The sequence below is a fragment of the Arachis hypogaea genome, chromosome 1, assembly GCF_003086295.3.
Source record: "Arachis hypogaea cultivar Tifrunner chromosome 1, arahy.Tifrunner.gnm2.J5K5, whole genome shotgun sequence".
NCBI classification, from domain to species: domain Eukaryota; kingdom Viridiplantae; phylum Streptophyta; class Magnoliopsida; order Fabales; family Fabaceae; genus Arachis; species Arachis hypogaea.
This window is the reverse complement of record NC_092036.1, coordinates 5,905,577-6,049,755: the sequence shown is the minus strand read 5'-3', so window position 1 is coordinate 6,049,755 and position 144,179 is coordinate 5,905,577. Positions and strand designations below refer to the sequence as shown.

General features: G+C 31.4%; 8 protein-coding genes across 19 annotated transcripts in view; 6 read left to right on the top strand and 2 right to left on the bottom strand.

The window, feature by feature from the left end:
• The first annotated feature begins 16,508 nt into the window (after positions 1-16,508).
• LOC140178327 (uncharacterized) lies at positions 16,509-17,279 on the top strand. Its single transcript, XM_072214669.1, has one exon. The coding sequence runs from the start codon at positions 16,509-16,511 to the stop codon at positions 17,277-17,279; it is 771 nt and encodes a 256-aa protein (XP_072070770.1).
• Positions 17,280-37,114: 19,835 nt separating this feature from the next.
• Positions 37,115-40,725, top strand: LOC112792318 (omega-3 fatty acid desaturase, endoplasmic reticulum). Its single transcript, XM_025835512.3, has 8 exons — positions 37,115-37,622; positions 38,201-38,290; positions 38,416-38,482; positions 38,650-38,742; positions 38,849-39,034; positions 39,125-39,205; positions 39,465-39,602; positions 40,395-40,725. Exons 1-8 carry the CDS (start codon positions 37,297-37,299, stop codon positions 40,590-40,592), a joined length of 1,179 nt encoding a protein of 392 aa, XP_025691297.1. The 5' UTR covers positions 37,115-37,296; the 3' UTR covers positions 40,593-40,725.
• Positions 40,726-47,955: 7,230 nt separating this feature from the next.
• LOC112792310 (uncharacterized) lies at positions 47,956-49,749 on the top strand. Its single transcript, XM_025835500.3, has 2 exons — positions 47,956-49,227; positions 49,315-49,749. Exons 1-2 carry the CDS (start codon positions 48,327-48,329, stop codon positions 49,641-49,643), a joined length of 1,230 nt encoding a protein of 409 aa, XP_025691285.1. The 5' UTR covers positions 47,956-48,326; the 3' UTR covers positions 49,644-49,749.
• Positions 49,750-72,789: 23,040 nt separating this feature from the next.
• LOC112794165 (zinc finger CCCH domain-containing protein 66-like) lies at positions 72,790-76,154 on the top strand. The gene has a single exon (XM_025836309.3). It carries the CDS (start codon positions 73,128-73,130, stop codon positions 74,856-74,858), a length of 1,731 nt encoding a protein of 576 aa, XP_025692094.1. The 5' UTR covers positions 72,790-73,127; the 3' UTR covers positions 74,859-76,154.
• Positions 76,155-93,628: 17,474 nt separating this feature from the next.
• On the bottom strand, positions 93,629-102,177 carry LOC112792303 (protein SMAX1-LIKE 6). The gene is made up of 4 exons (XM_029297103.2): positions 101,397-102,177; positions 100,446-101,208; positions 96,455-96,755; positions 93,629-95,620 (listed from the first exon to the last, which is right to left on the bottom strand). Exons 2-4 carry the CDS (start codon positions 100,871-100,873, stop codon positions 93,860-93,862), a joined length of 2,490 nt encoding a protein of 829 aa, XP_029152936.1. The 5' UTR covers positions 100,874-101,208; positions 101,397-102,177; the 3' UTR covers positions 93,629-93,859.
• LOC140178320 (protein SMAX1-LIKE 7-like) lies at positions 100,882-101,861 on the bottom strand. Its single transcript, XM_072214524.1, has 2 exons — positions 101,397-101,861; positions 100,882-101,208 (listed from the first exon to the last, which is right to left on the bottom strand). Exons 1-2 carry the CDS (start codon positions 101,859-101,861, stop codon positions 100,882-100,884), a joined length of 792 nt encoding a protein of 263 aa, XP_072070625.1.
• Positions 102,178-122,064: 19,887 nt separating the features above from the next.
• Positions 122,065-127,639, top strand: LOC112792265 (uncharacterized). Of its 12 annotated transcripts, none has more exons than XM_072236304.1 (9): positions 122,127-122,437; positions 122,600-122,742; positions 123,149-123,398; positions 123,645-124,580; positions 125,198-125,293; positions 125,438-125,659; positions 126,347-126,397; positions 126,545-126,671; positions 127,273-127,450. In XM_072236304.1, the coding sequence occupies exons 4-5, from the start codon at positions 123,994-123,996 to the stop codon at positions 125,226-125,228; spliced, it is 618 nt and encodes a 205-aa protein (XP_072092405.1). In that variant the 5' UTR covers positions 122,127-122,437; positions 122,600-122,742; positions 123,149-123,398; positions 123,645-123,993; the 3' UTR covers positions 125,229-125,293; positions 125,438-125,659; positions 126,347-126,397; positions 126,545-126,671; positions 127,273-127,450. The 12 variants fall into 12 exon arrangements, with proteins under 12 accessions (XP_072092407.1, XP_072092401.1, XP_072092406.1 ...); XM_072236308.1 differs by having other exon boundaries at positions 122,137-122,437; positions 122,569-122,742; positions 126,582-126,671; positions 127,273-127,639; XM_072236298.1 differs by having other exon boundaries at positions 122,137-122,437; positions 122,569-122,742.
• A 13,932-nt stretch (positions 127,640-141,571) lies between these two features.
• The window catches only part of LOC112792254 (putative serine/threonine-protein kinase-like protein CCR3), a 3,998-nt gene continuing 1,390 nt past the window's right edge, over positions 141,572-144,179 (top strand). The window contains exons 1-2 of the mRNA XM_025835429.3: positions 141,572-142,000; positions 143,518-144,179. The exon at positions 143,518-144,179 is cut by the window's right edge and continues 1,390 nt beyond it. Coding sequence (XP_025691214.1) covers positions 141,572-142,000; positions 143,518-144,179 — 1,091 coding nt within the window. The remainder of the gene's footprint in view (positions 142,001-143,517) is intronic.

The following is a 144,179-nucleotide window of genomic DNA, read 5'->3' as shown; positions in this document are numbered from 1 at the left end:
TATATTCTATTGCTTAATAATTTCATTTATACAATTAAATGACAATAATGATAAGTTTAAATTTTAAAATTGGATTCTATCAAAAAATTAATTATATATCAATTGTATATAACTGTTACACTATTCACTTTATGCTATTAAATTTTATGTTACTATTTGTTTAATGTAGAAAATTAAACAGGCAATTTATTATTATTGCACAAAGAATATCCCTCGTCATACTGTAACTACTAGAAACATTCTACTAAATGTATAATTCAATAACTATTATCTTATTGCTTTATTATCAAATTAAAGCATGTCCTACAAAACAAAATTCAGATATTCACATTTGGCATGTATGACATTCATATATGTCGTCTTCTTCTCTACAATTATCAACTTTCAAGGTATTTTTTTTTTACTTTGAACTATTTTACTTTTACAATATATATTATTCAATATATGTTGCGACTTTATACCTATTCATTTTCTCAATTTATCTTATTCATGTCAAACCTTCACTATAAATTGTAAATATTCAATAACTAATTGCTTTGAGTGAGAAATTTATCAATAAGTTGTTGTGGGTTGGAAAAATTCCCAAGACAATTAACCATTATATCCTCGGATCATACAATCGATTCCGTCAACGGATATCTATCTCTGAACTTTTCAGTTCATATACAATCAAATGCTAAAATTGTTCTTAAGCGGAAAAGTATCCCCCACACAACTATCTTGATTGAACGACTTTTATCACTCAATTATTTTTTGAATAAGTGCCGACATAATAACCCGACTAAGCTTGGGGGCTCACCATATCATTATTCACTCATCTTTTAACTGAGTTATAACTCATTTTATTTTCTAAACTTAGCCTGGATCATATGATCGGCGGACAAAGCTTGGGGGCTGTGATCCGTCACCTTATAACTCAGTCTTTATTATGCATTATGAGTTATAACTCGGCGTTAACTATCATTCATTCTTTTGCTTGTAACTGACACCTTCATTACCGACTTAATGACCATCATTTCTATCTTAATGACCAAACGGTCATAACATCAATTCTATTCATCAATTTTATGCCTATAAAAAGAACATTCTATATCTAATTTCAATAATACATTCTATATTCATAGAATTATTATAAACACAACTAACACATGATAACTTTCATTTCATGTCTTACATTCTATATTCATAGAATTATTATATACCTCTTAAACACTTACTGACTTGAGCGTCGGAATGTCTTTTGCAGGTACCCACCCCCTTGTTCTCTCATTGCCGATGTATAACTCATCCCGACGAGAAGCTTAAAGACATTCATCGACGGACGAACTATACACCGGCCAAACTCAACAAGAACAAATTCATAAATTCAGTCTAATAAAATATGTAAATTTCGTCACAATTTTAACTTTTATTATTTTTATTTGTTCTTAACTTTTATTATTTTTATTTAATTTGTTCTTATCTTTTTTAGGTAATGTTATATTATATATATGTGTGGTTTTATTTTTATAATTTTTAATTAAAAAATATAAAGTATAATATTTTATCTTTATTTTTCTTATTTTTTTAGAGTTTTATTATAGTATCAGAAAAAAACTAAAAAATTATTATTGGGTCATCTTCACACCACAACAAATTTAAATTGTTTTCAAATTTCACATTTCGAGTCTTTGTCTTGTCTTGAGTGTAAGAAGGGTGTATCAAGTCTCACATCGTCTAAAACTAAAAACCTAAAATTTTTTATAAGTGTGAAGTAACTCTTATCTCTTGAACTATCTTTTTAGATAAGTTAGACCCACTTAATTTTTTATAAATTATCAATTTTAATCGTTAACAACTTCATCACTCATTAGGAGTCTCTTCTCTAGATTGCAAAAACAGAAATAACCACTCCTTCAAACTAACTTGAACTTTTGCCAAGTTCAAGTACTAATTATTTTTGTTCTTTGAATATTTTTTTTATTGTTAATAATTTTTTTAAATCGAAATTTATTTTTTGAACACTTGGATCATTGATTCTGGTACCACAAATTATATTGTATCAAATTTGTTTTGGTTCATTTTTTACGCACAAATTTTTTCTATTATTATTCATTTACCAAATGATTTTCAAATTAATTTTTTTTTATAGAGACATTGTTCAATTTTCACTATTCTTTTTGCACTTTATAGGTCAACATTTGAGGACGATTGGTTTGGATAGAATAGAGAGAGATTACATGTTTTTGAATGCAATTTCACTAATAATCCATCCACCACACATTTCATAAATTCCATTAATCCTCACCCATTATGCCTTTAAATACATATCATTTTTTGGTAGGACAATTTTTTAGACAAAGACTCAATCATTTATTTAAACAATTTTTTTTCATTTCTATGCATCATGATGAGATTTATAATATTTGTCATCTTTCTAAACAAAAAAAAAATATTTTTCAAAACTTTAATAAAACTAATCAAATTTTCATTTATTAAATTTTAATATTTGGGATTAGTTTCGATAAAATTCTATTCATAATCATAAATATTTTTTAACTATTATTGATGATTTTAGTCGCTTTACATGAGTTATTTTATTAAAATCAGAAGGAGAAATGTAAAATCATGTAAAGAATTTTATTAATTTAGTTGAAACACAATTCAACTCTAAAGTTAAAATTGTCGGTTTCGATAATGAACCAGAATTCATTTTACATGATTTTTATGTTTCAAAGGACATTATTCATCAACGTAGTTGTATTGAAACCCCTCAACAATCTGGAAAGGTAGAACAGAAGTATCAACATATTTTAAATATAGCTCTTGCTCTTATATTTCAATCTAATTTACTATCATTTTTTGGTTTTATACCGTTAATCATGCTATTTATTTATTTAATAGAATTCTATCATGTGCAATTAATTTTAAAACATCATTTGAAGTTTTATTTAATCATCTACTAAATTATCATGACCTTAAAATTTTTGAATGCTTATATTTTGTTTCTACCATAATGACAAATAGATCAAAATTTGATCCAAGAGCCAAAAGGACTGTATTTAATGATTTTCAACATGATTTTAAATGATATATTGTTTATGTTCTAAAAGATAAAATAATTAAAATTTTTAAAAATGTAATTTTTTTTTTATGAAACGATCTTATCCTTAATCACAAAAAATGTCCAATTCTATACATCATATCCAATATTACCAAACACACATTCTCAAAAATAATATTCAGTTAGTCATTCTATTGGGTCAGAACCTATTCATATTGTCCCACAGCTCATTTTTATTAATCCACCTATTCTTTCATCACCTATACCATAACATCTCACATTCTTTCTTTAGTCTTCACTGAAATCTCATCAAGCCAAAACACATCTCAATCTTCAACATCCAACACAACACCATCATCTTATTCCAGATCTTTTTCTCCATCAGACTCATCATCACTGTCCCCTTCACTAGAAGAATCTCTTCTTTTCCGTCATAGCTAACGAGTTTTCTTTACCTTTTCGATTATATTTGTAATTTCTCTCTCACTTGCATAAATTTTTATTCTTCAAGGTGCCTTTATCCAATCTCTTCTATATGTATTTTTCTTCTATTTTTCATACTTGTAAAATCTATCTTCTATCTCTACAATTTGAGGTTGAGGCAAAGTCTTTTAAGGATGTAAAAAATTATTTTAGTTAGCGTAGTGTCATAAAAGATGAATTGGATGTTCTTAAGTTGAACAAAATTCGGTGTCTTGTTGATTGTCTTGCAGGTGTCAAGCCGATTAGTTGTAAGTGGGTTTACCAAATCAAAACATAAGTCAAATGGTTCTATTGATAGATATAAAGTGCGTTTTGCGGCTAAGAGATTCACTTAGACTGAAGATGTTGATTTTTGGAGACATTTTCTCCTGTTGTCAAGCTTATCACTATCAGATTATTCCTAACTTTGGCATCCATAAAACACTTACCCATACACCAATTAGATGTCAATAATCTTTCTTGCACAGTGACCTCCTGAAAGATGTTTATATGTCCTTGTCCCTTGAAATTGTTCTAACTTGCCCAAATCAATGTTGCAAAGTGTTGAAATCTCTATACGGTTTACGGCATTCTAGTCCCATGTGGCATGAGAAACTCTCCAATTTTTTACTATCTTATGGATACCAATAGACTATTTCTAATTATAGTTTATTTGTTAAATTTATTGGTACTGAACTCTCTACTCTTCTAGTTTACATTGATGATATTGTTATAAATGAAAATTCTATTTCTGAACTTGCTACTGATAAAATAATTTTGAACCAATATTTCAAAATTAAAGATTTGGGTCATTTGAAATAGTTTCTACATATTGAGTTACTCAATCAAAAAAGAAAATTTTTCTCTCTCAAAAAAAATATTATCTTGATCTTTTAGAAGACTCTGGTTTGTTAGGCGCTAAACCAGTTTCTGTTACCATGGATAGTGTTACAAAACTTCATCAGGACGACAATCCCCTTCTCTCGGATCCTTTTATCAACATTTAGTTGGTCGTCTCATATATCTTACCACTACAAGACCAGACATCATGTATGCAACACAACAATTAAGTCAATTTATGACATCTCCTACTCAGTCTCATCTTCAAGTTGCAAAGCGAGTGTTGAGGTACTTAAAGAATAGCCCCAGGAAAGGAATTTTCTTCCCCATGGTCAACTCTTTAGTCTCGTGCAAGACCAAAAAATAAACCACCATTGTCCAATCATTCACTGAAACAGAATATCATGCACTTGTCAATACAACTTGTGAACTTCAATAGATACTAATGTGTTATAATTTTTACGCATCTCTCCTACCACCAGTTTTATATTTGTGATAATCAGAGTGTCTTTCATATTGTTACTAATCTGGTTTTTCATGAACTGACCAAATATTTGGAAGTTGATTATCACTTGGTCCGACGAAAGCTCAAGCTGGAGTGATGAAATTTCTCTCCATTCATTCTTCTCGACAACTAGCTGACATCTTCACTAAACTTTTGTTTCCTCGACTCTTCTATCTTAATCTCAATAAACTTAGCGTTCTTGACATTTTTCATCCTCCAACTTGTGAGAGCATATTAAACCATTCTTCTACATTAGCACATGACAACAATAAAAAAATCTCACGTCAATTCATAAATTCATCTCAAGAGAATACATAAATTTTATCATAATTTTAGTTTTTATTATTTTTATTTGTTCTTATTTTTCATAAGTAATGTTGTATATATATTTGACTTTACTTTTATAATTTTTCAATAAAAATTTACAAAGCACAACCTTCTTTATTTTTGCTTTTTTTTATTCTTTTAGAATTTTATTAAAAATATCTAAGATTCATACCTTACATAGGTATTTACTGAGTGGATTGGTTCGGATCTATGAGAAAATAAGATTTTAAATTGATAAAAAAATATAAATTAGTTTGGATTGAATTGAATAAAAGATTTTTTATAAATGGACTTGAACTAATCTAAAAGATTAAATTTAGATTGAATCCATTCGAATAAAAATACACACAATTAAAATCAAATTTTAAAAAACAAAAATTCTATAAATATGTAATAGTATAAAAATAAAAATAAAAAATAGATAAATCATAAACTGTAATATATCATCAGATTCATACTAAAATAAACATCATCTAATATGCATAATTTGTCAAAATCTTATAATGTTATATAAAACTAATCGAATAATGGGATTTGTTCAAATTTCGTAATCATAAAACCAACACTCAAACTAATTAAACTTGAGTATAATAAAGTCTTTCTCGATTAGACTCGATTATCTGAGAGCTACAATACTAATTAAATTGAGTCGAGTTAATTTTGATTGGATAATTATAATATTCGTATCTATAAATATTCCTATTTTTATATCTCAAATAAAAACGAAAATATATCGTTTTATGTCATTATTTTCGATAGTAAATTTATAAAGAAACTACTTAGATTAAAACATTGTTTTTAAAGATATTATTTAATAATTAAAATTTAACACATATAATTAATTAAATTGTGTTATTTTTTTATTAAAATTAGATTATTAGACTGAAAAAATTAAGTTAGCCAAAAAATTAATAAATTAAATTTTGAATCAGTTTAAATTAATATTTTTATTTATAGAAAATGACTACAATATTCCTATTATAAAAAAGAACTAAAATACCTATATATATATATATATTTTAAAAACTTATGGAAAAAATGGTTAGAATTTAGGATTCACAAAATTAATATGTATAATAAAAATATTTTTGTTATTTTCTATAATAGGGATATTATAGTTATTTTCTATAAAAAATAATATTAATTTAGATCAATTTAAAATTTATTATTCTATTATATATATATCTAATTTTAGAGCCAAAATGTGTTACATGTGACTTTTTCATTGTAATTAGAATCAAATCTTTTTTTCCATAATATCTATTATTTATTATATATTTTTAATTTTAGAGTCAAAATGTGTCACATGTTACTTTCTCATTGCAATTGGAATCAAATCTTTTCCTCCAAAATTAAAGAATTCTCCTTTTCTCCTTACTAATTTTATAACCAAAATGTGCCACATGTCACTCTCTCGTTGTAATTAAAATTAAATTCTTCTCTCCAAAATTAAAGAATTCTTCCCTCCTCCTTACTAATTTTACAACTAAAATGTGCCACATATCATTCCCTCATTACAATTGAAATCAAATCTTTTCCTCCAAAATTAAAAAGTTCTTCTCTCCTCCCTCTTCCCTCTTCCTTTCTCTTTTTCTCTCATTCCTTCTACCACTCTATCTATTTTATATATCTTTATCAATATCAATAATTAATTACTAATTTAACAATCAAAATGTACAACATGACATTCTATAGTTGTATTAAAATTGAAATTGAAATATTAAAATTGAAATTGAAATATACATATTATGTATCATATACTACTATCTAATTTAATAATCAAATGTGTTACATGATACTCTCCGATTAAAATTGAGAGAAAATATATTTTTTTCAAAATTAATAAACTTCCTTCCTAAATTCTCTCATCTACCTCTCTCCTATTTCTCTCTATTATTTTTACTCTATATATAATTTATATTTTATATTAGTAATGTAAAATTATGTCATCCGATATTTTTTTATAATTAAAATAAAATTTTTTCTTCAAAAATTAACAAACTCTCATTCTCACTCTCATTCTTCATCTTTATCTTTCTCTCTCTTTTCTCTCATTCTCTATTTTTCTATGTTTTTCTTCTACAGAAAATAAAATAAATAAAATAATATAATTTAAATAAAAATATTATTATTATTGTTATTATATACATAGTTTTTTAATTTTTTATTTAGTTAAAATTTTTTTCGCTTATCTTTTTAATATATATTTTCATTTCTCTTCTTTCAAATATCTATTACATATAATTTTGAGAGAATACTAATGTTATATTTAAAAGTTAGAATCAAGATTCAATTATTTTAAAAAAATAAATTTGAGTTAATTTTATAACTATCAGTATAATTTTTTTATACTAATATCTAATTATATTTTTATATACATAGAAAAAAAATATTATTTTTAAATAACAAGTATAAAAATTAATTATTTCTATTTTGTAACAGACTTAACAGTTAACATCTCATTAAATATAAAAGTATACATGTTAAATTGTTTTAAATTTTAGATAACGAATATTAAAATTAATTATTAATAAAAAATTATACTTTTTCATATAAAAATAATAACTAAAAATTTTATTATTTAATTTTTTATTTACAGATACTTTGGTCTTTTCAGCCAAAGACTTTTATCAGCCTACGACTTTTTTTTATAAAAGTAGTTTGATTTTATAAATCTTCTATGTTATGCATAATCTATACTATTAGAACAAAGTAGACCATAGTTTTAAAAATTTTATATTCCTATAATATTATTACCGGTAAAAATATTAATTTGATTCACTATTTTTCAGTTAAATTAATTTAATTTGTCTAATCTAATTTTGATAAAAATATACAATTTAATCAATTATATGTATTAAATTTTAATTATTAAAATATATATTTAAAAAAGTATTTTAGATGTCTTTATAGAAGTGACTCTAACTTATAAAATTTGAAATAAAATAAACCTTTCTAAACATGAAAAACGAGACACGGACAAAATAAAAAATTAGAAGACTTACGTAACCTTTTTTTTCGGACACCCAATTGAATGCAATTACAATTGTAATATTATTAAAAAAATCGACATATAAAGCAAACGAAATAAATGTGATAGGTTTATGAGGGTTTGCAGAACAATGAATCAATCTAAGTGCATGTTTGGACGCTATTATTTTGTTAAAAAAAGATCTTTTTTTAATGAAAATAGATTTTTTTATTTTTTAACGTGTTTAACAAATTTTTAGTAGTAAAAATAAAAGCACTAGTAAAATAAAAAAAATCTTTTTTGAGAAGCTATAATTTACATTTTTTTAAAAGATCTTTTTTCCTAAAAAAAAAGATGTTTTCATGTAATAAATAAATAAAAAAGTACTTTTATATTGTTATACCAAAATATAATTAATAGATAAAAAGACCTTTTTACATAAAATATCCAAACATAAAATTACTTTTACTTCTTTATAAGATCTTTTAAAAAAAGATAACTCAAAAAAAATCTTTTCTTAAAAACTCACCCAAACAAACAATAGCTTATGCTTAATCTTATCTTTAATAAGGTGGAATCACATTTTGGTTCTATCTTTTCTTTTCTTTTTTTATGATAAACAACCAACATTTTGTCTTTTATTTTGTTGAGTGTATGAAACAACAAGAGCTCAAAATAAAAAGAGCAATATTATGGAAATCTGAACAATCATTTAATCAAACAATTAGAAGTTCAACAGTTTAAATTTTAGAAGAGTTGAATTGATGGATATATTAAAATGATATTTTTATATAAACTAGGGAATTCGGATCAATCATGTAATCTAATTTATTTTGAGTTCTTTTTTCTCGTTTGTTGAACATATATAGTTTTAGACTTTTAGTATAAATTTATTTATTTTTATTTTGTTAAGAAAAAGTTTTATAGTTACTCATAAGCTAATTATAATAAAAAGTTAAAAGTTAAAAATATTATACATTTTGAAAGAAAAAAATTAAGATAAATTATAAGAATTTAATCTCCTAGTATTAAAAATTTGGTTTCGCTGTTGTGGAGACGTATTTCTTTTAGAATGAATATATATTCAATAGAAAATTTTATTTTGACAGAAAAAATAATTATATAAAAAAATGATAACGGTTTTTATTCGACGTTTTTAGTCGTCTTACGACGTGTACAAATTGTGCACTTTCATAATTCATTAAAAAAAATAACATTTTTCTCATGCATACTTGCTCTTAGACCATCTCCAGTAGAGAACTCATCTCAGTTCCTATTTATGGCCCACTTGTCATAAAAAGTAACTTCACATCAGATTTTGCGTCATAACTAATAAATAGGAACTCAATGAATCTCTCTCTTCTCCATTAGAAGGAACTAACTTTAATCCCTATTGTGGTCCCACCTAATTAATTAATTAAGTAATTAAAATTAATATAATAATTATTATTTTTTAATAATATTATTTAAATTTATAAATTCAAAATAATTCAATATTATAAAATATTAAAATAAATAACTTAAATTTGATTAGTATTTTAAATTTTATAAATAAAAATAAATAATTCAACTAAAAATTATTTTATAATATATAAAAATTAAATTTATTTTTTATGTAAAATAAATTTAATTAATTATGATTTAATATAACAATATAAATAATATTTGATATTGATTTAACATAATTATTTATATTAATTATAATTTAATATAACTAATTATTAAATAATTAATATAAATAATTAATTAAATAGATATATAAGTATTTAATATATATTTAATATATTTTTTATTTTTTTTATTAACTTACCACATGGCATGGTTTTATTGGTTGTTGCAAGTCCCTGCTTAGAGGGACTCTCAACCTTGATCCCCGTGAAGAGCCCTCTTTCCCTTTTCACTCCAATGGTAATTGAGTCCCCATATGTCAGAAGAGGAACTCTATTTCTTAGCATTGGAGTTGCTCTTAGGCGTGACAAGCATGAAAGTCGGTCCGCGAGAAGCTCGTCTTTCGGTGAGTTGTTCTTCTTAGTCCCGTCTAATAAGACGGTTCTAGAATTTTATCTCGTTTCGTTTAATTGCAGGTTAATGGGTTGGTAGATTAAATTTGTCAAATTTTTTTTATTATTATTTATTAAATAATATATATAATTTCACAATTATATTAATAATTTATAATTTCTAAAGGTATAAAAAAATTATATTTTTAATATTCACAAATATTAAAGTCTTTATAATTATAAATATTGTTTCAAAAACAAAATAAACATAATCCAAAACATTCAATTTTTATCTTTATACTCTTGTAAGTTGGGTTTGAAAAAATTGTATTTTGACAAAAAAATTGTAAAAATATTCTCTTAAAAAAAAATCCGACAAAAAAGTCCGTCCCACCCCACTAAAGCAGATTAGACAGATTTTTGTTCATTGACAATCTCAATTTTTCAACCCAATCTATTTTTTTGACTAATTATACAGATCAACCCAATAAAATTAAGTCCGTTTGACACTCTTACTTACTTTCTATGATGTAACTAACATGGATAATATTTCATGAAATCTGTTAACCATCACCACATAAGATTTCTAACTTTTGCACTGTCATAAAAAAATCTAACTTTTAATTTTCATTTAGCTAAAGGATAATGTCAGAGAGATAATAACTTTAAATTCAGTTATCTTATTTAATTTAATATATATAATTTAAATTCAATTTTCATATCTCTCAGACATTTTTGTTATTACTTAAATAATTTTTTAGCTCCTATAAAAAAATTTAGATTTATATTATTTTTATTTTGATCCAATAAAATCTAAAAGGTCTCAATTTTTATTGTTAGTTTGTTTTGCTAATTACTAACGCAGCAATGCAAAACGTGTCGCATTAATATTTAACCAACCACACAAGTATTTAATAAAATCAAATTAATGGCTGTGACTAAAATAAAAACCTTTTAAATTGTAGTTACAAAAGTCAAAGAAAATTTTTATATAGACTAATTATGTATAGTTCCCACCAAATTTCAAATTAATGTTTCTAACTTCATTTTGTTCTACCTTATGTCTCTCAACTACCCACTTTTAATGCATTATTATTAGTACTTTTAAAGTTAGCTAACTTGTGAAACCAATTATATTTTCGTTATTATTTCTTCAAAGAAACAATTTGTATAAATTTCTATCAATGCAAGAAAACTGAGAGCATATTTGCTCTGAAATAGGTAAGCTTATGGGGAAATAATGCATTATATTTTTGGCAATAGCAATAAGTCAAAGTAAGTAAGCTTAATTAGCAACTCATACATCAATAGTAATAATAAATAACCCTTTTTCGGCTACAAGTTATATTCTTTAATCATATATCATCATTTTTTTGGGTTTAAAATTTTGGTACACTCCACATTTATTTTTTATTTTTATCAAAGTCAAGAATACTTTTAGATTTTTCTAATGTTTAAAATAAATACTTATAAAATATAAAACCGTTTAGGAAGTAAGTTTTATTAATATAGAACATAATCACATAAGTCTATTTCTTGTTAATTATGTAGCATAATTGACTTTGATGATTAATTGAATATTTGAAAACACAAAATAACCTATATTTTATTTTTATTTTTTGGAGCTAAACTCTATAGAAGTAGCAATATTATATTACAAATACAAAATTCTTGGTGTCTCCTAATTATTCCAAAAGCATTTAATGTTTCGAACTAAACTTCACCAAATAAATCATCTGATTAATTGCTAAATTGTTTTTTGATTGCGTAGGATTGTAGATCATGTTGTTGTTTTAGGATTGTAGATTACAGTTGGGATCCTTTGATGTTTTACTAAATTGAATTAAATTTCAATTATGAAGATCACTATCACATAATATCCACTACTACTACGCAACCATAAATAGATGGATAATTTTTTTTTTTTTGGTGACTTATAGATGGATAATATAACGTACTCTTTTCGATCCCTAATAATTATTGTATCTATCTATATATTATTGGTACGCTAATGTAATCTCTTCATTTTTAAATAATTCCATAATTAAAAACTTATATAACATTAACAATTATTCTTTAATAAATTATCTCTCTTTTAAGCAAGAAGATTATTAAAAATGAGGTGGTGCGAGACTCGTGCAAAGATGTTTAAACTTTAAAATGTCTTTTAATGAAAAATATTTAATCTCATCTATTAAATTTTGACATGTAGTATAGTTTGAAAATGTTATTTTTATTAAAAAGTGTGTTATATTTTTAAAATCGTTATTTTGACTCTAATACTAATTTTTAAATTTAATTAGGATTTAAATTTTTAACAAAAATTTTATTAGAAGATAGTTTTATTTTTTATTTTTTTATAAATTTTATAATATTATTTTTCTGCTTTTATTTTATTATCATTTTGATATTTTTTCATTTTGCGAATTTAATATTTTTTTACGAGTTAAGTTTTTATTTGTAATTTATATAATTCTTTAATATTTTTTCTTTTCTTTGATTCTTAAGATCTATATTTTAATCTACTAATTTTTTATTGTTAATTATTCTATTTTTAGTCTAGTAATTATTATTTATTTTTGAATTCTTTGAATAAAACTTGAGATTTTGAAAAAAATTATTTTATATAAATTTAAAAAATTCAGTGTCATTTGAATTAATATTAGTTAAAATATTTAATTAATTATTTTTCTTAAATATTTAATTTTATTCATAATTTATATTTTTATATTAATCTACGTTTCATAGAGTATGTTTTTTTACTATAGCCAAATAAATAATTTTTGAAAAAATTATTTTATCATCTTTATATAAGTGGTGCTCTAAAAATAAAAGGGAGATATGAGATCTAATTTGATAAAAAATTTACTTTTCATCAAGTAATTTATGGTGCATATGTTACAACACATGCATGAAATAGCAGCAGTTTTAAACTACCATAAAATAAATTATCCGTATTTAGAATTATTATCATTTAAGATGTGAGAATTAGAATTTGCAGTAGTTTTCAACAACTGTTGGTATAACTATCGCTATATTAATATATCGCGTTAATTTAAAACCATCGCAATATACTAATCTTGGATTGTGTTACCAATTTTACAAGAGTTATGTTACGTGTACACTAAAATCAGTCATTAAAATAAGCCACTAGTATAAAATACATGTTGGAATACAAATACATATTTAAAATAAATTAAACTACACATGTATTCATACACAAATACATTGGTGACTGATTTTAGTGGTTGATTTTGGTGTACAAATAGTATTTTTGATTTTGCAATAATCGTAAACTGCCATTAAGCGATGTGTTTTTTGTAATGCATCTTTAAACACTTCTTACTAAGTAAGTAACCTTGTTAATTTGACAAATCTTAACACTCTATTTATTGTATTTTATAACAATTGTTTAAAATTAAAGTTTAGAAGTTAAAAATGAAAGTTCAAAATTTAAAATTTTGGGATTTAGAATTTTTTAGGTTGTTAGAGTTTAGGATTTAGATTTTAAAATTTGTGATTTAAAATTTAGACTTTAGAATTAAAAAAAAAAACTACATTTTTTACTTTTTCAAGAGTCTATTAACATTTATCATAATTTATTGAAGATAGATTTTAGAAAATAATTTTTAAAACTTGTAACACATATATTTAGTTAATTAAATTAAAATAATTTTAAATAAATACAATCAGCCCAATTCAGATTTAATAAAAAAATAAAAATTTAAATGAACACGTATCTTTTATAACCAAATCCACAACCAAGTCTTATTATACTTTAATAAACCTCTTAATATACTTTAATTCTCATCTTACTTTTAAGTGTCAATTCACATGTACACACATTTATCTAGATGTATTTTGTTATGCCAATAGAGTATTGAGTTAAATTGGTTAAACTTAATTATCAAAACGCTTGGTTATATAGTATTATTCTTTAATAAAATATACTTTAAATTTTAAAATGACCATAATAATAGTTATAAATTGAGGAGAATTTTTTACCACGAATGAAATTTGACATCAATAATATAATTAAGAATAAAACTGAATATTTATTAATATATAAAATTATATTATACTATTTAATTTTGATAAGTACAAGTTAATTTTAAAAAATAATTCCTTAAGTACTTTTAAAACATTTCCAACTTTTTAAAAACTCATAGTTCTTTTTATTTTTATTATTAAAAAAGAGTAATATAAACTAATTTGACACTCATTTAATACGTATTTTTTGTTTTGTTAATCACATAAAAATATAAATACATAATTGATTAATATAAATTATATTTTTAATTTAGTTAATTTCTTTAGAATAAAAATTTAATTCAAGACTTATCTATTTTTATGAAAGATAAGACGATTTCTTACCAAAAAAAGAACACTTCGATCCTAACATTATTAATTTAGAATAATACGAATAGAAAATTCGTCAAATAATAACAGAAATTAGTTTTTAGAGGTTTATTTGTAATTCTTTATTCTCACCATTATAATTCTTTATTCTTTATTCCGTCTTCCAACCTTCCCAGATCCTTGTTGAGTAGCAGTTCTAGCAGGATAGTAAATTACAACCCTACGACGAAGGTGATCGTCGGGAATACCGGAAACCAATCCGATCTCGCCTGGTTTGGGCTTTTCCACCAACGCGTCGGAGGAGAATGGACGCAACGCGCCTCCCAAAACGGTGCGTAGGCCACGGCCATGGCTTGCTGCACGTTGCACAAAGTATACCATAATAAAACGGAAAAAGTACATAAAGGGTGCGCAAAGATAATAAAATTATGAAAGAATAATGAACGAAAAGATGAAAAAATTTTATTAATTGTTGATTGATTGAAAATTGTAAACTATGAAGATAAAACTAAGTATATATAGAGTATTGACCTATTATTAAGATAAAAGCAAATAAAGATAAAGATAAAGATAAAGATAAAGATAAAGATAAAATAAAGACTAAAATTATAATTAGATTTGTGTATTTTGTTGGGCTAAATTTGTGAGCCGTAAGACGTCTTTATTATTATCATGGGTTAAGGTGGAAGAGTGATTTAATATAAACACTAACACGAACAACATTAATATCATCATTTTCTGGGCAATTTACTTATTTAAATTATTTCACTCTCAATATTACGCAAATACATTGTTTCAAAAACGAATACGTAAATACGTTGATTCACATATCTATATAAACCGCTACTGGCAGTAGCGGTTTACAAGAGAACAGAAACTGCTAGTACCAGCCGCGGTTTACATGTATGCTGGGTTGGTCATAAATCGCTGCTGCCAGTAGCGGTTTATGTGCGTTGGTGTGCGTGCATAAACCACTGGTGCCTATAGCGGTTTACGTTTAGTATGTGTCAATGGGCTCCCTATATAAATCATGGAGAGGCCAAATGTGGAGAGGTAGAGTGTTATTCACAAATGGATGGGGAGGATAGTTTTGTGGCTCTGGTCCACTGCTCTGGAAAAATTAAAAAGAGCAAAAGGCATGGTGTGAAATTCACAGATAGAGAACCGATTAGTATTTTTATCCGATCTTCGAGTACATTGGCAGAGATTAAGCTCAGCATATTACGAAAGCTCGGTAACTGTGGGACGAAGTTGGTAAAAAAGTTGTTTTACAAGATTTTCATTACCGTTGTGTCAACTGGTGTGAGATATAAGACCTTTGTGATAGGATCGGATGAAAACCTACAGGTCTTGTTTCACTGCAGGCGTAGTTTTCCGGAGGTGAGGATACCTGAGCTGCTTGCGAAGTTGGAAGATCGTGTGGATAGCTCTGGGGCATCGGCACCGGATCCTCAGTCGACCACAGTCGGTGGTGCCTCGACATCAATGCCTATGGTAGCAGCGGCAGTTCTAATTCCTGAGCCCGAACGTGCTAGGGCTGTTCATGCTAGTGTGCCTCATTGTGTGCCTGGGGTTGAATTTGAGGCTGGATCGGATCGAGTTGAGAATGCGCTGTGTGATGATGATTCCGATGAGGAGCCGGTCGATATTGGTGGGGACAGTGATGATGATATACCAAGAGGTACACGTACAACCCATGGAGGTTCCGGTTCTGGAACACAAGAGTACCCTCCCCACCTGTCGTCTTTGAACTTGGAAGCCATCGATCAACACCAGAATGTAGAGGCAACATTCGATGGGCAGGGTATGCATGATGGGACAGGTTTGACTGAATTTTAGATTGGTCAATCGTTCCAGATTAAGGAGGAAGCCGTGCTGAGCGTAAAAGATTACAGCATTTGGCGTGGAGTTGAGTACATGGTTATGGAGTCAAATAATCTAAAATACCAAGGGAGATGCAAGGAGTTTGGTAACGGGTGCACATGGTTGATTCAGATAGTCATGCGGAAAAGGAAGAGCACATGGGAAGCTAGGAGGTACAACGGACCACACACGTGTATGGCCACATCGATATCGAGCGACCACAAGCAGCTTGATTATCATGTCATCTGTGCGAGGATCTTTCCATTGGTTAGAGCTGATGCGTCGGTGTCGATTAAGGTGTTGCAAGAGGCAACAGAAGCAACATATGATTTCAAGCCTAGTTATCGGAAGGTGTGGTTGGCGAAGCAGAAGGCAGTAGCACAGATCTACGGCGATTGGGAGGAGTCATATGCGGATTTGCCCCGTTGGATCCTTGGGGTCACATTCACCATGGACGGTTCCGTTGCTCTGCTAAAGACCTCCCCGGTTAGAGTGGGTGACCAGGTTGATGAAGATAGAGTCTACTTTCATCGCATGTTTTGGATATTTCCTCCATGTATTGAGGCATTATGCCACTGTAAGCCACTCGTCAGTATCGACAGGACACACCTGTATGGCAAGTATGGAGGGACCTTGTTGTTGGCGATTGCTCAGGATGGGAATTCGAATATTTTGCCTGTTGCGTTTGCACTAGTGGAGGGAAAAAATGCAGAGTCTTGGTCATACTTTCTATCCAATCTTAGAAGACATGTTACTCCACAGCAAGGTATTCTCGTGATCTCTGATAGACACAATGGCATCAAGGCTACGCTGGAGTCCCCAGATAGTGGTTGGCAACCTCCCTATGCTTATAGGGCATTTTGTATTCGGCATGTTGCTGCAAATTTCGCCCTCACCTTCAAGGGGTAGGATGCGAGGAGGTGGCTAGTAAATGCCGCTTATGCGAAGACGGAAGCAGAATTTGACTATTGGTTTGATATAATGAGGACAGAGAACCCGACCATGTGTGATTGGGCAAACAGGATGGAGTATGAGATGTGGACACAGCACAAGGATGGGGGGAGACGATATGGTCGACGACCAACATTTCTGAGTGTGTGAACTCTGTTTTGAAGGGCACAAGAAATCTACCAGTGACGTTCTTGGTTAAGTCCACCTATCTTCGGCTTGTTGAGTTGTTTGTTGTCTGGGGGCAGACGGCAGAGGCACAGTTAGGGTCCGGTCACCGGTATTCGCAGGCACTTGTTAAGGCCATTGAGCGGAACTTGAAGGATTTGAGGTGCTTCACTGTGACTGTGTTCGATAGGCATCAACTTGACTATACAGTGGCTGAGACTACCCCCACAGGCAAATTCTCGTTGGGTAGCTACCGGGTTTCCCTAAGGGATCGTACTTGCAACTGTGGATACTTCCAGGCGCTGCACTACTCGTGTTGCCATGCCATCGCATGCTGTCCGCAGTCACGACTAGATTGGGCAACTTATGTCGATGAAGTGTACATCATGTCTGAGGTATTTAAGGTGTATTAGATGTCCTTTGCACCTTGTATTCTAGAGGGGCTTTGGCCCCCCTATGACGGTCCGACTGTGATCTCCGACCCGAACATGAGATGGGCAAGAGAAGGACGACCACGGTCCACCCGCATCCGCAACAACATGGACGAAGCTGACACCAGTCGACCGAAGCGGTGTGGCCTGTGCAGGCAGCCCGGTCACACCCGAAGGGTTTGCCCTCAGCGAGGTTCTACCAGCGGCATCTAGAGTTATCATGGTTTATATCCTTTGGAATTGTTTACGTGTCATGTTGTCAGTTATCTGTTTAGTGTTTGTTCCTACGAATATATCCCCTTGTAATCAGCAATGACTTTTAGTTATGATCAGTTTATTAGTTAATCTTAATTCAATTAGTTGCTTATCACTTTTGTAGATTTATCATGGTTTAGTTCCATTATATAAGCGATCAATAATAGTATAGTAGTAAATGATATGCCAAAATAACAATCAACCATAATAATTAAACATAAAGTCCTTAACGAGTTCATAAATCACATAACAAAAAAAAAATACAACACAAAAGGCTAATCATCGTGATCATCCCGGGCTGCATCATGAAAAGGATCAAGCAGATGAGATCCCGTCCCACGGCGCGTGGGACGCCTGACTCTAGTCAGTCGGCCAGCCTCCTGAACAGCATCATCAACTGGAAGGTCAATCCCAAACGCAGATTGGGGGTGCCTCCCATGGTGAACCAAGTATCCAAAGGGCTACCTGCAGGATCGTTAAGATCCACCGCATACTGTCCCCGATAGTCAGGTGTCTGGGACTGCATCTTTGTCATATGTGGCTGGTAAGCTGCGGTATCGAATTGCACATCCGGTATTTGTGGCTGGTAAGGTGGGGCATCAACCTGCACATGGGACGGGCCGGCATCATCCCTAAACACCCAGCGAATTCTGCATGAAACTGTGCACTACCCATCTGATCATCTACATCCATTGTCATCGTAGGCGTAACAGACTGAGTGAATGTATCGCCTCCAGTCTCAGTCCCTGTAGTCCCACTAACTCCACCACCGAACTGGGTAGCACCCTCAGTGCCCCAACGTCTGGCACTAGACCGACGAACACGGTGACCGCCCCCATCAGCAGCCTCCCCACCTGCATCATCCTCGTGCAGCATATCATATATCCATCGCCACTCTTGACCGGTGTCCCGGGTACTAACACGACGACGTCTCTCAACATGCCGATTGTCTGGCATATCAGGTAGGTGTGATCTGCGTGGGACCTGTGACGAACCTCTCTGAAATGCCTCTTGAGGTATCTCGGTGCCCCTGGGATCCGCGAATGCTGCCCCTGGGCTAAAGAACCTATGAGCCTCGTGGTACCATGGTGCACGAAATTGTGATCATCAATGGCGCCATCAACATGGTACGCTCAATTGCAATCTCAACTCTTTATCACAACTTCGCACAACTAACCAGCAAGTGTACTGGGTCGTCCAAGTAATAAACCTTACGCGAGTAAGGGTCGATCCCACAGAGATTGTTGGTATGAAGCAAGCTATGGTCACCTTGTAAATCTTAGTCAGGCAAACTCAAATGGTTATGGGTGATGTATGAATAAAACATAAAGATAAAGATAGAGATACTTATGTAATTCATTGGTGAGAATTTCAGATAAGCGAGTGGAGATGCTTTGTCCCTTTCGTCTCTCTGCTTTCCTACTGTCTTCATCCAATCCTTCTTACTCCTTTCCATGGCAAGCTGTATGTAGGGTTTCACCGTTGTCAGTGGCTACCTCCCATCCTCTCAGTGAAAATGTTCAACGCACTCTGTCACGGCACGGCTATTCAGCTGTCGGTTCTCGATCATGTCGGAATAGAATCCAGTGATTCTTTTTCGTCTGTCACTAACGCCCCACAATCGCGAGTTTGAAGCTCGTCACAGTCATTCAATCATTGAATCCTACTCAGAATACCACATACAAGGTTTAGACCTTCCGGATTCTCTTGAATGCCGCCATCAATTCTAGCTTATACCACGAAGATTCCGATTAAGGGATCCAAGAGATAAACATTCAAGCCTTGTTTGCTTGTAGAACAGAAGTGGTTATCAGGCACTCGTTCATAAGTGAGAATGATGATGAGTGTCACATAATCATCACATTCATCATGTTCTTGGGGTGCAAATGAATATCTTAGAACAAGAATAAGCTGAATTGAATAGAAGAACAATAGTAATTGCATTAATACTCGAGGTACAGCAGAGCTCCACACCTTAATCTATGGTGTGTAGAAACTCCACCGTTGAAAATACATAAGAACAAGGTCTAGGCATGGCCGTGAGGCCAACCCCCAAAACGTGATCAAAAGATTCAAAGATCTAAAGATTCAAATACAATAGCAAAAGGTCTTATTTATAAAGAACTAGTAGCCTAGGGTTTACAGATATGAGTAAATGACATAAAAATCCACTTCCGGGCCCACTTGGTGTGTGCTTGGGCTGAGCATTGAAGAATTTTCGTGTAGAGACTTCTCTTAGAGTTAAACACCAGCTTTTGTGTCAGTTTGGGCGTTTAACTCCCATTCTTGTGCCAGTTCCGGCGTTTAACGCCGGGAAGTTTTGAGCTGATTTGGAACGCAGGTTTGGGCCATCAAATCTTGGAAAAAGTATGGACTATTATACATTGCTGGAAAGCCCAGGATGTCTACTTTCCAACGCCGTTGAGAGCGCGCCAATTGGGCTTCTGTAGCTCCAGAAAATCCACTTCGAGTGCAGGGAGGTCAGAATCCAACAGCATCTGCAGTCCTTTTTAGTCTCTGAATAAGATTTTTGCTCAGGTCCCTCAATTTCAGCCAGAAAATACCTGAAATCACAGAAAAACACACAAACTCATAGTAAAGTCCAGAAAAGTGAATTTTAACTAAAAACTAATAAAAATATACTAAAAACTAACTAAAACATACTAAAAACATACTAAAAACAATGCCAAAAAGCGTATAAATTATCCGCTCATCACAACACCAAACTTAAATTGTTGCTTGTCCTCAAGCAACTGAAAATCAAATAAGATAAAAAGAAGAGAATATACAATGAATTCCAAAAACATATATGAAGATCAGTATTAATTAGATGAGCGGGGCTTTTAGCTTTTTGCCTCTGAACAGTTTTGGCATCTCACTCTATCCTTTGAAATTCAGAATGATTGGCTTCTTTAGAAACTCAGAATCCAGATAGTGTTATTGATTCTCTTAGTTAAGTATGATGATTCTTGAACACAGCTACTTTATGAGTCTTGGCCGTGGCCCAAAGCACTCTGTCTTCTAGTATTACCACCGGATACATACATGCGACAGACACATAATTGGGTGAACCTTTTCAGATTGTGACTCAGCTTTGCTAGAGTCCCCAATTAGAGGTGTCCAGGGTTCTTAAGCACACTCTTTTTGCCTTGGATCACAACTTTATTTCTTTCTTTTTCTTTCTTTTTCTCTTTCTCTCCTTTTTTTTCGTTTTTTCTCTTTTTTTTCGCTTCTTCTCTTTTTTTTTGTATTCACTGCTTTTTCTTGCTTCAAGAATCATTTTTATGATTTTTCAGATCCTCAGTAACATGTCTCCTTTTTCATCATTCTTTCAAGAGCCAACATTCATGAACTACAAATTCAAAAGACATATGCACTGTTTAAGCATACATTCAGAAAACAAAAGTATTGCCACCACATCAAAATAATTAATCTGTTATAAAATTTAAAATTCATGCAATTCTTCTCTTTTTCAAGTAAGAACATTTTTCATTTAAGAGAGGTGATGGATTCATAGGACATTCATAACTTTAAGGCATAGACACTAAGACACTAATGATCATAAGACACAAACATAGACAAACATAAGCATTAAAATTCGAAAAACAGGAAAATAAAGAACAAGGAAATTAAAGAACGGGTCCACCTTAGTGATGGCGGCTTGTTCTTCTTCTTGAAGATCTCATGGAGTGCTTGAGCTCCTCAATATCTCTTCCTTGCCTTTGTTGCTCCTCTCTCATGATTCTTTGATCTTCTCTAATTTCAAGGAGGAGGATGGAATGTTCTTGGTGCTCCACCCTTAGTTGTCCCATGTTGGAACTCAATTCTCCTAGGGAGGTGTTCAGTTGCTCCCAATAGTTTTGTGGAGAAAAGTGCATCCCTTGAGGCATCTCAGGGATTTGATGATGAGAGGGTTCTCTTGTTTGCTCCATCCTCTTCTTAGTGATGGGCTTATCCTCATCAATGGGGATGTCTCCCTCTATGTCAATTCCAACTGAATAACAGAGGTGACAAATGAGATGAGGAAAGGCTAACCTTGCCAAGGTAGAGGACTTGTCCGCCACCTTATAAAGTTCTTGGGCTATAACCTCATGAACTTCTACTTCTTCTCCAATCATGATGCTATGAATCATGATGGCCCGGTCTATAGTAACTTCGGACCGGTTGCTAGTGGGAATGATTGAGCGTTGGATAAACTCCAACCATCCCCTAGCCACAGGCTTGAGGTCATGCCTTCTCAATTGAATCGGCTTTCCTCTTGAATCTCTCTTCCATTGGGCGCCCTCTTCACAAATGACTGTGAGGACTTGGTCCAACCTTTGATCAAAGTTGACCCTTCTAGTGTAAGGGTGTTCATCTCCGTGCATCATGGGTAAGTTGAATGCCAACCTTACATTTTTCGGACTAAAATCCAAGTATTTCCCCCGAACCATAGTAAGCCAATTCTTTGGGTCCGGGTTCACACTTTGATCATGGTTCTTGGTGATCCATGCATTGGCATAGAACTCTTGAACCATTAAGATTCCGACTTGTTGAATGGGGTTGGTAAGAACTTCCCAACCTCTTCTTCGGATCTCATGTCGGATCTCCGGATATTCACTCTTTTTGAGTTTGAAAGGGACCTCGGGGATCACCTTCTTCAAGGCCACAACTTCATAGAAGTGGTCTTGATGCACCCTTGAGATGAATCTCTCCATCTCCCATGACTCGGAGGTGGAAGCTTTTGCCTTCCCTTTCCTCTTTCTAGAGGTTTTTCCGGCCTTGGATGCCATAAATGGTTATGGAAAAACAAAAAGCAGTGCTTTTACCACACCAAACTTAAAAGGTTTGCTCGTCCTCGAGCAAAAGAAGAAAGAAGAGAGTAGAAGAAGAAGAAATAAAGGAGATGGAAATGGCTTTGTGGTTCGGCCAAAGGGGGAGAAGTAGTGTTTAGGTTGTGTGAAAATGAAGGAGTGAAGATGGGTTTATATAGGGGTGGGGGGAGGGGTAGGGTTCGGTAATGGGAGGGTGGGTTTGGGTAGGAAAGTGGTTTGAATTTGAATGGTGAGGTAGGTGGGGTTTTATGAAGGATGGATGTGAGTGGTGAAGAAAAAGATGGGATTTGATAGGTGAAGGGTTTCTGGGGAAGAGGTGTTGAGGTGATTGGTGAATGGGTGAAGAAGAGGGAGAGTGGTGGGGGTAGGTGGGGGTCCTGTGGGGTCCACAGATCCTGAGGTGTCAAGGAAAAGTCATCCCTGCACCAAGTGGCGAGCAAAATTGCTCCCTGTGCCAATTCTGGCGTTAAACGCCGGGCTGGTGCCCATTTCTGGCGTTTAACGCCAACTTCGTGCCCTTTCCTGGCATTTAACGCCAGTCTGGTGCCCCTTTCTGGCATTAAACGCCCAGAATGGTGCCAGACTGGGCGTTAAACGCCCATCTGCTAGCTTCACTGGCGTTTAAACGCCAGCAAGTTCTCCTCCAGGGTGTCCTGTTTTTCTTTCTATTTTTCATTCTGTTTTTGCTTTTTCAACTGATTTTGTGACTTCTCATGATCATCAACCTACAGAAAACATAAAATAACAAAGGAAAATAGATAAAATATAACATTGGGTTGCCTCCTAACAAGCACTTCTTTAATGTCAGTAGCTTGACAGTGGGCTCTCATGGAGCCTCACAGATGCTCAGAGCAATGTTGGAACCTCCCAACACCAAACTTAGAGTTTGAATGTGGGGGTTCAACACCAAACTTAGAATTTGGTTGTGGCCTCCCAACACCAAACTTAGAGTTTGACTGTGGGGGCTCTGTTTGACTCTGTTTTGAGAGAAGCTCTTCATGCTTCCTCTCCATGGATATAGAGGGATATCCCTGAGCCTTAAACACAAAGGATTCTTCATTCACTTGAATGATCAATTCTCCTCTATCCACATCGATCACAGCCTTTGCTGTGGCTAAGAAGGGTCTGCCAAGGATGATGGATTCATCCATGCACTTCCCAGTCTCTAGGACTATGAAATCAGTAGGGATGTAATGGTCTTCAACTTTTACCATAACATCTTCTACAAGTCCATAAGCTTGTTTTCTTGAATTGTTTGCCATCTCTAGTGAGATTTTTGCAGCTTGTACCTCAAAGATCCCTAGCTTCTCCATTACAGAGAGAGACATGAGATTTATGCTTGACCCTAGGTCACACAGAGCCTTCTTGAAGGTCATGGTGCCTATGGTACAAGGTATTGAAAACTTTCCAGGATCTTGTCTTTTTCGAGGTAATCTCTGCCTAGACAAGTCATCCAGTTCTTTGGTGAGCAAAGGGGGTTCATCCTCCCAAGTCTCATTACCAAATAACTTGTCATTTAGCTTCATGATTGCTCCAAGGTATTTAGCAACTTGCTCTTCAGTGACATACTCATCCTCTTTAGAGGAAGAATACTCATCAGAGCTCATGAATGGCAGAAGTAAATCCAATGGGATCTCTATGGTCTCAGTGTGAGCCTCAGATTCCCATGGTTCCTCATTGGGGAACTCATTGGAGGCCAGTGGACGTCCATTGAGGTCTTCCTCAGTGGCGTTCACTGCCTCTTCCTCCTCTCCAAATTCAGCCATGTTGATGGCCTTGCACTCTCCTTTTGGATTTTCTTCTGTATTGCTTGGAAGAGTACTAGGAGGGAGTTCAGTAATTTTCTTGCTCATCTGACCCACTTGTGCCTCTAAATTTCTAATGGAGGACCTTGTTTCAGTCATAAAACTTTGAGTGGTTTTGATTAGATCAGAGACCATGGTTGCTAAGTCAGAGTGGTTCTGCTTAGAACTCTCTGTCTGTTGCTGAGAAGATGATGGAAAAGGCTTGCCATTGCTAAACCTGTTTCTTCCACCATTATTGTTGTTGAAACCTTGTTGAGGTCTCTATTGATCCTTCCATGAGAGATTTGGATGATTTCTCCATGAAGGATTATAGGTGTTTCCATAGGGTTCTCCCATGTAATTCACCTCTTCCATTGAAGGGTTCTCAGGATCATAAGCTTCTTCTTCAGATGAAACTTCCTTAGTACTGCTTGGTGCATTTTGCATTCCAGACAGACTTTGAGAAATTATATTGACTTGCTGGGTCAATATTTTGTTCTGAGCTAATATGGCATTCAGAGTATCCATCTCAAGAACTCCTTTCTTCTGATTAGCCCCATTGTTCACAGGATTCCTTTCAGAAGTGTACATGAATTGGTTATTTGCAACCATTTCAATTAGTTCTTGAGCTTCTGTAGGCGTCTTCTTCAGATGAAGAGAGCCTCCAGCAGAACTATCCAATGACATCTTGGACAGTTCAGACAGACCATCATAGAAGATACCTATGATGCTCCATTCAGAAAGCATGTCAGAGGGACACTTTCTGATCAATTGTTTGTATCTTTCTCAAGCTTCATAGAGGGATTCTCCTTCCTTCTGTCTGAAGGTTTGGACTTCCACTCTAAACTTACTCAATTTTTGAGGTGGAAAGAACCTTGCCAAGAAGGCATTGACTAGCTTTTCCCAAGAGTTCAGGCTTTTTTTAGGTTGTGAGTCCAACCATGTCCTAGCTCTGTCTCTTACAGCAAAAGGGAATAGCATAAGTCTGTAGACCTCAGGGTCAACCCCATTAGTCTTGACAGTGTCACAGATTTGCAAGAATTCAGCTAAAAACTGATGAGGATCTTCCAATGGAAGTCCATAGAACTTGCAATTCTGTTGCATTAGAGAAACCAATTGAGGCTTAAGCTCAAAGTTGTTTGCTCCAATGGCAGGGATAGAGATGCTTCTCCCATAGAAGTCGGGAGTAGGTGCAGTAAAGTCACCCAGCACCTTCCTTGCATTGTTGGCATTGTTGTTGTTTTCGGCTGCCATGGGTTCTTCTTCTTTGAAGATTTCTGTTAGGTCCTCTACAGAGAGTTGTGCTTTAGCTTCTCTTAGCTTTCGCTTCAAGGTCCTTTCAGGTTCAGGGTCAGCCTTAACAAGAATGCTTTTGTCTTTGCTCCTGCTCATATGAAAGAGAAGAAAACAAGAAAATATGGAATCCTCTATGTCACAGTATAGAGATTCCTTGAGGTGTCAGAGGAAAAGAAAAATAGAAGGCAAAAGTAGAAGAATTCGAACATATCAAGAGAGATGGAGTTTGAATTGTGCATTGAGGAATAGTGTTATTCCATAAATAGAAGGATGTGAGAAGAGGGGAAGTAATTTTCGAAAATTAAGTAAAAGATTTTAAAAACATTTTGAAAAATACTAATTGATTTTCGAAAATTAAGAGTGGAAAAGAAATCAAGTGATTTTTGAAAAAGATTTTGAAATTAGAAATTAAAAAGATATGATTGAAAACTATTTTGAAAAAGATGTGATCAAGAAGATATGATTGAAAAGTTATAGTTTTAAAAAGATGTGATTGAGAAGATATGATTTGAAAAACAAATTAAAAATTTTTGATTTTGAAAATTAATGACTTGGCTATCAAGAAAAGATATGATTCAAACATTAAACCTTTCTCAACAGAAAAGGCAACATACTTGAAATGTTGAGTCAAATCATTAATTGATAGTAAGTATTTTTGAAAATGGAAAAAAAATTGATTTTGAAAAAGATTTGATTGAAAAGATTTGATTTGAAAAAGATTTGATTTTGAAAAATTTTGAAAACTTGAAAAAAATTTGCATTAAAAACAAAATCTTCCCTCTTGTGCCATCCTGGCGTTAAACGCCCAGAATGGTACACATTCTGGCGTTTAACGCCCAAAATACTACCCTTTTGGGCGTTAAACGCCCAGCCAGACACCCTGGCTGGCGTTTAAACGCCAGTTTGCCTTTCTCACTGGGCGTTTTGAACGCCCAGCTTTTTCTGTGTAATTCCTCTGCAGTATGTTCTGAATCTTCAATTCTCTGTATTATTGACTTGAAAAGACACAAATTAAAAATTTTTGGATTTTTAATAATCAACATGTAACTAAAATCAAATAACAATGCATGCAAGACACCAAACTTAGCAGTTTGTATACCATTGACACAACAAAATGAGAATGCATATGAGAAACACAAAACACTCAAGTCAAGAGAATCTAAAGATCAGAGTAATGAAATCATCAAGAACATCTTGAAGATCACTTAAGACACATGAATGAATGCAAGAAGAACAGAAACATGCAATTGACACCAATCTAAGTAATCAGCGGATGGACCGGAATCTGGCACTCGCTCAATGGCAATAACTGCATCAAGTCTGTTCCCCCAGTGTAAATGCCAGGCCTGATAGTAATGGGGGAACCACCTATCTCCTCCCCTCCCATCCTTAGCATGCAGCCAGTCTACGTTCAAAGCATCCTCAGGGATATGCTGCACTCCACCCAGCTGTGGGACAATCCTATCAACCTGATGCCACTCGATGACCGCAAAGTATATCAAAGTAGTGACCGCTCGTCATATGTGACAATGCTCCTCTGTAAGTATCTCCGGATGGACCACAGCAAGTACATCAAGCATGGAGTAGGGCTCCCATACAATCTGAAAATTCAAAATACATCAGACATTACCACAACAAGTATATATGTAGTCACGACTCGAGAGCAAACCGCAAACAAAATCATAACAAGTGTAATACTTACATCACGAGCGGTCAAATGATCCAATGCAAGCCGATAACTTAGGACCCTCTGTTCCTTGCCATCGTTCGGAGGTAAGTAAGCAGACCACCTAATTGTAAATCAGATGAGACACAAACTTAAAAAACACAATAGAAAATTTTGAAGCTTTGAAAAAACATAACCCATACTTGGATGCCAGCAGAAAAGAGAAAACCTCAAACCCGGATGGCCTCAACGAGGGGAAATGCCAGAATATCCAACTCTGTAGAAACTGGAGGGAACTTGCAAGGTTAGTCACATTTCTATTTGCTACCCGACACATACATCGGTACAACCAAGCCAAAGCAGCCGAACCCCAGCTATACCTCCCCATGTCATCAAGGTTCGCCACAAATGGCAACCACCGTATATGTACCTGGTTCAGACTCTTGTCCCTAAATAATTGAGTAGATAAAAGCATCATGATGTAGGCACGTGCGTAGATGCGGATAGTCTCCTTGTTCGCATCTGGTGGTAGCACACTAAACCTCTCGTGGAACCATGTAAAGTGGACCGTCATCTGCTTGACCTTATTCGGTAGTGGCAGCTCACCGAATAGGTCCTGAAACCACTCCCAAGCTGGTCGGCCACCCTCCATGTATTTCTCAAACTCACCAGGGCAACCACTCACAGCCTCCCCATCGACAGACAACCCTAGCTGAAAAGCCACGTCTTGCAATGTCACTGTGCACTCTCCGAAAGGCATGTGGAACGTGTGCGTCTCAGGAAGCCACCTCTCAACGAATGCACTAACCAATGGCTCATCCAACCAGAACCCTTGGCTATTTAGCCTGGCCAAATGGTACAATCCAGCCCTTTCTAAATACGGGATGATCCTTTCATGCATGGGCATATTCTGTTGCCATCTCACACTGTATATACATTTAGTGGGCTGCACAGAACATGAAAGAAATGCAGGATACAATTAAATTCTCCTATCCATAAGAAAATTCCCCTATCTAATAATAACAAATATCTTAAACCATCAACAAATTTTGAACTGGTAAACAAATTTATCTATGAACCCTATAACTAACTCGTCAATAAACCAGCGAGGTTCAAATTATAGATACTTTGATTGTGTACTAAAAATATAAACCTTTTTTTGTACATAATTAATTTTTATAATGACCTACAAACATGGTCAAAAAAGAGTTAAGTTCCTCCTAAAGGTATTGGGCTAAAAGGATGGAACTCAAAAGAACACCTTGAGGAGTTGAATTTCTCTTCAATGGGAACTATATTGGTGGAAGTGGATTGGTTGGATTTGGAGTGTAAAGGTGTCATCTATTTAAGAGAAAACGAAACTAGATGTCCCTTCACTAATGTCACATGTCAGGAGCTTTAGTTTAACGTGCGAAAATCAATTTCTTACCTTTCCAGTTGACAAGACTTGAGGTGATAGGAACACCTAAAGATATTTTGGAAAAAGCAGTAAACCAAACATCAGATTAAAAATCATTGGACAATAGATTTCCTCTTCATCATAGTTGTACACTATAAAAAGGATCTCAAGCCACCTCTGTAAAGCACCCTTTACCCTTTACCCTTTACTTTCACCATTACCATTACGATCATCTTCTTCTTCACTTTCACTACTTTTCACTTTCACCTTCACCTTCACCTTCTTCTAGATCTTTCTGACTTCTGAAGCTAATAAGCTAAAAAATCCATCTTTTTCTCTACCTAAATTTCCTTTCATTGTTCTTCATTTCATTCACCACATTCACGAGTAAAAACTGGCGTTCTGGTGTTCCCCCAAAATACTTGACAACCATTAACCAACCCCTGTCCACTTTAAAAAAAAGCTCATTCATCCTCTTGTGACATTAGTGGAGGTGTCAACACTTGTTTTTCACCTCTATTTCTCATAATTAGTTCTTGTATTACTTATCTGCCATTAATAGAAGTGTTTTTTCTCACAAGTTTACTTACCCCGAATCTCTCATCTTAACTATTATTTTTCACTTAATCTATTTTTCACGAAACCCACCCGAATCATACTTATTACAATAGTAAAAATGACAACACACTAAATTGATTAAATAACAGCCACAATTATAAACGTATTATAAAACTCTAACAACAAAATTCAAAACACCAACCCAAACCGATTAAACTAACATCCTAACATGCGAAGCCTAATTTCAAACTAGAGGTACTAATCTATAAACTCTGTATATTCTACCTTACATAACATTTTTCTAACTAACAAATGCTAAGCCTAAAAAATATATAAATTATTAACTAACCTCGTCACCAATGGAACCGACAACATGCGCAACACAGTTCAGCGGTACAAGCTCCTTCTGTCTGCCATGATATCCCGCCGGAGATCGCAGCTCAAATACCGAGGACCCACTCTCAACTTGCTCTGACCTCTCTCTAGAATTTTCTCTCTCTAACCAACCTTACAAACCCTCAAAATGAATAATCCGCGGCTAGCTCCGCGGTTTATATAGGCAGTCATCCTCCACGTAAACCGCTATAGGCTCTAGCGGTTTATGCACGCACACCAATGCACACAAACCGTTGCTGACAACAGCGGTTTATGACCAATCCGTATCAAACGTAAACCCGGCAGGTGACAGCGGTTTCTATTCTGCAACCTTTGCTTGTAAACCGCGGCTGGTACTAGCGGTTTCTGTTCTCTTGTAAACCGCTACTGCCAGTAACGACTTATATAGATATGTGAATCAATATATTTACGTATTCGTTTTTAAAACAATGTATTTATGTAATATTGAGAGTGAAACAATTTAAATAAGTAAATTGCCCTCATTTTCTTCTCTCATTTTTTGTGTGGTGTTTTTTTTCCCAAATTTTTGTATTCTAATTATTTTTTTCTTCTAACATTATTTTCAACAATAATCATTCTTTACTTAATTATTATTATTATTAAAAGTATTTTTTAAAAATAAATTTATTAATAATTTATATGAAATTTAATTTTAAACTCTCATATATTATAAATTAATTTTTTTAAATTAATTTTTGTTATTATGTAAAAAAAATTAATAAAAAATTTGTATTATTCGAAAATAATAATATTAAAAATCAAAGTGTATCTATTTCTTTGAAAAAATTCGTCTTATTTTCCGTAAAATTAAATAGAAATCGAATTGAGTGTTTATTTATTTATTTTGTGGTGTGTGGCGCCTGTGATGATGTTTTTGTTTACTTGTATGAGTGTCTGTGTAGGTACTAAATTAGATGGATGCAGGAGCAGGGTAAGGACAATGGATCGTAAAGACGTAATCATTTGGCTTTGCGGTTTTCGATATGAAGACGACGTTATTAATGACCATTTAATTGCCAAAAACTTCAAAAAGTCTTATTTGTAATCCAAAAGTTATAACTTCATCAAGAAACAAAAGTCCCTGCTAAGCTGCCCCCATGGCCGATCATTATGCCCCCTACCTTTATCACCGTTTTCAAAGCCTATAAACGTGTGTTAGACTGTTACTTCATAGACAAATTAACATTTGAATTCTTGATATTGTTTTAAATAGATGAATGAGATTGATCAATTTAAATTAATTAATTTAATTTTAAATTTGACAATAATTTAATCATATTTATTTTTTTAATAATTATTTATTATTAATATAAAATAAATTAATTTTACTGGCATAATATCATAAAAATATAAATATATATAATTATTTTATATTAATAATATATTAAAATTTATATTTAAAAATATTAAAAATATTTAAATGTTATTGAGATTTTGTAGGATTGTAAAAGAAAATAATTTATACAAAGTTTTGAACGAATAAATTTTTTATATTTTTAATATATTAAATATATAGAAGATTTTTAAGAATTTATCTTATTTAAAGTTATCATTTGTTATATATTTATTATAAGGTAATAGCATTTCTATAATGTAAAAATTTAGGGTTAAGTACTGTTATTGTGTGAACAACTTGGACGTAATTTCGGTTACAGGAGTTGACGCCGAACTTTAGTCTTTAACGTTGAGTTTTGGCCTTTAGCGCTGAGCTATAAGTTGGGATGGTCTGAGCTTCTCGTCCAAAGAGGTGTCACGTCACGGAGAGTATGAGCAAAAAGGGGGAGTGTACATGCAAAAGGCACTCCGATGTTTAAATTAGTACTATGAATTTAGTGTATCTGTTAAGGACAAGATATCATACCTTTATAGGCTGAGTATAAAAAGTCAGTTACATTATCATTGATTGTCTGAATTGAAGAGTAGTTATTAGGTTTTGATAAGCGATAATGCTTGATCGAACGTTTTGATTTCAGGACGTAGTCCGTTAAGTCTGATTGTAACGTGCGATGCCGAGTTATAACATAAATTGCCGAATTATGGTGTGTAATTCTGACTTATAACGTTGGTTTTGTAGCGGTCCGGATAAAGTACGATTTTAGTTCTTAAGATAGGTCGAAAATTTTTTTTGCCTCAAACGTTTTTTTTTTTTGCGTACAAAATCGTCTTTAACATTTAACTTGGTTTTAAAATCGTCCTTACCTTAGATACCAAAATCGTACGAAAGTAATAGCGAAAAGCTGAGACAGAGGTGGATCGTGGACAACTTCTTCTTTTTCCCTTTCTTCTTCGCAGGAGCAAAAACATTATCTTTCTCTTATTTTTTCTTTTTTTTATAATTTTTTGTTATGGGTAATTTAGTCCAAAATTTTAATATTTAAGTAAAAAGACAATTTTAAAAACGATTTTAAGCCTTAAAAAAAATTTATATGTAAAAAAGATTGAGAACAAAAAATATTTTCGGTCAATATCTTAGAGACAAAAATCACACTTAACCCTGAAAGGTTATAATTTAATTCTTGTTATTTTAAAAGAAAAAAATTAATATAAAACAAATACACACAAAAAAAATTATACAAAATTCATACAAATAAAAAAAATTTACATAAAAGAATATATTAAAAATATAATTATTTATATTTTTTAAAGTTTTTTTTGTTTTTCACATTATCTTCCAGTACCGCAAATTAAAGACTATTTCATCGTAGATTGAAATTCTATTTAAAAATTTGTCATCAGTTAATAAGTTACTGACTTACTGCATGCATAAGATGAGATTCGAATTTTTGATACTTGGATATGTTCATAAGTAATTTTTTTTAACTTTTAACTTAGAAAAAAGTATAATATTAATATTGGACACAATTTTCAAAACTAAATTGTAACTTTAAAAAAAATTATTTAAGTATTTATGAAAAGGTTAAAAAAATAACTTCTCTTATAATAAAAGTTTTTTATAATTCTTCTTTTAAAATAAATACTTTTAAGACTAAAAAATTAAATACAAAATAATTTATTTATAAGTTATTTTTAATATATATAATTATTAAAATTCTTTTTTTTTAAAAATTAATTAAATTATTTATTTAAAATGGCCTTAAACTTAATTAGTTGAAACTTTTAAAACAAAGAGTATCGTGACAAAGCTTGACTAACATTACTAATTGTTTTTAGTTTCAAATTATAAATATATTTACACAAGCAGAAAATAAGAATTACAGACAATAAATATGTGTTATATATTAGGGAACGAGATAGTAAACAGAGACCGTTCAGTTAATATTTAAAAAAAAAAACGCTTTTGTTTGTTTATACAAAAATGTTTGACAGCCAAATATTTTTTAAAATAAATCCAACTAAGATATATAAATAAATCCAATCTTTTTACATTTTTTTTGTATGTGACTTTCATCTGCGTAGTTTTTAATTTTTTGTTTTCATCGCATTATACATTTACTTATACACGCTTTCTCTTTCAAAAAAGAACAATAACATGAATAGAAAGGGAAAAAAAACAATAATACAACAATTTACCAACCTTTTATTATAGACAAAATATTTATTATCAATTTAGATATTCAACACAATAAAAGATAGATATGTAAACTAAAAAAAAGAATATATATGTATTTTGCCATAAATATTATATTACGGTCAAAAAGTTTTAATATTATTTTATTTTTGATAACTTTTAATTGATTAAAAAATTGTGTCACAATTAATTTTTTTTGTTAGATTAAAAAATTTTAGTGCTATTTTTGTTTTTAATAATTTATAATTAGTTAAAAATAATTTATATGTTACAAATTAAAAATTTTCTGTGCCACAATTAAAAAATTTTGATATTATTTTTGTTTCTGATAATTTTTAATTGATTGATAAATTTCTTATACTACGGTTAAAATATTTTTCTGTCACATAAAAAATTTCGGTACCATTTTTCTGTTTTATATTTTTTTCAAGCTCCCGCTCCTATTTTTTTCTTCTTCTGTTTTATCATTTCATAATTCTTTTTTTCATATCTTAAAAAGAATAAAAATAAAAAAATAAAAAAATAAAAAAATGTTGCAATAACACCAGAAGAAATAGAAAAAGACAAAATAAAAAATAGCATCACCAACAACAATAAAAGAAAAAAAGAGAAGAAACACGTGAAAAAGAAAAAGAAAAACACGAATAAAAAATACTTGATTCATGCTCACATTGTATAAGTATTTTTTATTTAGTTTAAACTAATTTAATTAAATTTGATTACTAAAAATACTTATACAGTTATACATGTAACGTTAACGTTATTTATATATGCTAATTAAAGTGTTAATTAAATTTTTTATCTAATTATCAATATATAGAATAGTAAATATTTTTGTAGTATTATTTCTTTTAATCAATAACGGTTAAACAGAAACATAATGAGAACAACGGAAACAATTTTCTTTTTGAAAAGTTAGTAGAAAATATTAAGATTTGAAATGAAAACACAAAAGCTGAAAACCAAATTCCATGAATATTTTTTATAAATAGTAGATAAGTTAGATTCAGATATTATAGTCTTGTTCTGATTTAGTTATATTGTTTTTTTTAATCAGTTTAAATTTTTAGAAAAAGTAAAACTTTTTTTATTACAATAATATTAAAATTTTATGTCCAAAAAATCTAAAATTAAATCCTTAGTGAACTTTTAAAAGAGAAAAAAAATAATATATGACAAATAAAATAAAAAAATATCTATACAAAATCAAACTATAAAAATATAACTATTTCATATTATCTCATCTTTTCGACTTAAATTTTTATTAGAAGATATATAAGTCAAGTTTACTGATGAGACATTATCGTACTTGCTAGGCTATGATCTACTAACAAAAAAAAAAAAATGTAAGATCTCTGTTATCTTCTTTTCAATAAAAATAGTATTCATAAAATAATTAAAAAGTACTTTTTTAATGCTCATTTTTAACACTAACCTTTAAATTTATTCGAAAGAATTAGAGTAACAAAATAAAAATAGTATTCATAAAATAATTAAAAAGTACTTTTTTTAATGCTCATCTTTAACAGTGACCTTTAAATTTATTAAAAAGAATTAGAGTAACAAAGGGCTATTAAAATAACTACCTAAACCTCAAACACAATTCATAGTTGTATTCAAATTTCATCAATACTACTATGATTGAACTAACTTTATATTTATAATCCAGATATGAGTAAAGTACAAAAATATAGTAGTGCTGATTTTTGTGTTTATAACTTTTTTTAGTATATATATTATTGTTGTGAAATAATTATATTTGATATATATTAAAATCAGTCATTAGAAACTATAAAAAGTAGACTGGTCTTGATTTTTAGTTGTTAATGACAATATCAAAAATGATTTTAGATTAATTTGTATTTATTTGACTAGTGACTTTATATACTTTATATATATACTCTAATTGCTCCATTTTAATGTGTTAAAATTTTTAGTTCAAACAAAATAAAATCAATCATTAGTATAAAATACATGTTAAAATATAAAATATAAATTAAAAATAAATTAAACTATATATTTATACATAAATATATAATAATTAATTTAATATGTCCTTTAATATTTATGTAGATAAATATAATATAATATAATATAATATAATATAAGAATTTTGCTAATTTCTATCTTAAGAACACAAAAAATATCAAGAAATTCACTAAAAGATATGATTATTAAAAATATAACTCATTAGCAGGAGTGCGTTGATTATTGTCACTAGGGATGGAAATAGCCGAACTTAGTTGAGCTAGACCAAGCTCAAGTTCGGCTCACGAAAATTAGCTTGACTCACGATTCGACTCATTAACAATCGAACCTATTTTGTAAGCTCAAACTCGACTCAACAAAAGCTCACGAGTTGGCTCAAATAATAGGTACATAATCTATAATTCTATATCAATAAATGATAACTTATATATATTAAAAAATATTAAAAAATAAATTTATATATTGTCTATTTATCAATTGGAAATTTTTTATTTATGTTATACATCAAAATTATATATAAAAAATGACTATAAAAACATTAATATATATGCAAAATTATATATATTACTATATTATATATATATATATATATTAAATTATTAACACGCATATCTTATATGCATTTAATCTATACTTTTAATATTATATATATAGTATATTATATATATATATATATAATCGAGCCAGCTCACGAGCTAATGAGCTAAGTTTATCCAAACTCAAGCTCGGCTCATTTAATTTATGAGCTCAATTTCAAGTTTAAACTCGATTTACCAGTTCACGCAATTTATCAAACTATTAACGAGTCGAGTTTAAGCTGGCTCATGAATTGACTTGACTCACTTCCAACTCTAATTGTCATTAACTTTTAAATTTATTTTTAAAATATTAATTATGTTCATTTATTATTGCTGGATTTAGGATTGAAAAAATTCGACAATAATAATTGATGTAAAAAATAAAAGTGGCTATAATATTACTGTCGAATTTTTTTCTAACGATAAATATATTTATCCATATTCGTCTCCCTAAAAAAAGGTTACTATTGAATTTTTCTAACGGTAATTAGAAAATTTAGTGTATGTTTTCATCCAATAAAAAATTTGAAAAATTATCATCAAATTTTTATAGCGATTTTGACGATAATTCTAAAAGTCATCACAAATATTTTTTATTATTATGATGACTTTTTTTACATTGTCACTACAATAAATACATTTAAAATTTTAAAAAATTTTATTATTATTATACTCGTAAAATGTGTTTTTAAGATACAAATTAGTTAGATTCACTTAAATTCTATTGAACTATCCATAGCACAAGTCACCAAAAGTTAGTTAGATCCATAATATAATATAATATAATATAATATAATATAATGATGAAAAGAATTAAAAAAATACATATAATCAAGGATAATTTAAAAATTTCAAAATAAAAAGCATTAATAATTAAAATTCCAATTGTCTTTAGAAGTGTAGAAATAGTAGCCCTATGCACTTTTATAGTGTTATATATGTGTGTGTGAATCCCATGTGGAATTTGGAAAATTCATTCAACAACCATCTTAGCTTTATACGCATCTCATATGCTAAAAACCCTCCCCATTCACCACCACATAACCCTTATTCTCTAACATTTTCTCCCACACACTAACTTGAAGGAGAGAAAGAGAGAATTGGAAGAACCAAACATGGTTGCTTTGGAACAAGTAGAACATCATCATCATCATGAAAAAACACATGTTCATGTTGTTAATAATGACAACGGTTCTTGTGATGATGATTTTGATCCAAGTGCACCTCCACCCTTCAAGATTGCAGAGATAAGAAGAGCAATTCCAAAGCATTGTTGGAAGAAGGACACGTGGCGGTCATTAAGATATGTCCTTAGAGATGTTCTTATAGTCACTGCATTTATGGCTCTTGCAATTGGGTTCAGTAGCTGGTTCTTCTGGCCATTCTATTGGCTTGCTCAGGGTACAATGTTCTGGGCTCTTTTTGTTCTTGGACATGATTGGTGAGTCACAATTATTCTCTTTTTTCTTCAAAATATTTCTAATTTTAAATAAATTAATAATTAATTTTTTTTCATAAAATCACTTATTTAAAAAATATTTTAAGTTATGAGAGAAAGAATATTGGTGCAATATTTTTGAATTATATTTGTTTTTACACATGATTGCTGAAAGAATTTTTTTTTTTTTGGCGAGGAGAAGAATTTCACTAAATTAATAGAGGATATGTGCATTGTACATTTTTTTTATTTTTTTTCTTATAATTTATAATTTTAAATAATATAATGTATTAAAAATTTAATATTTTTAATTACTTGTATTAAAAGTTTAATATGATAAGAGGAAGAATATTGATATAATATTTTGAGTAGTATTTGTTTTTGGACATGATTGATAAAATGCTAAGAAATCTTAGTTACTATTTCTGTGTCAAAATAGTATATTAAATATTAAATAATAATAATATGTTTAGACAATATTATTTTAATCGAATTTATTGTTATTTTTAAATAGAAATTATTTTCAGTAACTAACTATATGCACATTTTGCCTAATACCTTTTTTTTTCTGCATTGGACAGTGGCCATGGAAGCTTTTCAGAGAGTCCTAAGCTGAATAGCATTGTGGGCCATATCTTACACTCATTCATCCTTGTACCATACCATGGATGGTTGGTTCTTATTATTGCAGCTTTTATTCTTCATTATTGTCCTTAAAAGCACTTTCTTTTTTCTTCTTTTAAATTTACCAAATGTTTATCTCAATTATGTTTTTTTCTTTCCTTTTTTTTTTCAGGAGAATTAGCCATAGAACTCACCATCAAAACCATGGACATGTTGAGCATGATGAATCATGGGTTCCTGTATGTGGTTGTTCTAACATTATTGTCCTTAATTTAATTAGTACATAAATGTAAATTAAAATATTTTTCAAGTGTTTTAAAAATACTGATACTTTAATATCTAAGTACTTAATTTTTTAAAGATTGTGCTTTTTTTTAACCTTATAATTTTTGTGTTTTTTTCTCAGCTGACAGAGAAGATTTACAAGAATCTAGATAACACAACAAGAATCCTAAGATTCACATTGCCTTTTCCAATCTTTGCATACCCCTTTTATTTGGTGAGATATTCTTTTTTCTTTTCAAAAAGATATCACTCAATTGAGCCTATAGAATCTAATTCTGTCACACTTTATTTATTAATATTTGATTTTTAATTTTTTTTAGTGGAAAAGAAGCCCTGGAAAAGAAGGGTCTCACTTTAATCCCTACAGCAAATTGTTCTCCCCTGATGAGAGAAAAGATGTATTAACATCAACTCTTTGTTGGATTGCCATGTTCTCTTTGCTTATTTATTTGTCCTTCACAATGGGTCCAATTTTGATTCTCAAGCTCTATGGAGTCCCTTATTCGGTAATTAATCTTTTATTATTGGTTAACACTTAAGACATGTGTTTAATACTTAATAGTTATTTACAATCTCTTTTTTTTTTTTTAATTTAGATCTTCGTAATGTGGTTGGACTTCGTCACATATTTGCATCACCATGGTTACAAGCAGAAATTACCATGGTACCGCGGCAAGGTATAGTAAAATTTTAAATATATATTATTTTTTAAAAACATCAAAAATTAAAAAAATTAATCTTTTTATTTAAAAATTAGGTGAATAATTAAGACTTATCTGGATGAATTTCTAAATATTAATTTTTCTGCTGGTGCACAAACACTGTTGTTCCAAGGCTATCTTTCTTAATATATATAAAATATCTTTTTAATTATGAATAACATATTATTATTATTATTATTAATTAATTAATAGTTTTGGTTATGAAATTTGACAGGAATGGGATTACCTAAGGGGTGGTCTTACAACTGTGGATCGAGACTATGGTTGGGTTAATAAAATTCACCATGACATTGGCACCCATGTCATCCATCATCTTTTCCCTCAAATTCCCCATTACCATTTAGTTGAAGCGGTACTACTTTTCTCATTAATTTCATTTCTGAGTAAAGGTTCTTTTTGTTCACTATTTGTCCCAAATACAAAGCGTAATTTTATAATTTAAAAAATTCTAATTAATTTCCAACCATCTAATAATTAATCTAAATGATTATTATAAACAGTGATCTGCTGATATGTTAGAGGCCACTCAAATCAATAATAAATGTTGTTTAAACTCCGTACTTATTAAATAGTTGATGACTGGCTAAAGATTTTAGAATTGTGAGATAGTGGTTTATCTTTTGGATAAGAGTAAAGTATTTTTTGTCTTTAAAATTTATCAAAAGTTTAAAAGATATTCTTAAAATTTATTTTGTTTTAATTTTATTTCAAAAAATTTTTATTTGTATTAAATATATTCTTAACAATTAAATTTTTTAAAAAATTAGGATTAATTTAATAATAATGTTTAATATATGATAATTATCTCTAGTTTACTTATATTGATAGTTGTTTTTGTAAAATTGTTATTGAATTAGTTTTAGATTTTTTGAAAAATTAACCGTCAAAAATATATTTAATATAAATAAAAAACTTTTGAAACAATATTAAAACAAAAAAATTTAAAAATATTTTTAAATTTTTTAACAAATTTTAAAAAAAAAATATACTTTATCCTTCAAACATATATGACGAGAGAAACTGAAAAGGACATGTTCTCTTAATTTCATTGAAACATGTTATTACAAATAAAGAAGAAGCTGAAAGGTCATAATTAATTGATTAATAAAACGTATGAATGAGTTTGTGTTTTTGTGAGTTTCAGACAGAATCAGCAAAGGGAGTTCTTGGAGAATATTATAGGGAGCCAGAGAAATCAGGTCCAATCCCATGGCATCTAATAAAGTATTTGCTACACAGTGTAAAGCATGACCACTTCGTCAGTGACTTTGGGGACATTGTGTTCTACCAAACAGACCCTCAACTCTACCATAACCAACATTCTTCGGACAAGTCTAAATGATCATGTTTCATTGTTTCTTCTCTCTTTTTCTTTTTCTTTTTCTAATTGACGCATTCCACTATAAACAAATCTATTTGTAACTTTAAGACTATTATTATCTCATAAATGCTCCTTATTAGCTTGTTTTAAATCATTTTTATTTGTGTCACACATGTTAAGAACTAGTTTATTTTAAAGTAATATTTACCGATATATTTATCTTAGTCTTTAAAATTGTGTGCGAAACTGCGAATTACATTTTGTTGTCTAGAATTAACATATTTCTGAGTTTATTTTAAAATCTCAGAAAGGGGCTCCAAAAAGTCCTAAAGTGATAGGGACTACACCAAAATAAATAATTAGGATTATCTTTTGCAAACTTTTAAATCATTCATGTATTAGTATTTAGAGAATTAAAGTAAAATATGTAAAATGCTTATTTCGAAATAGACATTTAATTTGCTCATATCACTATGAAACTCGAATAGTTAAGTTGTTTGAATTGCTTAAACATTATATCAAAGTTTCGATTCTTACAGGTAAAGTATATATATGTAAAAGATTTCATATCCAACTTTCTATAATCAAAAGGTAAACTCTAATGAAATTAGGTGTTGAATATGAAGTTAATATTCAATTTGACCCTGAAATTTAAAGTCAAATTTAAATTGATCCTTAAAATTATAATTGACTCAATTCAGTTCTCAAAATTTATAATGATAACTTACATTAGCTCCTGAGCTGATTTTTGTAAATGATGTATGGATTTTACACGTTAACTTGTTAAGATTTGGACTTCTCACTTAGATTCCATATAACTAAGACCTACTAGATTTCTTAAAAATTTGATTGGCTTCACAACATCCTTGTGAAGACTATAATAACAAGTTTAATTTAAAAATTTTGCGACTTTGGAGCAACAATCAAGATTTTGTAACTCTGATAAATCTTGATCACATAGAATTTGAGTGAGAAATTCAAATTACGATAAGTTAATGTACCAAATCAATACGTCGTTACAGAAATTAGCTCAACAGGTTTAATGTGAATTACGATTATAAATTTCGAAATCCAATTTGAATTCATTAAAATTTTAAGGATCAAATTGAATCCAACTTCAAATTTCAAGAATCAAATTAAGTATTAACTCGTTAAATTAGTTATTCGCTTTTAACTGACAAATAACTAAAAGTTAATGTCTGATCAATAAAAGTTAAAATAATAATAACAAAAAATTATTCATCTAAAAGTATATTATAGTTAAAGATGACAATAGATATATATGGAATGAAAATTTTGTCTGTGTCTTTATCATCGTTTATAAAAATATCTTCCGTTCTCGTTTTATTTTTGTCTTTGAGTGGTTAGTTCATCTGTCTGCTTAAGTAAGTGTCGGGAGTTCGAATTTCGCTTTGTACATGCAGTAATTCATTAACCAGCGATAAACCCTTAAATGAAGCTCTGATCTGTGACGGATTAGTCTTTGGTCTGTCGGATTTAGAAATACTGTGAATAACCAAATTAAATTATGATCTAATAATTATTAACTATTAATTTTACATGAATATAATTGTGTACAAATTTCTTTATAAATCAATTGCTATCAAATTCATCTGAACTTTCCTTTACAAAATAACTTTGACAAATGGGTTTTACTCAAATTTTCAAAGGGACAATGGATATGGTTGATGTTATTATTACATATCATATGAAAGTATTACTAGAATTGGTTATATTAAGAGATAACACTGAATTGAACAGTTGATATATCTGTATTGCCTTCTTCAATAATTGTGTACATCCTTCTTTATTACAAAAAAATGTCTAAAGGAATAAATGCATTAATAAGTTGTTCAGTAATAATAACAATAATAAATACAAATAATTAAGGCAATACCTCATCGAGCACCGTCACTGTCAACCATATATAATGTTTGCAAATTGGGCGTAGAATAAGTAATATCTCTTAAAAGGTTAAATCTTGATAGAGAAAAAAAAAACAAATACTTAAAAAAAAGCCTTTAGTAATAATAATGTCAAAAAGTTATCATATTAAGAATATTTCTTATATTTCTTGTTACAAACTTTGTTAACACTTAGAAAAGAAACAAGTGAAGTTATTCAACGTTAAAGTAAGTTTTGTTATGTTTTTAGAAAAAAAATTCGAACCACCTTCAACAAAAAAGTATTTGTATTCAAAATCAACATTAATGGATACGAAGGCAAACCAATTTTGTCTTCAATTAGGGGTTTTAATTTTTTTTTTCAATTTTTAACTTCTTTTAGTTAATTATAGTTTTCAACTTTGATTTTTTTAAAAAAAAATACAAAATAAGTACTTATAATTTTTAACTTTAATTTTTAAAATATTACAAAATAATTAAGTACCTAAACATAGTGTCTAAAGCTAATGAGAAAATAAAAACTTCCCTTTCTTATCAAGAATGTGGTGATGATTCTTCTTCTTCTTTTCTATTATTATTATTAACTTCAAATACTTAGGCTTCATCATCTAATTTCTTTTTATAAGAGTAGAATAAAAGCTATATTTGAGACACCAATGCAATTTGACCATTATACTAATTTCCTTATTGGTAAAAGAAAAAATTAGGATACCAAATGAATTAAAAACTTTCAACTTTAAAAGAAAATGGTATAAAAAAAAGATTAAAATTGATAAACAATAATTGTGGAATATAAAAAATTAATAATAATAAAAAATAAAGGAACAATTTCAATGAAACAAGGATTACAGTTTAGAGCCGCTCTGTCTTGTAATAAAAACCTTGGAGTAGCGCAATATTCTGTCAAACTTCCTCCCTAACGAGAATTTTTTTTAATATATATATTAATATTGAAATGGCACCTTAATTCTAAAAAGAAGAAACAACAAAAAATTAAGGACGTGTTTGGATGCATTTTTATAAAATATTTTTTTAATAATTTTTTTAAAAAAAATTTATTTATCAATTTTATTTAAATAAAACAAAATAAAAATATATTTTTATGTGAAATATATATTTGTTTTAAAAAATTTTTTAAATAAAATATAAATTATAATTATTTAAAAGGATATATTTTTAATATTTTTATTTTTATTATAAAAAATTTACTATAATAAAAAATAAAAAAATTTATTAAAATTTTTTTTTATCGACAACGCCAGGGATACAAATTAAGTGGGGGTAAGATAACTCTTCTGGAAGATTTTTTTCCTAAATTTGAAATAGGTGATCTCAGAACAGAAGAGTGTACTCGGGCCTTGATGGGCCCATTTAAGCCCATAAAGCGATTAGTTACATTAAAATCTATCTGGTTATGTTACGCTCGTCCAAAAGAAGAATAGCATAGATGGTTAGGATGATCCAAAAATGTAACAACAGCTGGTTAGGCCACAGATAAAATATTGCATTTACCCACTGGAGAAAGAACATTTTGGTCTTAGACAACCCAAAAATAAAACACACCCATTGGGTGTATGAAAAAAAAAAAAAAGAACGGAAAGCAATTGTATTCTCCCAAGTCCCAAGTCCCAAGTCCAACCAACACATTCAACATTAACTGAAAAGAAAAACATATGAAATACGTAAACAGATAGTTAATGCACTAACAACAACAATAATAATAACGAAATGGATCCCGCTAGGAAGATAATAGATTATTTGTACAATGTGTACAATAGGCTATTGAATTACAAAATGAATATCTCTCATATTATCTAGAATAACCATCCGAATACTAGGGATAATAAACATCTTCCAAAAAGTTTAAACTGATTTTAAGGTTTACTAAAGATCGAACTTTTGACATTTTAAAGATCGAACTTTTGACATTTCAGATCTAGCGCTCTAATACCATGTCATGATACCACTCATCTCAAAAGCTTCAGCTAATAGAAAAAAGCAACACTAATAATTATATCTCTAATACTCTATAAACCTCTATTGTACACATTATATAAATATTCAATTGGCTCCTCATACTTTCCCTAACGAAATACATATATTTTAAGAATGAATCCTCAATTTATTTTTTCAATTGAGGTATAAAATATGATTTTAAACTATTTAATATTTGTTTCATATTTTGTTTTAGTTCTACTATAAAATTGTTGGTCAGAAATAAATAATTTTGAATAAGAAAGTTACTCGAAGAGATTGATATGGAAGAGATCTTTGTTTATGGTCATCAACTAAGAGTGTGATTAGCTTAATAAGTCAAGGAGCTATATGAAGAAGTGAATCAAAGATCTTGAGATTCAAAAGTTGTTTTTCAACCGTTACAAGATCAAGCAAAATAGTGGGAACAGTTACTCACGTTTTTTACACACGTAGAAGTTACACCTCAAATCAATTAGGAGGGATCGAAGATACAAGATTTGGAACTTTACTTCAAAAATTACTCACGCACACTCACATTCTATAAATTTGCTGAGTCTGCTTTGAGTTAATTTTCTGTAGGATTTCTTCCACATGTCTTTATCTTCCATTTATCTTTCTATAAACTTTATTTTTCATACAAATTTATCTTTCAAGCAATATTTACTTTACTTACTCAGTTTTATGTTTCGAAACCCTTTAATTTCCATATCAAAAGTCATTTGATTCGATGGCATTTTACTGTTTTGTTTAAATTCAATGCAAACCATTTTAATTCCAGTCAATTTTATTTTCAAAGCCTTTATTTATGTCTTTTAGATATTTTCTTTAAATCTCGTCTAATTCGAGGATCTTTGATACACTGTTAAAAAATTAGTACCCGCAAAAAAGAGTTGGTTTCGCTCCCAAACCATTAAAATCGAACCACCATTAATTTGCTAAAAATTGACTAAACAAAAATATATAATGAAAAAATACATTTTACTTCCTTGTATATTTTTTGTCCAATATTGTTGAGTTGCATCTTTAATTTAACCTATTTATATGTGAGATACTGCGTTATGCACTATAGAAAATTCATATGTAAACTTTTTTACTATATTGAAAAATGATGTGATAGCTTTGCACTTATAAAAAAATTTCTAAAAATTATTTTGATTTGCCATTAGATTTATTTCTTTTGTTTTTAAACACTATTAGATAAGATATATTGTTATAATACCGATATAATATAAATTTAACATTCTATTTAATAAGCAATAAAATAAATGATGAGTAAACAGAAACATATTAATACGGATGACATAATTCAATTACCACATCATTTTTTTAGAAAAAAAAAAAACACAAGAAAGGAATTTGTGATGCCATTGGCACTGACATAAGCAGTTATAAGGATCTGACTCCAACAAACATATTCTGCAATGTCTCACATTCAACACAAACCGACAAATGACACTCAAATCAGTTCCTGCATTGGCCTTAGACTATTCAGCTCCGAATCTTCATCTTCCATGCATATCCCTCAATTCCTGACACATTTTCAATAATTCAACATATAAGTATATCTTTAGACTCATTTTAATTGAAAAACAAATCTATAAAACTAATCGGATTAATTAAAAATATCTCATGTATACAACATTTGTGTAACTAAAATTTAGGCTTCTTAAGACTTCTATATATAAATAGTAATATATATTGCATGATTAGACTCTTCAATTTTGGGCCAACGTGAGAATTGGCCCCGTCCCCGATTTGTACCATAATTAACTCAGATATTTCGATTCTCCCAGACCTAAAAAAATATACTTATAATTAATGTTGTATTATTTTGTTTTGAAAAATAATATTTTATTTAATTTAATTTAAAAAATATTCCATTAAGTCACTCTCATGTTTTGCACCATATCCAATGAAAACTTGGACAGTCAATTTTATTTTCATTTTTTTCCTCTTAACACATGATCTTTTAATTTAGTGATAGAAATAAATATATACTAAAATTATCTACCAAAATCAGTTATTAATATAAAATATATATTAAAAATAAATTAAACTACATATATATTTATAAAAAATACATTAATAATTGATTTAGTAATTATTTTTAGTGTATAAATAATATTTTTAAAATACAATAATAAGAGACATTACTATCACAATTTTAACTTGAAATTGGCTATTTACATAAAAAATAATTTTAAAGATTGACTATTTTATCATAGTTAAATGATGTTGTTTTACAATTTTATCAAATTTTTAACGTTAAAACTAAAACAACATTATTTCTTCTAGTTCAATATAAATGAGATGTATGAAATTTTTCACAATGTTAAGAGTACGTAATTCTACGAAAAGAGAGTTAAAAGACTAATATATAATTTTTTTTAAGCCTTAAAAATATATATTTAATGTATATATGATTTAATTTATTTTTAATATATATTTATATTTTAATATATATTTTATTCTAATAATTAATTTTAATAACTAATTTTAATATACACATAATATAATTTATAAATTATTATATATACAAAATAAAATTTAAATTTTTAATATTTATTTAAACGAAACAGTAACTCAACCAACCTATAGTGATTGGGAGCCACTTAAATAAAGATGTTAAAAACGTCTTCTTCTAAAGATGTTTTTTAAAAATTAAAATTTAACACATATAATCAGTTAAATTATATTATTTTTATTAAAATTAGAGTGGACAAATCAGTTTAGCACAAAAATTAATAAATTAAATTTTGAATTGGTGTAAATTAATATTTTTTATAAAAAATTACTATAATATCCCTATTATAAAACACAACTAAAATATCTCTATTATATATATATATATATATATATATATATATATATATTAATTTTAAAAACTTTAAATTCTAACCTTATAACAATAGAGAAAAAGGGCTAGAATTTAGGATTTTCAAAATTAATATATATAATAAGAGTATTTTAATTATTTTATATAATAGGAGTATTGTAGTAATTTTTTATAAAAAATAATATTAATTTAGACATATTCAAAATTTGATTCACTATTCATTTATCAAATTAATTTTTCTGACCTAATTTTGATAAAAATAACATAATTTAAATTATTATATGTGTTAAATTTTAATTATTAAAAAATATCTTTAAAAAAAGACGTTTTCTGCGTCTTTATGGAAACATCCCCCTATGGGGCTTTAAAAAAAATTCAAATAAGGAACTGATCTGAATGAGCATTTGGGGCTTAACTTGCGTGGTTGTAGACTTGTTTTCCTTTTCTAACCTATGATGAAGTTAAGAGTAGCACACTAGCACTACAAATACTTGCAAAGGAAGATCCTTAACGCGCCCCGAGAGCGTGCTCCTGTTTGCACAAAACAAGGAAGCAAAAGGACAAAACTTACCACAAAAAATGACTTTACAAGGCGCGTGGAGACAAACCACTGAACTTCAACTCTGAAAACTGATACTACTACTACTACTACTACTATTACATGTCCATGTTCAAAAAGAAAAAGACCCCATCAAATCAAACTTCAAACCCCATTTTCTTTCCTCTATCCTTTAGACTCAGTCTACATTGCATTCAAATGCAAAGCCCGCCACCCTTTTCTTTATGATATCATGCATTATTAGCAAAATTCAAATCTCACTTTTGACTATTCCCATTTGCATGTCTCATTGTCTCTTCTTTATTTATTATTTATTTATTAAACTATAATATGCCTTTATTATCATTGAACTGAGAATAGAAGTTTGAGTTTCCTTAAAACAAAAGACACACCCCAAATTCACCTTTAACACAATCTTCTTTTTCTTTTTCTTCTCTTTATCTGCTTCTTTTTCATCATTCTTATATCATTCAAAAAACATGAAGATCTCATCAAACTCTTCTTATTCATCATCATCATCTTCCTCAAAATTTGACCCACCTGCAGCTATGTGCAACAACTCCAAAAATGGCACTTCAGGGTGCTTCAATGCAATCCTCCGCAGGATTCTCTGTTCTGGTGGCCTCCCAACACACCCATCAGATCAAATTAGAGACTTTGATTCAAATTCAATTCTGGGTAGTACCAAAGATCAAAACTTTAATGCCAAAAAGCACCATGCTAAAGCCACCACTAGTAGTGTTAGTTCCTCTGGTACTACTACAACAACAACAGCTACTACTACTACTACCACAACTCCAGGAATAGTTGCAAGGTTGATGGGTTTGGATTCAATGGTGGACATTCCTTCGAATTCATCGCTTTTGCGAAGCAAATCGATGAATTCGGTGGATTGCTTAGGGGAGTGTAATAGAATGGATGGTTTGCATAAGAGGGTAAAATCGACATTGTCATTCAGGGAGGTGCCAACTTTCCTCTTACTTGAAAATGAAAACTTCTTTGTTCTTAGCTTTGAGAAGAAGAAGAATGATAAGTCCATTGGGAAGAAAAGGGAAATGGGTTATGGTGGTGAAGAGTTGAAGGAAAAGAAGAGAGAAAATGTGAAGAGTAGCAAAAGTGTTGCTAATGGAAAGCTTCAAGAGATTACCAACACTTGTTACTATGAGAAGAGTAGGAAGAAGAACAAGAACAAGAAGTGTTTTGATTCTGAAGCAAGGAAACTATCACAGCCTAGGATCCTTATAGATGATGGTGTGAGGATGAAGAGGAGAAGGGGGAGGAAGAGGAGTAATTCAAAGTGCGAATTTGAATCCAAGCCTTCAGAAGATACAAGCCCAGTTTCTGTTCTTGATTTTCAGAAGAGGGAAGCTTGTGGAACAGGTTTGTTTCATTTTAATCTCTTTAGTTCAACTTTTGTGTTCTAGTATTTGATTTGTTTCTCAAATAATTGATTGTGACCTTTTGCAGCCAATTCCAATTCAAGAAGAAAATTGTCACCAGAGCTTGATGAGAATGATCAGAAAATTCTTTGGCGTTCTGATGGAAATTTGATGGCTGAAGAGGGAAAATCTACGGCAATTGAGAGCAACAAATGTGAAGAAGGATCAAAGAAAAAAGAGAAGCATGTGAAAAATTGGGATGGAATTTGCATGCTAGCTAAGGAGGATGAACTAGCATGGATGAATAATAATAAACAAGATGGTGATTTAGGAAGCATTAGTGCTGATTTTGCGTCTCATATTTTTGATCAGTTGTTAAATGAAGTGATTCATCAACTTCTAGTTGAGGATCCATGATCCACTCACAACTTTGCAGATTCAAAAAATTGTAAAAATAAGTAATATAATTCAGCATATTATTGTATTATTATTGTTAGTAAAGTGTAAAAAGATTTAAATTCCATATCCTCTATTCTTGTTTTTATTATGTCATTATTGTTGTGTCCCTATCACATAGGCACATAGCGCACCCAAGTTTCCTTCCCTTTTTACCTTTACTTTAGCTGAATTTGGTGCTGAGATTCTTGCAAAATTATAGGAAAAGAAAGAAAAATAATGGTAACACAAATTGATAAGACATATTTCTGCTGTATATTTTTTTTATAGTATAAAACATAAATTTTTATATTTTTTATTAATTATTTTTAATACAAAAGTTCAAATATATATATAAAAAATATAAACAAAAATTTTGTACATAATATTATTGAATCCATAGAGAGACACGGTGGGAAAAAGCTTTTAAACCAAACACTGATAAAAACGTGTTCGAGATGCGGAATTTTTTATTTTATTATTGGTAAAAAAATGGAATTTTACTTAAAAATGTCTATAAATAATATTTAACAAAAAGTTGGAGACGTATTTTTTTTGTGATCATCTGCCTCTCATAAAATGCTTATATGGTCAACACGTAGCAATACACTTTTTTTGTATTGTGTTTTTGTATTTAAAAAAAATTTACCTAAAGCAATTCACCTCCTAAAAATTATTAGCCTTCAAAACCTTACAAAACACCGCAACATTTAATAATGAGGCATTACACCAACAATTACCCAAGATCCAAAAAAATGAGCCTTCGTTATGCTTCCATTAAGACATCATCATTATCATTATTATTATATGTAATTATGGAAATTTAACGGTAATAATATATGAGTCTTAAATGAATATCATCATTTAAGAGTCTTAGCATTTGATATAAGATTGGGGACAATTTACATAATATCGCAGAATAGATAGTATTACAACTTACAAGTTTTACATCTTTTAAGGATAAAATTTTTAAAAAAATTATAAATGTGAGACATCTTTTATTTAATGAGCTAACTTTTAAAGTTAAATAGCCTCAAATACAATTTTAATATACATATTTCAAAATAACTTTTTTCATATCTCAAACACATTTCGGATGCAATTGTCCTATAATTATGTATATTGCAAGAAATCCTAAAATAAAAATTATAAATCCAACATTAATTAATTAATCTTTAATAGTTTAATCTTTTCACTCTACCAATCACTGCACTTAATTTTCTTTTTCGAGTATTCTCACCCTAGCTAATATAATGTTCTTGATTCGAATCAAATCCCATATGTAACCAAAAGGATGAAAGAAAGAAAAAAATGACAATTGGTACTAGAAGTTGGTGTTATTCCAATTCCAATGGCAAAAAATCAAAGGCTTGTTACTTATTAGGATAACATCAAGTTGAAAACAAGACGATGGAACAAAGAGCATTTTCCCAGTGAAAGCGTTCTTTGGTCCCCACATTGTCTCTTCTCTTTGGCTTTTGCAATATCAAGTTATAACCTCGGGATCTTAATAATAAACTCACTAACTCTAGTCAACTTCAATTTCATCACACACCATCACTTAGTGGAGTTCTTTTGTTTTATTCATTTTTAAAATATTTTTTTTAAATCTCTACTAAACAGGCCAAATGCGGCATCCACTATAAAAAAATGCTGTTAATGGGAATAATGGCCATGTCTCCGGCCATTTCTTTAGGCTTTGTTTCACAACGGGAAAGAAAAACAATAGAGGAAGAAAACCGCATGGAATCTTAATTTTCATAAGTATTTTGGATGAAAAAAAAGGGAGGAAAATTAAAAGAAAAAGAAGAACCAATTTTCTTTGTTTGTTTTGGTAGACATGGGAAGGAAAGAAATGAATATATATATATATATATATATATATATATATATATATATATATATATATATATATATATATATATCAAATAACACTTTTACAAATCTTGTGTTATAAAATATTTGTGTTTGTACGTCTAATATTTTTATTAGCAGGTAGGTTTGCTAAAGTATTTGTTAGTACGGTTAAAAGTAAGATTTTGAAAAGCGGTTCGAATTTATTGGTTAAATTGATTGACTCGTATATTGTTATTAAATACGGTTCGAATAGAAGCTAAAATCACTAAATTGAGAACTAACGTTGGACTGTTGAATCAGTCGGTTGAATCTAACTGTGATCCTGCCAATTTTTGAATTGTGTCAAAAATGATTGCGTTTTGGTTGCTGAACCCTATTATACTAACTTTCTAAATTTCCTAACTATTATCCTTCTCCTCTCCGGTCTCCACAACAGGCAGAGGCAGAACGCTATGCAGCACTCACCTAAATGACTGGACCTTGAGCTTCTAACGCAAGTTCCGTTCAGTCATCATTGCCATCGCAATTTCTGTCCAGCCAACGTCAGCTAGCTCTGTTTACGTAGTCACTTTTTATTGTGCAACCAGCTCTGTTTGATCTTTGAAAATCGATACCAGCGCCAACGCCACTTTTCATCGCACAACCACTCGGCGCCAGCTCTGTTCCACACTTCCATCCCGTCAGTTACTATCTTGCCTCTTGCTAGTCATTATCTCCGCCAAATCTGCTTTTTTAAAGGCTTCCAGCTTTCTTAGGTATTAATTTTTTCTTTTGTAATAATAATTGTTGAATAATTGATTAATTGTTGTTAGTTAATTTTGCTGTTGAAGATTGATTATTAATTAATTGTTGAAATATTGATTAATTGTTGGGTTCTAAACTTTGCTTTTGAAGCATTGATTAATTGTTGAAGTATTGATTAGTTGTTGGGTGCTAAACCTTACTGTTGAAGCATTCATTAATTGTTGAATAATTTTGACTATTGTCTGTTGAGTTTATTGGGTTGGGACAGGTTACTGTGATATTGTAATTGGATTGTATTGTTATTGGATTGCTGGTAATTTTTAGGTATGGATGAGAGTATCAATAAAAAATACCTAAGAATAATAATGCAGAGAATAATTCAGCTTTAAATTTGGCTTTGAATCCTGTTGCTTCAAATCTGCAGCAAGTTAGGGCGGCTTTTGATGATTTATGATAAACTTGGATGTTGATATTTTATGTTTGGTCGGTTTTAGTTGTTATTTGACTTTTGAATTTGTATTTGAACGAGATTATAATATTATGGTTTATACGATACTTTTAATTTGGATGATATTTTAAAAATTATATTAGATTATAATTATATTTTAGTGTGTTTATTTATATTTTATTACAAAATAGTTTTTTATATTGAACTACAATTGAACCAATTAAACAAATAAGAGTAAAGTATCGTTTTTATCCCGAACGTTTGGGGTAAGTCCTAAAGTTGTCCCTAACGTTTCAATCGTCCTATTTAAGTCCCTAACTTTTCAAAACTGACTCAATGTTGTCCTGCCGTTAGGGATCCGTTAACAGAATTGACGACGGAACAAAATTGAGACAATTTTGAAATATTAGGGACTTAAATAAGACGAAAACGTTGGGAACAAAAATGATACATAAAAATAAATATTAATTTTATCCCTTAATAATATCAATTTTTTACTATACATAGTATTCAATTATTTTTTAATTACATCTAAGTAAATTACACTTAATCATATTACTTTCATTTTAAATAAATTAAATTTTTTTAATTTTACTCTTAAAGATTTTTAGTTATCATGAAAATTTGTATAATGACTAGTATATAAACTTGTAAAAAAGAAAAAAATAATATATATATACAATAAAATATAAATTATACCTTTTGTCTCTAATATATCAAAATTTTTTAAAATTATAAAAAAATAAATTTATTTAAAATGAAAGTAATGTGATTAAGTATAATTTATTTAGATGTAATTAAAAAATAATTGAATACTATGTATAGTAAAAAATTAACATGATTGAAAGATAAAATTAAATTAAAATTTTTTTATGTATCATTTTTGTCCCTAATATTTTCGTCCTATTTAAATCCCTAACGTTTTAAAATTATTTTAATTTTGTCTCGCTGTTAATTCTATTAACGGATCCCTAACGGCAAAAAAACATTGACTCAATTTTAAAATGTTAGTGATTTAAATAGGACGATTGAAATGTTAAAGACAATTTTAGGACTTAACACAAATATTAGGGATAAAAATAATATTTTATTCAACAAATAAACTAATAAACTAGTAAGTTCGACCACCGATTCAGTTTTCAAAAGCTTGGTTAAAAGTATCGATGTTTAGTCACCCAAAAAAATATCAATGTTTTCATCTTTACAATATAAATTGTTTATATTTAAAATTTTAACAAATGTCTTTAGCAAAATTAATTAAGGTATGTGAATATATACGACACAATATTGAAAAGCTTCAGTTGAGAAAGAGATGGAAATAAATAGTATGATTATTACAATATTGAGAGAGATAATTAAATTTATTATAATTGTATGTGACTATCATATTAATTAACACATTATTTATTGGTTTAAATATCTAGTGTCTTTATTAGTATGTTAATTGAATGGTTATTGAATATGATTTTAAATACTTATAAAATTAATTATTAATTAATAAAAATAATATATTACAACTGAATAATGAGTTTGAATGCTATAAGTATGTTGAGTTAAGAAATTAATTAATAGAATTGATGATGACAAACATTTGATTAGTGGGTAAATCACATAATTAGTTTTTTGATTATCTTTGATTAGTGATGCAGGCTAAAAACAAGTGTTGCAGCAGCCCAACATCAAACAAATGAAATATGCTAATGGGATGAATGGTAAGCAAAAATAAAGATAAGCTCAAATCATTCATCTCAAGCAAAAACTCTTCAAAGAAGCAAGGCATGGCACCAACGGACTGAACTTGAGAAGAACCTGATCCAAGCCTGAATTGATTTTCAATTCCCACCATATTGCTCCGACCAAAGCAACGTTCCTCTCATCTCAAATCAAGTCAAATCAAATCTTCAGAAAAGTAAGAAAGAGAAAGAGCTTCTTCACCAAGCAAAATACCAAAGAAGCAAGAGAGAGAAAGGCTAAGCTTGACACACAGAAATCTAATAAGAAAATCCAAACCAAATCAAGCTTAGGTTAAAGGTAATCCATCTCATCTTGCTTGCATCAAATCTTCTTCTCTTCTCCCCAACTCTCTGCTCTATCCAAAAATGACATTCAAGGGAAAGTTGTTCTCTACCCTATTCTGCTTCACATCTACGGTCACAAGTGATACTTGGGGACCAAGTAGTCTTTCAATGGCTAAGATCAAGTTGGCCCGTGAGAAGATTTCTATGGTTACTGCTTTGTGGCTTTCGGTCAAGATGAGGAAGTCAGAGGGAAAGTTTCTACTCTGGGGATTAAGGTGAAAAAGTGAATCTGTGGGTTGGTGAAGCTCAAGGCTCAAGGTGTTGACCTTGGAAGAAGAACCAAGCAACATGCAACGAGATAAAAAGAAGCTTGCTGTTCATTCAGATGCAAGGAGAGAAAATCAGAGAGTGAGAGCAGTGTTCTGTTAAGAAGTTCATCTACTTGGATAATGCTTTCTTTCAAAGAAGCATTCGGCCAATACTGAAGAACTGCATCTGAGGTTTGCGAATCTGATTTTGCACATAGCAAATAGGCTGCCGATGAAGTCAATCTCCTTCATGTTTTACTGATTATAATGTACTTTTCTATGTTTATCTTTCTGTAATTTCTGTGAGAAAAGGCATTGTGAGAAAACTCAAGTAAAAATCATGAGTTGAAAAAGGCTGAGTGAAACACTTGAGGTAAAAGCCTAGAGTTATTTTCTGATTTCTTTAGGTTGGTTAAGTGTCTTGTATCTTGTACCTTTTGGTACCCCTTCTTAGTTGGGTTAGCACTAAAAATGAATAGTTAGGTGTTAGCATAGCCAATGTCAAGTTAGGTTAGAACTTGAGAGTGAAATTGATGTATGTAATACTGCTAACTATAGTGAAATTCTTTCATAGTTGTGGAGGAGACTGGATGTAGGTTGCATAGCACAAGGCAACCGAACCAGGATACATGCTGGTGTTCAATCTTTTTCTCTTCTCTGCTGTGTTCTGTTTTCTGAATTTCATGAGACAAAAATAAATTGTCTCATAAATTTCCGCTGCTGAGTTCAAACAGAATTAGAATTGTAACTTCGTTTAAAAGGGTCGTAACAGCAACCAGTTAAGAAAGGCATAGATTCAACCCCCTTTCTCTAAGCCTACCACAACCTTCAATTGGTATCAGGAGCTAAGGTCTCAAGAATCAAGCTTAACCGCTTGGAGCAAAGATCCAATGGTGAATAACTTGGGCACAACCACAGTTGCTTACACCCTCACTGAAGGCCAGTCAAACAACCGGCCACCTTTCTTCAACGGGAAGAACTATTCCTACTGGAAAGAAAGGATAAGGATCTTCATCCAATCTATTGACTACAACATATGGAAGATCGTTGTGAGTGGTCCAAAGATCCCAACAAAAACAAGTGCTGATGGAGTGGTGACTCCAAAAGAAGAAGTTGAATGGAATGAAGATGATAAGAAGAAGATAGAGCTGAATGTTAAAGCAATCAACCTTCTTCACTGTGCTATCAGCTTTTAAGAGTACCAGAAGGTGTCTAGATGCAAGACAACCAAAGAAATCTGAAAAAAACTCTAGGTTACACACGAAGGCACTAAACAAGTTAAAGAAACGAGGATTGATATGCTGCGAAAAGAGTATGAGATGTTTAGCATGAAGGATGGAGAAAGCATTGATGAAGTGTTTGAGAGATTCTCAATCATAATCAACAACCTTGATGCTATGGGTACAAACTATGCAGAACAAACCTTGGTGAGAAAACTCCTTAGAAGCCTCACAAAAGAGTGGGAAAACACTGCCACTGTCCTAACCGAGAGTAACAACATAAGTCCCATAACCTATGATGAGCTGAGAGGAAAACTCCTTGCCTATGAAGCCACACACACAAACACAGACTCAAAGAAAAAGGGAATAGCCCTCAAGTCACAAATAGAACCGAAAGAGAGTGAGTCTAGTGATGGTATTTCAGATGACGAGCTTTTGTTTTTTGCTAGGAGATTTAGAAGGATGATGAAGAGCAAGGGCAAATACAAGGGTTCAAGTTCAAAGGAGCACAAGATAGACTTGAGCAAGGTGACGTGTCATCATTGCAAGGAGGCTGGACACTTCAAGTCAAACTGTCCAAAGCTCAAAAAGGAGGACAAATGAAAGAAAGAAAAGAAGAGAGTACTCATGGCAGCTTGGGAGGATCTTGAGAATGACTCAAATGAAGAAGAAGAATCTGAAGGAGATGACAAAGATTATTTTATGGCTGGAAACAACAATCTTGATGAGGTAAACTATTATGATTTGACCATTGAGGACTTGCATGCTATAATTGATGATCTCACTTTAAATACATCAAAACTGCTTGACAAATACAATAAATGGAGATCTGAAAGAGATGTGTTAAGAGCTGAAAATGAATTTTTAAAAGAAAAAGTGAAGAAAACTGAATGTGCTTTGGACATCATTGAAGAAAATAGATTTCTAAAATCTGAACTTGAAAAATTAAAAGGAAAGCACATGCTTTGTCCCCTATACCCTTTCAATTCAATAAAAGAAATGTTTGAAAACATGAAGTAAGATAGTTCTTTGTTAGCTAGAAATACAATAATAGTAAGTGGTGGTATGTATGTGATTGTATAATAGCTCACTGCTAGTGAATAAAGAGCTAGGATATCTCCTTCCAAGTATAGAGTGACCTACTGTCTATGGATCTCAGTTAAATAAAGATCCTTGGTAAGAAAGAAAAACAAAAAGAAAGAAAGAAAAGAGATAGCCAAAAAGTGGTAGAGAAAAGAAAAGAAAACAAAAAGAAACAAAGCTGGACACCAATAGCTTGAACCTTAAAAATATATGCCTGTGGTGTCTGTGTATTAGGATCTGCTTGGACTACTAAGCTCTTTGGAGTGCTTTAACACTCGGTGACTTGGATTAACTAATCCGGGATCATCAGCTGAAAATCCACTATCAAGAGCAACCTAACTACAAGGCATTTAGTAACCAAAAAGGTGCTGGGCATCAATGTTTAAAAGGAAAGGTAAGCCAAGTGTCCATGGTGAATAATGTGTCAAGTATACAGAAAAGAAAATGAACTTGCTACACATGACACTCAAATAAAGCTTTGAACAAAAAAAAAAAAGAAAATTAGCCAAGGATAAAGAAATAATGAGAAGTCATAGCAATAAGTTACTTGAAGCTTGAAGGAGACTTTCTAGGCCTAAGAATTAATAAGAAGTGAGTATGTGCATATCCACACAAAATCCCATGAACTATCAATAACATTCTGCTAGCATGAACATCTTTTTCCATTTCATTCTTTCTTCTTAATAATTCATTTCTTGCTTGGGGACAAGCAAGCTTTAAGTTTGGTGTTGTGATGACAAGTCATCTTAGCCTAGTTTTACTAGTCTCTTTCTTTTGTTTTTAATTGAATTATGCACTTTCTTGAGGCTTAAGCAAGCTAATTTAGGTAGATTTTCATGCTTCCTTTGATTAAACCAACCATATATGATTTCATGCAATTTCATGAGGTTTGATGCCATAATTGGTGCATATTAGTGTAGAATGAATATCTCATGATTTTGAGCATAGCTTTGATATGTTTGGTTGATTTATGATAGGTGAAGAAAGCTTGGAAAAGGGTGAAGTAAGAAGGAAATGCTAGAAGCTAAGAGAGAACAATGAAACAAGTGAAATTGAACCAGGAATAAATGAAGTTGGACTTGAAGTTAGCCCCCAAACTTTGGCACAAACTTTTGGTGAAAAAGTTAGCCTCAAAGTTAGCCCCCTAACTTGAAGGCTAACTTGAGAAGTTGAAATTTCTTCCCTGGGCACTCAAAGTTTGCGCCAACGTTAGCCCCCTAACTTGGAGGCTAACGTTGGCATGAGAAATTCTCCCCAGGGTGTGCCAACGTTTGCGCCAACGTTAGCCCCCTAACTTGGAGGCTAACGTTGGCATGAAGATTCCTCCAGGGGCTGCCAACGTTTGCGCCAACGTTAGCCCCCTAACTTGGAGGCTAACGTTGGCGCCACACCAACACAAAGCAAGGCCAACGTTAGGGTCAAAGTTAGCCCCCTAACGTTGGCTCCAACGTGAAGTGCAGCAGAATATGTTTGCTGCTAGAAAAAGTTGGCCTCAAAGTTAGCCCCCTAACTTTGAGGCTAACTTTAAATCCAACTTTGCAAAACTCAAATCCGGTTCAATTGATTCACTTGGGTTTCTCTCCAAACTTCAAGAGCAATCAACCAAGGCCTCTTTCAACCCAATTCCACCAAGAGCAAAGGCCCAATTCAAGGCTTGAAGATCAATTGAAGAAAGTGTATAAATAGGCTAGAATTCAAGTTATTCAGGGAGCTTCCCTTTTGAGTTTTTAGAGAGTTTTCTTCTTGGTTCTGGGGAGCTTGAGTGATCTTTATTTTCTTAGTTTAATTGCTTTCAATTTCAATTACACTTGTCTTGGATCTTGGGTTGGAGAATTGAAGAAATTCTGTTTCAATCTCAATCTTGGATCTCTCTCTTTCTTTAATGCTTAATTGAATTTACTTTTCTGTCACTTGCTCTTCATCTAATTTCTTTGCAATTTACATTTCTCTTGCAATTGTTCTTGTTGGATCTAGGAAGGCATTGAGATCTAGACTTGGTTTTCTAGTCTCTGGGTCCTGAGATCTCATTTTACCATTTCAATTCTCTGATTCTTGCTTTAATTGTTCATTTTATTTTTCTGTTTGAATCCGATTCAATCCCAATTCCCATTTACTCGTCTGTTTGATGCAATTTAATTTCTCTTTGTTAAATTTCTGCAAATCCAAGTCCCAATCCCCTTTACATTTCAAGCCATTTACATTTCTTGTCATTTAAGATTCTTGCAATTTACATTTCTTGCTCTTTAAGTTTCTGCCATTTAATTTCTTGTTCTTTAAGATTCAGCAATTTATTTCTTGTTCTCTTTACTTTCAATGCACTTTAAATTCTGTCAATCACCAATCAATCAACCAAATCTTGGTTCGCTTGACTAAATCAACCACTAAACTAAAATTGCTCAATCCTTCAATCCCTGTGGGATCGACCTCACTCCCGTGAGTTTTTATTACTTGATGCGACCCGGTGCACTTGCCGGTTAGATTTGTGTATTTTGGGAGAAATTCATTTTTCCGCAAAAATACTCATCAATAACTCACCTCAGTTTCAGCAATACACATCAGAAAATCATTGTGTTAATTGCAAGAAATTTGGTTACTCATATGCACAATGCTTCATTGAAAAGAGAGTTGTAGAAAACAAAGTCTACAATGTTGTTTGTAATTTCAATGCACTTGAGCAACCAAGATGGATTAACTTCAAAGGATCCAAATTAATTTGGATACCTAAGGCTACTTGAAACTCATCATGCAGATTTGCCTAGCATCCAAGAACAAAAAGGACATGTGGTACATGGATAGTGGATGTTCAAGGCACATGACTAGAAGGTCAACCTACTTCATCAAACTAAATAAATATGATGGAGGTTTCGTGACCTTTGGAGATGATGGTAAAGGTAAAATCATTGCTGTTGGAAAAGTAGGTAATGAGCAATCTACTTTCATTGATGATGTGCTTTTGGTATGTGGTTTAAAGCACAATCTTTTGAGTATAAGTCAGCTGTGTGATCTAGGATATTTAGTTGTTTTCAAAAGGCTTGAATGCTGTGTTGTTAATGAAAAGACAAATGAAGTAATGTTTGTTGCCAAGCGTTTCAATAATATGTATGGACTTACTCTTGATGAACTAAAGGATCAAAATGTAGCTTGTCTTCACTCTAAAGAATCTGAAAAGTGGTTATGGCACAAGAGATTGGGCCATGCAAGTATGTTTCAAATAAACAAACTTGTAAAGAAAGAATTAGTAAGAGGTCTCCCTTTGATAAAGTTTGACAAAGACATCACTTGTGATGCTTGCCAAATGGGAAAACAAACAAAAAGCTCTTTTAAACCAAAGGAAGACATATCTACTAAAAGACCACTTGAGTTGCTACACATTGATTTATTTGGTCCAACAAGAACTCAAAGCCTAGGTGGCAAACATTATGGTTTAGTAATTGTGGATGACTATACTAGGTTTGGTTGGGTTTTATTTCTTGCACACAAAAATGAAGCCTTTTTGGCCTTTGAACCTTTTTGCAAGAAAATTCAAAATGAAAAGGATTTGAAAATCTCTTCTATAAGAAGCGATCATGGAACTGAATTTGAAAATAATTTGTTTGAATCCTTTTGTGAGGAATTTGGAATATCTCATAACTTCTCTTGTCCAAGAACACCACAACAAAATGGTGTTGTGGAAAGAAGAAATAGAAGCATACAAGAGATGACAAGAGCTATGCTTTGTGAGAGTAATGTTCCAAAATTTCTTTGGGCTGAAGCGGTTAACACAGCTTGCCACATTTTGAATAGAACAATAATAATGAAATTTTTGAAGAAAACCCCTTATGAACTTTGGAAAGGCTACCCACCAAACTTAGATTACTTGCACATCTTTGGATGCAAATGTTTTGTTTTAAATAACAAGGATAATTTGGGTAAATTTGATCCAAAGGCGTATGAGTGTTTGTTTATAGGATATCCCACAACTAGTAAAGCGTATAGGGTTTATCATCAAGATGCTAGGATTATTGAGGAGTCCATACATGTTACATTCTGTGATACTAACTTGGTGCAAAGCATTTTGGAAGATTGTGATATAGGAAATCCAGCTCAAAAGGAGGATGAATCTGCTCAAAATCATGGAAAAGAAAATTCTGGACAAGATGAACCAGAAACTGCAAATGCTGAAAATTCAAGAGGCAATTCCATTTTGTCTCATGAATCTGAAGGAAATCCTACAGCCAGCAGCACCCAGAATCCCTTGGTGACTGAATCTGCCTCCAAATCCACCAGACCTCGTGAGTGGAGATTCTTGAAGAATTATCCTGAGGAATTCGTCATTGGGGATGTCTCTCATGGAGTGCAAACAAGGTCTTCCACTAGAAAAGCAAATGAAGGTTCCAACATTGCCCTTATATCACAAATAGAGCCTCAAAACGTTAAGGAAGCACTTAGTGACCCATCTTGGGTTAAAGCTATGGAGGATGAGCTTCTTGAGTTTGAAAAGAACCAAGTATGGACTTTGGTTCCAAGGCCAAGTGGAAAGAAAGTGACCGGCACCAAGTGGATATTTAGGAACAAGTTGGGAGAAGATGGTAGCATTGCAAGAAACAAGGCAAGGCTAGTTGCTCAAGGATATGACCAAGAAGAAGGAATAGACTTTGATGAATCCTTCGCTCCTATTGCCCGAATGGAAGCCATAAGACTTCTCTTAGCTTATGCTGCATTTTGTGATTTTAAATTATATCAAATGGATGTGAAATGTACATTTTTGAATGGTGTGATAGATAGAGAAGTATATGTGGAGCAGCCTCCTGGTTTTGAAAATAAAGAATATTCTAATCATGTTTTCAAATTATCTAAAGCTCTCTATGGTTTAAGACAAGCTCCTAGAGCTTGGTATGAGAGACTTAGCTCTTTTCTTTTGAAAAATGGTTTTCAAAGAGGCACCACTGACACAACTCTATTTATCAAGAACTCTAATGATTCTTTTATTCTAGTCCAAATATATGTTAATGACATTATTTTTGGATCGGCTAATGAATCCCTTTGTTCTGAATTTGGAAAACTCATGACAAGCGAATTTGACATGAGTATGATGGGTGAACTTAATTTTTCCTTGGGCTGCAAATTAAACAAACTAAAAATGGTATTTTCATTCATCAAGAAAAGTATGCCAAGGAATTAGTTAAGAAATTTGGTATGAAAAATGCCAAACCCATGGGAACTCCCATGCATCCTAGTTCTAAATTAGATAAGGGAGAAACCGAGAAAGATGTTGATGAGACTAGGTATAGATGGATGATTGGCTCTCTTATGTACTTAACTTCCTCTAGACCCGATATTGTGCAAAGTGTTGGATTGTGTTCTAGGTTCCAATCCAAACCTAAAGAGTCACATCTTTCTGCAGTTAAAAGGATCATTAGATATGTTCATGGCACATCCAATTTTGGTCTATGGTATCCTAAGATTGATGATTTTTCTGCAGTTGGTTATTGTGATGCAGATTTTGCCGGTGATAGAGTTGATAGAAGGAGCATTTCTGGTTTATGTTGCTTCCTTGGAAAGTCCTTAAATGTTTGGTCAAGTAAGAAGCAACCAACTGTGGCCTTATCCACTATAGAGGCTGAGTATATAGCTGCTTCTTCTTGCTGTTCTCAGCTTTTATGGTTAAAAACACAGCTTGCTGATTACAAATTAGAGGCTGAAAATATTCCCTTGATGTGTGATAATATGAGTGCCATTAATATTTCTAAAAATCCAGTCTTGCACTCTAGGACTAAACATATTGAAGTGAAATTTCACTCAATAAGAGAACATATCCAAAAGGGGGATATTTGCATTCAATTTGTTAAATCAGAGGAGCAATTGGCAGATATTTTTACAAAACCATTAGTTGAGGATAGATTCTGTATGCTTAGGACTTGTCTAGGAATTCTGAGTTATGATTCTTTATTTGAAAAATGCTGATGTACTTGCTTGAGCTTTTTGTCTCATGAACAGGTATGAGACAATTCTAGGTAGGTGATGAACGCTTCCTTCAAGTTAGTGCGTTCTGGGCTTACTTCAAGTGGACCAACCTCAAATCAGATCTGAGTAGTCCTGTATATTACACAGAAATCCAAACCACATCTGGGCCCAATATGAATGTTACATTCTTGCTTACTTGATTTTTGATGGCTTGTGTGCTTAAGTCTTCCTTAAAAGTTTTTTTTTGTGTGGCCCGAAAAGGTTTTCAAGCTAACTCAATTTTTGTTTTGATCCAAAAAGGGTTTCAGTCTAATTTTGTTGTCTTTCAAAATTTAAAATTTAATTCCCTGTTTTTTATTAAATCAAATAAAATCTTTCTTGAATGAGGTCATGTCATTTCAACTCTTTTCAAAAGATGATGCAGTTGCATGGCTTGGAAATCCACTTTTGGGAACGGTTACCAACACTCTCTCTCTTCCCTTCATAACTTCTCCTCAAACCTTTCAGTTTCTTCCCACTCTCTTTACTGCTTGTCTTCCATCAAAAGCCTAAATATTACCAAATGAGGACGAAAACCCTGGCTACAAGACCTCCTCGTAAGAAAATATTCAAGCGCTCCACCAAACCTGCAACTCGCTCCCAAGACCGAACCTTTACGCCTTCACCCTCTCCTCCTACCTCTCCTCCTCACTCTAGTCCCATGGCCCGAACCAGAACCACACCAAGGATCCCTGTCTCAGCCAAGCCGACGCCACCGCCAAAGGCCACACCTTCCAAGCCTGGCTCCTCAAAACCTGGTTCTGCAAAGCCATCCTCATCCAAAGGGAAGCGTCCGGCGACGGAGGAACCTGTTCCCGAGCCACCACAACCCAGGGCAAGGTCAGTTCCTGTGCGATCACAGAGTGGTAAAACTGGAGTTCCTCTCAAATCAGTTAGTGAACCTGACATTGGGCCATTTGATCACAAAGCTCACTTTTTGACCTCTCATTCGAACTATAACCCTTATAGATTCAAATCTGCCATGAACAATGATTTTTATGAAGGGGTTATTCAGTATCGTACCCTGTGTCCTTCTTTTCTAGCTGATCTGCAATCTTTGAAAAGAAAAGGTTTTCTTTTTGTTGATAACTTAACTTTTCTGGACTGGAATCATCTTTTTGATATCAAAAAGCCTGTTTATCCTTTGTTGGTCAAAGAATTTTATGCCAATATGGCTTATCATGAAGGCACTGCTCACTCATATGTAAAGGACCGAGATATAGTTTTAAACAATGAGACTATCAGTGATGCTTTGAAGTATACTGATGTTGGGCCTTGTGCTTACACTTCAGTTAAGTGGGATGAAGGAGTTGGTGTTTCATACAATGATGCCCTGGCTAGTATCTGTGAACATGTCTCCTTAATTGATGGCATTACACCCACTCACAAAGCCCTAGGATATGAACGTGCTCAGTTGCACCGAATGGTCAACCACATTATACTTCCTCAAAGTGGTTCATATCAAAGGGTTTCATACACTGACACTCTTGTTTTATATGCCCTTCTCACCAAAACTGAAATTTTATTTGCATATTTGATGGTTAGATACATGTTTGATTCTGTTAGAAGTGAAAAGGACAAAGCTCTTCCTTATGGCATGTTTCTAACATGTATTTTTGAGTATTTTGGTGTTGATTTGACCAATGAGAAATATGAAAATAGACATTCATATCTAAAGAGAGGTGGTGCAGTGAAACAGCAAAAAGGACCTACTCGATCTGAAATAGTGATTTTGGATGATGAAGATGAAGAGTACAATCCAGAGGACTCTCCTCCTCCTTCCACCGAGGGCACCTCAGTCTCTACCGGAAAGAAATCCATTCTGCTGAATGTTGTCTAGGACGTTGTTCAGGAGTTTGTCTCCCAATTCAACCACCTGATTGCTATGAGCAAGGAGCAAAGGAAGCTAGCAAGCAAACATGAAAATTTCCTAAGAAAATCAAGGGATAGAGTGGCGGTTTTCATGACATACATTGATAACCTTCAACAGGATGAAGATCCAGCCACTGATGTTGAAGAAGAAGCTAACTCAGAGGGAAATGAGTCTGATGCCTAGTATTTGTCTCATGAAAACTATTGATGCAGCTTTATTTTTTTGCCTGATACACTCTGTTTTATTTTGCTACTGCTTGATTTTTTTTGGATGACTGTAATAACTTTGAATACTGATGCACTTATGGTTGTTTAGTAAGTTATTTTAACTGTGCACTAACCTTTCTTGCAGGTTTTAGAGTACTATTTTTTGTTGCTTGGTACCTATTGTCCACCCTTGGTGACAAAAGGGGGAGTAAAAGCAATAGCGTTTGCAATAATTTTTTATTTTAGCAAAGTTTTTTTTAAGTAGTTTTTAGCTGTTTTTGGGTATGATTTCACTTGTTGATGATTTTAGCTTGGTTTTAGCTTAATGTATGTTGGGCTGACTATATAGTGTTGTTTGCTTGATATCCCTTAGCCAAGAAAATTGTGTACAACTCTATATTGTGTTATCTTTAAGTACAATGTAAAACAGGAATAAAGAAGAAAGTATAAATCCAGGGGGAGCTAATCTTGAAAAGGAAAGGGGGAGCAACACTAAAGCAAGAAACATCAAAGGGAAGTTCTCTAATTTTTTCAAAATTTAATTCCTCCGATCATTGCTTGAATCATGTTTGTCATCAAGGGGGAGATTGTTGAGTTAAGAAATTAATTAATAGAATTAATGATGACAAACATTTGATTAGTGGGCAAAACACACAATTAGTTTTTTGATTATCTTTGATTAGTGATGCAGGCTAAAAACAAGTGTTGCAGCAGTCCAATATCAAACAAATGAAATATGCTAATGGGCTGAATGGTAAGCAAAAATAAAGACAAGCCCAAATCATTCATCTCAAGCAAAAACTCTTCAAAGAAGCAAAGCATGGCACCAACGGGCTGAACTTGAGAAGAACCTGATCCAAGCCCGAATTGATTTTCAATTCCTACCATATTGCTCCAACCAAAGTAACGTTCCTCTCATCTCAAATCAAGTCAAATCAAATCTTCAGAAAAGTAAGAAAGAGAAAGAGCTTCTTCACCAAGCAAAACACCAAAGAAGCAAGAGAGAGAAAGGCTAAGCTTGACACACAGAAATCTAATCAGAAAATCCAAACCAAATCAAGCTTAGGTTAAAGGTAATCCATCTCATCTTGCTTGCATCAAATCTTTTTCTCTTCTCCCCAACTCTCTGCTCTATCCGAAAATGACATTTAAGCGAAAGTTGTTCTCTACCCTATTCTGCTTCACATCTACGGTCACAAGTGATACTTGGGGACCAAGTAGTCTTTCAATGGCTAAGATCAAGTTGGCCATGAGAAGATTTCTATGGTTACTGCTTTGTGGCTTTCGGTCAAGATGAGGAAGTCAGAGGGAAAGTTTCTACTCTGGGGATTAAGGTGAAAAAGTGAATCTGTGGGTTGGTGAAGCTCAAGGCTCAAGGTGTTGACCTTGGAAGAAGAACCAAGCAACATGCAAGGAGATAAAAAGAAGCTTGCTGTTCATTCAGAGGCAAGGAGAGAAACCAGAGAGTGAGAGCAGTGTTCAGTTAAGAAGTTCATCTACTTGGATAATGCTTTCTTTCAAAGAAGCATTCGTCCAATACTGAATAACTGCATCTGAGGTTTGCGAATCTGATTTTGCACATAGCAAAGAGGCTGCTGATGAAGTCAATCTCCTTCATGTTTTACTGATTATAATGTACTTTTCTATGTTTATCTTTCTGTAATTTCTGTGAGAAAAGGCATTGTGAGAAAACTCAAGTAAAAGCCATGAGTTGAAAAAGGCTGAGTGAAACACTTGAGGTAAGTAAAAGCCTAGAGTTATTTTCTGATTTCTTTAGGTTGGTTAAGTGTCTTATATCTTGTACCTTTTGGTACCCCTTCTTAGTTGGGTTAGCACTAAAAATGAATAGTTAGGTGTTAGCATAGCCAATGTCAAGTTAGGTTAGAACTTGAGAGTGAAATTGGTGTATGTAATACTGTTAACTATAGTAAAATTCTTTCATAGTTGTGGAGGAGACTGGATGTAGGTTGCATAGCACAAGGCAACCGAACCAGGATACACGCTGGTGTTCAATCTTTTTCTCTTCTCTGCTGTGTTCTGTTTTCTGAATTTCATGAGACAAAAATAAATTGTCTCATAAATTTCCGCTGCTGAGTTCAAATAGAATCAGAATTGTAACTTCGTTTAAAAGGGTCGTAACAGCAACCAGTTAAAAAAGGCATAGATTCAAGCCCCCTTCTCTAAGCCTACCATAACCTTCAAAGTATAATGATTAAATTAAATAAAACTCTACAAAAATAAAGAAATGAGTTAGTTTATTGAGTCATTAGTTTATTATAATAATAGTAAGAAAATAGAGTTTGATAGATATACCATATTTTAAAGGATAATTAACCAAGCTAAAAAATTAAAAAATATATGTACTTTGTTCTTTTCTAGTTTTGATTAGTAATAAAAATAATATATTTTGTATTATCAAATTGTCAAAAAATATTACTAGATATAATTGATAAATTTATTATGACTAATTTGTCACCTGCTTCACGTTGGATTTATAGAATCACAAATTAATGAATATTTTAATCTTTACAAAATAATTATTTAATTATTATTCTAATTTGATCACATAAATAATAATTATATTTTTAATTGAAATGAGACTTTGTTAGCACCAAAAAAGATCTGGATAATACTAAATTACTGATGTAGAGGCTTAAAAAAAGAACTTAGATACGAGATAGATTTAGATCTTTTAAATTTTAAATTTTATTTTAAAAAATAAAATAAAATTTTTTATTATTAAATATTTTTTTAATATTTTTTTTAAATTTCACCTATAAAATAAATAATGATAGATCATACTTTATCCTCTAAAATAAAATTTAAAATTTCAAATCTTACTCGATAATGTCTCCTTATATAAAAAGGGACCTTAACCTGCTATAAGAGGGGCAAGCTCCCCTCAAGGTATTAGCTACTATGTCTTAAAGAAATTTTTAGTAGATTAATTATTTTGTTGTTCTTGATCATTTTATTAAATTTATAAATTTTTATATATTTTTTAATTATTTTTTATATTATTTTTTAATTTATAATTAATTTTTTTATAAAAAATATTGAAATTAACATAATATTACTTCTAAAAAATTTAATTAAATTCTTAATTGTGATTATTTTTAATTCACGAAAATATATTTTGTTAATTCTAATATTTGTTATACTCACAAGAATTTAATTACAAAATTAAAAACAGTAATATAAAAATTTAATTAAAAAATTATAAAATTTAATTATAAATTTAATAAAATTATAAAAACTAATAAAATAATTAAATTTATTTTAATCTAATTTTACAGTATTTTTTATTTATTTGTCTATATCTTTCAAAAAAAAAAGGTCAATCTCAATCAATAATTAATGATTGGACCACGGCTAAGCAAATTCATTTACTCTTTTTTTTTTGAATTTTTTTTATCTATTTTGACTTTTTTTTTCCTTCCAACATCATAATTTCATTCATCATCATCACTAGTCATCTGCTGCTACTCTCGACTGTCCACCTTTAATCTAAAATTTTATTCTTTAAATTCTGAATTATAAATCCTAAATTTTAAATTTTAAATTCTAAATTTTAAATTTATTTTATTTTATTTTATTTTTAAATTATTGTTTTCATTTGAAATTTGGATTTTTTAATTTAAATATTTTTTTATGATCATTTCTTTTTAATTATTAACTCATTTTAAAATTATTTAGTTGAATTAATATCGACATACTAGACGTTTTCTTTTAACATATTATGTTGTATGAGTAGAATTTTAATCTATATTTTAATTGAGATTTTTTTAAAAGATAATAGTGATATTTTATTCAATAGAAAAATAAATACAATATTTAAAAGTTAGGATAAGAGAAGTAAAAAAAATTCTCAAATATTCACGACAGGTGAAATTATAAAAAAAAAACGCAAAAACAAATAGAAAAAGAAATCTTAGAGCATTATACATAAGGCAAAATAGATAACTCTAGATAACTCCAGATAATTTCAGGTTTAACTTAAGCGATGTTATTAATACTTTTTTCGGTGGCTTCTGGACATACTCGAATACTCACCGACACCTCTCCTTCTAAATATTCTAAGTTATAATCAAAATTAGTTGAGATCTATGAGAGCTTTTTTCATGAAATCCAGTTTGTAACACCAAATTCCTCCGCCACTTGAAAAACAAGGAATATTTAGGGTCTGGAATGAGATTAGCCAAAGGACTCTTCTTCTACGTTAGATTTATATCTCCATAAAAAAAAAGACAGTGCATGAGTAATTCTGGTGTAAAATTGCAGATTAGACAAGTTGTCAGAGTGGATGAAAACTGCTGATGGATGAGAAGGAGAACGAGAAGTTTACTATGGAGAATTTTTCACGAAAAAAAACAAAATCTTGTGAAGAATTTTCAACTCTAATAAATGGCTCCAAACTGGCTCTATTGCATGAAGTTCAGACAGAATTCAATGAAAGTATGATAAAATTGATAAACAATCTTGTACCTTAGTGCAACATCATATATTTTTGCCCTGTTCCTCACCCATTGAATTGTGTCTTTACCTTTTTCTGGGATTAGGGAGAGAATTCGCTGAGTAATTTTCTGAAAAAAATATTAGATTTGAGATTAGTGCTTGGTTTCACTATTTATTTGACAAAAACAGGTCTTTCACCTATAACAGATGGTAACTATCTAATAGCAGTGCCGCAGATAGTGGAACAATGAAGGAGTAAGGAGGAGGGAGCTATGGTTCACTGAAGATTCGGATATCACCAGAACTTACTTTCTAACTAATGTCTTTTTCTACAACTCGCCTCCCTTCAAGAATATTTTGCCAATCCCAATAAGGTAAGTTTCTTACTTAGCTTCTATTGTAAGGATATAATTAAATCTAAAGTATTTACCTTTAAGTATTCTAAAAAAAAGAGCTAGATTGAGTCACGATTTTTCAGCACTATTTATCCAAAATAGTAAGGTTTTGAGCCCTAAGATATTTGAAACAAAGCCCATTTTTTTTAGGCTTAGTCACCTTATCCCAACTAATCCACACCATTCACATTTCAAAACCTTACTACCCTCACCAGAACTGGGTTAGAATATTATAAATTTTATTTAGTAAGATATCCGAAAGATTAAAACATGACAAGGTGTATATTGGTATGACTTCACCAACTGTTTGCAGTAATACCTGTCTTCCTCCATTAGATAACAACCACTTTTTTCATCTTTGTGCCCTTTTGAGGACCTTATCTTTGATTGAATTGAAGGTGGCTTAGCTTTCTTAAAGCTATTGGTAAGAAAAGATAGACATAAATATTTATCCTGGGTGCCTATGTGAGAAATATTCAACTAGACTATTAGGGAGGTTCTAATCGGCAATGGAGTGTCATTACTAAAAAATAAGGCCGATTTATTAAGATTAACCTTTTACCCACTGAAATTCTCATAAAATTTCAAAAATTTTAGAATAGAGACACAACTATTTTTCGAGATTTTACCTAATAGAATGGAATCATTAGTGAATAGCAAGTGATTTATAGTTAGACATCTTCTATTTATCTGAATTTTTCAAATGATACTGTTTTGCTCTACTTTGTATAACAAGAAAGAAAGTCCTTCTACACATAATAAAAAAAGAAAAGGAATAGAGGACCTTGACAAATGTCTCTATTTAGTTTAGAAAAACCATAGAATTGACGTTCTAGAATAACAGAGTAAAAAACGGTTATCATCAATTCACGAATTCAGTTGATAAATCTCGATTCAAATCCCAACTTCTTTATAATAAACCATAAAAAATGCCACTCCACCTTGTCAGGCTGTACTCATATCAAATTTGAGCGTCATTTCTTATTCCAAGCCTCATTTTTTTTTTGTTTAAGATAGTGCATATATTCGTGTGCTATAAAAATGTTATCAGAAATAAGTCTACCTTTTAAGAATACACTTTGAGTAGGACTAATTACCTTATTCATATGTTTTTGGAATCTGTGGATCAACATCTTCGAAATAATTTTGTAGACAATAGAAGATAAACTAATGAGCCTAATCTAAATCATATCACTCACATTTGGGATTTTTAGCACTAGACAAATATTAGTGTGGTTAAAATTTTTTAAAATTCTACTTCCAACAACAAAATTTTTTAAAATTTGAAACATATTTTCTTTCATTATATTCCAATAAAATTAAAAAAATTTAATTGTTATACCATTTTTTCTTAATATATGTTGACAGTGAATATTAAAAGTAACTTTTGTTTACCTTTTCTATAGAAATACATGATTGAAATAAATGATTTTTAGTATTACTCCGTTACTACTTATATAATCCCTGTAAATCCCAAAGAATTATATAGAAATAAAAGAAGACCAAAATATAAGTTTTTTTTTATAAAAATTGCAATTGAATAATATTAGAATCCATTTATTTCAATCATATAAATTATTCGTTTATTTCAATCATGTAAAATATAATTTTTTAATGTTTATCTTATAATTGAAGCAACACTAACTAACTTTTTATATTTCTTTCGTTAAAAATATTTACTTCTTAGTTTTTCCCAAAAAAATATAACGATGACGACGATGACATTGATAACGACCATGACGATGACAAGAATATAATGATGATATAGAATACTATAATAATTTAAACATCATTTAAATGAGATATGATTTTGTGAATTTTATTATAATTTTATTTAAAAATATTATTTATACATTAAAATTAATTATTATGTATTTATATATATATGTTTAATTTATTTTTAATATATATTTTATATTTTAATATATATTTAATATGATAGAATTTTATTTGAAGTCACATTTATTTAATAGATAAATGACATAAGTGATTCATAAAATTATATAATATTACATAAAAGTATTATTTATATAATAAAATCAATTATTAAAATTAATAATTATATATTTACATATAAATATAAATATATATAAAATTTAATTTTTTATATATATTTTATATTTTAATATATATTTTATATTAATAACTATTTTAGTGTATATTTAATATAATTGAATATTATATGTTATACATTATACAAACTAAAAGTACTCAAAAGTCAATATAGGGGTAGCTCTCTTTGGTTATTATATATACGCGTTAATACGACTTTAGGTTAAAAATTGTTTCGTTTATCTCCTAAGTCCTAAGCCCTATGTGAAAACATGAAAAATAAAAACAAGGGTATATCTGACCAGTGCCAAATGTTATTTATTTATTTTTAAAAAATTCCAGCTTTTTTATGTTGGGACCATGCATGGAGAGCACATTGTTACTATGCAGGAAATAACCAAAATCGTACTGTGAAACAACAGTATGCTCTATCTTTTTCACTGTCAAACATAACAACATAACTAGGAACAGGTTGGTTTTGCAACAGTTCTTCGGTGTATGTTTATTTTTAGAATTTTCTCGTTAGAACGTTGAAACATTTATCATGAAAATTACAAAACAAATACTCGTTGGCTTGTTGCAAATCATCGTCGTGAGTTGCCAAATTACATTTTACAATTCACAAAACGGCTACAAACATCTCTCTTTCCTCTAGAGCATCATCTTAATTGGTTTTTTTTGTTGTACTGAATCAGAATCTAATAACAGTCTCATACGCTTTAAAATTCAGAAAATCCTGTCCCTTTCTTTCATGTCACATTGAAGCAAGCCTGTTCTATCAGCTCTGATTTTCTTACAGATTCTGTCAAGAAAATCAGACACACAATGGAATCCAAGATTAATAATAAGACTTGTCAAGAAGGGTTGCACCACAGAATCTCTGCATTGCTTGAATTTTCAGCCTCAGATGATGTAACAGCGTTCAAGGAAGCTATTGAGAAAGAGGGCCATAACGTTGGTGAGATTGGATTATGGTATGGTAGGAGAATTGGAACAAAGGAAGTTGGATATGAAGAGAGAACCCCTCTTATGATTGCTGCAACGTTTGGCAGCAAGAATGTCTTGTCTTACATTCTCAAAACAGGCAAAGCTGATGTCAACAAATCTTGCGGCTCGGATTCAGCCACGGCGCTCCACTGCGCCGTGGACGGAGCCTCCCCAGCCTCCGCCCAAATTATTAAGTTGTTGCTTGATTCTTCAGCGAATCCTAACGCCGTGGATGCCAGAGGCAACCGGTGCTATGACTTGGCTGTCTCCATGCCCTCCATCTACAATACAAGAAAGAAGGCCGTACAATCGGTTCTAGAAGGGGCGAACAATGTATACAAGAAGGAGGCAACATCGATTGGAATATCATCAAGCTTGAACGAGAGAGGCAAGGTAGCTGCTGGTACGGCAGAGTTTCCGGTGTCTCCTCGGTATAAAGAGTTTCCGGTGGACCACTCGCTACCGGACATAAAGAACGGTATATATAGCACGGACGAGTTTAGAATGTATACCTTCAAAGTGAAACCATGTTCGAGGGCGTATTCACACGATTGGACAGAGTGTCCTTTCGCGCATCCTGGCGAGAATGCCAAGAGGCGCGACCCGAGGAAATACCAGTACAGCTGCGTTCCCTGTCCGGAGTTCCGGAAAGGGAGCTGCAGCAAAGGAGATTCCTGCGAATACGCGCATGGAATCTTCGAGTGCTGGCTTCACCCGGCTCAATACAGAACAAGGCTGTGCAAGGACGAGATGGCATGTACTAGAAGAGTGTGTTTCTTCGCGCACAAGCCAGAAGAATTACGTCCTCTGTATGCTTGTTCTGGCTCTGCATTGCCTTCTCCCACGTCTTATTCGCCAGGTGGCGCTAATTCATTGGACCTTTGTTCATCCTTATCGTCACCAGATGGTGGTGGATCTGGATCTTCACCGGTGTGGCAAACTCCTCAAGCTAAGCTTCCCAAAGGCAGGCTAAACCTAGCCCTCAGCGCTAGAGATGTTAATCTTGACATCCAGTCGATCGGCCTTGAAAGCCGGCGACTGATGCAAAAGCTTATGATGGAAGAGATGGTTTCATCAGCATTATCTCCCAATTCTTCCACCTGGAGAAACTCGTTGCCTACGAGTCCGTCTTTCGGTTCTCCGGTTCCCTCTCCGACTAATATTTGGGGAAGTGCTTCCAGCTATTCTCCTTCACCTTCAAAAGTCATTGGATCGCCGGCGGCATACGGCCTGGATCTTTCCGGTGGTGGCGTCTCTTTGCGGAGTCCGAGCGAGATTCCTTCTCCTTCGAAAAACTCCATAGGCATGGAATCGTCGCCGTCTACCTTGTTTGGTTGGGGTTCCCCGGATGGAAAATTAGATTGGTCCATTCGCAGAGATGAGTTGAACAAAATGCACAAGTCAAATTCTTTCGCCTTTCGAAGCACTGCTAATCTTGTTACGACTCCGGAGCTGGCGGAGGATGCTATTGATGAACTAGATGTGTCTTGGGTTAGTTCTCTTGTGAAGGATTCTTCGAGCAACAACTACTCCACCATGTTAACACATGAACAGTTTAATGTCATGTAATTCTTGCTCGGAGCATACATATATGCTACCATATAAATATGTAACACTCAAATAAAACAAAATTTATTCACTCAACGTATTTCATATGTTTTTATTAGGACATTACTATGTTTAGGTGATCCTTTGGACAATAATATTTTGAATTTGTATGCATTTTGAAAGGCTTATTTAGAAGGGGGGAAAACGTTTTTTTTTTTTTTTAAGTATTGTTATATCGAAATTGTATATGTTGATCACTCTAGAACATTTAATAGTTAAGTTTAATAAATAAAATTTTTTTTTGGTGTCTAAACAAGGAAAGAAACAAAGCAAAAACTATCCTAAATCCGAGCGGATGATTCGTTGAAGATCAACACAAGGCTCAGACCAAATAACATGATTAGAGTTATTCTTGGCACTATATTTAGCCATCCAATCCGCAGCTCTATTTGCTTCTCGGGACACCCATTCAACGTGAACAAGCCAAGGACGAGATAAAAGCTCCTGAATCTTGTGAACCAAATCTGTTACTTCAGATGAATACCCACTTGTAAGCTCATGCATGATGGGCAGAATGTCAAGGCAATCCGTTTCACATATAATATCCCTCAAACCGCAATCCCAAGCTAAAACCAGCCCCCTCCAAGCAGCAAATAATTCACATCTGATTATAGACCAAGGGGGAATGCTTCCAGAGCAGCCCGAGATCCAATCTCCCTTAGAATCTCTAATAATACACCCAAATCCCGCTAAATTTGAATCCATATACAAGCTTGCATCACAATTAACTTTAAAACTATTACCTACCGGTGGTTCCCAACACAGGCAATTTCGGAGAGACCTAAAGGCATTGCTTCGATTCCTGTAAACCTGTAAGTCCTTGGCGGTAATTCTGGCCAAGGCAACAACCTTGTGGTCTGTCCAAGGGTTGTCAGTATTGAATATGTCATTGCACCTATGTCTCCATACCCACCAAAGTCCTGCACCAAAGGACGCCTCATTGTTAGCCAAGGCCTTCCGAAACCACTCTTCAAGAGCAGTACCAGTCGTCGAGTCCAGGATACTAGGATCCAACATATACCAAATTGCCTTTGATCGTTCACAGTCTCTAAGGCAATGCTCCATAGTCTCCTGCGCCTTGTTACATCTCTTACACATATCTGAAGAAGCTAAATGCCGCTTGAATCGAAAGGTCTCAGTTGGTAGAGCATCATGTAAGCCAAGCCACATAGTAAATTTGAACTTCTCTGGAATGTTTGTGTTCCACAACCAGTTCCAATTACTATTGGCATTCCAATTTAATGCTTTCTTTAATAACCATCTGTAACCCTCCCTTGCACTATACTTTTTTGATGCTGCAGGCCACCACTCCCACTGTGGCTCCAACTCAGTCGAACTAGGATATCTCAGACCACAAATAAACTGCTTAATCTCATGCGGAATAGGCGTGGTAAGACTATCAACCTCCCAAGACACCCCTTTCCACAAGTCAGCCACCATGAAATCTGATTCAGAAATATGTACATAAGGAACAAGGTTGCAAAGTTTACCAAAAGGAGTCCACTCATCATACCAAACTGATTTGTGGACATCTCCAATATTCCAATGAAGCCCTTCCTTGAGATGCTCATAGGCACTAACAATGTTCTTCCAGGTAGCCGATGAAGAATTTCTACTGTTTCCGTTCATACCAGATTGATTCCTGAGATATTTATGCTTCAAAACCTGCACCCATAACTTCTCACTATTGTTTAGACAATCCCATACCAACTTTCCCAAAAGCGCCATGTTAGCACAGGAAGTATCCCTAATACCCAATCCTCCTGCCTTTTTAGGAGTTATGGCGACCTCCCACCTGACCAGAGGCAGCCCTTTTCCAGTCGCTTGGCCTTTCCACAAGAACTGTCTCATTAAGGAATCAATTTTATTACATGCATACTTCGGGAGAAGAGAAATTTGCATTTCATAAACTGGGATAGAGGTCATAACCGATTTAACAAGACAAAGCCTCCCTGCCTTATTTAGTAGGCGTCCTTTCCAACTGGAGAGCTTTCTCGAAATTTTTTCAATAACCTCCTGAGCCGTCTTCCTGGAAGCTCTGGCATGACCGATGTTAATTCCCAGATATTTACCCAAATCATTGCAGAAACGGATGTTAGAGACCCCTGAGAGAACCTCTTTTCTCCTCTCCGACACCCTCTTGGAACACTGGGTCTTTGACTTATGAAGATTTACCTTTAAACCTGACGCTCTAGAAAACAAGTCCAAACAATGCATGACCTCTATTACTTGAGCTTTTGATGCCTGACAGAAAAGCAAAAGATCATCTGCAAACATCAAATGAGAGAGTCGTGGTCCGTTCCTAGAAACCGCAACTGGGTTCCACAAACCTTGGGAAACTCTATGAGAGATAAAGCAAGCAAGCATTTCCATACAGAGTACAAATAGATAAGGAGACATAGGATCTCCTTGCCTCAACCCTCTCTTTGGATTGAAATTTTGGAGCCTGTTCCCATTCCACAAAACTGCCAATGAAGAGGAAGTCACACAATTCAATATAAGATTAATGGTAGCCTTTGGAAACCCAAACCGGACCAAAGTAGCTTCCAAAAAACGCCAGTCTACCCTGTCATAAGCTTTTTCCAAATCAATCTTGAATGCCATGGTCCCTTTTCGAGACTTGGTGTTCCTCATGAAGTGCATAATCTCCTGAGCAATGATAATATTCTCTGTGGTTCCTCTTCCTGGAATGAACCCTCCTTGCAAAGGACCAATGATCTCCGACAGGAAAGGTCTGAACCTGTTAACTAGAACCTTTGTGACAATTTTATAAATTACATTACATAAGCTAATAGGCCGAAACTCCCGTAAGGAAGAGGGAACTTCCACTTTAGGAATTAGAACAATTAGAGTATCGAAAATAGCCGCATTCATTGGCTCACCCTCAAAAGCTCGCTTGACCAGTCCACACACATCGTTGCTAAGAGAGTCCCAGAACTCTTTGTAGAAAATTGCTTGAAATCCATCTGGCCCTGGGGCTTTAAACGAACTCATGGTCATCACAGCTCTTTTAACCTCTTCAGACGTCACCGGTTCCACTAACTTTTGACAAGCCTCAGTACTAAGAGACGGACAAGGAAAAGGCCCCATGGCGTCCAGGTCAATATCCTCCCTTGTAGAAAAGAGCTTTTGAAAGAAAGAATTTGCCGCCATTTCTAGAGTCGTAGTCTCCGTGGCCCAAGACCCATCCTCCAAAAATAACCCATGGATTTTGTTCCTCTTTCTCCTGATAACTGTCTGCAGATGAAAAAATTTTGTATTTCTGTCTCCACATCTCACCCATTGTTCTCTAGATTTTTGATACCACAACAGCTCTTCTTGAAGAAGGACAGCATTCAGTTCCTGATGCAAAACTTGCTCTTTTATCCTAAGCTGTTGATCCTCCCGACTCTCTAGAGTAATCTGGACGTCATTCAAAAGCCTCTCCAACTCCCTTTTCTTAACAAAAATATTACCAAAAACCTTTTTATTGAAGCTAGTTGCCTCTTTTTGAACCTCCAACAAACATTTGACTACATCCGGAGCTCCTCTATTCCAAGCTGTATCAACAACATTCCTAAAAAGAGGATGAGTCATCCACGCAGCCTGGAATCTGAACGGACGATGGCCCTTGGTAGCCCTCTTTGCCATCTTGCACCTAGTGAATAATGGGCAATGATCAGAGTGAAGGCGCGCCAGCACCTCAGTATAAGCCTCCGGAAACATTAGTCGCCAGTCCTGGTTGATGACTGCTCTATCAAGCTTCTTAGCCACCTGCACCCCACCTTTCACCTTCCTGTACCAAGTGAATCTTCTCCCAATAGCCCCCATATCAAACAGCCCACAATCCTCTAATATTTCCGCAAATTGTTCTGCTCTGGCAAGTCTAAACTGCCCCCCTCTAACTTCACTCTGCCACAGAACATCATTAAAGTCCCCTAACACAATCCAAGGTCCGTGGATCATATTAGCAATCCTTGTCAAGTCACCCCACAGTTCTTTACGCCGATGTATATGCGGATTAGCATACACCGCACTGCAGTAACTAGATGTATTGCCCATAGTGATTTCAAAACTGATACATTGATCAACTACATCCAATACTCTCACAGAAATATTTGAATTTGAACATAAAACCCAGATACCCCCACTATGACCATTAGCCTCAACAATACCAACACCCTGGTAACCTAGATTATTCCAAAAAGATTTCATCCTCTCGAAAGCAATATGGGTTTCAAACAGAATGAAAAAAGTAGGGTGAAATTTATTCACTAACTCCTTACTATGAACCCGGGCCAATTTATTAGAGGCACCTCTAATATTCCAAAATAGAAAGCTTAAATCTAAATAATCCATAAAACAATTTGTATTGTAAAATGACCAACCTCAGCTGAAGTCCCTAACGAGATGATGAAGATCCACCATTATATCCCCCTGAGACTTGCTTGTCCTTGTCCAGTTGTTGCCCAGTTTGTCTGTGTCCCTCCACTAACAACCCTTCCAATTCACCGATTTGCTGCTTGCTGGTGTCGCCAAGGCAGTCCGGAGTCGACGGCGAATTCTGCAAAGAAGAAGGGCGCAACCTCTTGTGTCCGTTTTTGATAATGGCAGTGAAAGTCGGCACCGCAACGGAGATAGCTTTGCCCTTCACCCCTTGCTGTTTGGAAGATGCCATGCGTGCCTTAGATCCGCTAACCGACCCGGTCTTCACCCCTGATTCGACTCCTCTCATACGTAGCCCAAAGTCACGGTTCTGGTCAAATTTCTGATTTGAGCGCACCGGCACTTTGTCCTTAGAGGTTTGTTGGACTTTATTTGATTGGCTCAATTTTCCTCTCCTTTTACCGCTGACTTTGGTCCAGCCAGCCTCATTTTCCAAATGCTGGGACCCCACTTCCTTCCTATGCAACGTATCATCTAATTCCTCCCCAATTTCTGCAACTATCACTGACTCTTTGGGATTGCATCCAAATTCAAAAATTTTCTCTTTTGAGGCTTCCTGTGGCTGCACCACTCGGGCCGCCGTCTCGGTCACTGATGTTTCCTTTCGATCCATCCTTTCTGACTCTATTGAGGTCATTCTGCAGTCAGTTGCTGGATGTCCGAAACAATTGCACTTGTCACAAATAAGGTGTAAGCATTCATACTCTACCTTATATTCAAACTCATCGACAATCACACTCCGGACCACCGGCAAACCAAGATTAATTTGCACGCAAGCCCGAGCAAATTTTCCCCTCTCTGCCAACTTAGTAGCCAGATCCACCTTGACTGGTCTCCCCACAGCAGAAGCAATTCTCATCATGGCTTTATCATGATAGTACCATATGCTCAAACCAGAGATTCGAATCCAAACCATAGTCTCCCCGAAGGTATCCTCACAAGGTTTAAAATCCGGTGTCCATGGCTTGACCGCAATATAGTGACCGAAGATCATCCATGGCCCCCCTAGTAAAACCTTCTCTCGATCGTCCATGCGATCAAATTTAACGAGGAAGTACCCAAAACCCACATCCAAGATTTCATATCCACCGGTGATCCTCCATACCCCTTTCAGTTTGTGAAACATTGCCGTGTAACTAAGGTTTTTTCCAAGAACCTTAATCACAATTGCTTCCTTGTATGGTTCAGAAAGGATGTTCCTAGCCTCTTCGGAGAAGCAAACTCTTGGAGGCATAGGATCTCCTTGTTTTCCAGTGACCACTGCCATGGAATCCTCATCTAGAGCTTCAGCCCGGTTTATCCCTGTGGCTACCGTAGAACCAATAACCTTGTCACGGAACGAAATCTTGGAAGTTACCCTAGGACTAAGGTCGCCCTTACTTGATCCCTCCTTTACACCTGATGCAAACCCTCCCACACTCTCCCCCTTATATCTTTCGATGGCATGGCCATCTTCTTCACCGTGTTTCACCCTCAAACGCTCTCTCCCGCTCTCTCCTTCGCTCATTCTCTCTGAGTACAGAGTACGTACTCTTGCTCTGCTAGGGTTTTTTGATAAAATATGATTAAATAAGAGGATTTACAGTTTAATAAATAAAATGATCACTCAAATATTTTCACTATTGTTTTTAATAATAAAATCGATCAAATAATTATATTTGTGTTAAATTAGATCAAAGCAAATCAAGTCTAGTAATCGTAAAATTTAAAAAAAAAATCAGTTCGCAATTAATAAATCTAAATCTTTAATATTGTCATTATTCACATTAAATAAACAGTTAATTTCTAAAACTCTATTCTCCTCTACGTGATCAATAATCATACTTTGTTCTATCTTTTAATTTTGCATTTACTTTTTAGGTTCTCTAATATTTGATTGGGAGCTGACATGTACCCGTAAAAGCTCGGCAACTATTCATTCACCATAACTGATCAAATATCTTGGAATTTTTAGCAAATCCCAAACAGAATTTGATCACAATTATGCACAAGTCAAATATCATCTTCAGCCCGTTACTCACAAAGGCACTCACCACAAATATGGGAACAAACACAAGAGGGATAACCCCTCACTCGTCTATAAAAACAAGTCAAGTAACTCATATACACAGGTCACAAAACTCACTCCAGTTTATTACTTTTATCTCTCATAACTCACATACTTACTTGAGTGTCGGAGTCTTTTTTGCAGGTGCTCCCACCGCCGTGTTTCAGAGTGTCAAGGTTCATTTGTAACGCTGCTCCCGGGCGACATATAGCTCGGCTTAGGAACCGAGCAACTATTCGAAAATCCCCGTACCTTGGCTCACTCAGAACGAAACATTTGGCACCCACTGTGGGTCCCGAGAGCTAATCTAATCCTGCTATTTCTTCTATATTACACGTTGTGTTTTTCTTTTACGCAGGGTTTCTCAACCTTCCAACATGGCCGATAACAGAATTTACCAACTCACTCAAGCCGAACTCATGGCCCAGATGGCCGAGCTACAAGCAGAAGTCAGAAGACTTGCTGAAGTGTCCACCCAAAACAGCGCCAGTAAACATGAGGAAAATGGTTCGAAAGGCCCAGTCAAAGGCAACGCAGACCTATTAAGCATCAACCCGCCAAAGGAGAAGCTGAACTTAAACAACCCGTTTTCCGAAGAAATCACCAATTACCAGATGCCAAAGAATTTCACACTACCTTCCTCGCTCGAGCCATACAAGGGGATTGGTGACCCCCGGGCTCATATTAAGAAATTTCAATCCATGATGTTTTTTAACGGCCTTAACAATGAGCCTGTGCTTTGCAGGGCTTTCCCTACTTACCTTGACGGAGTTGCATTACTTTGGTTTTCAAAATTACCTCCAGGTTCAATCTCTTCATTTGAAGAGCTGGCGAAGTCCTTCATCAACTACTTCGCGGCAGCACAAATATATGTACACGGATCAGATTACCTCGGCACCATCTGCCAAAGTCCACAAGAAAGCTTGAAAGACTACATGACCAGATTTGCAGAGGCAACCATGGAGATACCAGATTTGGACCCTGCTATCCACCTACATGCCCTTAAGGCCGGTCTCCGACCTGGAAAGTTCAGAGAGACAATCGCGGTGACTAAGCCGAAGACGTTAGAAGAATTCCGAGAAAGGGCGGCCAGAGAGATAGAGGAAGACATAATGACAAGGTCGGTGAATAACAAAGACTCCAAAAAGCCGAGCTCACCCCCAAAATTTGACAATTACACCAGATTCAACACAAAGAGGAAGAAGATAATTAAAGAAATACTCAACGCTAAAATCATAAAACCTCCACCAAGAGTAGGAAGCTATCAAGACCAGCGATTTGTTGACAAAAGCAAATACTGTGCCTTCCATCAGAAGTACGGACATACAACTAACGAGTGCGTGATAGCTAAAGATCTGTTAGAGAGATTGGCTCGGCAAGGCCTCCTAGATAAATACATCAAAGGAAGAAAACACAAAGAAAGCAGCAGGGACCAAGAAGAACGCCATCAAACTCCGAGAAATAAGGAAGACAATAAATGGTCAAACAACACTCCACCAAAAGGCATTATAAACTGCATATCCGGAGGATTCGTCCGGGGAGGCAAAACAACCTCGGCACGAAAACAAAGCTACCACGCAATGCTGGCAATCGAAGGAACAGCACTACAAAGCAACAAAGTTGTGCCCGATCTCAAAATCACTTTCAGTCAGGCAGATATATGCTCGGCCGCTCCGAATTTACGCGATCCAGTGGTAATCTCTATCCAAACAAGCGAGCTATCGGTAAGAAAAGTCCTTTTGGACCCAAGTAGTAGTACATATGTCATTTTTTACTCTACTTTTCTAAAAATGAAATTATCTGAAAAACTCATACAACCCTTATCTGGAGAACTAGTAGGATTCTTTGGAGAAAGGATCCCGATCAAGGGTTACATATGGCTAAAGACGATGATGGGAGAGGACTCATTATCACGAACCATTGATATACAATATCTGATAGTTGATTGCCCCAGTCCTTACAACATTATTCTCAGAAGACCTGCCCTGAACATGTTCAGGGCAGTAGTATCCACTTTTCATCTATGTGTTAAATTTCTGGCACAGGACGGCAATGTAGCTACACTCCATTCGGACCGCCAACAAGCTCGACAATGCTACAATGCAAGTCTAAAAAGGTCGGCTGCAAAACAGGAATTTCAACAAGAGGTCAAAGCAATTCACAGCACAAACGAGGTACTATCCCTAGCAGAGCTAGACCCCAGAGGGGACACTCAAGAAAGACCTCAACCTGAAGACGAGCTCCAGAAAGTTTTACTGACGTCAAAACCAGAGCAAGTCACATACATCAGCCAAGCACTCCAAGGACAAGAAAGATTAGAACTCATAAAAGTGTTACAAGCCAACGCTGACCTGTCCTACTGGAGCCTGGCAGACATGCCCAGTATAGACCCTAATGTCATTTTCCACAAGCTCGCCACTGATAGGACAATCAGACCTATAGCTCAAAAGAAGAGGAATCTTGGAGCAGAAAAGTCAAAGGCAGCTCTAGAAGAAACCAGAAAACTCCTTAGTGCCGAATTCATCAAAGAGACCCGCTTCACCACATGGCTGTCAAATGTGGTAATGGTAAGGAAAAATTCAGGTAAATGACGCATGTGCGTCGACTTTACAGATCTGAACAAAGCATGTCCTAAAGATGCCTACCCCTTACCATGCATTGATAAGCTCGTAGATAATGCATCAGGTTTCAAAAGCTTAAGCTACATGGATGCATATTCTGGCTACAACCAGATCCTCATGCATCCAAAAGACCAAAGCAAAACATCATTTATAACTGAACATGGAAATTTTTGTTATAGAATAATGCCATTTGGTCTAAAGAATGCAGGTGCAACGAACGAACGACTAATGGACAAAGTATTCCATCATCAGATAGGTTGGAATATGAAAATCTACATGGACGATATGGTCGCTAAGACCACCTAAGAAAGATCACACTGTGAAGACCTCAGGGAGATATTCAAACAGATCCGAGCATACAAAATGAGACTCAACCCGGAGAAATGCGCCTTCGGGGTACAAGGGGGCAAGTTCCTCGGATTCATGCTGACCTCACGAGGAATCGAAGCAAACCCTGAAAAATGTGACGCATTACTTAACATGGTGAGCCCTAAAACAATGAAAGAGGTCCAACAATTAGCAGGAAGAGTAGCCGCTCTGTCACGGTTCTTGCCAGTGGTATCAAGCCGATCATACCACTTCTTCCAGACGATATCAAAGAATAAGAAATTCAAGTGGACGGGAGAGTGCAAGACAGCATTCACCGAGCTCAAAGCCATCTTATCATCACCACCGATGTTACAAAGACCAGAAGTGGGTAATCCTTTGTACTTGTATTTATCCGTTTCCAATTACTCTATAAGCTCGGCTCTTGTCATTGAGACAGGAAAAATACAACAGCCAGTATACTTCGTTAGTAGAGTCATGCAACCAACAGAACAAAAGATATCCGAGAATGGAACAGCTGGCCTTAACACTAGTGATAACGGCAGGAAGACTCAGGCACTACTTCCAGAGCCACACAATAATTGTAAGAACGAACCAACCATTAAGGCAAATATTGACAAAGCTAGAACTGGCCGGACGACTAACCAAATGGTCTATCGAGCTCTCTAAGTTCGATATTCAGTTTCAATCAAGGTCGGCCCTGAAGGCACAAATCCTTACAGACTTCGTCTCCAAGCTCACACCTGACGAGCACCATTACAATAAGGCTTGGGAGTTACACGTTGATGGGGGCATCAAGCTGAGAAGGAAGCGGGGCTGGGGTCGTCCTGAAAGAGGGAGACACGGTGATAGCCGAGCAATCCCTCCAATTCCACTTCTCAGCAAGTAACAATCAGGCCGAGTATGAGGCGCTCATAGCATGACTCAAGCTCGCCCTCAACCTCCAAGTACATAGCTTAACAGTACATTGTGATTCCCTCTTGGTGGTTCAATAAGTTAGAGGAGAATTTCAGGTAAAAGATCCCTTGCTAGAGCAGTATTGGTTCATAGCAAGGGACCTCATTTCAAAATTCAGTTCATTCATCATATTACATGTGCATAGAGAAAAGAACATTAGAGCAGACATATTATCTAAACTTGCTACCACTAGGGTGGATACACAAATATCGACGTTATCACAATTGACACTAAAAAGGCCCAGCATTGAATTATTATCAATAACAAGCATTAACCACCTCCATGATTGGAGAAAACCTTTCCTTGAATACATTAGTGCAGGGAGCATACCCAGGGACGAGCTTAACCCTCACCATTTCAAACAAAAAACAAGCCTTTACACAAATATAGTAGGGGAACTCTACAAGCGTGGCTTCTCACAACCACTGCTAAAGTGCCTAAATAAAGATGAAGCAAAGGAAGTAATGGACGAAATTCATGAGGGCATATGTAGAAACCACATCGACGGATGAGCTCTCGCCGCAAAAATCATCCGAACAGGATACTATTGGCCGACTATGAAAAGGGATTGCATAGCAAAAGTCAAGACGTGTGACAACTGTCAAAAGCACGCCGCCATTTCTATGAAGTCGGCCGAAGTATTGCACAAGATGGAGGTAAGCTGGCCTTTCAATAGATGGGGGGCTCGATATCCTTGGCCCATTTCTAATAGCGCCAGGCCAGGTAAAATTTCTTTTAGTATCAATAGACTATTTCTCAAAATAGATAGAAGCACAGCCATTAGCAAGGATAACCGCTGAAAAGGTACGAACTTTCATATGGAAAAACATCATATGCCGATTCGAAATACCAAAGGAAATAATATCTGACAATGGTAGACAATTTACCGATAACAGACTTGCATCATTCCTAAAAAATTTTAACATATAGCATCGTTTTAGCTCGGTTGAACACCCACAAACCAATGGGCAATAAAGAAAAAGCTCAATAACGCGAAGGAAGAGTGGGCGGAGCTAATCCCGCAAGTATTATGGAGCTACAACACAATAGTACAATCCATCACGGGCGAAACGCCCTTCAAATTAGTCTATGGGTCAAAAGCATTAAACCTTATTGAGATCAGCATACCTACGCTACGAACCGAGCTAAATGATGAATAACACGATACAAACCTAAGAAATGCCGAGCTTGATCTTGCTGAGGAAGACAGGGACATCGCGGCAATCAAACAAAGAGATAAGAAGCAATTGGCAGAAAGAAAACACAATACAAAGGTTGTTCCAATAATATTCAATAAGGACGACCTAGTCCTCAGACGAACAGAGGAAGCGAGACGACCTCCCTCACACGGCAAGCTCATCGCAAACTGGGAAGGACCATTCCGAATAGCAAAAGTGCTCGGAATGGGGCTTATCAACTCCAAACACTGCAAAGCAACCCAGTCTCAGGGAATTAGAATATTTCTTCATTAAAAATGTATAGATCATAACAAATCAGTAGATGAAGGTACTCTTCCCCCCCCCTTAGAGCTTTTTTCCCAACAAGGAGGGTTTTGCCTAAGGAGGGTTTTAACGAGGCCGGATGCCTAATATATTCAAACAAACGTGATTGATTCTTTGAAACAATCCCAATTCTACTTACCAAATGTAAAGACATTGAAGCATACGCTACTTCATTGCAAAAGACAACATCGTCAACTTGACCTAACCTCGGTCGACATAAGTAAGCGTTATTCGAGTTCAAAGTAACAACAAAACAAACAAAAACACAATCAAACTGACCAAAACTTGGTCAACAAAAATAAAAAGAGTTATCATTACATACTAAAAGGACAAGCATGTCCAAAACAAACAAAGCAAACAAATCAAGAAGAAGGAGCATTCTCGTCATGCTCCTCCACAGTACCATCCACGACTAGCTTCCCATCAATCACAATCTTAGTCACGTTCAATCGATCACAATCAAAATCAGGGGCCAATAAGGAAATCTGGCTAACGGCACGATCAAAGTCAGAAGAGAACATATCCATCCCCACTTCTTCCAGCTCATGAACCCTCACAGTTAACTTGCCCTTGGAAACATCACTCTCTTTAATATCAGCTTGCAACAACCGAACTTGATCCGTCAAATGGGCCACCTCCTCTTCAGATTCCTTTAACTTAGCTGCAGCACTAACAACAGCATCATCTTTTTCCTTTGATGATTTCTCCAGTTCAGCAATTCTGGCCTTGTATGACTTCTCCAGATCAGAGATCTTATCCACAGCCTCCTGCTGCTCAGCACCGATAAGCTCGGTAGTATGGTCGACACACATCAAACGAGAAGCGACAATCTGCAAAAATCACACCATATAAGAACAAAGCGGCAAAGAACAAAGAAAAGAAAGAAAATCCATTAGACATTGAAAGGCGCAAAGAAATACCCAGGAATTTGGATGTAGCTGCGAGGGTGCGCAGTTAAGATGGGTTAACACATCACACTCGAAATCAGAAAAGGGAAAAGGAATGCCCAACTCAATTAAACACGGAGTATACATGTAGAAGTATTGCCAGTCACCCCTCCTCTCACAAACCCTATCCTCCACAGAATAGGGGAGGAACTCAACCGACACGCCAGCACCACTTTTCACAAACTTCGAACTCTCTAACTTTCGCACCGACCCAACACTAGTATAAGACGAAGAGCGGGTCCTAACGTCATCATGCAACCAATGATATGGGTCATCTTTCTTAAACTCAACAGCTTTCAACTTCTCTTTCTCTCTACCCATTACAGGGAAAAGAAACAGAGATGATCAAGAAAAAAAAAAACTAACCTTTAGAAGTCATGATAAGTCAAAAGGAAGTCGAAAGAGTAGAATGTTGATAATGAGGCAGAAATTATTAAAGCCCACTAACTTAGTGGAGATAAGAAAAGTAACCGCAAAATACCTTGAAAAGTGGCAAAAAAAAGGGGGTAATTAATGAAAGCACAATTCACAAGATGAAACACTTTCAAAACTTCCCACCAAAAATTGTCCATACCTATTCCACACCTCTCTCCATCTTTGAAAAAAACAAAATGCGAGCCCAAGTTATAAACACCCGAGCCGAGAATAACCAAAAAACAAAAAAGAAAAAAAAAACTGACAATAAAGCACACAAAGCTTGCCCATCACACAAGACATGGTGACAAACAAGCTTGGGGGCTATGACGTGTACCCTTAAAAGCTCGGCAAATATCCATTCACCATAACCAACCAAATATCTCGGAACTCTTGGTAAACCCCAAACGAAACTTGATCACAATTACGCACAAGCCAAATATCATCTTCAGCCCGTTACTCACAACGGCACTCACCACGAATATCGGAACAAACACAAAAGGGATAACCCCCCACTCGTCTATAAAAACAAGTCAAGCAACTCATATATACAGGTCACAAAATTCACTCCAGATTATTACTTTTATTTCTCATAACTCACATACTTACTTGAACGTCGGAATCCTTTTTGCAGGTGCTCCCGCCGCCGTGTTTCAGAGTGCCGAGATTCATTTGCAACGCTGCTCCCGGACGACATATAGCTCGGCTTAAGAACCGAGCAACTGTTCGAAAATTCCCGTACCTCGGCTCACTCAGAACGGAACAGGAACCACTCACATAAAAATGCTTAAAACATCTTTTTTTAAAGATGCTTTTTAATAATTAATATTCAATCTATATAATCGATCAAATTGTGTTATTTTTCTCAAAATGAGATGAAATAAATCGGTTTGACTGAAAAATCGATAAACCAAATCTTAAATCGATTTAAATTAATATTTTTTATAAAAATGACTATAATATCCCTATTATAGAAAATGACTTAAAATATTTCTACTATATATTTTAAAACTCTAAATTCTAACATTTCTCTTCTCTCTATGGAATCGTAGAATTAGAATTTAAGATTTTTAAAATTAATATATATAATAAAATATTTTAGTTATTTTTTATAATAAGAGTATTATAGTAATTTTTTATAAAAAAAATATTAATTTAGATCGGTTCTAGATTTGATTTATCGATTTTTCGGTTAAATTAGTTTGTTTAGTCTAATTTTGACAAAAATAATATAGTTTGATCAATTATATAGGTTAAATTTTAATTATTAAAAAACGTCTTTAAAAAAAACGTTTTAAAAATATTTACGTGAGTGGCTCCCTGTTTGATTAAGCAAGTGAGTCTGATCTTAACACTTTTTCATTTATCCTTTCATTATCTATATTTTAGTCATATAATTGCACAGTAATAATACAATGGAATTTTATTCTAGTGTATGTTTACTTTGAAGATGAATATGTGATTATATTTACAGTAAAGTGTTATGTTGTTAATAAAATTAGGAGGAGCATGACGACGTATATGCAAGAATAACGACGATAGGCCATGAACGAAAAGAGTGTTTTGGAGCCACTGCCCATGTTTGTTAGTTTTACTACACTTCAGCATGCTACACAACTACTGCCACTTCTAGAACGCAGTCCCAATAATTTGATTGTAATTAGACAAGTGTGGGTTGTCAACTTTGATTTCGAGTTCCGATTGATAAGCAGCCTCATTGACAAATATTAATTTGTCTCCATTGCCACTGAATTTTCCGGCATAGCCATCCATTCCCGCAACAAGAACCACCGAAGTCTCATCCAGCGCTTAAAATTATCCAGCTTGGACTGATTCTGTCAGACGAGCACGAAAACCTCCCTAACCTAGGAACCAACAACAGAACTCATGCGTGACATTCATGCAAAGAACTACGTAGCCAGGGCATCGACTTTGCACGCAATGCAATGCAGTGGCAAGAATTTCTTCGGTTTATTTTGCGAAGCTGGTAGCAGCATCCGGGCTGTTCAACAAAACATTGACATGGGTGACATTTCATGGTACTTATGATATTAGATACTTGGTGAAGATTTTGACGTAGGGTGTTCGAGGAGTTCTTGGAGCATGCGAAACAACTGTTTGGGCGGATGCTTATGATGTTAAGCATGTGATGAGGTTTTGCAATGGTCTCTATGGTAATTTGGAGAAGGTGGCTGACACAATTCAGGTGGACTGAGTTGCTGGAAACTGCGTCCATCAGACCGGTCTGACAGGTAACCGCTTGTTCACTTGTCCCACCTTTAACAAGATTAGAGAAATTTTTTTTTTTTTAGCTAATAGATGAATTCAATGAATATGTTAATATATTTTTAGTTGGAAATTGCAAAAATTTAACGCTTTTAAGTTGAAAAAAATTATCATAAATTAGATTATTCATGTAGTAATATTTTGTCTATGAATTACAAAGTTGTATCAATTGGTTGTTTTTGTAATTCGACAGTTGTTTTATAACACTTCAATTAATTATTTCATTGGTCTGTTTTGACTCTCTTTTGTAATGACCAAGTTTGTATTCGAATTTAGACACAACTTTCACCAGACTTTTATTATTATTTGTCTTTAAAATTTTAACTAAGATCTTATTATTGACTAATCATCTTTTTATATTTTTTGATATATATAACTTTGATTTCTCATCAATTAGTACTTTCTTATTGGAGTAATATACATGCGTTAAAGATGTGATGCTAATAGAATAACTCCACAAGATATAGAAATTGAACTTTCAAGACAAATTATATACCTGTGTTTTATGAGTTTATAACTCATTTAATTTTGATCAAAATAAAATAATAAACATAAAGAGTACGTAATAAAATTGAGAGAGTATTTCAAGAAGACTTGTGTATTTCTTATTCAATCCAATTTTCCATTGCTTTTTTCTTTTCTAATAATCAAGTAGCTGCAAGAATCTGTTACATGGCATCACAATCAATTTCAAGAACAAGCTCAAATTTAAATACCTTTTGGAGATTCATGTAAGTGATTTTGATTACTTACTCCACAAGCGACTCAAAATCAAAGGGTTTAAAGATCACTTCTCTATCAATCTGATCACAAAATTCATGCAATCATGATTCATGGTTTTCAACTTCAAATTTGCCTTCACCATCATTGGAATTGGTGCATTCTTCCGATTACTCGGCATATTCAGATCAAAACAAGACCATGATGCTTCCTTGAATAATTTCCGTGACCTGGATGTTATTTTGCTTTGAACTAATTTTCTTTTATTCAGAAATGTTGAAGGTTTTGATGTCTTTTTTTTCTCAGTTCAACCTTGACACTTTTCGTGCCAAATTTTTCGACATCCTCAGAAGCATTTTCAACTAACAATTTCATTTGACATCTTTCATCCTGGAGAATTCTTTTCTCAGGAAACATTTTTGTCCCTTCCTTATAAGCAACTGAGCCGTTGCTGCAGCCATTATAGACCGCGCAGGATACAATAAACAGGGAATTGTTGATGCTGATTTTCTTTCCAAATGAGTACGAAACCTACCTGTTCTCGTTGCTTTGAGCAAACTACTCTGCACCAGAAAATCGACTTTGTCTACATTATCAAGAAAGATAATCGAATTCGGCTTTTTACCCAACTCCCCAACAATGTAATCCACAACTATCTTCCTCTTAAACGAATCATGACAATAAGGACTCTGGAATTCGAAAACTGAGTTGGACAATACAAGCCTTCCAACGAGCTCAAATCCACAGAGATAGGCCGTCTCTGTTACCAAACAAGCACTCTGCAATTGTCAAAGCAATTTTCATTTTTCCAACTCGATTTGGCCCGAAAAAAGCAAGCCATGTATCTGCTCTAATATATGAGCTGTGACGCTTATCGGGCTACAAAGCGAAATAGCTCGATTGATAGCATATATGTCCTTTTCAATGAGAACCTTGTGGAGTGACTTGAAATCGATCGAATTGAATTTCCCCTCGAAAGTTGGAGCAGAGCAGGTTTAGATATAGCAATTTGATGTGTGCTACCCTCATTCATGGCTTCAAGATTAGTTGAAACAGAATCTGACAAGTGCTGAAGATTCCCCTTATGATCATGTACCTTTGGAGTATTTGGTTCTTGAGCATTTGATGTATTATACATAATTCATAACCCCAAATCTGTGGTAACTTTATTCACTCTGGTCTTGGTAGAATGTGAAAGCCAAGAAATCTGAGGAACTTGTTCAATTATTTCATTGTTGAGACCAACAGAACCAAAAGGAATGACGAAAGAAATGGTAATTTCTGTTTATTTGGAATTTCTAGAATTGGATTTGAATATTGGATTTCATTGAGGGATAATGAAAAAAATGGTAGCTTCTGTTTATTTGTCTAAAATTTTAACTAAGATCTTATTATTGGCTTATCATCTTTCTTATATTTTTTGACGTATATAATTTTTATTTCTTATCAATTAGTACTCTTCTTTTATACTAGAAAGAATTGGCAGTACTTTGAAACTAATTTTATTTTAATTTCTGACATAAACATGTCTGATTTAATTTAGGAATAATATATTTAGAGTGGAGATTGGAGTAATATACCGTACGCTGAAATACAAAAGATGAGATGTTAATAGAATAACTACATAAGATATAGAAATTGAACTTTCATGACAATTATATACCTTGTATTTTGATGAGTTTATAATTCACCTATTTAATTTTGATAAAAATAAAATGATAAATTGAGAAAGTACGTAATAAAATTGAAAGAGTACGTATAGAATTTTGAATTTTAAACTTTTTTATGGACTTCTCAAAGTGGTTAATTCAATATAAAGGTAAAATTAAATGTTGAAATTTTATCTATTGATGTTTTTTTGTGACTGTATTGGTTTAGTTTGTTTATTAGTCTAAAAAGAATATATGAAATTTTTTTTAATGTTGAGAAATTTATCGGTTAAAAAAATTAAAACGGATTATTTAAAATAGAAAATTTTCAACTGAACTCTTAATTCCCTTTTTTCTTGAGCTTTGTTTTTGTAAATGAAAAATTAATAAGATGAAAAGGAAGAGATTATATCTTACTAAACCAATGATTAACATGCATGCATCTTTGACATATTTTATTATGTTTTATTGATGTAAAAAATCAGAAAATACATGAAGGCTAATGTAACGACAATTATATATTTTTTATATTCGAAAATTTAGATTTAGTATCAATTCTATTTCTAATGTTCAATTTTAATTTGATCTTTAATATTTTAAAAGTGTAGTTTTAAACTTTTAATTTTTCTTTCCTAATGTTGTGAAGGTTTATATTTAGTTTCAATTAAGGTTACCTAAACTGCGGTGGCAGTGGAGCACTGGAGCGACAACAGCGAAAATGACGAACAAATGGAGCAGTATAGGTCCGTTGACACGTCCTTCTTTGCTAGTGCGGATGCCGCCCCACAATATCATTAGAATTTGACGATAGAAAATGAAATATCAAGTAACGAGGATAAGCAGCAAACTAGGAATTGTAGGGAGTAATTAGCCCACAATATCATTAGAATTTGACGATAGAAAATGAAATATCAAATAATGAGGATAAGCAGCAAACTAGGAATTGTAGGGAGTAATTAGCCGAAGAATGTTACTAACTAGCAAATGCTATATGTCCTAGTGGAAAAAACTACATTTTACAATTAATTACAAACAAAATACATATGAGGGACCAAAAATTTTCTGTTTTAACTTAATATTCTAGCAGGAAGAAACAGTCCAAGATCTTGTTCTTCAACAAAATTGCTTTCACACTTAACCAATTTGATCACAAGTTTATCTTCAATTTGGTACTTCTTTTTTGCTTCAACAAATCCTCTTCCAAGAACACTCTCAATCCAATTTTCCATTGCATTTTTCTTTTCTGATAACCAAGTAGCTGCAAGAATCTGTGACATGGCATCATAATCAATTTCAAGAACAAGCTCCGATCCAAATACCCTTTGGAAATTCATGTCAATGATTTTGATTACTTGCTCCACAAGCGACTCAAAATCAAAGGGCTTAAAGACCACTTTTCCATCAATCTGATTACAGAATTCATGCAACCATGATTCATGGTTTTCAACTTCAGATTCGCCTTCACAATCATTGGAACTGGTGCATTCTTCAGATTCCTCTAAAGGCATATTCAGATCAAAACAAGACCATGATGCTTCTTTGAATAATTTCTGTGACTTGGATGTTACTCTGCTTTGAACTAATTTTCTTTTATTCAGAAATGTTGAAGCTTTTGATGTCACTTTTTTTTTCAGTTCAACCTTGACACTTTTAGTGCCGATTTTTTCGACATTCTCAGAAGCATTTCCAACTAACAATTTCATTTGACATCTTTCGGCCTGGAGAATTCTTTCTTCTGGAAACATTTTTATCCCTTCCTCATACGAGACAAAGCCGTGGCTGTAGCCATTATAGACGGTAGAGGATACAATAAACACTGAATTGTTGATGCTGATTTCCCTTCCAAGTGAGTATGGAAACCTACCTGTTCTCATTGCTTTGAGCAGACTACTCTGCACCAAAAAATCTGCTTTGTCTACATTCTCAAGAAAGATAACTGAATTCGGCTTCTTACCCAACTCCCCAGCAATGTAATCCACAACTGTCTTCCTCTTAAGCGAATCATGGCAATAAGGACTCTGGAATTCGAAAACTGAGTTGGACGGATACAAGCCTTCCAACGAGCTCAAATCCACAGAGATTAGGTTATCTCTGTTACCAAACAAGCACTCTGCAATTGCCAAAGCAATTTTCCTTTTTCCAACCCGATCTGGCCCGAAAAAAGCAAGCCATGTATCTGCTCTAATATATGAGCTGTGACGCTTACCGGGGCTACAAAGCGAAATAGCTCGATTGATAGCATATATGGCCTCTTCTTGCCATCCAACCTTTTCAATAAGAACCTTGTGGAGTGACTTGAAATCGATCGAATTGAATTTCCCCTCGAAATTTGGAGCAGAGCAGGGTTTAGATATAGCAATTTGGTGTGTACTACCTTCATTCATGGCTTCAAAATCAACTGAAACAGAATCTGACAAGTGCTGAAGATTTCCCTTATGATCATGTACCTTTGGAGTATTTGGTTCTTGAGCATTTGATGTATTATACATAGTTCCTAACCCCAAATCTGTGGTAACATTATTCACTGTAGCCTTGGTAGAAGGTGAAAGCCAAGAAACCTGAGGAACCTGTTCAATTATTTCATTGTTGACAGCAACAGAACCAAAAGGGGATGATGAAGAAAATGGTAACTTCTGTTTATTTAGAATTTGTGGAATTTGATTGGAATATTGGATCTCATTGAGGGATAATGGAACTTTTATAGTACCAAATGGGAACCTTGTTGTTGGAGAGGTTTCATGTTTGTGATGAACATGTTGACAAATTTCATTCCATTTCCTTTGCAATCCAAAGATCTTGCCATTCAAGTTTGTGTTGTCTTCATTGATCTGCACTAAATTATGGAGTTCAATCTCATATATAAATGTAAACACAAATTTGAATCTATATATGTAAAACTTATTTTTCAGGACTAAAACTCTAAGAATTTTACACAGACAATCAATCATGTTCTATTTACATTAGCGAAAATAACTATTTTTTAAAGAGGAAGTATAGGGAGCCAATAGAATATCTGTACAATGTGTACAATAGGAGTATAGGGATTGATTCAATAGGATATCGAATGTTTATTATCTCTGGTACCCGGATGGTTATTCTGGATAGTATGAGTATATTGTGTTTGAAAAATTAGTAGTATTTAACCCTAAATGTTCATTTTTTAATTCATATTAGGCCAAATAAATAGTCACTTGTACACATTGTACAAATACTCCATTGGTTCTCTAGCAGAATTCTTTTTTAAATTCACTACTTAAAAAATTATCTAAACATATTGGATAACTGTGTACTGTCATTCTGTCAATGCACTAATTAAAACTCTATAAAGTATATGTTGTGTGATTGGCAAAGATAAAGAATGCACATATTGACCATATATATATATATATATATATATATATATATATATATATATATATATATATATATATATATATTAATGTTAAGTTTGTAATAAAGTTCTGAAAATTGTTTTTATTTTATTTAAGTGTAGGCATCCGCATACCTCATGATAAATTATGTTAGTGGGTGAGTACAAGTATTGTCCTCACGATATTACATGCAAGTGTGTGAGCATGTGATGAATGTCTCTCTTTGCATGCATTTGGACACAATCTAAGGGAATGCATCATAACATTAGATTATATCAATAATAAACCCACCTTTACTAAATCCATTGCTCCTTTATTTTGATCTCTTTGTAACCAAAGCAAGCTTGTTGGGTAACCACCACTATCACCATGACCTACCTTGTTGAGTAACTCAGCCATTTCTTGTTCATACTTTTCATTGCATGTGTCACAACGGCTTAGTAATAAAGTTGACGATGGTGATGATGATGACGATGATGAAGATGAAGATGGGGAATTATTGTTGTTATGGTTTATTAGGGTGCTACTACTGCTTCTGAATTCGGAAGGTGTTGAGAAGAAACCACCAAGTGGAACAAAGGACCCCATGAAGCTGCACACATTAAAGGTGATCATTATTAACATCAATTCTATTTTCATAATTCAATAGGTACAACTGAAAATCTCAACATAAAAATAAAATTAATAAAAAAAAATTTGAAGAGGGACAAAATTATTATCTTTGGCTCCTTGTAGTGTCTATTTTGTGCTTTATCTTTGGGACCAAATGCTATCCATATGGTTATGCTTAAAATTTTTTTAGTTGTACATGATATTCTCTGAAAAATAAGTTTGTGTTAGGGTGATTTATGTTTGATAATCTTTATATCAAAATAGATTATAGCAAAGTAAATATTGTTTGGATTACACTATTTAAAATTACTTTTAGATAAAAAATTACTAAAATAGATATCAATTTAAATAAATTTTTATATTATTCTATCATTTTAATTTAGATATTTAAATAGATATTATTAATTGATTTTATAATAAAATTAATATTTACTTACTAAAATAAAAATAATATATAAAAATTGGCAAAATATATTTTTATATCAAAAGCAAAAATAATATATGAAAAATATATCAAAATATACTTTATTATATTATATTACTTATAATTTGTACTCTCGGTACTCTTTTATTTAATATTATTTTAAACTATAAATTTTAATTATTTATGACTTTATTCTTAGTTATAATTAGTTTTTTATTTACTTTGTTCTTTTCAATGGGATTAATAATTTATATTATAATAAAATTATAATAATAAATTAATATACAAAAATTATACTTACAAACTTTAACAGAGTCAAACAAAAAATAAATTTTTTTATACAAAATAAAAAAAATTTAATAAAAAATTATAATTGTATATTTAAAATCTTTGAATACTAAGAGAATACAAGTAAGGAAATAAAGGGTAAAATTGATAAGAAAAAAATAAATTCAATTCTAATGTAATTTTCTAAACGCAAAAGCTACCATTTCTAACTTTTTGTAAACGCACGTTAAGAACGTAAAATTATGTTAGCATTTAGAAAAAAAATAATCCAAACATAAAGAGAAAGCATTCAATACACTCAAACGTGCTTCTCTTCTTTCTAACGCTAAACCAAACATAGTCCGAATTGACCACTCGATTAACCCAAATAATTGATTATGTTTGAATTATGTCTTTGATATAAAGAAAGACGCAAAGAATTAGAGACAGATATTTTCTATTACTAAGAGATAATTTAATTATTTGTTTATTTGTTTATTTTTCTTACCTCCACTATACTAAAAGAAATTGTGTCAACCACAAATCTCATTAATTTTTTTATGCATTTGTTGGACGTTTTAGATAGTTATTTAATTAGTATATGGTATCCCTCACCGTGATAGTAAATATAGGCAAGTGTCATGTTAACTATTTGAAGAGTTAGTGTAAATAGAAGGATATTAATCAGCAGTGACTAGTTGGTTTCAATTTATATATGTACTATAGATAATTAAGTTTACTAACATTTAACCAAGAATATAAAATCATTATATCAAATAAGTCACATACGGTTTAATAATTCGGCTAAGGCTGCAACCAAATAAACAAATACAGTTTAGTAGGACCTAGCTATGATATTACATGTCCGAAGTTTTGGACTATGTGATTATCTCATTTGATGAGACAAATAATAATCTGAATTTTTAAAAGGAGAAATATTATATGTATTATTTTTTTATATATTTTTTTAAATATTAAAATGACTCACAAAAATTAAAAAATAAAATATAATAAATCTAGGTACAAATATTATTTCTCTTAATGGTCCCATCTTATGTTGAAAGCTTAGAAAAAGTATCTAAAGTATTATATATAGCCAGTGAAGCACCTTTACATTGGAGTCTCAATTATAGGCACTACATGCATAACAACTACAAAAGAGACTACTATTTGGGTCTGATGGATATATAATTATGGCCAATTTTATAGTATTTATTATTTAATGTCTAGTTTTTATTTAGTTTATTTTTTATAATAAATTTTAAATATTTAAAATTTATTAAGTTTTATATTTTTTAATTAAATATTAATATTTAAATTTTTTTAAACAATTAAACACTAAATTTTTAGACAGTATAATAAATACCTACAATTATTAAGAGTCGGAAAAAAGGCACTCCTTTAGGTATCTTATACGGATTGAAAATTACTAAATTTATATCCTAAAATGGAAAAAAGAGGGCCCTGTGGACTGTGGTCCAGGATTGCAGAAAAATGAACAACCATTTCATTTATCACCAGAGAAGACTGCAGGTAGAACTAATATTTATATGGTTCATATCATATGAGGTGCACAAGCAATTTATATCTATATTAATTTTATAACATTCTTATTGATTTAAAAAAATATATATGGATGTAAATGCTAACTGATTGAGGCGCAAAGTAAGAGAATGAAAATGCAAGAAAGTTCTAGGTATCCTTTTCAGAACTAAAAATCGCTGTCCCACACCTAAGTAACATAAGTTACAATTTAGTTATATAATATATTTTTTATAAATGTGACTTTTACTTCAAATTTAAAAATACTATATATTCTATTTATGGAGATAAAATAGTAAGTTCTAAATGAGTATAAAAGAAAGTAAATTATATAAATATTTCTCATTTTCTCAACAACAAATCTATATTAACGTTGACTTATGAAAATTTAAAATTAACAAACCTCAGCTTTTACACTTGGAATTAAAACAAAAAACCAAAACAAACGGACTTTATATGGTGCTTATTAAAAACTTAAAATTAAGCAGGTGCAAACGGAATGAAACAACCTTAAAATTTCCTCATTCAAAAAGGTTTCTAAAAGGTCTTAACAAAAATCTAACTCAATTTAGACATCGTTATTTATTACTATTAATCAACAACTTTTTTCTATTTAATTTTTATTCGAGTGATACTATTAATTCTTGCCAATACCCTATAGTTACCGAGTTACGTGTGGGCACGTTATTACAATAACCAGGATTTAGATTCTCTAAATTTTAAATTTAATTTTAAAAAATAAAATATAATCTATCACTATTTATTTTATAAATGAAATTAAAAAAATATATAAAAAAATATTCAATAATAAAAAATCTCACTTTATTATTTTTGAAAGTAAAAGTATAAAATTCAGAGAATTTAAATTCCAATGACAAAGCTAGCATAAAATTTAAAGAGGGGCTAAAATTTAATTTTTAAATATAAAAGGATTAAAATACAAATTTAAAAGAAGGCTAAAATAAAATTTAGCCCGAGAGACTCCATTCTTAAATGTCAACAGTGGTTTTTTTCTTTTAATAATGTTACAAACCGAAAACGTACATTCTCACAAATATTATTATCATAATATTAATAATAATCTTCTTTATATATTTCTCTCTTAAAAAGAATATTATTGATTCAAAGACAAAAAATTTAGTATATTAATAAAAAGTTTAATTTTGATGCTTATAAAATCGTACAAACATTCATTTTTTTATAATAATTTACATAATTAATATAAAAGATAATTATTTTTATTAATATAATATTACTTAATTAAAAATAATACTACATCAAAATTAAATTTATTAATAAATTTTATATTTATTATGCTTAAATATTATATATACTTAAAAAAAATAAGCATTTTTCAATGAAGACAAAGTAGCTAGCATGAACCAATAGAAAGTAAATAAATAAATAAAAAGAGAAAAAGTGACAGAAAAAACACACCTGGAAGAAGAGGTGGCAGAAGGAGAAGAGGAAGAAGTAAGTGTAAGTAGATGAAGATCCCAATCCCTATCAACATTTGGGAACAAACCCAGAAACTTGGAATACGCTTCACAATTTCCCGCCACACCAACCAACCAAACCTTCCCTCCATGATTCCGCAACAAACTGCTCAACTGTTCCACAACAAACCCAACGGAATTTACCACTTCGTCCTTCACAAGAACCTCAACTTCTCCGAAGCTAACAACCACGCCAGCACCCAAACACTTCTCCACCATACTCCCCACTTCCTTCAACCTAAACGACATCGTTTCCTCACTCTTATTCCCCATGACGTACTCACATATCTCTTTCTCAACACACACCGCACTCAACCCACTAAGCTCGTTAGGCAAAATCCCCATTTTACCCTTCTCAACAAAATCCATGAACCCCTTTAGAGCACCCTTTGCGTTCCCCCCATCAAAAGCGGGTTCCTTCTCTCCTTCTTCACAAGAACATCCAAGATCCTCCTGCAGTTCTGGTCCGAGCCCATCAAGGGAAGGCCCAACCCCGGCCCAATAGGTCCACCCGCCTCGACGTTGTACAGAAAAACCGGCCGGTTCAACCGGGAATACAAGAAACTGTTGCTATTTGGCTGTTGGACGATTGGAGGCTGCAGCAACGCCAGCTTGATATCGTAGCTTGAAAAACCAGCTTCACCAAAGACTCTGCTAACGATTGGGTCGTCCAGGATCGAAAGCATGAATTGTTTCATTTCCACCTGTATTGCACAAATACTAATGTAAATATTTGCAGATATCAAATTAATAATTAAAAAATATAAAATAATTTAACATATTTAACTAAATTATCGTCTATTCATTTTTTATTATCGCACAATAATAACAGCACGTGAGTTGCCACGTATTTAAGAAGGTAGTAGTAAAATGAAGTAAAAATGAAAGGAACCTTCAAAGTGGACGTGGTTTGAGGAATGATTTGGTTGTTGTTTTGGTTTTGTTGTTGTTGGAGGATCATGAAGTGGAAGTTTTCGGGGTTTCGGCGCTGGTTCGCCTGAGACCTTTTGATGGCGGCCATGAGGGAGTTCGATACCGGAGGTCCGTCACCGGCGGAGAAGGAGGAGGAGGAGGTGGAGGATTTCGAGCTGGTGGTGGTGGGGAGGCGGTCGAGGGAGATACCGACGGAGAGCTCTAGGGTGCGGAACTGAAGGCTGGGGTCGCAGGCGATGGTGCGGCGGGCGCGGCCGCAGGCATCCCGGAGGGTGGCGGAGGGGTGGGTAAGAAGGGCGGAGATGGCGTGGAGGGAGGTAGTCTGGGCGTGGTTTCGGCGACGCGCTACCGTCACCGCGGCGTCAAGCGCACGCGCCGCCTCCTCCGTTAGGCATTGCCTCGCTGCGCTTACCGGCGTCGGCATCGCCGGCTAGCTAACGCATAAACAAACAATTAAAAATATTATATATTATAATTAATTATATTTAATAATAATAAAAAATAAGATATTAGTGGTGTGAGTGTAGTGTGAGGGGTGTGTGTTAAAGGAGATGTTAATGGGTTTTGTTGGTGAAGAGGTTGAAGAATGGAGGGAGGAAGGGAAGAGAGAGAGAAGTGAGATAGCGAGGTTTGTTTGTGTTGAGTTTGGGTGATGATATTGTTGTGCTTTTTGGTGTGGTGGAGGTGGGACCCATGTCATTTAGGCATGGATGAAATCATGAAAATATAAAAGGTGGATACTACAATGAAGATGGCAAAAATATCTTCTCATGAAGATGCTTTGGTTAAAAGTGTAGTTTATTTATTTAGCCACACTTTAAACAAAAACAACACTTTTATAAATTTCAAAATCTAACCATACAATCCATCATCCAAAGGTTAAAAAGCAATATATTCATATGAAGACAATTATAACATCTTCATTGTAGTATCCCCCAATATAAAAACATGGTGGGTATAGATTCTCTCCTCTTCCTCATCACTATGAGGGAAAGGGAATTGAACAAGCAGAAGAAAAGAAAAGAAAAGAAAAAACAATAGTAACTGAGGAGGGTATCTTTTTTTGAACAACTTTGTGAGTGCTTGTCTTTCAGGATTGGGTGAGACAGATGCCGTGCCCACTCAACCAAATGGGGTTAATCGAGGGTCAATGTCAACCTTTTTAGTGTAATAGGGACCTTTTGTTCTTCTTCCTTTGCTTTTTTCCCTTATTCTTAGTATATATTTTTTTTTTCTTTTTACCTCTTGTGCAAATCCATAATTATACAAATTTTGAAGTTTATACTCGTAAATATGTAACACTTTTCACTTACATATACGTACAATCGTAACTCGATTAAAAATCTAAATGGATAAAATTGCTTTTAATAAGTTAACTAGAGACTAGAGATTTTGATAACTTTATTTATATGTGTTGATGCGGATTTTTCCCAAATGTAGAATTGAGAACTGAAGCCGGCAGAAGTTAGGTTATATTTTGATTAATTAATAGGCTGGAGAATGATTCTTGTTTTTTTTAAGTGCTGGCGAATGATTTATATCATGGGAATCAGTTGAGTAATTTAACATTATTATTGGATTAAAAATTGGATCAGCATAATCTATGAAGCACGGACATTTTGTTGAGTTGCCGTGTTTGTTTGTCGGACACGACACTTACCGACACTCGTCCGACACGCGTGTCTACTGTGTCTAAAATGTGTCTCAATAAAAAATAAAAAATTATTCCCCAGATACACTTAGACACACCTAATACCATCACGTGTCAGCGTGTCCGGTCTTAATCTTAAGATATATTCTTAAAATAAATTTAGATATAGTATATATTATTATTTATTAAAACAAAAAATATTTTAAATCCTTGATATAATTAAAATAAGATATTAAAAATAATTTAAAAAATTAATTTATATTTTAATATCAATAAAATATTAAAATATCATTACGATTTATCTAAAAAATACTTTATATTTATATGTATGCGTGTCCCTGTGTCATGTAAAATTTTAAAATTCGCGTGTCGGCGTGTCCCGTGTTGTGTCGTGTCCCGTGTCTATGTCAGTGTCCGTGCATCATAGAGCATAATTATACTTGTCATTGTATTATTTTATTTTAAAAATTTAAATTAATAAAAAATATAAATAATTATATTTTTAACATATTTTTTTAAATAATAATTTTTTTATTTATTTTATTTTTTAATCTTATGTTATTTTCTATCTTTTAAAATTGACTAAAAATTTAAATTATAGACCTTTCAAAGTTTAAACATAGACCTTTGATATTATATCATACAAAAAAAATAGCATAAAATAAATAAAATGATAAGAGAAGACTTATAAAAAGAAATTAAGCAAATTCAAAAGAGATTATTAATTATTTGAGAGTACGTATTAAAAATATTACTATTTATATATTTTTTATCAATTTAAATTTTAAAAAAAATAATTTCATGATAATACTAACTAGTTGAATTTAATATATCTTTTTATTCTTATAAATTATTTATCTTCTTTCATGTTATTGGTCGTATATTAATCTCCACCATTAACTATACGAAATATATTAATTTATTTATTATTTTCTAAAACAAATTAAATTAATAGTAGATTTTGAAACATGACAAAAATAAATGAGAAAATTATGAGATGGTCCAAATCCGGTTGCAAATGTTGACTTGATTGAGCTAAGGCTTCATGAGATTTTATTTTGGACATAATTATTTCATTACATTAATATATCAATGAACTTTTCAAATTAAATGAGTAATGAAGCATTAGTGCGTTACTAATTTTCCTTCACAAAATTCTTATCGTGCTATGCTCCTTGGTCACATCTGTGATTCATTATTTTCTCTGAGTAAACTATATGGGGAAATGTGAAAGAAAGTGAAACTATCGTTTTCCAATCGATATTATTTAATCTAATTTAATGTTATACGAGAATAAAATGCAATATAATGAACATGCACTTATGAGCATTAAAAAGGGTTAAAAGATTTTGATAAGGCATAGAAGGACTACTTGCTAGTTGCTAGAAAACAAAGAAAAAAGTAGGATAAGTTATGTTGACTTTTTGCAAGGTTTGTTTTGGTGATTTTATTGATGCAATATCTTACCAGAAAGAGTATGAAAGGAATGTTTGTAATAAAAAGAAAAAAGTCTAAAAATTATTTGTAATGTGAAGGATGAATTATGCTGAACTTTTTAATTTTAATATGGAGTGAGGGTTGGTGTATAGCAGACTTATAAAGGTAGATGGTGTTTTATCAGAGTATGAGGACTGCACAAGGCAAATTGGACCGTCCGATTGTAGGTACTGAAAGCTCTGGGTCCGATTTGTGTATTGGCAGAAAATCCTGAGTCCGATTTGTGTACTGGCAGAAAATTTTGGGTCCGATTTCAGTATTCATGAAATTCTGCTCTACACAAATCGGACGGTCCATTTGTATTCCTCTTTCTCTACAATGAAATCGGACGGTCCAATTTCTTCCCACTAAAACAAAAAATTGAACGCCGTCATAACTGTGTATATCTCTCCACTACTCCATAACTCACCATAACTCACATGTTAATCTCATATAAAAAAATTAGCCTATGAAATTAATATTGAAATATAATTATAATATTTAAAATACACCATTGATATAATATAATTTACTTTGGCAAAAAATTCAGAAATGAATATTTATTACTTCTCATTATATATTATTCAAAAATATAAAAAAATTACAGTTTCAAAATAATTTAATGACTTCTGGAGAAATTTTAGGGCATTAATTTGTCCTTTTATCTATCTGTTACTGTTGTATGTGAACTGAATAAAAATATTTTTTATTGATTAAAAATTTTTTTAATTGATTTAATTTCTCATGTTAATTTATTATTGTTTGCTTTAGTAGTAATCAATAGTTTCTAATTACATTAATCGTATCTATATGCATACTAGTGACAAGATCTTTCAAAAAAGTAATGATTACTTCCGGAGAATAATACTTTAATTTGTATTAACTTATAGTAGTAACTTAAACTGCTATAATATAAGCATTAACATTGGATTAATTAAGTAAATTATTATATTTTCCATCATGGTTTTCATGAGTGCACGCTGGGAGCAATAGAAACCACAATTAAGAAGTGGAAGGAAAAAGAAGATAGATATACATATAATAAAGATAAGTCCTACAAGATCTTCTTTGATGCTTTCAACGATCCATAAAGATATGCATCGATTGTTGATTGACATTTATTTTGTGGCTGTTATTATTTTCGTTAATTTTTTGCCTTTCTGTTCGTTATTTTTTTATTATTCGTTGTTTAGTTTTTATTTATTTATTACTACCATGAATTTTTCGAAATATTATAACTTTTTATGTCTTGACAAATAATTTTTCTAACCATTTCGAAACATTTTTTCTATTATAATTTTTGTAAACATTTAAATTGGATAAAATACACAGATATTTTTTAAAAAAGAGCTAATATATTAAAAACACTTAAAATATCTTTTTTTAAAGATGTTTTTAAGTAATTAAAATTTAATATATTTAATTAATTGAACTATATTATTTTTATTAAAATTAGATCAAACAAATTAATTTGACTGAAAAATAGATAAATTATATTTTAAATCAGTTTAAATTAATATTTTTTATAAAAAATAATTTCAATATTCCTATAATAAGAAATAACTAAAATATTCTTAATAATAATAATAATAATAATAATAATATTATTATTATTATTATTATTATTATTATTATTATTATTATTATTTTAAAAACCTTAAATTCTAATTATTTTTTTTTCTTCGTTATAGAGTTAGGATTGAGGGTTTTTAAAATCAAAACATATATATAATAGGAATATTTTAGTTATTTTTTATGATAGGGTTATTGTAGTTATTTTTATAAAAAAATTATTAATGTAGATAAGTTTAAAATTTGGTTTATCGAATTTTTAGTCAAGTTAATTTGTATAATCTAATTTTGACAAAAATAACACAATTTTATCGATTATATGTATTAAATTTTAGTTACTAAATTTTTTTTTAAGAAAAACGTTTTCAGCATTTTTATTGAGCAGCTTCTTTCTAAAATGAAGTGGCATTGCATGTTTTCATTTCTAATAATAAGGTGCCATCTATGGTGTCCACAAATTATAATGGCTATGTGACTATGGATAAAGTAAACAAATCATCAGATGTTGGCACGTGGAGGAAAAGACTATTGTTTGACTTACTTATCACTTTTGAAATAGTTTATTTGTTATCGTAATTTCGTTAGTTTTAACCACATTAATTTTTTTTCTAGTTAGAATCCATTTTCTTCTTAAATTTCAACAAATGGTATCTCACATGTAAAAAGAAAAAAAAAAAGAACATTTTAATAGAGCAAACAAAAGAAGTTACATCAAGAAATCAACAGATTCAAACCAACAATTCAGAGAGACAATAGTTCAATTTTGTACAGTCACTCAATCAAAGAACGAAGACGTACGATAGAAAATGCGAAAGTGGTGGGTATTGCTAACAACTTCTCCGTGGTGATGGGGTAGTTAGAGATACCGATAAAAAAATTTTGTTTAAAGAATTCAGAATGAGTATGCGACGCTTAGGTTGTTGAATCCATCATTTTCGCGTCCTATAATTGAAGGCGGACTGATATGGCAGCTATGGAGATCAGTTCAGAAGATGCTACGGAGAAGAACAGGACAACGTTGCTGTTTTAGAGGGTACGACGACATTGAAGAGTAAACCTTGTAACCCGTGACAGCAGCAGCGTTGTCAAGTCCAATGGCCAGAGGCTGCACCAGCGGCAAACAGTAGAACCTCAGGCTCGATAAGATCCATTAACCACCATCCATGGAGCAGCGCATAACATCCTCCGAAGAAGATAGTGGATCGGGCCACGGGGCTTGGTGTTCCGGGTCGGGTCTGTTTGTTGACCTGGCCCATGACCCCTCCCCCTCCTCCAAAAAGTTATATTCAACCTCATGCTTTTTCTCTATTTTTGTTGTCTATTTTTATCAAAACTAAAAAATAAAATATTCACAAATGTTAGTTCAAAAATCAGCACACATATATAACTTCATACTAGCAAAATTCCAACCATCCAAAATGTAAAATTGATCAATCGATGACATATTTTGGTTACAGGTTTATTAATAAATAATGATATATTTATGGGTCTGTAAATAAAAGAAAAAAAATAGGCTATCCATTATATTATTTGATAATAAAAAATGGTCTGTCAAATTATAGTCTGATGATGTAATTATCTCTACATTATTACTGGAAAAAGTCATCACCAACGTCTAAAATTAAAGAAATAGCAACTTCTGAAAATACTTACACTATATTAATTTTTTTCTCATATTAATAAATAATTATTTATGACTTTTATTTTTAATTAAAATGATCATTTTATCCTGCAGTAAAAAATTTAAAATCTAAAATTGTTGTCATTAATTAAGCTTTAATATTGGTCAAGTTCTAATTACAAAAAATATCATGCCATGTGTCGTAAGTCAATGTATAGACATTTATAATCACCATATTAAAAAGCACCATTGTCGTGGCCTAATAATAATAATAATAATAATAATAATAATAATAATAATAATAATAATAATAATAATAATAATAACTTGTGTAAATCAAAATATAAATGATGGTCAATGATGGATATGATGATTGATGAGGAACATTATTGTGACAACTTTTTGCCCAGAGGATATGTTACAGGTGGAATTATCAATTATGGGTGTGCACAAGATTTTTGTGGGGTGATTTTTTTTTTCCCCTTGGCTATACGAATAATACGATCCTAGCTAGATTTTAGCATGTGTGTTGTTTTCTGGCTTGGTTTAGAACATGTCTGCAAGGACATACATATAACTACATCTCGATAACGTTATATCATCAAATTATTTTAGTAATTAAATTCGATCAAGTTGTCTAATAATTTATTGACATAATAAAAATTAACTGAAAAAAAAGAGTAGACAAAAGAACTTAATTAATCTTGGTTAAAAAATAATTTATTAATTCAATACTTTTCTATAAAAAACAAAAGTTTACTTTGCATTCATGTTATACTTAATATTTCTGAATTTTATACAAAAATAAATAATTTTTATATTTTTCTATGAATTTTTATTTAAATAAAAATCATTAGTTTCTTGTTTATTAAAATAAAGATAATTATATTTTTTTGTATTATTTTCTAATTTACAGGCAATCTTGTTTTACAGATTGTAGAATTGGGAAATAAAGCAATTTCGTATGCATCGTTGTTGCTTATAGACACATTCTAACTACCATAATTTTATATTTACTAACAGTGAAATTGCAAACGAATATGTGATATCCTAATTTCATCCAATAAATGTGAAATTAGGGTAGAGATTTTTTGTTTCCAATTTCGCATGCAATAATAGTGAATGCAAATTTGAGGTTGATTCATGACTTGATGCTATGAGTAATTTCATTGACAATAAATGCGAAATTACTTTCTTCCTTAACCTCTCAATCTAACTTTGAAAAATTAAGAAATAATATACAGAAATCTTTTTTTTTACTAAATCGAAAACCATTTTTATTTAAAGGTTTGTTTGCGTGAATTTTTAAAAAAATATATCTTTTTTTAAGTTATTTTTTTAAAAGATCATATAAAAAAAGTAAAAGTAATTTTATGTTTAGATATCTCGTGTAAAAAGATCTTTTTATCTATCAATTATATTTGAGTATAACAATATAATAGTACTTTTTATTTATTTATTATATAAAAAACATACCTTTTTTTAAGAAAAAAGATCTTTTAAAAAAAGATATAAATTATAGCTTCTCAAAAAAAATATTTTTCATTTTTCTAGTGCTTTTACTTTTACTACTAAAAATTTGTTAAATACGCTAAAAAATAAAAAAATTGAAAAAATATTTTTTTTATCAAAATAATGGTACTCAAATAAACACTTAATAACAAAAAGAGGTGAAAAATTAATAAATATTAATCGTATAATATGAATAAAAAAATCAATGCAATTTATTCTTAAAATTTAGAAATTATCTCTAGACATACTCATTTTTCTACAGGAATAATATAATTATTATGTGTAACTGTTCTAGATAAGAGGTGTATGAGCTATGAGCCAAACCTTTCAAAACTATACAGAACTAAATGTGACACATCATATTAACCATTTTAAACTTATTGGTTGTGGTCATCATAATTTATTTTGAAGTAAATGATATTATATTAAGGTTCTTAAATAAAGACCAAAAAATTATTAAATGTGACATCTCTTAGCTTAGGGTTTATAAAATCCTTAATAAGTTTTTATTAAAATAATGATATGGTCACTCTTAATTTTTATAACATATTTTGTACATAATTTTTAATATTGCATATTTGTATAAATTTATTAAAAAAAATGACATTATTAAAATAGAAATTATATAATACCTATTTTTCGCCTATAAATGCTTTTTCATGACCAGTTCGTTCACTTATTAATTATGATTCGTTATAGGGTATAATAGCCTTTTCGAACACAAAATATAGCCTTTGTTGTTGTTCTCTATTATTAAAGGTGAAGTTCTCTTTTTCCTCCTCTTCGTATCATTTCATATCATATTGAGGCTAATTTTTTTCTATACGGGTGATTTTAACGTGAAATACAAATATTTGATTATTTTGATGTTTTATATTATTATGGTAATAATTGATATATTTTTTAATTATAAAAGATAAAATATTATTGATGTTTTGTAAAAATTTACATCAGCATATAACATATAATTTAGATCATTAAAAAATTCATTCTTAATAATTTAATATTAGAAAATACAGGTCTTTTATATTTTTTATATAGTTTTCGTATTTATCAAATAAGTTATCTTTAAATTATCTATATTCTTTTATTAATCTTAGAAAAAAAAGAATGACGAAAGGGGCTTAAGAAGTCGCCAAAAGCTTAACGTTGAAATTAACCTAGCTAGCTATTTTTTTAATATATATAAAAATTTAAAAATTTAAAGTCCATGGTATTTGACTATTTTTCTTCACTACTTTTGAGTTTTGACCACATTATTGAAGCGTTCGAATATGAAAAGCTTTCTAGGGGAAAGAATGTTTAGAGGTTGGAAAGGCGATTATTAGTGGTGGTGGTGGGTCATGAAGGTGCCCAATCTTATACATACCTTACTTTTTGTGGCTGATGTGTCTTGACAACAGAAATTGCAAGAGAAAGGTTCACTACTCATGCCTAAGGGGCAGCCTATTGCCATGGCCAAAACAGATAAACACTGCATTTTTTTAACCTAGATTATTTCCACTACGTGTTTTCCATATACAGGCAAAAATTGGATTCTAACTATAGGTAGAGAAAACCAATTTGATTAGTTGAGTTATCTTTTGAGAAAGTATAGGGATCCAATGGAATATTTGTACAATGTGTACAATAAAAATTTAGAGAGTATTAGAGATATAACCATTAGTATTACCATTTCTCATTAGCTGAAATTTTTGGTATGAGTGGTATCATGACATGGTATTAGAGTTTTAAATTCGAAAGATTAAGAATTCGATCCTTGGTGAACCCCAAAATCTGAGATGTTTATTATCCTAGTACTCGGACAAATTACTTAGATAAACCAAAGGCATGAAAATATTACCTATATCACCAAAAGTAAAAAATAGTATGTTCATCTTCCAAAGGCTATTTCTATATAAATTGAATCAGGGTAATTCGAATTACAATTTTTAATAGTAATTCGAATTAGGCTACATAGATTTACTAAGGCAAATCTAGATATGCATAAATCGAATTAAGCAAATTCGATTTAAGCATTCCTAAATAAATCAAACCAGGGTGATCAGATTTATGCATGATTGGTATGTTTCCAAATAAATTGAACTAGCTTAATTCGATTTACATTGTTGGAGATCAACATGCATAAATCGAATTACGGTAGGCAAATTTACTATAGTTTTAGCAACATATGTAAATGGAGGTTGGGTAATTCGATTTAATAGGGAACAAATGTGTATAAATAGTTGTGGAATGTGAATTCTTTATCATAGTGAGTCCCACAATAGCTAGTGATGAAAGCTTCTTGGTTTTGGTACACTATAAAGGGTCGATTAAGAAAAAAATGTGTTCCGGAATTAAGTTTAGGAATAAGGATTCACTTAGTGTTTTCATGAGACCTTCAACGAGTTTCATCGAGTTTAAGGATACTATAATCCAAAAACTGGGGCTGCAAGGTGGAAAATGGGTGGAAAAATTATTCTACAGAGTTTCGATATCGTTTTGCAGGATGATGTGAAGTATGATTCGTTCGTCATATGCAGCGATGAATATTTAGAAGTTCTGTTCCACTATCGTCGGTGATTCCCGGAGGTGAGGACTCCTGAGCTATTGACCAAACTTGTGGATGTGGTCTCTAGTTCAGGATGTTCTAACCGAAATCCTCTGCCTTCAATCACGGCTGCCGGGTCAAGTTCGAGGCCTATTGGTGCCTCTTCATCTCTGTCTGTGATTGAGCCTGAGACAGTTTTGGTGGCCTCTCCGTCTTTTGCTGCTGATCTAAACCGCACTCATGACAGAGAACGGGTTGATATTGTACCGGTAGTTGATGCTGCATTTGTGGTGGCTGGCATTGATGATGTGGTCCCAGAATCACGACAGGATGGAGCACTGAATGGTGTGAAAGATGTATTTCAGGATGAGGATGATGATGATGTGGAGCTCGCTATGATTGCCGACGATAGCGATGATGAGGATGAAAGGAATACTCCAGTTGGGGGGTGATATAGCAGGTAGTTTAGGAACACCGCAGTACCCCCGCACTTCACAGTGAACTTGTCGATGCAATTCGGTGGTGGCATCACACCCAACAACTCTTGAAACCAAGTCCACGCCAGCCGGCCTCCTTCAATGTATCTCTCGAAGTCCGTCAAACATCTACTGACATAGTGACCATCGATCGGGATCCCTAACTGGTAGGCTACATCCTGTAACGTAATCGTGCACTCATTGAGCGACATATGAAAGATACGAATCTCCGGACGCCATCTCTCCACAAATGTACTGACTAACGTCTCATCCAACTTAAACCAGTTATCATTGAGCCTCGCGAGATGGGCCAGGCTAGCCATCTGGACGTATGGCATGATCCTATCATCTAACGGCATACCATGCTGCCTCCTCATACTCAAGATGTAGCAGTGGGGTTACATCACATTAAAAAAATACTCTTACAATCACAAAACTCTACAAAAAATAAGTTATCTAAAACTCTACAAAAATACCCTTATCCAGCATGCATTTTTTATTTATATACCCTAACACACTACCATCGTTCTATCAATACTATTACCCCTGTTCGAGATTTACAAATTCGATAGATCAATTACAATATTCATGTGCTAAACAGTTTAATATCAATAAATGGTTTCTAACACATTGCAACCCCTAATCAAACCTCTAACTACTACTTGAAATTTACACATTTTAATCATGTTAATAAATAAGATCTAACCGATTTAAATAAAAACTATCAAATAGTTTATTTCTTACAGAAAATAAAATGAAATTTAAATAAATATTTTATTTTACTAACCTCGTCATGCACGCTACCAGTGATATGTGCGACTCCATCCAAACAGTAGATTCAATTTGGGTCGTCTTCCATGTTGATGGGCTGTGTCGCTTTTTCTGGATTTGATGGGGTATGAGTGGTGAAATATAATTTGAATGAAGTGAATTTGAATTATATAAAGCCCCTTCCATGTAAATTGAAACAGGTGAGTTAGATTTATATAAATCCCTCTCTTATATAAATCAAATTAGGGACTACCCAATTCGAATTACCATGGACACCAAACTATTGATTAATTTGAATTAGCCTAATTTAAATTATTATAGGTTGGTGAAATAGACTGCATTACGTAATAAATTTATATGGCCTAATTCAATTTACTAAAAGAATGCTTAAATCGAAATTGTTTAATTCAATTTACGTGTATCTAAAATTTTTTAGTAAAAACTGTCTTTGCATTGGAAGATTTACATATCATTTTTTACTTTAAGTGATATAAGTAATATTTTCATGTCATTAATTTATGTAAGTCATTTTTCCTATAAAATCAAACTAATATTCATTAAAATTATTTAGCATAATTATATATTTATTATATATTATGATAGTTAATTACAGAATGTTACGTTTTTATTATTTCAATTTATTTTATATACCTATAAATACCATTTACATAATACCATATTTTATACAATAAATACACAATTTTCTTTTCCGGTCTTTTTCTTTGAATTCTATCATGATATTAGAGCCTGGTTATTAGAAACTAAGGCTAAGGCCATCATTTATCCCACTTTTATTTTGTTTATATATATATATATGTTAAGTTAGATACTTCAGTTAAATATATGTCAAATTATCTAACTTATTTCATCTAATATTTTTATATAAAAACTATTACAACTATTTTTGTATGAGTAGTCATCGTCTATATATGTAGCGAGAAATCCTTAGGCCAACTCTCGGAGCGAGAATGTTGTGAGAACCATAACAAACACTATATTTATTAAAATTTAAAATTATTATTACAAATTATTTTTTTAATAATAAGATAATTTGTTGCAAAAATTTTCAATCATTTTGCAACAAAAATTACTTTGTTTTTTACAAAATGTACTTTTTTTGTAATGGAAAATTGTTCTGTTGCGAGAGTTCAAAATTGTTTGTAACAAAAAGTTGTTTTATTATAAAAGTTTAAATTGTTTTATAACAAAGAGTTGTTGTATTTTATAACAATTTTTTTTTGCAAAAATTTAAAATACTTTTTAACAAAAAAATGTTTTGTTTCAAAAATTCAAAATAACTTTTCAGAATTTATTCATTTGTTCAAGATTTTATTTTTCACAACCTTAGGATTTTATTTTTCAAGATCTTGGTTTATTAAAGATGATGGTCTTCTTATTTGAGAGAAAAAAAAAAAAAAACTTAGCAACGGAGAGAAAGTCTTGTAAGGTTGTTCACAATGCAAATAGGGTTTTGGGAATGATGGAAACCAAGGCCAATCACTTTTGCATGGAGTCCTTTGAATTGAGTATAGACATTTTCTCTAGTCAACCGAATGAAACTACTAATCTATGTAAATTAAACTAGCTAGCTTCGAGTTAACCAATTATGATTTACTTTTTTCAGAAAAAGAAAAGTCAACTCAAAAGAAACATAAGAAGGTTCTCCCAGATTATTAAGGAAGTCTATATAATTAGGGGGGAATCAATGTAGCTTCATTAAAGCACAAAAGGTAATGTCATACCGAATTTTGAAAAGACCGTAATCAATATAATTTATCCATTTTTTATATAAATTTAATTTTAATATAATATAAAATAATAACAACATAACAAAAAATAATTACTTTTAATATTAATAGTGTGAATAATAATAATCATCCAAAAAAATGAATATAATTAAAAGACTGTAGGCATTAAAATTAAACTCTTCTTATATATACTCAATAGTTTTTATGAGTAATGCTATGTTAACAATTTTTTTATTAATTAAATCTAATCAAATTAGTATAATATTAACAAAAATTATTCTAATTTATCGGATTCATCTATTTACCTAAATTTTATTATTTAACTTTGTTAGACTTGATTTATAAAATAATTTATACTATACGTGTAATATTTTTTAATTTTTATCATTTATATTATTTTTAAATTAATAAAATTGAAAAAATCTAACTAAATATTCTATATTTTTATATAAGCTAATTTTACGGGAGATATATTTTTTATTTTATTTTATTTTTACAAAATTTTTAAATGAACCTATAATTTTTTAGGGTAGTAACAAAAAGAACAAAAGTATATTCCTACAAAAATCTGTTACGTCAGATTTTGTTTTATTTTATAAAAAATATTTGTTAACCAATATCTTTTTTCTTATTTTTTTTATTTATATTTGAATTAATACTAACTCTAACGCCAAAATTTTCGGCAATAATAATTAACAACTTCCAGAGGATCGTCAATTAAAAATTTTTTATTTAGTCTGTCGTTAAATTTAACAATAAATAGTTTATTGACAAATTTTTTTAATAATTTTACCAATAAATCTAGCAATATTCAACTACTTTAATTTTTTATAATGTAATATAAATTTGACTTTGACATCTATCTTTACAAAATAGGTGACAATTTCACCTAAACTAAAATCTCTAATGAAATAATGAAGAGATGAGTAACATCTCTTTTGCTGACAAAAAGAGACTAACAAATAGACCTTGTACAAAACATAAAATATACAAAATATAATTCTAAAACTTAATTAACTACATTGTAGAGTAGTGGTACTTTTATAAAGCACCAAATACAGCCTTTATATAGACAACTATTTTTTTTTTTTTAAAAAGAATTCAACACTCAAGTAGAACAATGACAAAGACAAAAATTATAAAAAATAAAATAATTTTTATATCATCTTCGACATAACCATCAACAACACAAGTTATTTACAACATCATTCTGTAGCACATGTAAATAATTGATCTACACAAATTAAACTACGATTTCTACTGTGAAATATAATATTTAATCGTAGCTAAATAATTCATATAATTGAGACTATTATAAATAAATTAGTCACCAGATATCTATGTGAACACAAAAGTTGCATTTACAATAAATTTTTAGTATAAATACAACCAAATCATACATATATGCGAGCACATATATAAATTTAAACTTCTTGATTTTACAACTAAAGTCATCATAAATGTTCAAATTCCTTAACTATTTGATTAAATTTTGAACAGTTTTGACAAATAAATTTTCTTCAAATTTCTTCAATTTATATGTTGCCACAATTGGATCACCTTGTATCAAATTAATTTTAAATTTTTCACATACTTAACTAATTTATTGGATTTAAGTTTTAAATAAGAAAAACAGAATAATATCTTCTGTAAAATTTCTAACCCCTGATTACGATTATTATTTTTTATCTAAAAAAATTATTGTGGTTTTGAGAGCTTACACAGAACATTAACTATTAAATTAGTTATTTATATAAAATGTATATTAAAATATAAAATATATATTTAAAATAAATTAAATAATATATATTTATACATAAATATATAATAATTATTTTTTTGTATACACATATTATTCTAAAAATAATTAGCGAAACAATTAAAAAATATTAACTCATCATCATTAATATATATATATATATATATATATATATATATATATATATATATATATATATATATATATATATATATATAACATTGCTTAAAGAACTAAGCAGTAGCTAATTCATCATTGCACATACATACATGCAGGTCTTTAAGAAATGGAGAAACAATTTCAATTGAAAACTATATATATCGTGTTAAGGCATGCAGGGACTGAGGAGCGAGGATTAATACAATATAAATTCATTATATGTCTCGTGTTATGTTAAATAAAGTATTATTGTATTTTAGCAAATTGTACCTGTAAGTTAGTCATTTTCGAAATAATAACCCCACCTAATGAATAATTGATGGGTCCATAGGGACCCTTTTGTGGTCACGGGTCTACGGGAGCACCATCAGCATCTTGTCACTTCAAACATTATTACAAATATTAATATATATTATTATACTATGTATTCATGGAAAATAATTTTTTATCCAATTACTCTTACTAACGTCAGGGTTGTTACGAATGTGTATGCACCAGGAGTGGTAATGGATAGAGTAGAATAGAGTTTGGAGCCAACTTTAATTTTATCTGTGAGTTGAGATTTTTATATAAATTCAATTCTACTCTACTTACTCTTAATTTGTGGGTACCCGACCTTATTCACGGGTTACAAAAAAGATGCAATATTATTATATAATTTGATAATAATTTAAAATAAAATTAATTTTTATGTTAAAAAAATATTAAATTATCAATTAATGATCTTCTTTTAATGACTAAGGATCTTTTGTATTTAGTGAGAGGTTTTGGTTCAATATCCACTTAAAACATATTTTTATATAAATATATAACATATACATATATAGGGTGTGGGTTGGTCGGGTAGGATTGAGACTTAACCCACACCCTACCCAACCCGCACAAGAACCCTACCCACACCCTATCCTACCCGCTGCGGATCGGGTTGACAACCCTACCCAATCGGGTGAAGTCGGGTTGGATACCCGCAGGTAGGGTACATATTGCCACCCCTAGTATGCAGCAACGAAGCCAAACAAGTAAGCAACTCAAGCATGTGGCAACTAGCAATATAGGCAACGAATTTATATCTTCAACTATGCTAAATTTAGAATAAATCAACTACTAATATAAATATATATTAAAATATAAAAAATAAAGTATTATTTTTGTCTCAATATTTGAATAAGTCTCAAAATTATTTTTAACATTTGAAACGTCTTATTTATATCTTTAATATTTCTTAATCATAGTAATATTATCCTACTGTCAATTTGGCTAACGTCTCAGTAACAACATTAAACACGTGGAGCTTATGTTAGTGAACTCAAACGTTTACATGTACACATCCACATCTTTGCACCCCATTATAATTTTCTCTATACCAAATATTAGAGTCCGACAATGTAATACTTCTTATTCCACTAGTTCTAACCTAACCCTTTTTACCCTTCCTTGCGTTTGATCGCAATGAAGTGGTTGCATATTAAAGGTAGTTCGTAATCATTGTTGGTTGTGTGGGAAGTTATCATAGGATTTTACTCTATTCACGTTGATTTTGTTTTACGAACGAAGGTATGTATGAAGAAAATATGTCTTTTTTGTTTTGTTATCTATACAATAGTGCATGCAAGAATGATGGTTGTGTATGAGATTGTTTGCATTATACGGTGTTTTGATTTTTGAGATTTAGGAAAAAATCCTATCTATTTGCGTTAGTTAGGACATGAAATTTCTATTTTTGTTTACTTGATCTTTGCTTTTTTTTTTTTTTACTTGATCTTTGATTACTGAGGTAGGGGTTTAAGAATATTTTGTGATATATTGTTGTTAAAACAAATTTGTTCATGTTGTCTGATAATGTACACCTAATGTAACAAGGTCTGTGGTTATAAAATGAGTTATTATTTTAGTGTGAAAGTTTACCACCAAAGAAGATTTGATCTTGAAGGAGGGGCCTCTAAAGTATTTGGGTGGGGAATCAATTATTATAGGCTACTGCAATGAAGATGAGGGGAGCCTGATAGAGGTTTATGAACTAATGAACAAACAAGGCTATTTAAAGAAAGATATTGCAGTAATGTGGTACAAATCAAAAAAGAAAAACACAGAAAAAGGCTTAAGAATGTTGTGATGTGACAAAAATGCAATGAATATAGCCAATATTAAGGTCAAGAGGATACAATTAAACTTAATGTGGTTCACAAAATTAGTAATGTCCATGAAGGGGTAGATGATGTCCAAGTGTTAGACAATGCTAAAACTACAATGGAAGTAGAGAATGGTGGATTTGATGGGCCTAGAACAATAATTGTGACATATGGGGCCATGAAAGTGGACAAGTCGAGAAATATTAACCAAAAAGTTAATGAATACATTGAAACTAAGACTGATGGACCAGATGGCAACGAGGATGGCAAACAAGAGTGTAGCAATGGCAATGAAGATAGGAAAGAAGAGAGTGGTGATGACAGTGAGGATCAGGACTATGAACTCAAGAGTAATGAGGATGGAAGTGAGGATTCATGGGGTTGTAATTTTAGAGAAGGATATGCTACAGATAATAGTGCTACTGAAGTTGTCTTTAGTGATAGTGATGATGACAATAAAAGGGTTGAAGGGTTAATAGATGTCCACATCAACGGAGGGAATGGAATTGACAATACACCAACTCAAACCAAACTAATGCAACATAACACTTTATTCGGGGTGATAAGGGCAAAGAGAAAATTGTTGGAGATTTAGGTGATGAGGATAAAGGGTATGAATCTAAAGATTTTCTTGATGTGCCTATCAGTGATGATGAGGATGACAATATTGGTAAGAAGTATCCATTGCACAAGCAATTGAAGAACATGAGTGACTATAAGTGGGAGGTTGGAACTCTTTATGTCGGCATAAAGGAGTTTGAAGATTGTGCTACTGCCTATGCTGTGCACACTGGGAGGGGTTTGAAGTTCTCTAAAGTTGATCTTCGGGAGAGTGAATGTTAATTGTGTTGAGGGTTGCAAATAGTTTGCTTATTGTAGAAAGATGAAGAATGAGCAAACATGGCAGTTAACCAGCTACCACAACAAGCATAGTTGCTCAAAAGAGTTGAAGATTGGAATTATGCATGCAAAATGGTTGAGCAGAGTGTTTCTGAAGAAGATTGCTGAGAATCCGAAGATAAAGCTAACCAAACTGATGAAAAAAGCATACAACAAGTGGAATGTGGAGTTAACTAAGTCCAAAGCTGTCAGGATTAAATAGTTTGCACTTAATGAGTTGCAAGGAATCTATATAGAGCAATATAAAAGACTCTATGATTATTGTCATGAGTTACTGAGATCTAATACAGGTTCTATAGTGAAATTGCAAGTGGAGAAACCACTTGAATTTGTTTTTAAGAGATCAAAATGTGGACCTAAGACCTAAATTTCAAAGACTTTATGTGTGTCTGGAGTCATGCAAAAAGAGTTTTATAGTGTATAGACCAATTATTTGTTTAGATGGGTGCTTCATTAAGACATCATATGGAGGGCAACTTCTCATGACAATTGGTTGGGACCCATGATCAGATTTTGCCAATAGCTTATGCACTGATTGAAGTAGAAACTAAGGACTCTTGGATTTGGTTCTTTACCCTTCTCGATGATGACTTTGGTATTGATAAAATAATGAACTACACCTTCATGTCTGACCAACAGAAGATACATTTCTATTCACTATTTTACTCGTTTGCTATTAATAGCAAATGTTTTTTTAGTTAAATGTTGTTTGAGAATTTTACTTCATTGCTGTCTCATTATGTCATTTCGGCAGGGTTTGGTTCCAACCTTTGATGAGCTTATTCCTAGAGTGGACTATCAATTTTGTGTAAGACATCTTTACTATAATTTCAAAAAGAGATTCTCAGGACTTCAACTGAAATTTATGATGTGAAATGCTACAAAAGCTACTTATATTCAAGAATGGGAGAGTAAGATGACTGACATCCAAAAGGTTAATGCTAGCATACAAGCATTTTATGGAAATACCAACAAGATATTTGTGTCGGTTTAGGTTTGCTACTTGGCCTAAGTGTGACACCTTAGTGAATAATATGTGTGAGGTATTTAATTTTGTGATTGTGAAAGTTAGGGAAAAGCCTATAGTGAGCATGCTTGAGGACATCAGGGTATATATAATGAAGTGTTGGGCTGATAACATGGACAAATAATTGCATATTCAAGGGAGGTGTTGCCCCGTATCAAAATAAATGTTGAAAAACAAGCTGATGCAAGTGGTAAGTAGGTGAGGGTATACTGGTTGAGACAAATATGAAGTGACTAGTATTCATGGAAAGAAGGAGAAGTATGTGGTTGATTTGAAATTCCTTGAGTGTTCATGTGGGAAGTTTTAGCTTTTTGGCATTTCATGTGCATATGCAATGACTTGCATTAGGAAGATGTGCTTCAACATGGACAATTTTGTTGCAGATTGTTACAGAAAGCTAAATATATTGAGTGTTACCAACATGTTTATCCTGTGAATGGACCCAAGTTGTGGACTAAGACACCATTTGATGATGTGTTACCACCGGTTTATAGAAAACTAATTGGAAGGCCTAAGTCGAAAAGAAATAAAATTGCTAATGAGCACCAAACAAGAGGAGGAGTTTCTAAAAAAGGCAAGAATCAGAAGTGCAGATATTGTTTTGTCACAGGTCACAATAAAAGAACCTGTCCAAAGAAGCACAAAGTTGTTGCAAGTGCTACTGTAAAACCTATACATGTTTATCTATCTTTTTATTTCACTTTAATTTGTAGTGTAGTGTTATACTGTTGGATTTGTGGCTAGTATCATAGTCTTATATTGTTGTTATTCTAGCTTATAACATAATATTGTTGTTATTCTGGTTGGTAGCATAGTCTTATATTGTTGTATTTGTGGCTGGTTGGTAGGTAAACAAAGTTGCTGGATCTATATCAAGGAGATCTTCAAGAGGTATCTCCAGTACTATCTCTACTCAGGCTTCTCAACAATTACAAGTAGCTTCAAAGAGTGCCACATTGTCGAGGCCAAAGCGAAAAACATCTACCAATACTGTGAGTACCCAACAATCACAAGTTACTTCAAAGAGGACTAAAGTGATCCCTTCTAACAATGCTTTTGGATAGAAAACAAACAAACGTCAAGCCCAACCAAAATAGTAACCATTTCCCAATTCAAGTTTATGGCAAGGACACCACCCAAAGTATGGAAAAAGATGTAACCATGGTGCCATGGCACTACAAAAAATTTAATCTTTACCGACAAATATTTAGCGGCCATGTTAATATAGCCATAATTTCTCTTGTTAAATGACTTTTTTCCCGGCAAATAAATAATTGCCTTTAATACTTCATTTGTAACGGCAATTACATAAATGGCCACTAACTAATTATTAACTTTGCCTGTAGTAAGAATATCACTTTCACCGTTGAAGCCATTTTCTCATTTCTCACATTTCATCCCTCTTTACTGTATCAGTGCCTCCATCACCTCACTTTGCTATCGCAACCTCTTCACTTCACCGTTGCCGCCATCTCTTCCTCTTCCTCACACCAAGTTCTACACCGAACGACTCAAGTAACATTATTGGCTACCACCACCTCATCCTCAATCTGCGTTGGTTGTCGCTAGTTCATGTCACAGTCTCTGTCGATGGCTTGTAGCCTCGTGTGGTGGTTTCTATCGCCGCCTCTGTCATACATTATGATCTCTAGTTTCAGTTCGCACCTCAGTAACCTTTTCATCCATCTCTTATTCAATTGTGGTTCCTTATTTGAGAAATTCTCATTTTCTAGGGTTTATGTGATTCATGCTAACTAATCCATTCTTGCATATCATCATGCGCCGATTTTTATGCTCCAGGAGAAATTAATTTGAAATTTGGATTTGCTAGTGTGAGGCTGGCTTGAGGCTCAGTGAATTTGCATACTCACCATTTCGGTCCTCCTTTAAAGATGTCAACCATGGCACCTGAAGCATATAAGGAGACAGTCCTTCAGGCAAAAGAACATATTAAGGCAGGGGATATTCACTTTGGTAGGGGATATTCACTTTGGAACATATTAATTCCAGCCTTGTTTCTTGTATTCTGTTAATCTATAATCTCCTCCTCTATTGGTTACTGTTTTGTTTGTTATCAGTTTTGAATTTCATTCTTGCTCTGTATTTTATATGTTCTCCAAGCTCTTGGCTAATGCTATCTTATTGTATGTAGCCGTCTCTGTCAATGGTAAAAAAAATTATGACCTTGATAAAAAGTGAAGAATAGATAGTTTTTGAGTCCAATTACATAGTCCCACTTAATTCTTTTTGCAGTGATCTACAGTGTCCTTGCATTATATATATTGTAGTCCCTAATATTGCTATGACTTATAACACCCCTGTGTCTGAGTTTGAAATTTTAATTAATATAAATAATTATAATTATTTTTGTAAATGAAAGTGGAGAACAGAATAATGAGGATTTAAAGAAGAGTGAAGTGACAACATGTGACACCTTTCCCTTCTTATTAACTCAAGATTGATGATCAGAGTCAATTTAACCCTCCAAAAAAGTGCACCATTAATTGAATCATGCAAAGTCCAGATGAAATATACATGAGTTTTTCTGTTTGGTGTGACTTGTGGACTTAACTGATCCAGTCAAGTACTTTTTCTAGGCCTAGTTGCAGTTTCAGAAGGGGAGAAAATATGTAAGTAAGATCATTCTTGAATCCTGTGTTAAGGAAACTATTGCTTTAGACACACACTAATGTCTCCCATCATTTTCATTAGGCATCTGCTGTTTTAAACTCAATTATTGTACTGTCAAATATGTCTATCATTATTGAATCAATTGGGATCTATCTATGGCCAAAAATCATGTGAGTTTTAATGTAATGTAGGACTCAGTTTCATTAATTATAGTTGTTTTCTTATTGGTTTTTTTCTTTTCACAGTTGCAGAGAGGCAAAGGAGAACCAAAACCCCATTATAGTAATTAGTAATGGCAGAGGATAAGGGATTCTCTGTCTTGGATAATAGATTTGGGTATGACAAGAAGAGTGACACTGATATTATGTATCCTATGTATTTTGGTGTTTCTTGTGCGTTTTTTGCACTCCAAGCACTCACAAAACCACATGTTGAGGTTGAAAAATGGAGTGAAATTCGTGACAGCATACTCCAAGGGAGTGCACAGGTACTTGGGTTGATTGTGTGGAAGGTTCAGAAAGGGATTTCGGATGGGGAAGAATATAGGTCTTCAAGCTTAGGAATGCTGAGAGGGAGATTGAGAATCTCAAGAAGATGAGGCATGAGGATGCAAAGGCCAATGAGAAAGTTGTGGGGATCTTTGCTACACAGGAGCAGAGTTGGTTGCAAGAAAGGCGAAAACTTCGGGAGCACATTGGGGCACTGATGAATGAGCTGAGAGTGTTTGAAAAGAAAAAGGATGAGGTTGTCTCTGAAATGAGCCAGAAATTGAAGGAAATAGAGGATTTGCTGGAGTCCAGGGACAAAGTGATTCAAGAAGGGGAGCAGAAGAGGAAGGAGTTGGAGGAAAATCTTGTAAAGGCTGAAAGGGAAGCAGAAGAATTGAGAGAATCTGTTAAGCTTGAAGCTCAGGAACACTCCTCTGATCTCAGGAAGCACAAAACTGCCTTCATTGAGCTGGTGTCAAACCAACGGCAGCTAGAAGCGGAGCTTGGCCGCGCCATGAAGCAGTTGGAGGCTGCAAAGCAGGAGCTTGGTTCAGTCTTGGAGAAGAAGGAGGAGTCAGAATTGTTGGCCCAAAAATTGTCTATTGAAATTGTATTTTGGTTGAACTTTTGTATTTGTGTCTTTATGCATCTGACCTGTTCGACGAAATGCTTCATCCATCTAAGGAAATCAAGGTAAACATTTATGCTTATTCCTTTGAGTCTCTATCTTAGTGTATGTTAAGTTTCAATTTTAGGGTTTGTGTAATCATGAAATTTTTATTCAATTGTTTGTAAACTTAATATTTGTCTTGCAATATAGTTTGAGTCATGAAAATGTAAAAGCTTATTACAAGAAAGAATAAGGTGTTATATATATTCCTAATTTATATGTTCAATTGATCCTCTGCTGCTGTGTGTAATAATTCTTTTGTACTTTTATTTTAATTCTTAAAAGCAAATCATTGTTTCTTATCCTAATAATAGGTAAAAGATATAAAGGTAGCATATAGGATTGAATTGAATAGGAAAGTTTATTATTACTATAGCTAACTAGTTTATTATGTAATTGAAGTTAAAATGAACAAAACTTGAAATAAAATTGTTATGCAGACTTCAAACACGTTTGCTTTGCTTCATTTGATTTGGAGCTTTGCCTATAAATAGAACAATGCAAAATGCTTTTGGTTAGCTGAGTGACGTGTTTCTTCTAGCTTTTATATGGATTTTTCAGATAGACATAGAAATCAAATCCTACAGAATGCTATTAGTTATTTGACATGGTATTATACATTTTCTCTCATATATTTCAGGGTGAATTCAACTCCGGTAAATCAACGGTGATTAATGCACTTCTTGGGGAAAGATACCTGAAAGAGGGAGTTGTTCCAACTACTAATGAGAAAGAAGTAAGCCGGTTAATTTCTTGATTCTGTTCTGTTTCTTCCTTGTCCTGTACGAATATCACAATTTTTATATTATAGACTTACATAATATATTCTATCTAATTGTATGTGCTCTGAGTAATTATTTTACATTCTTTTTTAAAACAGATGACAATTGTTGATACGCCTGGAAATAATGTGATTCTTCAGAGGCAACAACGTCTCACAGAGAAATTCGTACCACGCGTTGACTTGTGACACAAGATTGCCGATATGCCAAGCAGGACTTAGCTGCAGTGAATGGTATTGTCAATAGTGTAAATGATTTTGCAATGGATATGAAAACCAAGAGCCTTTCTTGGAGGAGACAAACTTCTTCTTTGGTAATTGGTATGTTTTAAGTTCATAATTTTTTTAATCATGACAATTTGTTTCCCTCTTAATTGATTTGCTATTGGTATGCTGTGGGATATTACCAGATTGAGACTACAAAATCACGTGCTATGGAGCTCATTGAATCTACTCTACTATTGTCAAATCTTGATATTGTTGCTTCATTTAATTATTGGAGGATATTCCTTTTCCTCTTTTTCTTTTTTTATCCTTAAATTGAAAATTTAATCATTAAAATAGTTTATTATAGCATGCACCAGTCCCTTATACCACCGTTGCCTTGCTTATCATTGGCATTGCCCTTGGTTCCATAGGTATCTTCCCCTCTTGTCTTATTATAGTTGACCTTTTCTCTCAGTATTTATCTTTTGAATTTCAAGCATCAGGTTTTTTGTTTCAAAAGGAAACCCATATGGGAGAATTTAATTTTGTTGGATAAGGATAGGCTGCCTTGTCTGTGTACAAAGGGGTGAAGAAAAAAAGAGAGGAGACAATATATTTACCTACTTTGACATGTCATTTGGATCAGTATGAAAATGATCAAGACGAACTAAGGAGCTGTTTTTGGGGGAGATGGGGGGATCTAATAATCTATACACTGTTTATATAATAAGCACCTATTTGCCTTTAATTTTTTTATTGGAGTAGAAGTGCATGATTGATTAATTGTTAACTCCTGAACAGAGTAGGGTACTCATCATCGGTTGGAAAAGATTGGGGATGGAATTCGTATTTGTAAGTTTGTTCTCTTTTTATTCAATTTATTCTGAAATTTGAGCACTTGCTATTAAAAGAAAAACAAGTGCTTTTCATTTTACTGCTTTGAAACATGCGTATTGACATGTTGAAACAAGGTCATTAAAACCTCTTTTTTCTCCACAGAGAAGAGAGTGTCTAATCTCTTACCAATTTGCCGTAGGAGTTAAGGCCGTGACATCCTTTTCTTCAAATTCCATCTTTCTCACAAGCTGATATCGTCCCTCAAGCTTCACTTGGTCCAATAATAATGGTAATGAAGGCATATATTATTAGTTGTATGCTTTATATATTTTCTAGGATTCTTTAAATTTTTTATATGTATAAATTAAAGTTTTCAAACACTAAGTAGTCCTTTATTTACACATATATTTTAATCTGCATAGTTTTTATAATAATATACACTCATTTTTCAACAATTTTAGGTTGTAAAAAGCAAGTTCTTATAGTTAACTTGTATAGGTTTATCTGGCTACAGGGAGTGCAATGAATAAGGGTCGGGCAGGGAGAAGGGATTGCTAAAGTTTTTCTGAGCATTATTTTATTACTTTCTTTTTTCCACTACCATCACTTTAATTCTGACGTATACAGTTATCATGAGGGAACAAACTATATACGTAAGCCCAAATTCAAATACATGTTCTGTGAAAAGCTTCTATAACATAAAGATATTTGTTCAAGCTTGGAAGTAATTTTAGCTTTGATTGAATGGTGTTACTGTTTATTACTTTCTGTTAAAACTGAGATGCAGAACTAGCTAGGATGTGGATTGATGGAAGATAGTATTGGTTATTTAGATGTATGATCTGATTTGTTTCTTATCTGCATGTGGCTCTTGTCATATTTTGCTGAAGAGTGTTCTGATTGAACCAAGTAGAAATACTGGCATCGGATTAGCTTTCATGGCCGTAGCCAAGGGTTACAAGGTCAAAATTACAATGCCTGCTTCAATGAGTCTCGAAAGGAGAATCACTCTGTTGGCTTTCGGGGCTGAGTTGGTTCTGACAGACCCTGCAAAGGGAATGAAGAGATTGTGGCTAAGACTTCCAATTCCTACATGCCTCAACAATTTGTGTATATAATGTAGATTTACTCTTAAATCCTTTTTTTCTTGTAGTATTATGTTGTTTAAATTTGTATTATGTTTTATTACTTTTCAAGAGAAAATTTTGTATAAATATTTTGAATTTAATAAAGGTTTAATTACTCTGTTGGTCCCTATAGTTTCACCAAATTTTTAATTAGGTCCCTATACTTTTTTTCCATTCAATTGGGTCCCTACACTGCTTTTAATTTTGTAATTACGTCCTTTTCATGTTAAAAATGTTAAAATTAACATAATATTTTTACCAAAATGCATGCGGTCAAAGATTTAATTAAGTTTTTAATTATAAATATCTTCAATTTGCGAATAAATATTCAGTTAATTCTAATATTTTTTATACTAGGAAGGACTTAATTACAAAATTATAGTAGTATAGGGATCCAATTGAAAGGAAAAAAAGTATAGGGACCTAATTAAAAATTTGGTGAAACTATAGGGACCAACAGAGTAATTAAACCTTTAATAAAATATTTTATTTTGTAATAATTAATTTTAGTATATTTATATTATGTACAATAATAATAATTATTGGTAAAAATTTGAAATTTTAGAAAAAGGATAGGTTGTTATTTCTAAAAGAGTGAGTATAATTAAAAAAGTTTTAAGATTTTAGCGGCAATAGTAATGGCAACTAAAAGTGAATAACATAATTTTAGAATTATTTTTAGTGGCCATATAAATTGCCGGTAAAATGGGTTTTGGCGGCAATAGTAATTGCCACTAAAAGTGAATAACATTGCAATATTAGAATTACTTTTAGTGGCCATATAAATTGCCAAAAAAATGGCCGCTAAAACTTATATACTTTTTGCGGCCATTAAAAAGGTTTTTACCGGCAAATGTTATAATTGCCGCTAAAACCTTTTAGCGGCGAAGCATAAGACGGCTAATGTCTAATTGCCGGTAAATGTATTAGCGGCTATTTTTATTGCCGCTAAAAGCAAAATAAATGGCCGCTAAAAGTGATTATTTTTGTAGTGTGGTGGCGATAAAAGGCATTCTGATTTTAGAAAATTTTGTTTTTGCTAGTTAGTGTTTGTAGTTAAAGACTATATTTTGGTATGGAATCCCACTAGAGAGTCAATGGAGTATTTGTATAATGTGTACAATATGGCTATTTATTTGACCCAATATGAATTAAAAAATAAACATCCAGGATAAAATATTACTAATTTTTCAAACACAGTACACCCATACTATCCATAATAACCATCCGGGTACCCAAGATAATAAACATCTGATATCCTATTGAATCGAACATTCCTATACCCCATTATACATATTGTACAGATACTCCATTGATTCTCTATACTTCTTCTTTGGTATGTAATTGGATTGTGTTAGACTTTTGTTAGAAAGATTGTGACAGGCTTTGCTTTAGTTATTTTGTTAGAAAGATTGTGTTAGACTTTTGTGGTTGTAGCTAATGACAATGATCTGGTTAATAGCCAAGTTTCATATTAGAGTTATAATAGTTGTCATGCTGATAACTTACATCATTTAAGTAGAAGGCAAAATACAATAACAACATCAATCATTTCATTCAACTTCCAATTTCATTCAATTCAACAAAACTATAATGAATTCAATATCAACTACAATTATTTAGCCAAAATACTCAACACACATCAATTCTCTTATAACTATTTCTACCCTGAAACCTATGCAGCAGCATCATTGCAATAAAAACCTTTCAAATTTTGTCATTGTTGTTACAAACCAAAATTAGTGCAACTGTCCATCCAACTAGAACAAGTCCCATTAGAATTGTATACCTCCATTCAACCTTTGTTAATTTGTTCTTCAAATTTTTCATCTTAATTCTTAATCTCAACACTTGTGGGTCTTCTTCTGATTCTACTTAGACAAAATATTTACATTTTTCTCCAACCTAAACCAAACTTGAGACAACACAGCAAAATTTATAAATTATCTAAACATATGATTCAACAACAGACGTATTCCTAAATTTGACAAACAAAATTAAAAATTTAATTGACAAATAACTGTATTTTTGGAGACCAATCTACCTTATAATAAAAAAAATTAAGGGATAAATTCGATCACTCTAAATATTAATCTGAAAGTATCTAAAAAACTGAGAATTAAAAAATATTTGAGAATAAAAATTATAATTAATATAAAAAATAATGTTTAATTAATTAATAATACGTACAATAAAAATTAACTAATATTAATTAATTAAAAATTAATTTTTTATATTAATTATAATTTTTTATTGTACGTACTATTTTATTCAAATTGCCAATCATAGGGCAACAAATGACATCTAAAGTTTTGGGGGAAAATAATTTAGGTGGGTATCTGATCTGCTCTTTTTCATTTGGTTATAGGTTCATGAATATGAGGTTATATATTCGTGTAAAATCAACTCCACCTTTTAATCAATCAAAATTAGATAGTCCAGCATAATCTTTTTCACCAATATGAATGCCTTTTCTAAATTCAGAATGTCTGTTCCAATCATATACTAAAAAGTGGCATTGGTTGTTATGACTTGCAAGAAGTGTTGGTTGAATTACTGAAATAGCAAGCTAACCGCAACGAACACATAGATTGCCTTTCACTTTTTAGATTAGTTATATACAATCTTTTTTTTTATTGAATAACTTAACATATGTTAGTTAATGTATGATATATATTAAAAATTTTAAAAAATATGCTTGTTTAATTTCTTGATAATTAAAACTTTTGAAACTTTAACAAATAATAATAAATATTTTAAAATGTTTCTTTCTAAAACTTATTATATAAAAATGAAAAAAACTTGACATTTGGAAACTAGTAGACATGTAAGCCAATACTATTACTGAAGCTTCTCTGGATTTGACAGATGACTTCAATTATTATTTGTTCCATTTTCTTTTTCTCCTTTTTCCATGTATGCAACTTTTTTTCTTTTTGTTAATCTTTTGCTTTGATGAAGAGAGTATATATACGAGTTAAGCTCAAAGCTAAGCCTAGTAGTTTATCAGACTCTTATCATATAGTATATACTTTTTTTTTTGTATGGTTTCTTTCAATTCAACATAATAAAGACTAATATGTTTTTGTACGAGACAAAACTAGTTATAAAGTCAATTTTATAATAAAGAATGAAGGACAAAAAAATCAAGAAAAAAATACTAAGTATATATATAAATTTAATTTTACAAAAAATGCCAAAATCTAAAAAAGAAATAAAGGAGGGACTATGCTAAGAAATACATATGATTTACAAGAAAAAAAAAAAGTAAAAGTTAGCATCCTATTAGAAGTATGACAATTCATGTGTCTTCCTATCAATTTGAATGTAGTAAATTCACTTATGAATTTTTTGAAGAATTCACATAAAAAGGTAATTATTAATTTAAGATGTCTACATAGATATATATGGTGAGATTAAATATCACTTAGGTCCTAATTAATTTGAGTTGGTCAAGTAATTAACTTACTCGACTACTTAAATAAGTGTCAAATTTCGAATCTTGTCTTATATATGTAGTAACCTATTGACTAACAGTAAATTTTTAAATAAAACATAAATTTCAGACAAATTAGTTCTTAACTTATAAAAATGGAGAATACTGTGTGAAAAAAAAAATCACTTAAGTCTTATATTGACTAAGATAATCTTGCAATAATTAGTGAGATTAGATTTAAAGATCTAGTACATATTACTCAATCCTAATCATTTTTAGTTTATTTTTGTAAGGATGTAATTTTCTTATCACTATATCGAATTTTTATTTAAAAAATTATATATCAAAATTATTTCAATTAATTAAAAACTAAATTATGATCTGTTACTCTTAAAAAAAACATGTTCCAAAAAATAAAAATATTACATGTACATTAAAAATTAGATATTAATTTAATTATTATATATATAAATATATTATTTAATTTATTTTTAATATATATTATATATAAATGGTTGATTTTGAGTAATGTACGCATAATATGATTGTTCAAAGAATTATTAGTGATAAGTTCCTTAAAATGACAAATAACAACCGTTGATTTTTCTCACTCAAAAGCAATCATAAATTATTTTTTATTTCATTCCCTTTTGGGTTCATATATCAAATCATTGATTCGATTCCATAAAGAAGAACCATATATAAAGAAAAAATTATTGACTAATTGATCTTGATGAGAGTGTGTTTCTCTCTCCTATAATGCAGCAAGTTTGATGGGAAAATTGTCCAATCTAAATTGGAATTGGCAAAGTGCCAATAATCTTTGTATCACTTTCACCCAAGATTTGGAATGGGAGGGACCTATGCCACTGTGTTTGTGATGCATCCCATAAAGCTCTCAGCTCGTGACAGCCCCTTTGGACATTTATATATGAACCAACTTGCATTGCTTTTACATTTGGCAAACCCTTTAATTTTCAACTGAAACTTGTATATTAACCAAGTTAGGTTGGTCTAGTAATTAGTTTATTAGTCTGCATAAATAAATATTGGAAGTTTGAATTCTGTTTTGTGCATGCAATAATTCGTTAATCAGTGACAAACTCTTAATGGAGTTTCGATCTGCAACGAATTAATCCTTAACTTGTAGGTGAAGAAATATCATAAAAAAAAAACTCATATGTTAAAAACCCTAAATTTTTATACTTCCTCTATTTTCAAATAAGGTATTTAGGGTTTATAGTAACGTATATATATTTTTGTGGTTATTACAAAATTTTCGCAATACTTAAAAAAATATAGTAGTTATGATATTCTTTTTATTATTTGGCAGTATTTTTTAATTAAAGAAAACGATAAAATAAAAGGTTTGATTAAATTAAAAAATGTTGCCCGATAGTAAAATAATGTAATCTGACATTTAGCTACGTTTTTTAAATGTTGCCAAAATTTTATAGTCAATATAAAATTTATCTTATAGTAGAAAATTTAGAAAATATTAATTAATTTTGTTTATTAATAAACGTATTAAACAAAAGAAAGAGAATAAGTGAAAATTAAAGAAAGAATAAGTACGGTAGAAGATAAGAAGAAGAATGAATAAGAATATCCGTACGTGAATAATCAATTTAAATTATGTTTAATCAAATTATTGTAAATTATTATTTTCTTAATCTATGGTTAGTTAAAATTAGATACTTATGTGAACCAGCGTAATTGCTTTTTGCGCTCGCATATTGAAAGGAGATTTTCTAAGAGATTTCTTTCTACACAAACACAAAATCAAAGACAAAGAAACAAGAAATAGAGTGATGTTATGTGAGCAGTTCTTATTATTTGGTGTATGTCTAGACACCAAACATTAGACAGGGATGAGATAGTATATTTTTTAATAGTGAGGATTTTGATTAGATAGGTCAAATCTCATTAGTCATTACCACTAATAATGCACTAATAAGTTGATAGTATATTTTTTAATTTATAATAAATAATAAAAAAGAATTCTACATCTATAGACTATAGTATTGGTTATATATTTGCAAGGAGAAAAACTTGAGATCTTTAATTTGCAAGAAAAAAAAAAGCGGGATTATATATTGTTCTGTAAACAGAGATAAATAATTGCTTTAAAAAGTAGTATTGAATCCCTCTTGAGAATTGGATTTAACTAGCAATTAATCCACTCACAAAAAAATTAGAGATTAATTGTTACATATTTTATTTATTTTTTATGTATTATTATTATTATTTAGTAAATATTTTGTGAATATAAGATGAGATTTGTTTATTTATTTATTTATAATACTAACTTAAAATTATTTTTAATTTTAATAATAAAATTTTAAAATTTTATTTTTAAATTTGAATAAACTGAATCAATATAAACGGCAACAGTTTAAATCGAATAATTAGATATAAAAATATCAATGATTCAAGTCAAAATAAACAAATCATACTTTTCGGATTGGATTATTTTTTTCAAAATGGATTTAAACCGCACTGCATACACTCTTACATAAAATGCTTATCTTTTAAGTTTTTGTTCTTTTGAATTTAATATTGGTGTATGTCACTCTCAAAATTAATGTTAAAATAACAAATCGGCTCCAATGTATCAGATTCTCATATTACAAAATATAGTAAAACAAATATTAATGAATGGTCAATCTTTGTTGATCTATTATCCTCCACTAGCGGTAAAAAATTATACATAATAATTAAATTGTTTAAAATTTCCTAAGATGATTCATTAATTCTCCTTATCATCTCTCTCTCTCTCTCACACACACAAATAATATATATATGTCACTTTGAATGGTTTAATATTTAACAAAATAAAAGATTTATATAATCTACATATGCATAAAATTATAGATTCAAACTTCATTACTACTAATATATCATATATAATACATTAACATGAATGGAATTGGCAATTAGCAACACTCTTTTGACGTGGACAACACCCTCCAATCAAATGGAAATGGAAGGTGGGTGCACCTATTGAGGTAACTCTTATCTTGAAAGAATGTTATACGGTGCATATTTATTGTTTTTTATAATTGAAAAAATATAATAAAAATTATTTTGTTTAACCTTTTTTAAAAATATAAAACTTATTTTTTTTTAGAAAAAAAATGGTTATTTTATAAAGTTTGTATAAATATGTAAAAAACTTTTTTCTTTTTGGTAAAAAGTTGAAGCAAATGCTCTCATGATTTGGTAATTGGTACCCACACTAATTTTATCTCCCAACAAAAAAAAAAAGATTAAAAAAATGTACAAAGAGAAAGAAGAGATAGTGTCTAAGCCAAAGCATTCACAAGTTCATATATAATTGAGGGGCCACAAAAACAAAGAGGAATGTGTAGTGGTGGAGTAGGCATGATGATGAAGATATTTATAAACTTATTGTTTTGGCACATTTGTTAAGCTGTGGTGAATCTTAGTGAGTGAGTGAGTGAGTGATTGAGAGGGAGGATCACTCGCTTTCTACAAAAAGTGTCTTTTTCTTAATATGGGAAACTTGAAAAAAGGCTAATTTGTTTCCCAACAGCAACTCCACAAAGGACTCATTACTATTCTTTGCTAAATTCACCAAAAACACGTTATACCTAACCCTTTTTGGTACACACCAAAGGACAATTCATTTCAGACGCTCCTCTTTTCCTCTCTTCTACCTCTTGCTTTTCCCTTCAACACTCAACCTTCTTAATTATTAAACTCCCTCTAATACCTCCAATCAATTTTTAATAAATTTTGATTATTAAATTGATTTTTAAACTTTTCTTTAGTTAGACATATTACTTCTCATATTAAATTATTTGTTTATATATTAAATTAGTTCTCATATTAATTATTAAATTGATTTTAATTATTTGATATGGTATAAAGACTCAATAAAAAAATAAATAAAAAAACCTATTAAAAATTCAGTAAAATTATAAAAATCGATAAAATAATTAAATAAAAAATATAAAAATCTAATTATAAATTTAATAAAATTGTAGAACTAACAAAATAATTTATCGTGAAAAAATAATATAAAGAGTGATCTCATTTTTTTAAAGTTAAAAATAAAAATATAAAGATAAAAAAATTATGGTATTTGAGATATATCTTGTTGGATAAAGAGTAATCTCACTTATCAAAAAGGAGAAGTTACGTTGTCATTTCTATGAGTATAAAGAGATAAATGAAGGATGGTAATTAGGATATTATCCTTTAATTATGTGGGTTTCACAAGGCTATAAAGTATGAAACCTTGTCAAGGCCCATTTACCCTAAAGTGAAAACCAAGGTTTGTAAGCACATTGAACTTACTTGACTTTATAACTGTTGACCACATATGAGTAAAAAGTAAAAACATTTGTGAGTGAATAATTAATTGTTTTTTAATAATAGTACTCCAGAGACATAAATAACTGTTTTAAATCATTTATAAACAAATTTTCATTTTAAAATAAATAATTTAATATCAAAATGATGTTTTCCTATAGTAAATAAATAATTATGATGATTATCATAAATGTAAAAATCCTTGGGTCATGTTCATGACATGTGTCATTTCTTTAATCTGGTTTTCTTCTCAATTCATGATTTGATTCTAGTTACCCAACTCAATGATTATTCTTCTGCGAACCAATTAGTAGATAAAATAACTTAGAAGGATATCTATACTAAAACAAATACGAAAATCTTAGATTTTATTCTCAACGATAATCTTACACTAAAGTGAATTCATTTAAAAAGGCAATAATGAATCTACTTTTTGAGGCATATAGGTTTAATAATTTTTTTCTCTAAACAAAAATTTCCTTTTGTCGTCTCTTGGTTGGTTAGTTTACCTTTTTAAGATGTATATTCTAACAAAGCCATTTAGCTTTGATTCCCTCAATTATTTGGAGTTTTAGGCCTTTATTTTCCCATGTGGGGTGTTCATTATTAGCCAACAAAATAAAAAATAAAAAATGAACATGTAACATAATAATAATAATAATAATAATAACAATAATAATAATAATAATAATAATAATTATTATTATTATTATTATTGTTATTATTATTATTATTTGTACACAGATTGCATCCATCAAATTGTATGAGCTACCATTCGCCCAAAAAATAAAAAAGAAAGTCACACATATACCTTCAATTATAAAAAAAAATTGATCACTCCAACTATCCTCCTTATTTATATTTAGTTTACGGTAAAAAACTCAGGTACAGTCGATATCACGTGATGTTGATATCTGAGAGCCGTTAGATGATTTGACTGATTTGACTAAATTTTCATCTAATAGCTCTCAGATATAAACTTCACGTGAAATCGACTTTACCCGAATTTTCACCTTAGTTTATTTACCACAACTTAACGCTATAACTCAAACAATTCCAATATCTATATTAACATTAAGAACCCATTTGATACCACTCAAATAACCAAACAACATAAAAAGTGAGAACATGAATAGGAGTTTGTGAGTTGTTTTTTCCTTCCATGTGTCAATAGCCAGTTTATACATTTAGCCTACAAATGTTTTTTTGGTCAGGGCCAGCCTACATTCTTTATCATGGTTCATGTTGAAGTCAAAATGGGTCTTGATATTCTTAAGCTTAATTTGGGCTACATCCCATTCATTTCCATTACAGTTTTCTTAAATGATCAACTGATCTTCCAAGACCAAAAGAAAAACCCGTCTGAATAGGCCTATCCTTTCTTATAAATACAAGTTTTTTCAAACTAGGCCCAATAAATTAACATTAAATGTCAATATATTCTAACGCAACCCAATCTTTTTGGGCTTCAAACTATCGTTAGTGGGGTTAGCAGCAGTTAATTTCAACTTAAATGGACTATCCATCTTGAGAAACTGGATCTGGGCTTAGCCCAAGACCCAAAAAAATTATTGAGGAACTAGAATCCAATCAAGTACTATTAATCTAACTTATAATCATAGTTATCAGAATCAAACCGTAATTATGACCGGATTACTGAATTACTAGTTCAACCAGTAAATCATTAATTTATCTCGTTGATCTTATCATAATTAAATAAAAATATAAAATTATAAAAATAAAATTAAAATTAAAAGTTAAATGCTTATTTTTAAAAATATATTAATAACAATTAAATATCAATTCTTAGATATAATTTATAATGTAAAAAAATAATAAATTAATTATTAGTATAAAATATTTTTTTAATTTAAATAAAAAAATAAAACAATCAATATCAATATATCAATATATTTATATACTATGTATTATTACTTGTTTGATATTCATGTAAATTTATATTTAAAAGGATAAAATAAATAAAAAATCATTCATGTTTTGTTATATATAAAATTTTTGTCATATATATTAATAAGATTCAAGTTTGGTAAAGTGGCAAGGCGGAGGCTGTGTTTTCTCGCAGTCCTGTGTTTAAAATCCACATATATTAAATTATTTAATAAGTTTTAATTATTTTTTTAAATAAAAATATTTTTATGTTAGTGATTATTTTTAAATATTTATCATCAACTCACATTTTCTATTTGTAAAATTATAAGTTTAGGCTTTAGAGCTATCATATTTTCAAAGCATAGATTTTAAGAGATTCATAAGAGAAACAACGTATTAAAACCAGTGACATGCCGTTAATTAATATTACATGTGACAATCTTTTAAAAATTATGAAGAGATGTATAATATAATATACGCATGATATTTTTAAGTCTTAAAATATGAGTTATTAATAACTATCAAGACAATCAAAATATCATTCTCAAATGTTCACCATTTTTAAAGTACTAGGAGGTAATTATTATTTTTAAATAAAAATATTTTCATGTTAATGATCACCTTAAAATATTTGTCATCAATTCACATTTTTTACTTGTAAAATCATAAGCTTATGCTTTAGAATCATCATATTTTCAAAGCATAGATTTTAAGAGGTTCACAAGAGAAACGATGTACTAAAATCAGTGACATACCGTTAATTAATATTACATGTGACAATTTTTTGAAAATTGTGAAGAGATGTATAATATAATATACACATAATATTTTTTAAGTCTTAAAATATGAGTTGTTAATAACTATCAAGACAATCAAAATATCATTCTCAAATGTTCACCATTTTTGTTGTACCAGTGGGAGTTTCTACGATAGTTTATTTAAAAACGATAGTTTTAGTTAAATATATTAAATTATTTAATATTTTTTAATTATAGTTAAATATATTAAATTATTTAATAATTTTTAATTATTTTTTAAATAAAAATATTTTTATGTTAGTGATCACTTTTAAATATTCATCGTCAACTCACATTTTCTACTTGTAAAATCATAAGCTTAGGCTTTAGAGCCATTATATTTTCAAAGCATAAATTTTAAGAGGTTCAAAAGAGAAACAACAAACTGAAATAAGTGACATGCCGTTAATTAATATTACATGTAACAATCTTTTAAAAACTGTGAAGAGATGTATAATATAATATACACATGCTGTTTTTTAAGTCTTAAAATATGAGTTATTAATAAAGACAATCAAAATATCATTCGTTCTCAAATATTTACCATTTTTGGAGTACCAGTGGGAAGGAGTTCCTACGATAGTTTATTTAAAAATGGTAGTTTTGGTTAAATATATTAAATTATTTAATAATTTTTAATTATAGTTAAATATATTAAATTATTTAATAATTTTTAATTATTATTTTTAAATAAAAATATTTTCATGTTAGTGATCACCTTTAAATATTCATCATCAACTCACCTTTTCTACTTGTAAAATCATAAGTCTAGGCTTTAGAACAATCATATTTTCAAAGTATAGATTTTAAGAGGTTCACAGGAGAAACAACGTACTGAAATCAGTGACATGCCGTTAATTAATATTACGTGTGATAATTTTTTTTTTAAATTGTGAAGAGATGTATAATATAATATACACATGATATTTTTTAAGTCTTAAAATATGAGTTGTTAATAATTATCAATACAATCAAAATATCATTCTCAAATGTTCACTATTTTTGGAGTATCAGTGGGAGCTCTTACAATAGTTTATTTAAAAATAATAGTTTTAGTTAAATATATTAAATTATTTAATAATTTTTAATTATTATTTTTAAATAAAAATATTTTTATGTTAGTGATCACTCTTGAATATTCATCATCAACTCACATTTTTTACTTGTAAAATCATAAGTTTAGGCTTTAGAGCTATCATATTTTCAAAGCATAGATCTTAAAGAGGTTCACAAGAGAAATAACGAACTGAAATCAGTGATATGCCATTAATTAATATTACATGTGACAATCTTTTAAAAACTGTGAAGAGATGTATAATATAATATACACATGCTGTTTTTTAAGTCTTAAAATATGAGTTGTTAATAACTATCAAGACAATCAAAATATCATTCTCAAATGTTCACCATTTTTAGAGTACCAGTGGGAGCTCCTAGGATATTTTATTTAAAAATGGTAGTTTTAGTTAAATATATTAAATTATTTAATAATTTTTAATTATTATTTTTAAATAAAAATATTTTCATGTTAGTGATCACCTTTAAATATTCATCATCAACTCACATTTTCTACTTGTAAAATCATAAGCTTAGACTTTAGAACAATCATATTTTCAAAGCATAAATTTTAAGAAGTTCACAAGATAAACAACGTACTGAAATCAGTGACATGCCGTTAATTAATATTACATATGACAATCTTTTGAAAACTGTGAAGAGATGTATAATATAATATACACATAATGTTTTTTAAGTCTTAAAATATGAGTTGTTAATAAGTATCAAAATAATTAAAATATCATTCTCAAATGTTCACCATTTTTAGAATACTTGTGGGAGCTCCTACGATAGTTTATTTAAAAATGATAGTTTTAGTTAAATATATTAAATTATTTGATAATTTTTAATTATAGTTAAATATATTAAATTATTTAATAATTTTTAATTAATATTTTTAAATAAAAATATTTTCATATTAGTGTTCACTTTAAATATTCATCATCAACTCAAATTTTATACTTGTAAAATCATAAGTTTAGAGGTTCTAGAGCCATCATATTTTTAAAGTATAAATTTTAAGAAATTCACAAAAAAAATCACGTACTAAAATCAGCGACATATTCGTTAATTAATATTACATGTGACAATTTTTTGAAAATTGTGAAAAGATATATAATATAATAATATATACATGATATTTTTAAGTCTTAAAATATGAATTGTTAATAAATATTAAGATAATCAAAATATCATTCTCCAAATTTTATTGGAAGAAGCTGTCCGCGCAGTAAAGGTAGCTTTTGTTGAGGATGATTTCGGTGGGTCATAGTTTAATTTGGATTTGAAAATTCGAGTTTATTCTCTTGTTCTACTTTTTAAAAATCAAGTAGTTTTTTTTATATGAATTTAAGTTTTTATAATATATAAAAAATACAAAATATAATGTTTGTTACGTCTTCTTTTAAATAAAGATAAAATTTGAGCATAAATAAATAAAAATTTGACTTATTCAAACCAATTTAGTTAAATATATTAAAACTTATATTTTGGATGTTCATTTGTGAAGGTAATAATGATAATGTATTATAAATTCTACTATATACTTTTTATAATCTTCTTTTTCTATTATTTATTTATTATATAAAAAAATATGAGAAGAGTTTGGTGTACATAATTTTTGTAATCTTCTTCTTCTATTATTTTTTCATTATAATTTTTGTAATCTTCTTTTATTACAGGATATTTTTAATTATAAATTAAAAAATAACTATTTTTTAAAAAAATAAGAATTGTTATCTGTGTACTTTTTGTGTATTTTTATGTATTCTAAAAAATATAATAATAATTATCATTGTTAATTTTTTAATTTGATATATTTAAAGTAGATTATTTGTGAGAAATAATTATTTTTTAATTTATAATTAATTTTTTTTTAAATATGACTTATTCCGGTGTACCTATTTATGTTTAGAGACGATAACAATACTTGCCATAGTTAAATATGGCTTATTTTTTTAGTTTATAATTAAAAAAATTCTTGAAAAATCATATTGTGTACTTCTACTGTTTGTAGATCTATATACTATTTGGAAAAGATAATAATAGATTAAAAATACAGGATTAAAAAAAAAACTTAAAAGGGAGCTCGCCGAGATTGGATTAATTTGTCAAATTTTATAAAATTTGTTGGGGTCAAACTTGCTTGAATGGCAAAAAAAAATCTTATTTTAAAAATTAAAATCCAAAGATTATCTTTAAAAAAATATGAATTTTTATTTTATTATTTAAAAAAAACTCATTGATTTAATTATGAGACCGGTTCAATTGAAAACAAACCGATAAAAAAATTAATTAGTCGATCAGAATTGGTATAATTTTTTAATGATTAATTAATTTAAAACAAAAATATAAAAAAATATTTTTTAAAAATATATATTTTATATATAAATGCATTATTATTATAATTATATCTCGCACCGAGACCCCTTCTTCTTTTAAAGTTCCAAACATTGACTCCTCTTTCTCCCTCACACACCCTTAATAAAGAAAACAGATTTTCTCTAATAAATTTTAGCTCTTTCAATTCCCAACGACGAAGACTATGATGAAGACAACACCACCACCCTCTTATTCTTATCACACACACTCCTTCTTCTTAACCGTCATTCTCATCATAACCGCCGCAAATGCCATCGGCTCCGCATCCACCACCGCCGTCATCTACGCCTCATCTACAGTCTGCGTCATCGTTGCCGGCAACGTCAAACAATACATTCACTGCTACCAACAAAACCAGCACAAGAATTCTCATTATTATTATTATGGAGATGTTGCACCGGTGGATGAGGTGGTTCCACACGTGTCCTTTGAATCCATCTCCGGCGGTCGAAGCTTCTTCTGCGGTCTCCGGTCCGGTGGACTCAGCCTTCTTTGTTGGGACGTGGATGGCGGAGCATCGGTGTTGGTGCCGAAGAGGATCTTCCATAGTGAAGTAGTGCAGTTAACCGATCTAACTGTTGGTGATTCTCAGGTCAGACAATTTTAATCTTTCTTTTTTTTAATCACACAATCTTAATTATTTAAATCTGAGATTAATTTAACAAAGTCTTTTGCCATGGATGACTTGATGGCGGCATCTATATTAATATAAAAAAATGTTTGATAATTAAAAAATAATCAAAATTTATTTTATTTAATATTTATTAATTATTATTTAATTTTTTTATTTTTCTAATATTATTCCTACTATATTAGCTAGTAGCACATATTCATATGTAAGAAATTATAATATTAATAATCATATGGCTACTCAAAAAATAAAAAAAAATATATTTTATTTATAAATTTTATTCGTATATCTAATTATATATTATTATATTAAAAAATAATTATTTTTAATAATTAATATAAAAATAATCATCTAAAGATATATAACTAAAAAATAGTGTATAATAATTTAAATTATTAGTACACTAAAATTAAATTTATTACTTATTTATTTACTGCAAGAAAATCATGTACATTTAATGATAGAGTTGAATTTCATACATTTTCATTCTTTTCTATCTAAAATAGTTTTTTAAGGTATTTAATGATGTATATTAAATTAGTACAAAAATAATCTAAGTTTTACGTAAAAAATTGTAAGCATATAATTAATTGTGTATTATTATATTAATAAAAATAATTAACTTTTAAATTATTACTTAAAAAGTTATTTAAGAATATAAATTTAATTTAACAAACGTTGTAAACTTTTTATATTATTAATATATTAAAATTAAACTTTAAAAAAATTACTCCATCCAACGCTATATTAAAAGAAAAAATGTACTCCATCTAACAGTGTACATCTTTTTAGATAAAGTTCTGTCTAATAATAATAATATAAATATAAATATTTTGGCTTATTTAAAAATAATCCAACTTTTTATTTGGTTAATTTAGAGATAATTTAATATATTTTTACTACTTATTAGTATTTTTAGACACTTTATATGTGTTAAACATTTAGTATAAGATAAGAAAATTGACAAGATAATAATCTAAAATACAATTGTCTGATATAGAAAAATGCACCAAAAACTAAGCTCTTAAAAATTATGTTGTATTAATATCCATTTAAAAGATTAAATAGAAAATATGATATAGTTGACAGATAAAGTTTTAATAATAATAATAATAATAATAATAATAAAAAATACATTAATAGTAATATTTTAATAATGTACTAATAATACATATATAATAATTCTTTCTTTCATCAATAGTAAGTCATTTAAATTAAAATATAATATGGGTAAAAATATTTTTAACCAAGTACATTATTGTTATTTTTATTCTAATGATGTTATTATATATATATATATATATATATATATATATATATATATATATATATATATATATATATATATATATTAAACAAACACTTAACAAGGTTATTAATAGAAAGGGACATTATCAATACTCCCTTTTTATTATCCAAATGTTCTGTTGTACGCTTAATATGAATTATTCCTAACTAACAAGAACTATTTTGGTCAGGTTTGTGCTAGAGAGTCTCAATCTGGTGTGGTAAGGTGTTGGAGAGGAGGCCGCATTGAAAATGGATTCAAATTTTACTCACCTGGAAAGGACCTTTGGTTCAAAAGCATCACTTCAGGGTCTGGTTTCTCTTGTGGGGTATTAATGGATAATGGAAAGGTTCATTGTTGGGGTAACAACAATAGTAGTGAAATTCAAGCACAATTTGATAATATTTCTATGTCAAAGGTGATTGCTGGGGTGTCACATGTTTGTGGCTTAACAATCTATGATGGGTTCTTAATTTGCAAAGGGAACAATGATTCAGGCCAATTGGGTCCTAATTTAAATTCAAGTTCTTATTATTCAGAGTTTTCAGGACTTGCATTGGGAGAAGATTTCACTTGTGGTATTAGAAGAAAAAATGGATTTGTCCTATGTTGGGGTGGTGCTGAAGATACCAAAAAGTTTGATTTGTTTAATGATGTTTCTTTCGAGTCAATTGTAGCTGGTTTGGATTTTGTTTGTGGGGTAACAACCATGAATTTGTCTTTGATTTGTTGGGGTCCTGGTTGGTCTAATAATAATGGTACTAGTTATGAGATTCCATTGGGAATTGTTCTTCCTAGTCCATGTGTTAGAGGTGGTTGTGATTCTTCTTGTGCTTCATATCCAAATTCTGA

Excerpts from the sequence above, each read along its gene's own strand:
- LOC112792303 (XM_029297103.2), bottom strand. The coding sequence starts at position 100,873 with ATGGATTTTGTTGAGAAGGGTAAAATGGGGATTTTGCCTAACGAGCTT. Across the intron at positions 96,756-100,445 it reads TCTGCCACCTCTTCTTCCAG|CTTCATGGGGTCCTTTGTTC; the intron begins GTGTGTTTTTTC and ends TAATGTGTGCAG. Across the intron at positions 95,621-96,454 it reads GAGCAATGGATTTAGTAAAG|ATCAATGAAGACAACACAAA; the intron begins GTGGGTTTATTA and ends AATTTAGTGCAG.
- LOC140178327 (XM_072214669.1), top strand. The coding sequence starts at position 16,509 with ATGCGGAAAAGGAAGAGCACATGGGAAGCTAGGAGGTACAACGGACCA.
- LOC112792318 (XM_025835512.3), top strand. The coding sequence starts at position 37,297 with ATGGTTGCTTTGGAACAAGTAGAACATCATCATCATCATGAAAAAACA. Across the intron at positions 37,623-38,200 it reads TTTGTTCTTGGACATGATTG|TGGCCATGGAAGCTTTTCAG; the intron begins GTGAGTCACAAT and ends TGCATTGGACAG. Across the intron at positions 38,483-38,649 it reads ATGATGAATCATGGGTTCCT|CTGACAGAGAAGATTTACAA; the intron begins GTATGTGGTTGT and ends TTTTTTTCTCAG.
- LOC112794165 (XM_025836309.3), top strand. The coding sequence starts at position 73,128 with ATGGAATCCAAGATTAATAATAAGACTTGTCAAGAAGGGTTGCACCAC.
- LOC140178320 (XM_072214524.1), bottom strand. The coding sequence starts at position 101,861 with ATGCCGACGCCGGTAAGCGCAGCGAGGCAATGCCTAACGGAGGAGGCG. Across the intron at positions 101,209-101,396 it reads AAACCACGTCCACTTTGAAG|GTGGAAATGAAACAATTCAT; the intron begins GTTCCTTTCATT and ends TGTGCAATACAG.
- LOC112792265 (XM_072236306.1), top strand. The coding sequence starts at position 123,994 with ATGAGGCATGAGGATGCAAAGGCCAATGAGAAAGTTGTGGGGATCTTT. Across the intron at positions 124,581-125,197 it reads ATCCATCTAAGGAAATCAAG|GGTGAATTCAACTCCGGTAA; the intron begins GTAAACATTTAT and ends CATATATTTCAG.
- LOC112792310 (XM_025835500.3), top strand. The coding sequence starts at position 48,327 with ATGAAGATCTCATCAAACTCTTCTTATTCATCATCATCATCTTCCTCA. Across the intron at positions 49,228-49,314 it reads GAGGGAAGCTTGTGGAACAG|CCAATTCCAATTCAAGAAGA; the intron begins GTTTGTTTCATT and ends GACCTTTTGCAG.